The sequence below is a fragment of the Diuraphis noxia genome, unplaced genomic scaffold (genome assembly GCF_037042655.1).
Source record: "Diuraphis noxia isolate RWA-SAM2 unplaced genomic scaffold, SU_Dnox_SAM2 contig0005, whole genome shotgun sequence".
NCBI classification, from domain to species: Eukaryota; Metazoa; Arthropoda; class Insecta; order Hemiptera; family Aphididae; genus Diuraphis; species Diuraphis noxia.
In genome coordinates, this window is record NW_028301715.1 from 47,207,226 (window position 1) to 47,351,404 (window position 144,179).

Here is a 144,179-nt window from a genome sequence, read left to right on the forward strand (position 1 = left end):
TGTTTAAGATGCGAGCTCCAGTTGAGGCGTTTGTCAAATATTAGCCCTAGGTATTTAACTACGTCTGACGAAGGAATTACTTGGTTGTTAAATGTGACAGGAGGGCAAACAAATTTACGCAATGTAAAAGTTACATGAGTAGACTTTGTTTCATTGATTTTTATTTTCCACCGTTTGGTCCATAGATTTATCATGTTAAGGTGACTTTGGATCATCCTGCAAGCAGTTGCGGAATCCTGGTGTGATGCTGATTCAATATTATTTATATTTTTATTATTTATTGTAGTTAGAATTTAATAATTATAATATATGAAATGAAGTTTCAAATTTTTTCCCTTATGGTGGCTAATGGCTAATGCCTAATTTAAATGATACCTTTAATCTATATTTGTATAAAAATTGTAGATAATAATATCTCTGTGACTCTGTTACAATTAAATTTAATACTTTATACGAATATACCACATGCGAATTTTTAACAAAAATAAAATGTTAATAATCTCAATTATTTTAATGGTAACTATAACATCATAATCTCTATTAGAGAGAATAGAGGTAATTTAGCTTAAAGCGAAATTGGTGGGTAAGAGAAAGCATTTCTTTACATATTATAATCATATACAATATATTATATTATATTATGTTGTATGGGTATAATACTATATAATAGCAATTAGCAGTGGCGTAGCCTGAGGAGGTTAGGTATTTAACATCCCCATTGACATTGTTTCCCCTAACATATGTATTATTTATAAACGGAAACTGTAAAAACGTAGTTGGGTTTGTACTCACCCCCACTAGGTATTTTATAAAAGTAATTATTTATTTATAACATTCACGGTAATAATCGAAAAATATTCTCTACGTATAATAATTCAATAGTATAATTGAAAAAAACAAAATTATCTCATTGTTCTTATTATTAGTATAATTTATTGGTATATACGTGTATGTCGTATGTTTGCTATGTTATATACAGCCATGCAAATTATTGTGATTTAACTTTCTATGATATAAATTGAACAACCAATTAGGATTATGGGTTGTTTTTGCTATCTAAACTCAATACGATTGTAGGGAACATAAAGACCAAGACGGGCTTTCACTATAAAGCACCACAGTTTTGGAACTATACCTTAACTAATAGAACCAAAGGCACTATTCAATAAAATACACGTGTTTCTTATGCAGTCAGATATCTCGACGACTAGTCGCGACTGCGTTATATATATATATATTTATATAATATGTTACATTTTACATTGTATAGTCTTAAATGACAATTTTGTTGTTAATATATTGTTAAAAGTAGTTTGACACTTTGACATGTTTCTAAATGTTCACGATGCCTTTTACTTTCAAACAAGTTTGACGATATATATTATACCACATATATTTTACTGGTAACTTAGTTTGTTTAAACCGTAATGTATAGAGTATAGACGTTAAGTCGTTAAACGTCTGTAAATATTTTCCATCAAAGTCTAGAAAATCAGTAATTATTAAAAACTCAACTGTTGATTATAGATGTACAGGTATATTATAACAAGACTGCAATGTCTCTGAGGAGACAGGGTGGCGGAGAATTATGCAAAAATATGAAAAAAATTGTTTTTTTTCCTTTGCTGAAGACTGCAGCCGACCAAGCGTGGGTATACTTAGGTTCATTATTATTATATTTTAAACTTTTATCATATTATTTAAGTACTATTATTAATTAAACATATTAGGCTACTGGGACGTAGCTAGGAGGGTCCCCCCAAATGTCATTAATGACATTTTTTTGGAAATTGAGTGAAACGAAAATATAGATTTTTTACAATGATGATTTTTTTTTTACTTGACCTCTCCCCCCACCGAAATAAATACTGGCCATGTCCCTGTATATTTGAGGATTATTCAAGTCTCTACCAAGAGAAGTGAGTGAGGCAATCAGCTCATCTCATCCTTCAGAACCTACCCCTGTGTTATAGATACCATATTTAACGAAAACTATAACTAATGAATAAAAAACGTGAGTATATATAGGTGGTACCTACCCACGTATTATTGGTGTATATGTACGTGTGAAATAAATATTGAAGTAATCTTTCAGTTTACAGATGGTGAATAACATGTATTTAACGGTGTGATACACAGATCCATATAGGTATTAAATGCCTGCTGTCAGTCATCAGTGTGATACCGTGATGGTATTATACTTGTGGCTAATTGCTTTCCAACTATACATATAATAGTTTCTAAGTTTTTGAGAAAATGATAAGACTTAATATACTAATGTGTATATATATATATATACCCAACATTAAATGCGTCATATATATATATATATATATATAGGTTTCGCTAATGGATTTTTTTTTTTTATTAAAAACCATTAGAGTCGAAACTTAACGATTAAACGTCTTCTACTCTTCTGTATAGGCATAGGTATACCTATATAATGTTTTCCGATTTCAACTTTGGGCAGTGATAAAGTTTCTTTGAGCAGACTTCATATATCGACCATTATACATAACATAGGTATATACTATATATATAATGCAATACCCCAATACCTAAGTATATAAAAACCGTAGTCGTCAGATTGGTTGACTAGTGACTACATACATGCATGCATATATATATATATATATATATATATATATTCCATCGCACCAAGAAGTTCTATACCGTCTTCGTGTATTCGATATAATTTCGTACACAAACGCAATTTCGATGTATTGACTCCACGAGAGAGGCTTATAGGATTCTTTTTATCGGACCTTCTGAGAAATACGGCCCGACTCGCGAATGTACCTATATACTATATAATAACGTTATTATTATGTACCCGTACCTATACTTTCTCATCTACAATATATAAGCCATAAACATTCTTTTGTAGTGAAAAACTTACTGAGACGGAAAAAAAATACTAGTGTAAGAAAAATCGTACACAACAAACGTCGTTGCATTATATGGTATAGGTACCTATATATATACGTATATCATTTAAATTAGTAAAAATATAAATGCTGCAGATTATCGTATAATATTATAACTGCGTTTATCAAGTTTAATAAATACGCAGGTTAGCACATATTATTATACCTACCTGTAAATACCACATTATTACCGTCACACTATACTTGAGAATTCTAGGGTTGGTTTTTTCTAGCCGCTAGATAATCTAGCGTATAAAATGACATATGAACGACAGTCAAATACATGGAAAAATCGCAATTTTTTTCAAAGCCACAATCTGTTTTAAAATTTAACAACTATTAAGATACTTACGGCCTTCAATTTGAATAATTACGTATATAGAATATAGCAGTGTTCTTCAACCTTAATTATTGGACTCACAACCCATTTGAGTTATTATTTATATTTATTTTTTGACTCGTAATATACCTGTTTAAAAAAAAAGATTATTTATTCAGTTCCATGTTATGTGAGAAAACAGACTAATTTTGAATTATTAATTAATCAATTTATCATTTTATTTACTTCGTAAAGGTAATTAAATAAAATACAAGTTGATTTCGTTATTATTATTACATATTTTTTTAAACAATAATATAATACTCATAACCTTAATCATAAAAAAAATTTTAGGTGGAAAACATTTTATCTATGTTTCGTGTGGGTCTGAGAGAAAAAACAAATTTCACGTTGACATCCTCTTAATTATTGATAGCTATGAATGTTATAATATAGTATAATAACTTACTAGTATAAGTACCTATAAAACATAATAATAGACATAATATAATAAATAGTCCATACATATTGTACACTTATTTTAATATTATACGAAATAGAAATATGTCGGATGAATATTGAATAATGCGTTATCCCGAATTCTATACTGTACGTATATTATACGTATTATACAATATACAATAACGTTGAATAAAAAAAATAAAAACAATAGTCATCATCCTTGGCCGGGATGAAGAAACGGTAGAAAAAAAACCATACAAACGTGTCCGTTCATTAAATTATTGCTGTGTGAAATATTTGGCCAATTAGAATGGATTTTCGTTTTTGCGCAAATAGTGCACGCTATATATATTTATATATTACTATATTGTGTTTTTATATTCGTTTTCTTTTGATGTTATGAAAGAAGAGTACCTAAAACTACTCGTATAGGAATATTTTTTACTTTTAAATCTTGAAAGTCTTCTTGTCAAATTGATTAATTGACCATTGTCGGACGGCTCCTAATTGGCTATATTAAAGTCCCTGAAACCATGTGCACCGTCTGGGTAGTGGGTATGGTCGCATGTGACTGCTAGGTATTATAACATAATATTAATATTGTATTGTAATATTATTATGTCATATAAGATTAATATAATGGATGAGTACATGGGCGCCAAATTTATCCAATCTCATAGGACGCCCAAAATTTTTAAAATAACGAACTCTGGAAAAAAAGGGTTAATACATAATTCATCAAGAGGTTATCTGGTTATCTCAGTGTCTCACCTTACAGTGTTAGAAAACAGTCTATCAGTTTTTGTCTCACTACAGTCACAACATATTATCGATTTTGCTTTTGCATATATAGCAGAACCAATTTTGTTTTTTTGCATTGTTTTAGCTTTATACAATTGAGTCATTGAGTCAGGGGCGGACTGGGATTAAAAATGTCACCGGGATTTAGAATTAGAGTGGCCGCATATATATACTTATTGATTGAACTGCAACACACCTCCTTCGTCTATCAAAACTAAGTGGTTGTCGATATTTGTTATCGAGTTGGTTAGCTATTCCTACTACACGAACCGGTCTTGAGAACCGGGTTGTTGGATCGATACAAATAAAGTTTCCAAAGTTATATTTTACAGGTCCTAGGAACTTATGACCTGCGTTCATAGACTAACACAATGGAACACGATATAGTAACGCAAAACAAGATTTATTAAATAACTGAATAATATCTATAAGTATATAGTACACTATCACCTGAGTAACCCTGTTCTTGAGGGTAGTATATTGAAGATGACATGAATAGCGGAGCACGAGCTGAACAATTATTAAATGATTTTTACAAGGTAGGCTTCAATGTGTGTTTGGACACGACCGTGGTTTAGACTCGACTGTCTGGCTATATTTTATAATATACATATATGCTCGTACTCTACGTTCCTGTGTTCTGTTAACCTAAGCTAAATCGGCGAGCGCGACATAAATGATGAGTCAGTAATCTGTAAATAGTTACAGAACATAAAAAAGTTTATTAAAATATTAAATAGAATTAATTTTTTACATTCTTCAGATTTAAAAAAAATATAACATCGAACACATAAATTATTTGACAAATTATTCCTTATTACTTATTAACTAATGTATTATAAAAGCTAATTAATAATTAATTTTAATCTTAAAATTAAAACAAAAGTTTTTTTTTAAATGTTCACAAGTCATAGCTAAGTCATTATTAATTTCATCATTATTAAGTTTAGTTAATATATCTTTTTCACATGACATTAGTATAAATGCTTCTAAGTTAGGTTGGCTTAATGAATTTCTTAATCGATTTAATATATACTTTAGAGTAGAAAAACTTCTTTCACAGGTTACTTGTGAAGAAGATAAACTTAAAATAAACTTATAAGCTAAGTACAACTTATCATATTATGCTATTGAATAAAGGTTAGGTATTAGTATGTAAAATAATAAAACTCAATGATTGAGTGAATTGACCAATTATCTACCAAATTTAAGGGTAAAACAATCATCATTATATAAGTTTAGATGACGTGTTGATGTTTTAATTTTAAGATGTGGTATTCTTTTAGTATGTGACTGATGCTACCAAGACGATTATTTGCATTATATCGATCTATTACCGATATATTTTTCTTCATTTTTTTAAGTGAAACACAAAAAGTGTGTTACCAAAAATTATTTTAAAATAAAATGATAATATATTCATTTTATGAAATTTTTTGAATAGTTTTGACATATTTCTGAAAAATAGGTATTAATTAATAACTATTCACATTTTTTTTATACCGATTTTTAAGTTACTATAAATGTATTCCTATTTTATTTTATATTACTAATTGATCAACTATTAATGAAATAACATAATATTAAATGATTTTTAATTTGACAAATAGGTGACAATACGGTACCACGAGACCCAGTGGCATCTGCATGGGGGGGGGGGGTCTAACGGGCTGAAGCCCCCCCCACCCCATTGCCTGTATTATTGTTTTTTGTTTTTATATTTACCTTGATTTAATATAGTTTCTTAAATCGTGAGTTTACCTATTTATTGCAAACAATGCAAACCATATTGTCCTAAACTGGCTAAACTCCTAAGGTTCATAGATAATATTATTATACATTCCATAGTCAGTAGTCATGATTAAAGATACTATCTTTAGCCGTGCCACAGTCCGCATATAAGTCTATAATCTATGATGATAAATGAACTGATTTTAGCAACACTATCAGTCTATCCAAGCATCGATATTTTGATGCCCGAGTTAACCTGTTAAACCTGTGACAACTCCCCCCCACCACCATTGAAAAATCCTGCGTACGCCACTGACGAGACCGGTCCACTGTCCATATATGTTACCATTGTCACCTAATAAACGAATACCTAAGATGTTTTTATTTTTAAATAAGTTATGAATATGATTTAAAGGGGACGAAAATATAGCTCACTACTTCAAACACTACGCCTAGGTAATATATTGTTCCGATTTTAATTTTGAACATTTGGATTCATCACTTTGCTTTGAGACGATTTGTCTTCTTTTTAAAAAAAAAAAAATTGAAAGATTTTCAAATAAGTTTATGTCGCATCAAAACTTTATTCGTCAAAACTTCAGAAAATCTTCAATTAGTAAAATAATATAGATTTGTTATGTGTAGTTTCCCTTTATGACTCATTAGTACTTTAAATTTGAAAGCAAAGAAACAATGTTTTAGTAAAGCTATAAAAATGAGTGGTGTGAATACAGTTTCTTAGCAGGAAACTAGAACGAAACGAGGAAACAGATTTTTTGATGAAGAGCCTGATGAAACTTTCGTAGGTTTTTTGCTACGACCTCTAAAATGAAAATGAAGTTTAATATACCTACATGTATAATATTATTTAAATAATTTTAAAGTAAACACAAGAGTATAATACTAGTAAAACAATTTAGTTTTTATTTTACTTGTCTTAAAACTGAACTTTTAAATTGTATTTATATTTCATAAATTAATTTACCGCTATAATTAAGTTAGTAAGTTCCTATTATACCTAGGTATGTAGGTAATTATTAATTTTTGACCATTATGATTTTTAAAATTGTTATGTTGTCCAATGTTCATTTGAACAAATTATAATACAAAAATATTATGGTTTAATCCAAATATTAAATTTCTTAGTCGTTATATTAGTTATAAGTTATAATAATTTATTTTTTCGTACTTTAATAAATTTCATAAGTATTATAAAATAGTTAAAATACCAAGAAAACTGACATATACCACATAACAGTTATATTATATGCTTATACCCTATATTGTCTATGATCATAATTTACAAGTAATAAGTTATTACTAAATACTAATAACCAGGGCTAGGATTTGTATGCAATAAAAAATTATAAAATATGCATTTTATTTACCAAAATATGCAAAAATATGCATTTTAATTCTTATAAGATAAACACAAAAATATAAATATAGCCATATAGGTGGATACAAAAAAAATATTTATCTATTGAAATATATCAGTGGTTGGCTGTTTGTCTTAATATAATATAAAAATATAATTGAGATATAAAATAAAATAATTTAGAAATAAAATTTATAATTCACATTCACTACGTGTGTTACATGCTACGACCACATATTTTTTTAAATTTTCGAAAATGAATGATCGGCGATTGAATTGTATTATGGCTTTGTATTGACTCCGTTCAACGTCACATGATGTAGTTGGCGCATATTTAAGTAAAGAAATTTCTCATGGTGTTAGGTTACAACTGAAATTGTCCTCATCCGATTCACCATTTAATATTTTATTTATTGATTGTAGAATTTTAAATCCTTTATTTTTTTGTAAAATCAAAGATAATTTGTTCTTAATTTTATCTGCGATTCTACCGTTACATTCAAGAAGTCGATCCCTAGCGTTTATTATAATCTGCAAACTTTCTTGAAGTGTTAAATTCTTGTTTTGTAGTTTAATTATGAGTTATGACTTGGAATAAAAAGCCAAAATTTCTTTTAATATATGATATATATTAAATTATAAATATTAATTACGAAATATACTAAAAACATGCATTTTTCGCATTCTTATAATCGAAATATTCATTTTATTATTTTTATTCAATATAATATGCATTAATATGTATTTTATCCAAAATATGCAAAAACATGCAAAATAAAAACACCACCATTTATCTCATCGTGAGGTGATTCGTGGACATTACTGACAAAATCAATAATCAGAAGTCGCATAAAAAACATGCTGTTGCATACAAATCCTAGCCCTGCTAATAACCATTGATTAAAATACATGCTAACAGTCAACATTTCTACAACTAAAACAATCTAGGTACCTATGCCATATAATCATTGATAAAGTATTAAAATATTATAAGAATTAATTTTTTTTTTTTAAGAATATTTACAATCTATGCTATAAGGCATAATAAGTGAATCAGAAATATTAATATACAATGATAACATAAAGAGCGAGGCTACCCAATAATAATAGAACCCAACAAATTAATTTATAAAATATATTTTTAGTAGGTATCCATCAATGTTATTTTACTTTTATCAGCTGTTTATTGACATGTAATAACAAAATATTATTATTATGTATACAGAGAAAATTAATCTGCAATATCCGATACAGATATACTAACGACCTACCTACCTTAAGCCACATCCAAACCAAAGACATTTTTTGTTGATTTCCTATCATAAGCGGTAATATAAATATCTGCCAACAGAAATGTCAGAAATATATGTTTCTTGTTCTGAACAGAGTTTTAAATGGCTATCTGTAATAGTGTAATGCTATGTGATTTATTGAAATTTATATTTATAATATTGATGGCATGTTGGTACAATTATTATGACACAGCATCATTGATAGATTATTAAGCTACACCAATATTATGAGTTTAATGCTCTAGCATCAGCAATTTAAATTTAAGTACGTATTTTGTCTAAATTATTTTAAATAAAATAATAATTCACAAAGAAAATCAACAGTTTCGATTAATTTGTGTACTATCACGATATACTATAGTAGAGTGAAAGATATACGAGGATTTATTGAAACTAGGAAGATTGCATTTTTTGTGTGATCAACTGACCACGGTACACCAGTTGGTGGTTAAACTACATTACCTACTGTACATTAGACTCGGCTGTCTAATCTATATTGTATTTTACTAACCAAAAATTAGAGTTTTTTTCAAATTTAAATGAAAACATTATAACAAAATATCTTATAATGTAACACATAATTCAAGTCTTGTACAATAGTATACCAGTGCAACTTAATTTACACATATATATATATCAATAAATTTATATTGATTACTAAGTTGTCGATAATTACCAATAAAATATAAATAAAATTCAAATTATTAAATAATTGGTAACACATTTTTTTTCTTCATATTTCGTAATAAAATATTAACATTTTTAAAATGTTACATTAATATGTTTTTATTTAGATAAATAATTGTCATATACGTCACATAAATTACATTTGGGACTTATAATTAAAACTAAAATATAATTTGGTATAAAACAAATGTTGAAATATGTATAAAAAAATTGCACTACAAAAATGTATTCATTATAATGTTATTAGTTAACCAAGTTTACAATTCATACATTGAGTAAAAATAATCTTATATTTACATTTAGAATATTTTTTTGTGCGTATAGAGACCCATTTAGCCCAAAAACAATATTGAGTACCACAATAATTTTATAAAACAGGTACTAAATGTAGGCTAATTAAATACAATAATATATTTTTATCTCTAGTAAAATAATAATTTAAAATATAAAAAGTTAATAAACTAAAAAAAACTAATTTAAATGAGTTATAAAACTTCAATGTATAAAACATAATAGTAATAAAATTTAAAATAAAATAATACTGAAAATAAAACTGTGATAAAAATATCTTGACACATTGCAAGGAATAAATGTTTGGACCATTATGGCAATAATGTTATTGTAATAAAAAAAATAGGTATATGGCCCCGATGAATTGAGCTTTAAAATATTTCAATAGAAAAAATAATTCACTTTTATTTAACAGTCTTTTTGAAATAATAAAAAATTTTCATAAATTTAAAAAAACAGTAATTTTAAAAATTATTTTATTATTAAAAAATATGGAAGAAAAACTAAATTAAATGATGTCATTATTATTAATTTATTAAGATCAAGGAGAAAAGTGCAGATCAATCTATTATTTTACAAAAGTATGATATAAAATTATATATAATAAATATATATAGGATGGACAACTAATATTTTAATTATTTAATTGATATCAGTTGTCAAAAATTAGCAAATAATATGATGTGTTCTAAAAAAACTCATCAATACTATAATTACATGAGGTATGTCCCATAAGTGTACTAATTTTAGTGTATGCATCTTGACAATGTAAACCATAAAATAATATTTTAGCAAATAGTTAAAACATTATTAATCTATAAAAATTAATACAAGTATCATGTCATGATCGGTGCAGAAATGTTGAACTACAAAATGACAATAAAATGTGTAAAAGTAAACAAATTAAAAATTAAAAATTTGAAAATTGAATTGCTTCAATTCAATTGCATAAAATATTGATAAGATAAACATTGTCTAAGAGAGCATATTCTGTAGAAAGCAAGTATGATGAGAAAGCGATGAGCATCTTCTTTGTTGGAAATAGTGAAATATTTAATTGATAATTTTTACTTCGATCAGTCTTACGATTTTAAAGGAATATTGTAGATGATTAGGTATTACTAACTTAAAAATGTACTCATTTGCTTACCAATCTTGGTTTATGAGTTCTTGGCTAAAAACAAAATTCTTAGAAATGAACTCAAAAGGTCATAATTTGAAAGAAATAACTTATTATTTTATATAAACATGTTCTACATTCATAAAAAAAAAATAGTACTCTTATTTTTGAGACATACCTTGAATACTGAAAAATATTAAGTAGTTAATACTCAATTAAATTTGAAGACTAGAAAATACATTAAATTTTGGTCTGTCAAGTCACTAATAGTTACATGTTGAAAATAATAATACTTTTAGACAGAAGTTTCAGAGTTCAACTTTAAAACAAATCTATTTGACTTTGGATTGATAACTTCTTCAGTAATACTGAAATGAGGAAGCTTATGTACTGTACACAAAAGTGAAATATCATTTTGGCGTAGTTGAAATACGGTTCCATCTTTGAGTGCTCGAGTCAGTAATTCATTACAAATTAATGACCAGGATTGAAGTGATTTTTGTTCTTTTTCATTCTAGAAAGAAAATAATATAAAAATATATTTATAGAAAATTACAATAAGTAAAATAATATTATTTAAAATTAATAAATTGAAAAAAATCACTTGTAACACAGGAGATGCACTCAAGTAAGGTTCCAAAAATGATTTTGGTGAAGCATCATGAGTTAAACATAAAGCAAGGTGAGACAAAATGGACTCTACAGTATGCCTCGGCTGTTGCCTGGTTACTCTTAAATACTTTTGAAGAGATCGTGCAATAGTTGGAAAAACAGCTTGAGCCGCTTCATATGGATCCATGGCAGAGCCACCTCCTTAAAATACAAAAAAAAATTGCTTTTAACTTATAAATTATAATAAAACACCGGATTTATATGCATTTTAAATTGTAACATATGCATGCAAACATGTACTTAAAAAATATCAAACAAGCGCAATAAAATTAAAATTTTGTGTTTCTAATTATCTATTAATTTTATTGAAATTGTTATTATACAAAATTTAAAATTTATATTTTATAAAATAGCACAGATATGCAGAACAAAAATGGAATTTATTAAATTGTAATTCACTTTGTAATCATTAATAAAATTGGAAACCAAGTAAAAATAACATTTTAGTGTGTAGAACAAAAGTTATTTATTGAAACCTAAAATATTTGATATAATGAACCAATTTTTTTGTTCAATACCCTTTTTGACTGTTTAATGTATGCAAAAATATGCGAAGCATGGTTCTAATGTTGAAATAGGTAAAAATATGAATTATAAAATATTGATAAATTTTCAACTCTCAAGTTAATAATGATTTATTAAATATGGATACTCATTTGACATTTACAGCATGCATATGATGTAGAAATTAATAACATTTAATTACCAGGATCATGATGTGATCGTTTAACATGAGTGAATGCTTCTTCAGCAGCTGTTAAGAGCCTAGCTCTTCGCTTTTTAACTCGTCGCTCATAGTCATGTTCTTCATAAAACCGTTCATTATGACTTGAGTCACGGCGTCTAGCATGACCATTCATTGTACCCCTTGATTGACTCATTTGGAGTGTGTTGCTTCCAATGCCCTCAATATCATAAAATTTAAAGCTGGAAGCATTTTTTTTAGACTTAGAGACTGGTAAACGCTCTAAGTATGGATTGTATATGGAAAATTCAGTATAATATCGTTCCAGAACCCAAACAGCAGCTCGCTGAATGCTTAACTGGCCAATAGGATATGATCGGCTTTCACCATCAGGACTTCTAACAACCTATAATTTATTTTAAGAATGATAAAATATTATGTAATAAATATTATAAAATGCAAATTAATTAATTTTTGTTATCATTAATACTTCATTTGTTAATAATTATTTTGCTTTTAACATTAGTGCCAATTATTATTATTTTTACCATAGTAATAGCTAGTTAAAAGTATCTAGGCAGAATAACATTGATGATAAATATATCTCTATTTAACAATGTAGAGATAAAATTTAGCATTGAAATCATACACCACTTTCAAATAGAGTATAAAATAACTATCATAATCATTTAAGATCACATATAAATCTGTTCTTTCCATAACCACACACTAGACCAAAGAAATTTATAAAATCTCGCAGCCTGTATAAATTCAAAAATAAAAAATAAATTACTTCATTCAAATTATATGAAACTATAATAATTAAAGAAATAATGAAATATTTACTTTTCAATGACTTAACTTTTTAAATTTTATAAGAATACCACAGTATTTAGTTAAATTTTGAATAAGTTTTTTTTTTTACTTTTAAGTCAAAACATTGATGTTAAAAATAATTACCATAATCTATAATGGCAATTTGATAACAATTTAAAATTCTACAAAATGTATTGTGTTTAGATAATGTGGTAATATCAATATCAGCTGTGTTTTGTCTTATGCGGTTTTAGTAAACTTGATATTATTTAATATATACCTTGATGTAAAAAACTGGCTGAAGATGTCTTATTTCCATTAATACTATGGCAACATAATGGATACAAAGTAGACAATCACATAGAGACGAAGAATAAGATACTAAAGCACGATACTCGAGCAAATCTTCACCAGTAGCTGTGGCTCGTACTCCTGAAAAATTAAATATTATTTAAATAAATTTCATATTTTACAATTTAATAAATATGATCATTAAGTAAATAATTTATTTATGTTCATAGCTAAGGAATATATTTAAATTTAAAAAAATATTTTTATGTACTTATAACATTAGAAAATTTTCAACATACGTGTACACTTCATTTAATTTTGAATAAGCTGAAGCTAATTTTATTTTAAATATTTTACAAATAAATACAGCAAAAACATTTATGAGAGCACGGGTTGAAAATGTTGAAATTACCTTAGATTAAAGGACACAGTTAAATTTCTATATAGTATGAATTAATTTGTATAACTTTAACATCTATATACCACAATAAGGATGTTATGACATATATTTTTGGTTATATTGGAAAAAATACTTCATCTATAGTAGAAGTATTAAACTTTTATCAAAGGAAATATAACAACCGATAATACAAAATAATAAAATTAATTTTTAAAGAAATTAAGAAAAAAAAACTGCATATTTTTTACAAACTAAAAACAGATTTTTTGAATAAAACATTTATTTAGTATCTGTATGTATTAAAGTCATGGTTTAGAAATAAAAATATGACTTAGATTAATAATTTTACATCATATTAAAATCCGTTCCCTATTCAAAACATTAACTATCTATAATATGCTACACATAAAACTATTTAACTTCAAATATTAGCTGTAAGGAAGAGCATATGTGTTTACTACAACTTATTAATTGTTTTTTATCTCATTTAGAAAATAAAAATAATTTGCTTTTTTATCAGTCCTTCTCATAGGCGTGTCTACGGGGGGAGGCAGGATGGGCCCCGGCCTTCCCAGTGACTAGATTCTTAGCCTCTTGGCGTATAATCTACCGTGGTTGAAACATAGATTTCTATATTATTTCTATATTATAGTGTTAGTAGTGCTATATAATTTCCATACAAAAATAAAAAGTCACAAATATAGATTATAAAATACAGATCGTTGTAGTAAGTAAAAAATTTAAATTTTATAAATGGCCTCTCCAGCCATGGAGGCCTGGACACGGCTATGGTCCTTCTATATTCTCATTTTCTAGTGTATTTGGATAACTAAAATCTGTAACTAAAAATAACTACATTTAAATTACCAATAAGAGGACGGTATACCTTCATATGTTGTCTCAATCTTACAAATGTGTAACAGCAAATTTTATGCTCAACATAAAATTTAGAGTGAATTAATCTATTATAAAAATTAAAGGTAACATTATTATCTAGAGCTTCTCAAAGGCTTTTTATTATATTTTTATTTTAAAATGAATTATGATTATTTTAAAATTGTAAATTTTTTGTATATCTTAAAATATATATCTCGTTTTAAAATTAAAATATAATAAAAAGCTGATGAGAAGCTCTAGATATAATGTTACCTTTAATTTTTATGAGAGGTCAATTAGCTATAAATTATACGCTGAGCATACAATTGCTATGTAACATACTTGTAAGACGGAGACAACATATGCGGGTGTAGTGTAATATTAATAATATTTTCTAAATACATTGCAAAACTTTAAGAAAAATATTAACGTGACATCTAAAATAAAAGTAATAAATATTATTTTAAATTCAGCTTTTATAACAATTCTTATAATATTTGACAATGACATTTAAAAATTTACACAATAATTAAATGTTATACATATCATCTGTGAACATTGCCAATTCAATTTTTTACTTAACTTTTTATTTTACCTAGATTTTATGTTCAAGTTAAAATAAGTAATATAGTATTTTTCTTTATACAATTTAAATTCAATCCTATTACTTAAAAATATAATTTTATATTTATTGTAATCATTACATAGAAATAAGAAATAATTTAACTGTTTACTTTGAGAATAAATATTATTATATGATTAAAATGTATTAAAAAAATTATTTATTGGTCATCAAATTCAAAACTTACCCTCCGTGACTTGAACAACATAGAAAAGCCAAAAAATTCCACAGCAAATTGACACCAATGCTAAGACAATTGCTCTAAAAACATGAATACGAGGCATAGTTGCTTTCACAGGACGTAGGAATATTGCCCATGACGCCACTGCTAACAAAAACATTTTGAATGCCAGTGAAACTAACACACCTTTACATTCTGCGCCACAATTTAATAAAGTTTCTCTTTGTTGAGGGCTAAGATTTGTAGCTGCAGGACTAAAAACCCCTAAAAAAAATTAAAAATGTACAATATCAATTTAATATAGTATTTATATCATATTAGAATCAGCAGAGTATTAGGTACTTCCTAATGCTCTAAATAAAATTTATAATATTCTCTTAATAATCATTTAACTGGTAAAATATGTTATTTTTTAATTCAAATAATTTAAAAATCTCAATACCAATAATAATAGGAACATAAAACTATGTAAAATATTTAGTATATCATATGTTAATATTAAATTTTATAAATTTATAATATTAACATTTACCATCTATCATAGCACATCACATAGTATTGACTAATGAGTAATGATATTATAAATAAACTAGAAAATAGTTGTTGTATACCTTTTTTTTGGAAAATTATTTAAATTCAGCTATACTTGAAAGTTGAAATAACCAAACAAATTGAACAATGTCAATAATTCATTTTTAGAACAAAAAAAATTTTTTTTGTGTGAAGAAAAATTTTCAACAAATAATCCCATATTTTCTTAGATATGAAATAATCTATGGCTAAATATTCTTCTATCTCCACAATATTCTTCAATATCCAAAACCATTTTTTTTAAATTAATTTTGTACTGGCTACTGGATAACCGTTCAGATTTTTTACCTCTGTTAATAGAACGCTTCACACATATTTGTTCCGTCTTACAAATGCGTAACATAGAAAATTTACACTCAGCACATCACGTTTAGCTCCAATAGTTTAAAAATTAAAGTAAGTTGACCTATTATGAAACTTGATGGTAAGGACATTATCTGTGTTTGTATCTAGGGTTTTTTTACGATAACTTAGTTTTTAAGTGAGTTATGAGCATTTTTAATTTTGGCCTTTTTATATACGCATAACTTGCTGTAAAATTGACCTATTGTAAGAATCCTACATACAAACACAGATAATTTTCTTAACATCAAGTTTCATAACAGGTCGATTCACTCTAACTAATGAAGCTAAACGTGATCTGCTGATCGTAAATTTTCTATGTTACGCACTTGTAAGACAGAGACAGCATATATGTGTGAAGCATCCTCTTAAGCTGTATACATTTAATAAAATATTATGTAAGCTCAGCCCCTATGCATTACATTTGATTTAATTAATGCAATTATTTAAATTTAGACTCAAAAAAAATATATTAGATGCCTTAAATTTCATTGCAAGGCAATAAATACTTAGGTATTCAATGTTTGTTTGATGTATAATACATAAATGAGGTGCAGGTACTTGGACAAAAAAAATATAATGCTATAAATAAATTACCTAATTTTGGTAAAACTAGCATAGCTAATGGGCTAAGAAAAGCGACTAGAGACAAAAGCCCAGTCAATGTAGTTGCTATATAACGATGGCACAATATTGGAAAAGCACTTTTTTGCTCAGTATCTGGCCAAAGAGCTCCCATTTCTTCCATCGATCCAGATTGCACTGAAGTGTTACCAGTAATCGCTGTAGTGTTTTCACCCCAATTTTCATCCTATAAAAACATAGTTATTTATCTCGTAAAAAACAGTAGTATGATAATTTATTTTTTATGTTTATTAATAATAACACAATGAAGTTTTATAAGATATTAGAATAGTAATTCAATTTTAAAGAAATGCTAAATGTCTTTAATATGTTATTAAAGTTAATAAAACGATGCAAATGCTTAAAAAAAAAATTGAAAACAAATATTATAAATAATAACTAATACTTGAATAATTTAAGACAAAAAAAATAAATAAAAAAATAATATACCTAGTAATCATAGTAATATTTTAATATGGACAAGATAATATTAATAATTACTTGAGGTAATATTTGCACTTCAACGACATCTTGTCCATCTCTTGTATCATCTAACATCACAGTAGTTTGGTATGGAGCCATAGATGTTTCGTATGGGTTATTTAAGCTATCAGAATATTTGCGAGCAGTTCGGGTATTGTTTCTACACATAAAGATATCAAAAATTATCAAAAACTGTATAACTATGAATTAAGAAACTAATAAACTAAAAACTCACTTATAACTGTTAGATCTATGATTAGTTCCAGATTTTAATGAGTGACTCTTGTATTTGGAACTGTACTCACTCATAGACCTTATAGACTCGGTGTCCATAATGACAACCCAATGTTTTGCACATCACCTGTAAACAGTAAAACTTTAAGGTAACAAACAAAAATTCCAAGAAATAAAAAACACACGACTGAATATCAAACATAAATACTAAAATTATTTTATAGGCACTTTCATTTTTCCACTTTGGTATACTAAAATAGTAAAATGTATAAATCAAACACAGATCCCTGCGATTGTTATTATTTGAAAACATTAAATCAATTTGAATATTATAATTTTTTTAAAATAACTAATTGGTATGTAAAAAAATAATTACCCTTTATTTTCAATCATTATTCGATTGAAGTCTGTGCACAGAGCACCTAAGAACATAATTTTTTGTCGTACTAGGAACTCGTAAATTTTCAATTTTGTTTATATTTACAACTAGTGTATAGTAAATAGCAATGATAAATTATGCACCTTGTCCACGACAGTGAGTCCAGCAGCGTATAATGACCCTAAAGTCACTCCATAGACGGCCGGGGAAGTGTTGGGTGCTGTTGTCCTAAAAATGATAAGACTGCTTATACCACAATAATTTATATCAATGATTCAGCAGTGACGCCAACGTGAACAACTTACTATTGTAAATAATTTACAGTGATGCCCGTCTGGCCACTCGCTTGCATTCCGTTAGTACAAAAAAACATATTAATTAACTTTTTTGTGGTTTATTAAGTTTATTTATAATAACGTAAAATTAAGTATGATAGATAAATACAGATCCAGGTGATCCCCCCCGCAATATGTTAACCAAAAAAATTTTCAAAAATATAACTTTTTGGCACTTTAAGTTTAAACTCGGAAACAATTTTTAGAAAAATCAAGCTGCAGTTTTAAACTTTTTTTCCATAACCTCCAAATTAAGTTTGAACGACTTTTTTGAAAGTACCATCAAATTAAACATGCCAAAACACATAAGAAAAAAAATCACTTGGAAGTTAAAGTGCTTTCGTTTCAAAAACATTTTGAAAGGTGATGAATACCTATACCTCTTTTGAATTTTGAAAAGTATTTACCTATATAAAAATATTTGATTTCCAATTTTCCAAAATATACAGATAAGTCCAACATAAGTATTTAAATTAATTAAATTGATTTACACAAATATTTTACAAGATTGCTCACCTTGTTCTTCCACTGTACCTATAGTAAAAAATCTATATATAATAACTATATTAACTAATACGGTTTTACTTTTACACGACTATCAGTGGCATAACTAGGACTTGAGTGGCCTGTGACACATAATCTCTAGAATAAAACGAGACTTTGAGACCGGTGTACCGTGTACGGGAAGAAAAAAGCAAAGATGAACAAGACGGTATATAGGCTTTCTGAAAACTAGAAATCGTTAATGAAAGAGATTTCGCGACTGGTCGACTGACAGGCATAAGCCAGTGAGAAAATCAAAAGTGACGATTTATAACTGCTCAAATTTGGCTTAACTTCTTAAGCATTTAACATCTTTTGATATAAGCCTCCACTAAGTAGTCATATCATAATACAATAAATTATAAATATAATTATTATTATAATATTTAAATATTTAAAATTTAAGGTCTCCAGACGCATTCAATAATTATTTGAATTAAAGGAAACCCCCAGCACCCCCCCCCCCCATAAATACGCCACTGGTGCTTAGGGTTTAGTAGAGGTTTAGTAGAGATAATTTACACCACGGACACACGGGATAGGTACAGGTTTTATATTTTCACTATGTGTTTATTGTAAAATAAATTGTATGCTGCATATGGAGGTCAAGCAATATACAAAAAGTTCCGTTCCCATGTGGCAGTGTCACAAAAAAAAAATAGTTAGGAACCAACCTACCTGTTATTCTATTTATGTGCATTGCAGTGGTTTGCATAGGCGTAAAAATAGGGGGAAGAGCTAAGAGGGTATTAGTAGTTAGTACCCCAATTTTAAAATGAGCACCCTCAAATAATTTTCTTGGTTCTGTAATAAAAGCTTTTTCCTAAACACAAAATTAATATGAGAAAATGCATAGCTTAGCACCCTTAGTTTTTTTTTTAAATTTAAATTGCGACTGTGTGGATATATTAAATATCGTATACGCATAAGGCGTGACAGACAAGATAGAGGTATATATATCGACATATCATTAGTCGTCACACTCGTCACAGAGTATTTTAAATGACTATTATATTAAGTATGTAATATGTTTATATGTGTTGATGTTGTTGATAAACATACACTAAATCGTGTAAAAAATTCAGTGCTCAGAACCATAATCTTTTCAATGGAGATATGGCATATCACGTCGGCATCTATTACACCACCTGCCATGTCGTTTTTGGTGTAACTCTACTTTTTCTACTTCTAAAATTTACGGTTCTTTTGAAGTTCGATAATTTTGAATCAATATTATCTATAATATGATACTAAAAAAGTGGGTATTTTCAGATATTTTTAAATATAAATATATGTTGGGCTTCGAAATTATTTTCGCACCATTATTTTTGAGTTATTACAACGTACTGAGTTGATATTTGTCCACAACAAGAATCAAGATATAATATATAGTGATAATGTAATTGGGATTTTGAAAAAAGGCGGCGGCTATCTACAGTGTGACCATTTCGTGGGCGGGTATCGCGGGCACCGGCGCGCCGGCTCGATATTCATATCCGTCACCGGGACCAGCCGCGGCCACCACTACCGGCACTACCTGTCGTCCAGTCCCCTCTACCGCCACAGCAACAGACCCTTTGGATACGTACACATACGAGCACGACATAACCACAGAGTATATTATACATATATTTAAATATATATATATTAATAACAATATACATAGTATATATATATAAACATATATATTTGTAACCGACGTTACCCATCCCGTTTCTTCGTACGGGTCTGTCCACTCTGTCCCGCACTGACCGATTACCGTTTTAGGTCATTTACTAGTGCATTATCGCCCAGCGCCATATACTTAGTCCGGACTCGGCATTTTAATAGTATAGCTTCCGTCGTCGCCAATCGCTCGCACCGCCACCGCCCGATCACGAGGACGAAGACTACGACGACAAAGTGCGAACATTAATCATCCGGCGTGCTTACATTTCGGTCAGTGAATGCGATAATATTATTTATTATTATTATTATTACTATTATTGTTATTGTTATTATTCACGATCGGTTATTAAATTTTTACCGTCGGCTCCTCTCAAGAACACATTCCTTCAAACTGGTAGATACCCAAGTCGTGTCCCACATCGACTGACCACGCGCTTCGTTGGCCACTTTGGATGTTGTCGTCTGCTACTCTTTGGGAGTACATCCAAAGATATCTATTTATCCATCTTCTTGTTGTAATATCTGTTTGCATTTTATCCCATCTCTACAGAACTCTTAAGCCACCCGTTGCTGCACGATACCGGTCTCTGTTCCATCCATTTCCCTGTTGGTTTTTTGTTCTGTACCTAATTCTAAGACAGACGGTCCAAACACACTTTAATAGGCATAAGGTATTTCACACTTCTTAGTTATACTAAAATGTAATCAGTGAAAATCAATATTTCCATAACATCAAGTAAGGGGATAGATACACCTAGTCAGTGGCGGCTTGAACTTTTTTTCCCCCGAATCACGTTTAATATTTTTACACCACCCACCCTAAAATATAGTTATTAGTTATTACTTATTATTGTAAATTATCTGCTGAGTACACATATTATATTTATTATTTATAATTTAATATTCAAATACCAACCTGCAAAAATGGTCCAATCTACCTTTTCCAACCATAAGACCTACCCACCCAACCACCCATTAATATTTTTGTGAATCACGTGATTCAAATATACTCCCTTCAAGCCGCCACTGCACCTAGTTTATCCCTAGAAAATATTTTGAAAAAACTTAATTTTAAACAATTATGCAATAGGAGAAGTAATACTAACGCGGTTCCTTCTCTGGCTCTTGATACAAAAGGGAAAAAAAACAATTATACAAATTGAAATTGAACCTATATTGGTTTTTCTATTAGACGATACTACATTATTACCATCAACTATAGTAATATATTGTGTATTTAAATAGATAGTTTTAAAAGTTTTAACACCATATCATTACATTTTAATACTGTGATTTATATATCTGTTATAATAGGTAAAATGTTTAACCAATTAATATAATATGCTTCACATCCAGCTTTAAAATTTAAAATTGTATTAACTAATACTTTTGTTTTCATTTTAAGATAATTTAGATAGATGCACTGTTCTTTTAACATATAAAATACTTGGTTTATTTTATTGACATGGAGACTACATCTACCGTGTCAGAAGAACCTTCTGTCGACAAGACTACTCAGGTTAGTACTATTTTGTAAAAATTTTATTGTAACTGTAGTTTTTAATTAATTATAATTTATTTTTCAGCCTAATAATCAAAAAGATACGTCATGCGTTTCCACTACAATTACTGAAACCTCACTTAAACAGGCAGATGCTGTTGATAGCACATCTGTTGCTACTCAAGCTTCCGAGTTAGACATAGCAGATTCAAATCATCCGTCTAATGATAAGAACCGTAAAAAAAAAGATCGTCATTTAGCTCAAGCATTAAAAACTGTTTTGAATAGTATGAATTCTTTAAATACACCAGAAGAAAAACTAGCAGCATTGTGCATTAAGTATGCAGATCTGATGGAAGAAAACACTAAGCTTAAAGTAAATTAAATTTTAAAAGTTAAAAAAAGCGATATTTATTTTATTTTCAATATATCTTGATTTTTTGAATATTAGACTGCTTACAAACAAACTGAAAAAAAAGTATCTCAGGCACTAACAGAGCGTGATATAGTCAGAGGTGAAATGAATAAAGCAGTTATGACCAGAAGTCGATTGGAAAGTTTGTGCAGAGAATTGCAGAAACAAAATAAAGCAATAAGAGTAATAATTCGAAATAAATTTAATATTTAATTTTTTTCATTAGTTAAAACAATGATTTTTTATTTTTCAGGAAGAGAGTCTGAAACGTGTCAAAGAAGCTGAAGATAAACGTATGGAAATGACAAATAAATTTCAAAACACATTAAGTGAAATAGCTTCAGTAATGCAACAAAATAGTGAGAAAAACAACAAGCTTCGAGATGATAACATGGACATGTCTTCTAGGCTTAAGAATGTGTGCGAACAGTATGAGCTTAGAGAACAGGTAAATGGCGCTGTAAGCACTTACAAGTTTATTATTATCTTTATTATAACTATTGTACAGTTTTAATTATGAATTAATTCTTAGTATAGAATACTTGTTAATTGTTGTAGCAAGTAGTTAAATTAGCTAAACAAATTGAGCTTGAGACTCAATTATGTGATGCTAAGCTGGCCAAAGCAAACATGGAAATCAGTGTAGAACGAGAAACTATTTTAAATGAGAAAACTCAATTATTAAAGGTTTGTAATTTTGCATTAGTTATTTGATTATGCCTATAAATTTATTAAAATTGCATGTTACATAACACATTTTTTTATTTTAAAAAGGAAATACGACTATATCAAACCAGAATTGAGGAAATGCAGAATACTGAAATAGACTTACGAAACCAAATTTCCCTGTATAATGAAAAATATGAAGAATTTCAAAATGCTCTAGCACGGAGCAATAAAGTTTTTGCTGGGTTTAAAGGAGATATGGAATTAGTGAGTAAAAACTAAATATATATATATATATATATATATATATATATATATATATATATATGTGTGATTAGTTTGTATTGATTATATTTTTTTTATTCATAGATGTCAAAAAAAATAGTTAAACAAGAAAAAGAGTCAGCTAGTTGGAAAATGCGTTATGAGCGTTGCCAGCAGCTTTTAGATGAAATGACCTCTGAACGTACTAGAATGATTAGTGATTTGTCTGTAGCTACTCGACAATTGAGTACCTTGCAAAAATTATGTCGAACTCTTCACTCTGAACGACAGGCACTTTTGTCTAAGTTAGAACATGGAAAAAAAATGCCGGAATTACCACCAGATATGGCATCTGGAGAAATGGCTGAACGTTTTACAGATCACAGTATGTGTGCAATGGCAGAATGGTTCGCACGTACTGATAATGCAAAATCTAAATGTAAATAAGTCTAAATTTTTGGCCGACTTTGTATTCATATCATGGTTCTATTTCAGCGGATCAGTCTTCAGAGATACTACAGTCAGCTATTGAAAATCAATTGAAATTATCTAAGGACTCAAGTGAGCAGCAATCACTTATAAATGGAGAAGATATGTCGCCAGAGTCTCCTTCATCATCTCAATCACATACATCTGATGAACCTGCTTATGATACTGGTGTAAGCAGTAATTCATCAGTTAATGGAGACAAAGTAGAATCTGCCATTGAAAATAATGTTGAAAACAAGTCTGTTGATGAACATGAGCCCAAAAAGGCTGACATTAAAAAGCCCAAGGTAATTATCATGCTGTATTTTTAATTAGTTATTTGTTCCTTTACATTAAATAAGATATTAGAGTCAAGAGAAATTAATTTAAAATAAGTGTAACTAATATAGTTGTGTATAAAAAATGACACGAATAGTATATTGTACTTCAACATATTTTGGAGCTTGAGGAAATGAGAGGCAACAAATTTTGCAATATTTTACAATATTTTTAAATTTTATTTTTAATTATTTAAAAAAAAAATTTCAATTTATATATGTTAGTTTTAAAAAGTAAAATATTATGTATAATATAAGGATTAATAAGATAATATAATTCATAATTTCCAATAAAAATGAGGTTGGATAAACCGATAAAATGTCACTTACATACCTATGGGCATACGGCAGTGTATAATGAACGAAACTGATTACTGTTTAGAGTATTTTAGGAGATATGGTCAAAATGTGATCATACTTTATCCTACCAATTTGATTAAAATAATAGATTTTAATGGTTTAAATTATTATTTTGACTTTTAAAATGTTATTATTAATCCTTGTCAGTTGTCTGTATTCTGTATAATACTATAAATCCAGAATTATTCACTTTATATAAAAAAAATTTCTAAATAGATATTTTAAAATTTAAATCTATATTTTACATTATAGGTACATATATATATATATATTTATTAATAACATTTTATATAATAATATTAATATAGGTGAATTTGATCAATTTTTGTAGAATTTACTATCATTAATTTTAAATTTAAATAATCTCAATGAAATTGTTCCTAGTAAAGTGAATTATTCTTTATTGATGATTGACAATAAATAATATATTGAGTATAGACGACTGATAAGGGCCAACAATAATAAAGTAATGAACTAAAATAATATTTAAATATTTAAAGTAATGTTCAAGTAATAAAACTTTTCTATAATTCTTTAGTTCCTACCATACTGGCTATTGGTATTACATTTTAGATTCTGAACGAAGTGAACAATGTATTTATTTTACAATGATGTATGCTTTTTTTTGTGTGTGTGTCTGTTATCACTTTTTGGAGTAAAGATAGTGCTTTGATTTTTAACTTTAGCCCCTCTTTAACAAGGTTCAGTAGTTTTCAAAAGCACCAAGAAAAGCCCAAAAAAAAAGTGACAACAACACTGGAATATTTTATGAATAATCAGTTTTCGACAAAATCAAATTTTTTTATTTTACTATTAATCAATAATGAATCATTGTAATTTGTAAATAATTGAAATTTTCACCAAATGCTTATAATGCGCATAAAATTGGTGTTAGTAAAAAAGAAAAAATGGGGCTAGGAGCCTGCCTACGTAATTTTAATCCAAACTTGATCAAAATTCTGTACCAGTTAGTTGTATAATATTTTTTTTTCAAAGGTTTTTAAGTAGAGATGTTACGAACCATAATATTTAAGGTCAACCCGAACCCAAACTGAACTTTTCTTTAAATTAACGAACTCGAACAGATCCAAACCTACACACTTTTAATCGAACCCGAACCGAACTTTTCAAATATTTTATCGAACTCGAACCAAACATTAAAAGTTAAATTGGATATTATTTTATTTAAGATTTATTTATTTATCATGTAGCCACCATACTTCAGAATTATTTAATAAAGATTTTACCACTATTTACTTAAATACTTTAATACCTAGTTAATAATTATTATGCATGAGATTTTTAATTTTTAATTATTAATATGATGATAACTGATAAGAAAAAGCAAAAAACATCAATATTTAAAACAAGCAAACAATAAACAACTAATATATATATATTAATCTATTAATTATTAATTATTTAATAATAATTTATAATTTTAGCCATTACTCCATCGACTTTTATTTTTATTACTCTGGTTCGATTATCGAACAGAACTATTAGATATTTGGTTCGGTTTGATTATTTGGAATTTCCAGTTCGGTTCGATTCAAAAATCAAACAGTTCGTAACATCTCTATTTTTAAGTAGTTTTTTTAAGATTAAATACTTTATTGTGTATTGAAAAGTACCTTAAATTAACATGCTACTTTGCTGGCCATCCACTTAAAATATATAATGAACTTTACTACTATAAAAAAACTACCTGTATCTATATATACAATGCCAAATGTAAAAATAAATCAACTGTACATTACTCGCCTGACTGCTATATTTAATTTTGTCATTGAATGTTTCAGGAAACTCAATCAAAACGGAAGGCTAAGAAAACGTAGTCATTTTTGTCTTTCTTTGACATGTAGTAGTTCACTAATACTAAATTTATGAGTTGAAACTGCCAGCTGTATTTGTGAAACAGTGGATGTTTCTTAAAAGCAAAATATTGTTTTATTTTCAAGCCATTATTTGTCTAAAGATGATTACTTGTAATTATTTTTAGTTTTTAATATAATTAGGCCATGTATTAAATATACCAAAACAAAACTTTTATTATTGATTATTATAATGGTATTAATTTACATGTTGTAATTATTGTAATATCAGTTATCATTTATTTATCTAGCTTTGCCTATTTTGCTTTTATCGTAAATTGAAAAAAAAACAATAACAATAATAAAAAATATTATCTAAACAAAACAATTCTTTTTTAATGATGTCAAAAACAATATTCAGCTATATTATACTTAAAAAGTATCTTATATTTAATTGAAAACCTTGTATTATAAAAATTGTTTTTCGACTATTTTCCTTTAGTATTTAAAATTTAAAACTTGTTATTAAACATAGTCAAGTGATAACTTACAAATTATCAATTTTGATGATCGAACAATAACTGAAGTCCTATTAAACTTGTAAAATTTTAACACGCCCAGTAGCTGATCCAGAAGTGGTGGAAGAAAGTGACAGTTTTAAATTTGTAATTTATAATTATCTCTGAATTATCCCAGCCCAATAAACTGGGACTTCTATGTATTCTGAGTATACAATCCCTCTCCCTTCATATTATACAATTCAGTTGTTATCCTGGTAAAAATTATCCTATTTTAAATGTTGATAACCAACATTTAACCTAATAACTGATTTATTTAAAATTCATTTCATATGCAGATCGTATTCTGATCCAGTGTATCTGTGTATTTTATTCTATTATGTCCTGTTACTAAAGAAAGGCATTTTGTAATGATATTTAAAAAAATTTATCAGTGAAAACTAAATAAGTTAGCTAATTAAATGAGATTCATGATGCATATAATGTTTGTGTGTTCATATAATAATTCAGTTAAAAATACTAATTCTTTCTTTGCATCAGTCTTGTTGTACAAAATAATTGTTATGAATTGCATTTATTCATAGATATTATCTATAATAGTACCTATAAATGTAAATTTTTTATTTTTCTTAACATCAACGGTACAATTACAATTGTAATCTAAATCTAAAATAATTCAACTCTTCTAACAATTTAAAAAAATGTAAATTCCCTCTCATATCTCTGTTATGATAACTTATGTTATACAGTCAATTATTATCCATTATCCAAACATACTTTTGCACCTAAAAAAATCTATACACTTTCTACAGAAGTAAGTATAAATAAAAAAAAAAACTATCAAAAATAATTTAGGTGATAGAATATTCTGATATGTATGGATAGCTTGATGTATTGAAAACGTTTATATTTGTACCTATTTAATTTAGTAGTTATTTTATTTAATAAATGTATATTAACTTAATATTTATATTGCAATAGTCGAAATATATTAATTTAAATAATATAAATTAAAAAAGAAGATAAGATACATTAATACACAAATACGACTATTTAATAAAATAATATGTTACAACTAGGAAAGTACTTGATCAAATTGAAACTTACAAAATACTAGATCAATACATTTCATATTATTGTTACCAAAATAATGTAAGAATTCATGAGTGAAAACAAACAGAAAAGTAATTATTATTTATAATACATATTATTTATTACATAATCATATTTATTCAATAATTTTCATCATAAGACCATTGATTATTGTAAGGTTAATTTTGTATAGCAGTTTTAAAGTACAATATGATTCTCATAACAATTTACCACCCATTTCATTAAAACAATGTATCAACGATGTTTGGAGGTTTCGCTGTAATTTGGTATGAAACTTCATTTTATGCAATTTGAACTTTGACAAAACTATAGAAACAAAAATAATATACAAATATTATAAAATACAATTAATTCACCATTACTATTTAAACCATCAACATATATAAAATAGTAGCATTTTCTAATATTTTAATATATATATTAAGTTGCATTATATGCAAGCTAAATCAAGTTAGTCTTGCTCTTAAATATATTAAACGATTATCAATATATTTTAAAACAAATTTATGAGATTATGAAGCACCTAATTTTCCATACATTTATCTTGTTAGCAGATTAAATATGAAATGATATGTTTTTTACTTCAAATATAAAAATAAAAAAGGTCATAGGTACTTTTATATATCAATATTGGGTGGTTCATCAGACTAAGCAAAAAGAAACATATTAATACATATAAATCTTAGCCCTAGCGATTACAATGAATATTGAAGACAATAATTGTGTTGCATTATCAGTGTTTTTACAAGCAACGTAACATGGTTAATGAAAAAACTAAAAATATTTGTCAAATTTTAAATGAGTATAATATAGTATAATATAAGTAATTTAAAAAAAACATGAGTAGAGAACAAGTTTTTACATATAAATGGTGAAATAAGATGTTTTATGAAGTAAAAAAACAGGGGAATATTCTTTTAATACTCTTTAGGTAACACCTAATAATCAAGTCGTTAGTTGTATTATGTATTATGATTTATGTGTTATTGTGTTAAATATTAAGTTTAGGTAATAGAACTACAAGGTAGGTAACAATAAATTTAAAAAAAAAATTGTGTTAAATTTATATGAAAAAAAAACACTGTTACAACTTACAAATCAGATCAATTAACAAATTGAACAAACATATTTCATTAAAACTCAAAAAAATTGTAACAATTTATGACAATATGACACATCTATCTTTAAATGTTCAAAATTAGGCAAATTTATACCTCACTTTTTCTTTGGCATCCCTTTTCTTTACAACTATAGTCTATAAGCAATAAGGGGTTGGTCATCTGACCTGCACTTCTACTAATCTCGATTTTCCACATTCCCTATGCAGGCACAGAAAAATAAATCACACTAATATTTTTAATACTAGAGGTGTATAAAAATAATAAAATGTAATAAAAAAGTCTTTTTTTATAAACTATTCTTATAAAATGTCATTATGTGTAAAATATTCTTAAATGTTCAAATATGCATTTTTATGCAAAACCAAATGTTAATTGAGTATTTGACTCATAGGCGCGACTAGGGGGGTGCTTGGGGGTTCTGAAGCACCCCCAGCTTTTTTAGGTTAGCACCCCCACACCAAAACCACTAAAAATTTAAAAATCATGAAAAAAATGTTTTTTTTTGTATTTGACGTTTATTAGGAGAAACACAAATTGGTTGTGATGATTATAGTTATATCATATATTAGGTATTTCTTTAAAACATACAATTATTGTAGAATTAAGAATATAATATATTTATATCGTTGCAATCATAGATAGGTAATAAATTCTTCAATCAGCAGTAATTTTAATGTCATTTAAAGATATGAAGGTTTTAGGTAACAGAGAAGCTTCTCATCAATGTGTCTTTAAAAAACTGGCTAAGAGCAAGTATGGAACAACAGCGGTTCACAAATTTATCAATTTTAAACATCGAAAGAGACATTGTTAAAAAAATTAATTCTTCAGAAATACTAGAAAAGTATTCTACTAAGAATAGAAAATTATTATTAGTATAAAATAATATTATTATGTATTATACATATATGTATATATTCAGTTTAAACTTTATTATTATTTTTATCACTTAAACAATAATATACTACACAACTACACCTAATGTATTTATAAGGTATACGGTGTGGTGTACTATAGCTTTTATACTTAAATATTAGTGTGCTTATGGTTTTATAGTGTGGATTGGAATGATTATAATAATTATAAAATTGTTGTATAGTTGGTGTTTGGGGGTGTGGAGGCTATGCCCCCACGAGTCTGTGTCCAGGTGTCCTCTGCATAATTTTAGCACCTCCAGTGATTGGCCTCTAGTTGCGCCTATGGTATTTGTTATTAAATAAAACCTCATCCAAATCATAATACATAGCCTCAATTAAGGATGTAAAAAACGTGATAATCCTGTCTCTTTTTATGAGATAACGAAATTTTAATAAAACACCTATACTATGGTAAGTTATTACCATACAGTTTCAGTATTATTTAGAAACAAACCAAATTTGGATTTTCAAAAGTTCAATTAATTAATTGATTAATTGATTTTATTTAATTATCAAGCTTGATAATAATTCAATTTAGTAAATTATGGAAAAAAAATTACTTTCGCAATGCTGAGAATGAATTCTTGAATTTAGACGTCCACTAGCGATGGACCAATTCTTGAACAAGTTGAATGGAGCCAGAGGCAACGACCAAAGTCGCGTCCAAACATAAAACGAGCTGCTTGTGCGGTTTCTGTAAAACAAATAACAATACAACCGCCACGGTCAGCTTACCACACAAATGGGGCAGCTCGCTCACAGTTTGAACCTTTGAACGCACCTAACTGACTGAGGAGCATAGGCGCAACTAGATCTCTAAAAGGAGGGGTGCTAAATCTGTGAATACATCAAAGGGCCGTGGGGGGCAAAGCCCCCATACCCCCTACACATAGACCAACTTTAATCGATACATCAAAACTGTAAAAAATATATTAAGACTTTTTACAAAAATAAAAAAATGAACAACATTTATAATTATAATACTCTTTTTTTTTACTACACTATCAGAAACATATTGAAACATTTTAATTTCATAATCCTGTTAAATAAATAATAATTTATACATTTGAAATCAGCATAATTTTTATGGGTTTCATGCAATATTTATTCAAAATAGTTTCGGTGTTTATCTGATTGAATAAATCTTTTTCAAATTTTCAATATTCAACAAAGATAAATAACAAATTATATTATACGACCAAACAGTTATACATTTTTTCAGGAAATATCTTATCATTTAAAAACATAAAATTCATAATATTAGGTATATAATAATAATTATATATAAAAAACAAGGGGTGCTAAAGACCTTTTGCACCCCCCTAGTTGCGCCACTGCAGTGAGGAGATTAAAATATTTAAAATTTAAAAGTCCGCCAGTTGGATAAAGCATATATATTATCTATGGAATAAAGCCGTATAAAATGTTCTAATAATAGAAACGACGGTCAAACAGCTGACGGTTTTGTGCACATTTTACTCGCGACTCGGCACGGCGGCGTAACCGTATCGAACACATTCCGTTTCCGCCGTTTCCGGGTTCCGGCGCACGGTGGTTGTGGTCGTCGTAAGTAATAATAATAATTATTTTTATTATATAGGTAGACAAAATAGAAAAAAATATATATAGATTTTTCGCACTTATTGTATCAGTACAATGTATATTTATAAGATAAAAATTTTATAGTCTCTGGGTTATTATTATAGCGACGATAACCACTTTAAAATGCGATAGCTGTAAAACGATTAGTGACAAAACACGTACGATATTATTTAAGAATTACGGATATAGGAAATTATTGAATACCTATGTAAAAGTATAGCCACGGAGACCAAAAACCGAGACAACAGTGTCGGGCTTTGAGTTTTATTGTTATTTCTGAATTCCACTGTGGAATTGTTTATTCTACCGTCAGTTATTATCGGGAGCATTTTTTTTTCAATTATTGAAGGTCGCGACGTTTAAAATTAAAATCTGTCTCGTTTAAACAAATTGTATAATACTTGGTTTAGATTTTAGTACTAGAAAAAAACCTCCTCTACAAATCTAGTAAATAAGATATTTTTCAGAATTTAAATCCCACCGTTCAGACTGAAATCAAAGTCACGACTCACACGAGGTTTTGTCTACTACTGCATTATTAATACTTTTGAACCAAAATAGTTATTAATACTTGTTGTAATGCGTTATTGACTATAATATTTTAAGTTATTGACTATAATATTTTAAGTCTATAATATTTTGTACGCGCTCGTGCGGCAGCGTTTCTTTTTATTGTATTTATTTATTTTATACTCGGAAATGACTAACGATAATCACTTGCCCACACGCAGGGCACATATTTACATGACACACGTGAACACGTACCTACGGTAATTCACCTATATCAAACTCCTTAAAAACGGTCGGTTTTTTTTTTTTAAATCCACAACACGATTTCAGTCCATGGCCAATACGCCGTGCTAACGAATTCTAATCCGACCATGTTGTTTTGTTTTTCGCCACACTTGCCGAATTCACGACATTCACGAAGGATATACTGCGTTACTACGAATATTGGATCAGTTCTGTCAAGAACTTTCGGCCACCGATCGAAAATCATCACGATCAACTTCCTATCTCCTACAGTCTATACAGTTTAGCCAGTTTAGGTGGTTTAATGTTCATTGCAAACGGTTTACGATACTTATGTCTTATATGAAGATGAACAAAATACGTGATTTATTGATATTATAATTATATTATAATAATTAATAATGAACATATTTGGAATTGATTATTTTATTTCATTATACCCACCCACCCCTTATTTTCAAGGTGTAGCGAACGCTACACCTAGTAATAGGGTTGGGCGCCACTGCTCCTATACCTCTATCAAGACTTGAGTCAGTCATTATTTAAAAAAAAATACTCGTCAGATCGTCACACTTGTTTTTCGCATTATCAATTAGACTTATGGGTTTCCCGTATGAAGTGATGTCGATATTAAACACTTTTTGGGAAATTTGAACATATTTTTAGCAATAAATATTTTTCCAAAACTCGTGTTACAAACTATTCATGCTACAGGTGTAAATAATAAATAATTAATGACTGCACCCATCTACTGATTCAATTCAATTTTCAGATTGGTTAATAATTTAATATAAATTATATTTTATAAACTTAAATATGCTTGTACACCTTGTCACCTTGAATGTTTAAGTTAAATCTAAATACTATTCGTGTTTAAAAAACCCAGAGTAATGCATTAAATCGCAATCGAAAACTGTTTCAAATTTTAAATGTTTTTTATCTTCAATATGAAATGTATGGATAAAACGTTGTCTATACATGACTGATGCTGCGGTAGACATGCGAATAATAATTTCACAAATTATTCAGTCATACAGAAAACAAAATTTCAGAGTTGGGGGTATGGATTTGTACATTACGGTTTTTGAAGTAATCGAGTCTATGATAAGAGAACCAACAATAATCATAATTTAAAACCACGTGCTTAATCGAAAAAAATGTTTAAAAATACATAATATAAATTAAGATCAGAAACTCTCTTAGCATTAATATGCATAAATATGCATAAAATATAAATATATTTTGTCATTTTAAACTTAAAAATAAAAATTATGCTTACCACGAAAATAAGATTTTTTTGTTCTGTTTAGTTATATGTTTTTTGTTCTCGATGGTTACATATTTATATTAGTTATCATTTGAATATATTTTTGTTTATTTTCATATTTTATAACATACTAATTTGTATATATTGATATTTATTTACATTTTAATTTGTGTAGTTCTTAGAAAACCGATCAACTTAAATATTTTAATGGCTATAGTACGAATAAATAAATAATTTAAGTTTTAAATGTTTTTCTGAATGAATAAATTTTATTCGATTCGAACCAAGAATAAGAAATTCAAATTTTTAATGCATCATACAGACGGTTCCAAATGAATCGTTGGCAAACTTGGGTTTGCATCAATGTTTCAGTTTAAAATTTAAATTAGCTTGGGCGTTGGGAATTTAATATATTATAAATAATAATATCATTAGATAAATTAATATACCATCTTATTGTGCGAAATAAAAATATATCATAAGTCGATTTTCATTTCACAATACAATCGAATAATATTGACATAATAAATTGTAAATTGACCTTTTATTCAAACATCATTATTTTATAATTTATAATATAACTTTTATAACACATTATGGGTACATATTATTTTGTTTTATAGAGTGTAATTGTGTATATTATTATTTATTATATTTGAGAGTAGTAGATTGGGATAAAATATAATATCGTTGCTTGTTGATTTTTCGTAAATAAACAAAACTTTATAGGTTGGTACTTAGGTATATTATCAGACTAATTGGGTTCAGTTTTAATGGTATTTTAATGTTAGTATACGACGTAGTATTGTATAATTCCTAATTACTATTGATAAAATATAATTTGAGAAATTTACTTATAAACGTTTTAGTGGGTAACTTCTTAAAGGTTTGTATCTTTAAGGTATTTATATACGACGCATAGTCATCATGTATCCGGTCTACTATAAAAGAATAAATAAAGGTAGAATGAAGCTAAAATTAACAAAGTATTTATAAAATAAAGTTGAAAACATACAAAAAATATATCTATGATATAAAAATATTAGAGCATTTTAAATGTCTTTTAAATAGAAACAAAATATTGATTAATACACAATTTTATTTTACTATAAAAATATATGCATACAAATGTATAATTTGAAAACAAAAGAGATACCTATCGTTGGGTAAATCCAAAGCTTGATCGAAAAGAAGATACAGTATTATTATAACTCATCTTTGTAAATGTTGCAAATACTTTTCATGCATATCTTTTAACTTTCTGTAAATAATGGCCTTTGCTATCGATGTTTTTTTGTGATCAATAAAAAAAAAAATGAATAATTTATTTAAAATTGATTTGTCTAAAATGTATTTTATTTTCAATTTAAGTATAATGTATTCCTTAACTTATAGTCGTAATAATTGAATTGGATTTAATCATATACCTATCTACCGTGATATAATATACTGATCGATGGAGTACATTGTAAGTGTATCAGTGTATCACCTGAAAATCAAAATTTGTCAAACATAATTCAAACACACATACCATCTGGCATCTGGCTACCAAAGAAAAAAGAAGATGATGGCAATTTTAAACTAATTGGCATTTTTAACAACTTGAGTATCTAATATTTATATTCTAATATATCTATATCATATTTTAATTAGTATAAAAAAAATCCTAAAAACTCCAAGTACCTATAATTGTTATAAAATTGATTTTTTTTATGTAATAACATAATTACATTGCATAAAATAATATATATTCTCAAAAACTTTTCGGTAAAAACTAAAAAGAATGTTTATGTTGCTGTAAATGAGTAAATGTCCGCAATTGATAAGTGTTAACAGTCACCGGTTAATGTCGTCGTACACCAAAGTCTTTAGTGAATGTTGGTATGTTGATTAAATTTGTACTGTTTGTGAACATTCAAAAGTGAATTTCGACATTTATAAAATGACATCGGTGAACATACGTGAAATATTTTTGAATAAAAATAATTATAAATAATTATAATTGATATTTATAATTAAATATATTGTTTCTATTTTATATTACTGTCTATATACTATAATATACAATAGTACATTAATACTAAACTATAATATTATGGGCAAATACGTACCTATATGTCAACATTAACCAAAACCGTGTTGTGAATGTCAACATTGACTAAAATCCTAATGAAGATGTCAACATCTAATAGTATTTGTCTATATTATTTTAATTTTTCAACATTTAATAATTTAATAGGTATAGGTACGTCGATATTCACTAGGCGACCGTTTGCACTCACCAAAATTGTGGACATTCACAGTAACATACATAATAAGGTTCAGTGTAGTTTTTACCAATAAAAGGCTTATAGGCCTAACCTAACCTAACCTTGCCACCTTATTAAATGTTTTTCAACACCTCCTCATTAAAAATTTAAAAAAATTATAAAATGTTCCTTTATACATATTTTTGTCCAAAGAAAAGTACTAAATAGAAAATATTAATATACCTACACGTTTATGTTTTGACTGAAAAATACACTGCTTGTGTGTACTGCAATATTGCATGCCATTTTTAAATTAAAAACCAACTAAAGAGCTAGTTTATGCTGCATAATGGATTTGAATTCAATAAAAAATAATTTTGTAGATGCGAAAATCTATTTCAAGCGGATGAGCCGGACAATTATTTTGAAGTTCAAACTTTACGAGTAGGTATACTTAACATTTTAAAAATAAAACATACATTTTCGACATTTTTAAATTATTTCAAGAAAATATGTCAGGATTATTTATTTATTCATAATTATATTTTTAAGAATTAATATCAGAAAAATACTTACAATAATTGAAATAGCTTTCATACAAAAACGAAGGGTAGAAAAATGTATGTTAGTTGAAAAGTTTCAATATTGGATGTTTAAGTTTTTCATAACAATACATTATCTAGAATTAATTGATAAAAATAGCATAGTATTTTTCGTTTGAATATATATTTTTTAAATGCTTTTAAAAACCTTAATAAGTAACTTTAAGCTGAACGATGAAAATAACTTAAGTGGATATGAAAATATAAAATTGAATTCCTAAGCCTATATTGTGTTAGTATTTAAATTGAAAAAAATTATAAGAACAATACGTAGCACGCTTCCCAATATTTTCCACTTCAAAGAAAATTTATGAAATATGAATCATCAAAATGTGTAATCATAATAAATAATAATATAACACAGTACATTTTTACTGTAGTTGTTTCTATGGCAATGAACAAAATGCTATGCAATTTTTAGCCAATGGGTTGTATAAAAAAACACCATTTATATATATATATATATATATATATATATATATATATAAGCTGGGATAGACTATGTATTAACTGGTAAATAACTATTTCATGAGTTTTATATTTTAATTATTAAGGATTTATCGTTCAAATCTTAATATATTATTTATAAAAAGAGTATATAGCTTATAGGTAGATATTTTGTTGTTATCATTAATATGAAATGTGTTAAATTTTGTAAAAAAGTTAAAAGCTGGTTTAGTCGTATCCATGCAACTTTGCAGGAGCTCCGTTATAAATGGAGAATAAAAAGCACAAGGGAGTCAAACGCCATCATTTGGAGTCCTGCCTGACAGAGTTTATATCTTGAGATAAAACATCAACGAAGGAGAATATTCATTATCCACTCGACAACATATTATTGAAAAACATTTCCAGAGAATTCTGTTCAAAATCGAAAATGTCAGACTTTTTTTATCAACTCTTACTTTGAGAGCACGCATGCAGCTTTAAAAAGTTACCCACCGACCGCCCACCCACCCATTTTTTTTTTTAATTTAAAAAAAATATTCTTGCTACAGTCCATAATATTATACTCACTTATTATTAATCACTGTAGTTTACGGAAGTCGGAAATTAACAATTGTATAGACTATATATTATAGTCGATATTAAAAATGTATTATCTTCCTCGTGAGTCACAAGTTGTGACATCGACACCCCCCTGGAGAGCACAATATGCAGACACACGGCTAACTTGTCTGGACGCCACGGGTCTTATCAAAATACAACATGACGTGGCGATTTCGCGAATTACGCGGACATTCAGTAGTATTGTGGAAGTATAATTTATATACGTATTTAAATACTGCACCATGAGTGATTGAGCCTTATCGCCGATATATTCTCGGGGTCTAGCAATTGGACGGTCGTCGGAGATAAGACGTGCACATAATAGTCATGTATACATTATATACATACACATTTATATAGGTACTAATAATATTTTAAATTATAATATACGATAAGTATCCGAACGCAATAATTTTTATTACACAGTACGAAAACCGCGTAATGTGTTACCATGTAGTACACCGATGACTATATTATATATTTTAAATTATAATATACGATAGTAATGCGGTCAGTCATAATTCGGTTAGCCTCAGTGTCGGTTGTAGGTATAGTGATGTAGGCACCCATGCCGTGCGTAAAGGTGAGCATAATATATAATAATATGTTATATAATATTATATAAACCTATTTTATTATTGGCGTTTCGATTACACCGTATAATTATGCATCTCGCCAAAACAATATAATGTGACGACGACGACGACGAACACTTGTGCGGTCATAGAATTTCAGCGATTTAATATAAATAAAAATATATATGTAATATTCGTAACAATAATAACGTTAAATAATTTCGAGATACTTTTTTTTTTCGTTCTTAAAGCGTAGACCGTAGTGAATCCGCCGTTATAATATCATAATCGTATTTAATATCGATCGAATATGTTTATTATTATGTTTAGTGTATTGTTAGCATTATAGTGTTATTATATATTATCACCGTGGACGGCCGGAGGAAAGTTCTTAAATACAGTAAAAACCTCGAAGTGTACATCACCGCAAACTTTGTCATAAAAATATACAACTTCCAATAACGGAAAACGTGTCGAACAGTGTTTTAAGATCGTATCGTGATAATTGCGAACAATCGACGGAGTCTCGAGTATTTGCTGTAGTTGTTAATAATTGTTGCCGACGGGAGTTGAAACCAAACGACGGCGACGACCGTTTAAAAAGTTTTCGTCACACACACATATAAATACACGTATACAAAGCATTTTAATGTGGTTTAATGATTAAAAACGTCGAATCCATGTAAAGCTATTTTGAAAATAGCGAAAAAATTTTCCCGTCTATAGATTTATTAGCGCGCCATTACCATATTATATAAATAGATAATAGTAAGATTTTAATATAAACATTAAAAAAAAAAAAAAAAAATGTCATCAATAATATTGTATACTCGCGAAATCGACTCGATAAAGCGATAATGCAATAATATTATACATCCGATAGACCGCAGTGCCGGCAGTGGCGTCCGAGGGGGTGCGGTACAGCAGCGCACTCGCATATTAATATAAATATTTTCGTGTACGATAACAACGACAACAATAACAACAACAACAACAACAACACTTTAATGCACGGGTATATTATATTACCGCATACTTATTTGTAAGCCTTAATTAACTTTATAATATTGTAAAAATACATTGGCGTACTGAAACAATTATATATTATAATAAATTTAAAAAAAATATATACATTATTTATTATATTAATAAGAATAGCAGTGAATATTATATGAAATACACGCGACATAATATTATAACAATTATAACAATAGAGGGGGTCGTTAAACATCGTTATTGCGTTATTGTTATGTTGAGCGGCGCTTAGCCGGGAAGGGGTCGGGGGCGGCGGGGAGATAGCGCGCCGGTCGCCACGCGCGAAGAACACGACCGCGGCGCAGAACACGACCGCGATCCGATGGAGCTGGCCGTGACGAACGCGACGGCGTCGTCGTCGCCCGCGACGCCGGTGTTGCCGGTCCCGTCCGGCACCCGTTTAACGAGTCCCGGATTGCAGATGGGTGTCACCGGGCTGTACGCGTTCGGCATATTCGGCAACCTGCTGGCGCTGTTCATATTGCACCGGACCCGGTCGAGCAGCAACCAGAAACACGGTTTCATGTTGCGGTGCCTGGCCACCAACGATTGCATCGCCCTCACCGGCATGCTGGTCCAGATGTTCGTGAGTGTCGGCTGGCCGGGCACCCGGAACAACGTGTGGTCGTGCCGGATCCGCGTCCTGTGGCGGTTCTTCGGACTGGGCTCCGGGTGCGTGGCCATCGTGATGGCCGTCGAACGCTGGCTGGCGCTCACCAAACCGTTTTTTTACCAAAAGGTGCGTACCCACAGCATATATTATTATACCTGTTGCCGCTTCACGCGCGTGTACCTATACCGTATACCAGTGCTCGGGTTATAGGTGCGAACTACCCCTGTATTCTTAACCCCCTCCCCCCCCCCTTCACGTCTCCGGAATCTGGTACACACGCTGTACCCAAGTACAGGGTTGATACGTTTCGGAAGTTTAGTTCAAGAAGAATTTCCGAGTATAAATTTCTGATTAGTTAAATAATTCAAAAAAGAAACCTAGACATAGGTATATGTGTACCTATACATTTTTGACACCGAACTTATAAAAATGACCATGTTCTGAAAATATTATATTTTTAATAGACTGCAATGCAATGGGTGGTCCGAAAATATGGATGATACATTAATATATATTTTTGAAATCTTAGAGAAATTGTCTGGCTATAATTTTATTATCAAAGTATGTAGGTAAATAGCTGCAGTTGCGTGAATTTATTAACAGAACGGCTAAAAATTTAAATATTCTGCAATGATAGAAGTGCTGCAGTAAAGGAGACGTAATATTTTCGTTTCAGTGTCAATTTGCTTAATTAGGTTTAAGCCGTTTACAATTATGTATTATCTTAAGTTTAAAAAATGATCAATATATTTTACATTTTGACGATTTTGTCCTATATAGAAAAATAAAAAAATAAATTTTGATTTCTCCCAAATAATGTGCATTATCTCGTTATTGCAGGCAAAGTATATTGCCAAAAAAGGATAAGTATAATATGATTTTAGCCTAACTGATAAAAATATAATAATAACATAAACAACCATAATATAATAATGTTAAATTGATTTGGTTATTAGAAATATCAATAAATAATATATTACAAAACAGTAGTAGGGTGCTTATACATTACTGTCGAAAAATTAAAGTTATGAATATATTGTAGCGGCAATCAGTTGGCCAGTCTTTTAAGTCACTATAGGTTTAATGATTTAAACTTTCGATCTACTTGTCTGTTGTCTACTAAAAAATATTGTTAAGCGCGTGAAGTTGGAATAGACTTTAAAATGTGTCGATTTCAAAAATCCAAACATAATCTGACGAAAAAAATATATGTGTAATTTGTTGACTTAAAATCTCGATCAGCTTTTCAGACAAAAGAGTAGCTTAGAGTGGGGGGAGGGGTAATTTCTCCCATAACCATAGTTAACATATATTGAATACAATTTTAAATTTGAGTAAACATTTTAAAATTTACTTGGTTTCCTTCCCTCCCTCCCTCCACCCCCTTCGATTAAGATTTCTAGCTACGATCTTGTCTACAGATATTAACTTGTATAATATGCTATTATAATAGTAACCATGTTATATTAACCTTATTTAGTTTGTTAATTTTGTCGTATACAAACAAGTGAGTGAAAATTTGTATTCAATAGGGACGCTGGAGCGGAGTCATGCATAGGACGAGCGTTGTATATAATAGGTACATGACATTATATTATTACCTACCTATATTATTATGCGCCAGCTTCCCGCACTTTTGCATCTTCGAAAACAATATTTATCATCGAAAAAGTTAACGATTCTCAATAGGACCAATTTCAATTATGTCGCGTTCGAATTCCATCATCAACATGATATTATAATAATTATTTATTACATATTATTACATTAATAAAATGTGGTGAGCGGTGTTGTTCACGATTCGTGTTTTCGTATTATTATAATATACATAGGTATTCGAGGCGTGATGACAAACACAGATTTACACACGTCGGTTATCAGGATGCAAACAAGTCGTTTCAAAGTGTCATAACCGAGTAAAGTAATAAAATCGTAATCAAAAATACGTTATTATGTTATACGATTACACGTGCAGCGTACCATTGGTTTCTTTTCATCGTATAATAGTACACAAATTGGCAAGATTCTTTAATAATAGTAATTGTGGTTATCGTTTGGAAGTCGTATATTATTATTATGTTGAAATAACAACGTCGCCAATGTTCCCCGAAGATGTCTTGGATTTAAAAAGTCGGGCAAATTTTTTGTCGAATGTTTATAATCAACTTTTTATTTTGACATACCTACGCACAATACATTTCAAGTTATCCAAACCCACTGCTGGCATTACTTATACATAATATACCTTCACACATATAATATCATAAATAATGTTTTCAAAGTTTGGAGGGCTTAACTATAGATTATATAATTATATTGACGTACACTTATCGAATGTGTTCCTATAAGCTGTCCAATGTGAAATAGCTACTCTGGAAAATCACCATAGAATTTTTTTTCTATTGATCTTAATATGCATGTGTACATTTTTCAAAACAAATCTCACGCTCATCTGATAAAGCTGTTTGCTTACATGATGAAAGCTTATTCAATTCGTGGGCGTACTAACAAACGATAGATTTATTCTTAAGTGTGCTTGAAAAAGTAGAATTTAAATTGTATTACAGTTAAAAATGAACTTAGGGTGCAAATCGATCGTTGTATTTCTCTGATTTTATTTCAATGACATTGAATTTTATTCAGCAACTGCCAACTACTTACTAGAAAATCATGTAAAAAATGTCATTATTTTCCGATTAATTGTATGCCTTGAAAATATGTTTTTAAACTGAATTTCCGAATTAATATACAAGAAAAATAACATTAAACAAATTTGTAGTATGCATGTTAGCATAGATCGTTTCGTTTAAGTGTATTGTCATAAATTAATAATGATATAATCATTACAACAAATTGTAAACACATTAAATTAAATATGTTTAAAACCTAAAAACAATAATGTCAATCATAGCATCATTACTGTAGTATAGTTAAGATACCCAAGAGTCATAGAGCATGGCATATCAACATATCTATAATTTCATATATTATTTTACGTTTTTCAAATAATTATATCTTACAAAATATGTCTGAAAATACATTTTTATTCGTATTAATCATTTAAAAAAAAAAAATGAAAAATGAAAAACCTTTTTGTAATTTCCGTAAATTAATATTATATCAGTATACTAGGTACCTTTGTTCAAATTTCTATTGATATTCAAATGAGATAAATACAAAGAACTATTGTTTATTGCTATTGGTTGTATATAGCGTGTTATAGTTAAGTAAAAAAAAAAATGGTTGGTTTAATTATTAAAAATTATGCTATTATGTATTAATGTTTTACTGCAAGATAATTTTGTAAAAATTGTATAATTTTTAACAGCATTAATTAATAATAATATTATAACAGATATGAATTATGGATTGCTTATTATATAAAATACGATGGTATATTTTTCTAGAATTTTTAGTTCTTAATATGACGCTATTATTTTAATAAAGCAATTTTCTTAAGGTTTGCTTTTTTTTAAATGTGTGTCATAATTATAGTAAAAAAATATTTTCATAGCTTGAAAACTGTTAATGCCTAAATGAATAATAGCAACATATTGTCATTACTCATCATTCATCGTAGTTCAATGAGAGAGCTACAGGTATAGAGAACAAAAATAAATTGTGTGCTATATTACTTAATGGATGTGATAACCATCTTAGTTACCTACCTTACATATCTCTCTAGTAATTTATTGTAATTTGAACCAAAAAAAAAAGTACCTATGTTCTTATATGTCACCTATACGCCAATTTGGTTAAAAATATTAGCATTTACTTAATAATGCAATAGTTTGAATTAATTTGATACATTTTTTATTAGCTTGCACTTTGGTGAATCCGATAAATCATATATTTTATTCTAATAATATTTAACTTTAAATTTTATAGCTACAAGTTATAAACTTACAACTTTTAACACGTGTTTACATGCAAATGTATCTAGGTATAATAGAAAAAACTCAAATAGAAACTAAAAATTCAAACAAACTGTGATAAATATCTATTGTCTATCTAGGTATAGGTACTACAATTTAAAAGTTTAAAATAGGTATATGAATAAAATATAGTTTGTTTTTAAATTTTCTAGTATAACATTACGAACAAATGAGAGAAATTTATTACTTTAAAAAAGTTATACATAATATTTTTTATTATTTTATATGTGGGTATTGTTTGTGTTTTTTCTATTACTGTATATAGTTTTAATATAAATCATTATTAAATAAAAGTTCAAATAGTTTTAAGTAATATTTTTTAGCTAAATTTATTTTAACAAATAACTGATAAGTATAATAATAACAATTTAATAATTTAACTTATTAGGTATCTATCAATACTGTTGCTCCTCATTTTCAGTGCTTATAGGTAGAAAATAGAAGGTAATCGCAATATCATAAGTCTTTCAGAACCTATACTGGTCAATATAAGTTATAATTATGACTTTTTTTTTTTATTAATATTTTCATTGTAAAAAAAAATGGATGTTTACGTTATTTCTTTAGGAAAAAAAAACTATAATTAAGGATCCTTCAATAAGTACATTTTTAAGATAGGGGTTTGAGGTGGGCTATATGGGTCAAAAAATAAATGTATACACACAAACTAAAGTGAATAATTTATTATAACTTTGAGTATCTATCATTTTATATTTACAAAAGTTAACCTAACATGGGATATAGTAAAAACTAAAAAATATTATGCGAGATAATCACATTAAGTCGCGATAGCAAATATCGGTTATTTTAGCAGAGCTGTTATATTATTTTATTTAGGTATTGAATAATTCAAATCGTATGTATTTATATGTGATGAGAGTTATTGGGCTTAAAGATAATATGTTATTTTAAAGTGGAAACGAATAAATATGTTTTCATAAATTAAAATAATAGATCAATAATTTTCAACTACGAAGATAAGTTAATACAACTTACTGTTAGGGACATTATGAGTAATAATGATTCACATTAAACATAATAAGGTAATTGAAAATAATGATTATGACTATTGACTTATAGCAATAAATAGTATAATATTGTTACAGTCACACAGATCAATCTAAAAAAAAAAATAGAACGGTAATACTAATATGAGTAAATTGTGTATTGAAATATGAAAATAAATTTACAGTGTAATCTTTAAAGTAACATCTTCATTTTATGATAGTGTTGGCTTTATAACTATGGCTGTGCTAATTGTCTAGTTTTCTCAAGATTATAATATTGTAGATTTTATTTTTTGGTAAAATAGTTATTATATTGTTTGGTTATTTTTTTTTTAATTGGCCTTGTTTTCATGTATTTTTTATTTTTTCTATAAGTTGATAAAATCAGTAATAAGTGTGTAGCTAGGTATCTTAATAGTATTGCGGTGCACTGTAGTTTTCATTATAATTTTTTAATTCCGTGAGTGTTAATCAAATACTCAATAAATCAGAAATAAAGCTAATAAAATATTTGGTAAGTTGTTCGAATTGAACAACTTGAGTTTTATTTGTACATAATATATTCAATTAAAAAATATATAAATTCTGTGCAATTTATAAAATGAAAATATATTTATCACACTTAATATGTTTTTGAGTGAACTGCATCAAATAATATAATATTATGTCCATAGTATAATTATACATAGCGCATACACACGTATAATGTCCTTCAAACACACAATTATTCGAATAAATCACAATAATTATTGTATAAGTACGTTCATATTCTTACGTTGTTCTCCATTAACAATATTATAAAATTTCCTTTATCGATCATCGATACTGCTACTTGTAGCTTCAATAATTACGATAATTTATTTATTTCTTATCCAATCGCTGCAGTGATCTGTAGGTATTACGTAAAATCGATAATTAGGTACGTGATGTTGTTTTTATTTAGGAAAACCAGTAAAAGAGGTAAATTGTTTTAAAAACCTATTCACGGAAGGACTCGTTGATTTAGACGATCTTTTATCATACACACATATGACGTTTGCATGTAAAAATGACTAAATAATATTATATTATGCATATAAATTGCACACTAATAATATATCGGTGTATCAGATAGATAATATTATATGAAAATAGTCATTAAAATAGAACTGTGCTATATTCACTATTAAAATGTAAATATTATTATTATCATTATTATATTAATCTACGACGAATGGTTCATTCGAAATATACCACTAACGCGAATAACATATTGGTGGCCTCGCAGTGTCTTATATACTTTTGAACGTTTATGTAATGCATTTGGATAGATACCAATAATATTATTTATTTCGCATGCAAACGTTAGCAGACGTTTAACTTTTCGTTGAATAATTTAGATAGCGTAGTTGCGAACCGCTTAAGTTATAACTCACAATTCGATTTTTCAATATTTTTTTACTCAGTCGCAATAAAGTTCAAAATTGTTACCGGCGATATACGAGTACGTATGGCGGACCTATGTAGGTGCATGCGAATATGTATATGTTCAAATTATAAAAACAAAAGTTAAAAACATCTGTAGGTGCAATCACACGTAGGTATAACCGGTAATAAGATGAACGATAAGACATCAGTTCTTGCGACCAGAATAATACCCTAACCTCTCCCAAAAATCACTGAATCACTGGTCCAATGACATTAACATTTTCCTTAAGTAAAAACCAAATATGATTATAGGGCAAAGGTATATTAAAAATTTATTTCATCTACTATGATTAAGTTAAGGTAGACAATTTCGAAAAATGGTACATTTTGCCCCTTTTCAGAAGACGACGGGAAATCTGCACAATATATTAAAAGTCAGAATCTGATTCCTATTTAATCACTCATTCCTCGTCCAAAAAGTTTCTCTAGTCTTCACCTAAACGCAATAAATGCCAAGCCGATTTTACAATTTAATATTTAATTCAAGATTCCTCGGAATACCAAAATATAAAAATACACTGTTCTTTAGAAGAGAATAAGGTGTCGATGACAAAACCAGAATCGACTTTTTAAACAATGGTAATGGGTACAATCTAAAACTTTGTTTACAGCACAACACCACCTAGTCCTAAATTTTTCACAATTATAATGTAACCTAATCACAATAAAATATTTTAAAATTGTAATTTATTTTTATAAATTTGCACTAAACTTTATTATAATAATCATAAATATATTGCACCTTATACGTTTTTGTCGTGGGAATTGTGAGTGTTTTTCTGCTTAGGTATACGATGTTTAGTATTGATGAGATTGCAAGACAAGTATGTGACCTGGTAAGTGTTGGGACATTACTAGTCATACAATACAATACAATACACCTATGTACATGCCTTTTCTGTTATTATATTGATCGTAACCTACAGCGATCGTGAACAACGTGCATCTGAATATTAATGTATTCTCTGATAAACACATTTTTTTTTTGCACGATTTGTAAACATTTCTTTAGACTGTAATTGAAAATTTTTATTGGTTTTAATGTATTCATTGAAATAATAATGTATCGAATCCGTGAAGGTACCCATACCAATAATATGAATAAAATGTTAAGATTTCAAAACTATAATTTAATGTATCATGTAAATTATGCAAAATAATTATAATGGATGTGAGATTCATGGCATTGTTTGCACCTTATATGTTTATATTTAATACTATTTGTATTATATTTTATCTTTAAACATTTTATAATATACAATTTAACACATATTAAGTTATGACATTTTAATTTAAACGTATATTTATTATGTGAAAAAAAAAAAACTATTAATTCGTTGTCAGTATCAATTAGTTATGATGGAACGTTTTAGGAATTTCTAAACCCTTTGTATATGTGGAAAAAGCAAATAAACTGTAAATAATCATTTTTTTTTTTTAATTATCAGCTTTATAGTTTTAATTGTTTATTGATATTTAAGGGTTTAATTGTCATTTCAGTAGAAATTTGTATGTATTTATATGTATTTATATATATTTATATGTAAGTAAAGCTATATTAATTATGTCTAGTAGGTAGAATTAGTGTTCTATAAACTATATGACAATAAATTAAATTTAATAATTCCAGTAGCAAGAGAAAATATGTTTGTTTCAATACTAAAAATTTCATTAAATTAGGAAGTCGGGTGCAATGGAGGCTTGAAATAATTATTTTTGATGAATAAAAAATATAAAAACAAGGAAACAAATAAGTCATCTTTACAGAAAAGAAAACAAATTTGCATTAAGTCTTTTTACAAGAAAAATTAAACTAAAAAAATTTGTTCCAAAAAAATTGCTTATTTTTAACTTCTGTAACTGCAGTTAACTTAACCATGATCAAAATAATAAACATATTTGAATATAAATATACATATTATATTAGGTTTATAATAACAATATGACAATTTTAAAGACAGTTAAGTTGAAATATAATGTAATATCATCATACATTAAAAATATCGATGGAAAAATTTAGCGTAGACATCACTTTACATATGATTATAATATTATATAAAATATAAATCGATTGAATTAACATAAAGTTTCAAATATACTGTGGATAACTATTTATAATAATAATACATTATGTCCAACTTATAAATAAATTATAACATTAAACTAATTATATGTATACCAATCGCGGTGACTGGCAGGTACCTATATGATATATTACTATAACACGGTATACTGCAGGTATAAGTATATAATACATGCCTTTTTTTATTAATCATGTACATAAATAATATAGATTCATAATAACTTATAATATATTATAAATTCGTCTTACATGCATTTGATATATGTGTCTGTTTCCATACTTAGTTATTTCTAATTCACATAATTGTAATGGACAGCCAAAACTGTTCTCAAATAATAAGCGGTAAAATATTCGGTAGCAAAACTTCAGCACAGAAAACAATAATAATTGCAATAGACTACTATAAGTTATCTTACCGTATATCAACGTATTATAAGCGTATTAAAAACTTGTAGAAAACCACAACTATGACAATAATCCAAATGTTATGAATCATGGTATACACTATGCATATATATAGTAGATGCACTTCCACGAGAAAAAAAAACCTACTAAATTTGTAGACAATTTCATTAAAATCGGTCTATATTGGATTAACGCTTCTAAAGAAAAAACGTCCACTCTCCTCCGTGTGAAATAAGCGCAGGTTTACGTATATATACGTATATAATATATGTTCCTGCAATGTTAAATTAAAAGATGACTTTCTCGACGAAGAAACACTGCGAATAGCTAAAGAAGTTGTGATATATTTTCTGAAAGTCGAATTATACAATTTGTGTACGGTGTAATTACCTATATATATATATAATATATATATATATATATTCATTTTTTGCTCGTTAGTTCTGTTTTGTGATGTAGTTCAAAAAGCTAAATTAAACCACCGCGTACCACAAGTCTAAATCAATTCGTTTTATTAACGTTGAATTTTTTTATTTATTAGACATTTAACTTAATATGCTTAAACGCATAATGCATTTTTAAGAATTTTGACTACGCGTATATTTTTTTTCTTTTGTCAATTCTCTATATAGGTTTTTGATTTTTAATATATTTAAATTGATAAATATAAAATGATTGGAATTTATTTTTGATTTTATTGTATAGGTGCGCGAATATAGTAATTAATAAGCGTAAATAATTATTACAATATTAAAATTCACTTGAAATCCGTCCTTTAGATCATACATCATTTTACATCAATGACGTATATTTAGTTATATGATAAATAATTTGTAATTAATAACTCTGGCTTATAATGCGAATATAACTAATTTCTATTAATATGACGTAAAATATTCACTAAGAATCATTTAAGTTTTTTTTTAAATTACAAACAATGATTTTATCTGTTGCATAAATTTAATTATAGCACCGTACCCTTTCCACCCATCTGCGTATATCAGTGATTGCCCTGCCGACTTATATCGCAGCTTTTTTTTGTTAATTAATTTATACAATTATTATTAATGTACTGTCTTATGTACATTGTATATATTTAGAAAGAGATACACTACAATAAATTTTATTAATTTTGTCTATTCGGAGAAATATTATTATATAATAGATATTTGATACCTACCTACCTAATTTTCAATATTAATACATTATATGACTTTATGAAATATGAAGAAAAGTATATTGTGTTATATATTAAAAATATTAATAGAAAACGATTAATTTTTTTATACTCACCGGCTGTCTATCAAAGGGTCAAGTAATAAATTTAACTAAGACATTGATTAATTGCTGAATAGTTTACCTAACCGTGTTCAATAGTGAATTTATAATACAGCGAACAATATTAAAATTTATAATCTTGATAACCGATTCCGTATGACTGCAACATATGCAGTCGTAAACTTGTCATTTGTGATGTTTATAAAATATTTACATTCATTTCTTATACTGACAACATTATATACTTAAGTGCAATATTTTCATTTTTAAATATTATATTGCGATTTGATAAAAGCCATAAAATATGCTTTAAATTTAAAAGGTCAGATACTAATTAGGTTTCTGATATTCATTGTTTTTTAATTTATTTTTTAATTTTATGATATGAATTTTTATCAAATAAAAGAACATATTGTAAAACTATTGGTTGGCTCATGGCCAAATCAAAAAAATATAAATTATACTAATCAAATAAATAATCATTTATGATTTATATAGAACATGTTTTTTTTTATAAATTTAAGAGCATATACAAAATATTGTTAATGTTTAACACATTTGTGGCTACTCATTGAATATTGTTTAAGTTATTATTCGACAACTTTGGTTGATACGTTTATAATCTAAAATAAATTGATAACAAATATAAATATATCTATTACCTTCGTATAAGCATTTTGAACTACAGAATAAAAAATATTAAACAATTAATTCATGAATTTAATAAAAACTTTCTACAAACGCACACACTCCAAGTTCCACGGCCATCGTAATCCACTGATTCCCGAGCTATCCACCAACGCTATTCCTGGTGACTCCAGAAGGCGTCTTAAACGTACTTGGTACCGTGACCTACTCATCTAAAATTGTATATACCTCTACTTCGCCTAAATCTTGTATAGTCTCTCTTGCTAGCACATTAAAATCCTAGCCTAATATCCTAACCTTTAGTGCTTCCAATGGGCGGCTTCTTATCTCCTGACACTCAAGCTATCTCACCTCCACCACATACGCTTATTGTAAAATAATATTTACAGATTGTGTGTATGATAATATACGATGAAAAAAAAATGAATTTGATAGGTATATAAATGTATATTTATTTATAGTACACTTCTTATATTAATAGCCAATAGGTACATTCATCTAGTGTAAAAATAGTTTTGTTTCTTTAAACATAATCAAATTGTAAAATAGTAACCAAATTTATTAGCTTAATTAATGAAAAAAATTGATATATAGTTATTATTGTTATGCGAACTGAATGAATGAATTAAATTATAATATTTAACATTAATATTATACAGGGCGTGATTCATCAAGTACATTCAAATAAATCTTTTCCTTATTATGATGAATTTATTCAAATTTTAATTTTTCGTTGGTATTTTTAAGTAAAATAAATAATTATGGTCGTTGTTAAGTATACTAGTAAATTCTCAGAAATCAGGATTTGAATAAATATGTTATGTAAAAATGGGGATGAGCATGATTAGTGAATCACTTTAAATACATGGTATATCAATTTAACTTGGTTAATGTAATTATTTAATTTCATTAAGCAGTAGAACTTAAATTATTTATGCATTGTATCGATTTTAAAAGTGCTCATCATACAATTAACATTAATCACGATGGATGATTATTATACTTTCCATATTTTAATAGTTATTGATCTTGATAAAATCTATGTCATTCAAGTTTACAATAAAGTCATATAAAAATCAATAAAGCTTTCTCTTTTTTTTTGAATGTGCCAAATTCACATATTCGTAATTATTCATATAATATTGAAAATATTTAGCGTTATACTTGAGAACTAAACACGATTTATATATGATGTAGTATGTTACGTGAGTGATCTCGTAAGATCAACTGCAAAATATCGAACTTCAACACTTTAATCTCGGGATCTGAAAGTACAAAAACACATAAAAAATATAGGTAGCAGGTACATATATAACATGTATAATAATATATACTTAAATAATAATATACTCATTACCTATACGTTATTTGAATTCAAACGAATTAGTCAATGCATAAGAATAACAATTTTTTTTTTGTTCCGAACGACAGTGTTCTTATCGGCATTGACATTGACGATTGTTATCGCTCGGTTTAACGAAGAAATTTAAACGCAAGTCAATTTCACGCATCAGTTTTCAAGGTCGGACGAATTATTAGTTGTAAAAAAATATGATGTATAAATCGTTTTTATTTTTTATCATTATTATTATAAAATTGCATACAGCTAAGTATGAGCCGAACTGCAAATATTTGCCCGCCCTTTCGAAACGTACACGCAGCGTGTCCCATTTCCGGGTAAATGCGCGTGTCCTGAGTCCTGACACGGATCCCGTTCGCATTGTGTGTAGCCAACGAGCGAATGTGTGTGTGTGTGTGTTTGACGCGACACTCATCGACACCGTCTAAAATAATAATAGTAATAATACGACAACACTATGCGGTATCATGTAGAGGCATATTGATAATTATTATTGATATATTATATACATTATACCTTATGATATTCGCCAAGCATATTATTTTCTAAATCTGCGCACAATGGCGCTGTCCCACGTCTCGTCGATATTTTTATTTCCATTAACATTATTGTATTATTATTATTGCTGTCGCTCATCGCGGAATGTAATGGCCGAAGAATTCGCAACTGGCCACCGCGTGCCCGTCAGAATATTAACGCCGAACGAACACAAACGCGTCGTCGTCGTTTCCTCGACGGACAGCCGACACGACTCACAGGATTATATTATTAATGACTTGTAACATATTATCATATTAGGTACCTACCTAGGTATATATTATAATATTTTATAAACGCAACGTCGTCCCGCAGTGTCCGTGTTCGGTATTTAATTGTGTGACCAGTACACGTCTTCGGGGTGGTGGCTGCACAAGAGATATTATTAATTTTCGACAGGCCCACAACAACAATACAAGCCGAAAACACGGACAACACTTTATACACCTACATTTTTTTCTTCTTCAAAAACTGTGGCCATTGGACACAATAGAACGAAAATGTTGATATTTTTTTCTAGTTAAATCATAAGTAATATCATAGGCGTGTCTACGGGGGAGGCAGGGTAGGCACCGGCCTCCCCAGTGACTTGATTCTTGGCCTCTTGGCGTATAATCTACAGTGGTTGAAACACAGACTTCTATATAGTTAGTAGTGCTATATAATTGCCATACAAAAAAAAAAAAAGGTCACAAATATAAATTATAAATTACTGATCGTTGAGTAAGTAAAAAATTTTTTCTCTTGTTAAAGGGCTTGTCCCGTAAAATTGTTGTAAATAAATAAATAAATAAATAAATATATTACATTTATATATTATATTAACATTTGATCAATAGTAAACAAACAAACAAACAAACAAAGAAAAAACAGAGACATGGTTGAGTATTCAAATCTTCTTTATTATAATATAAAATATATGATAGTGCGTTTGACGGTGTCCTGTGCGACTAGCGAGGGACTGATAGGTACTGACTGAACGAATTGGTACTACATTTTGCATTCATATCACTTGATACTCATCGGGTAGTGTTTAAAGCTTTGTTTTTCCACATCCACCCGCGTAAATAAGTTGGTATGAGGTGACTAAAATATAAAGGAATTTCGCTGCGACTCGCAAAAATTGATTATTTTTTTGTTTATATAGTATGTTATATAGAATGGCTTAAAAAATATATGAGACTTATATTTAAATTAATACATATTTGTAGCTTATACACATATAGAACTAATCGACTGATTTTGACAACCGTATCAGAGATTATTCTTAAAGGTGCTAGGAAAGTGTTCTAACCACGTCTTGAAAATACCTATGTAACCTATCGAATTCGTCTCGACCATCGTATAGTTGTAAAAACTAAGTATTACACAAAGTCAATTTTCTCGTGGACTGAGGTACCTATAAAGCATACACTTATTATAGACGGCGCCGTATTTTATATTTTTTCCTAGTCAAAGTATTTTTATAAACTAAATCTATAGTTAGGTTATGTATAGTTGTCTTTATAATACACTCTAGATCATCTGCGGCACAGAGTGGCACGGAAACAACGGCCAAGTAAATTTCGTGTTTATCAGAATAATTGAAACAATGATGCCATTATTAAATTATTAAAATTATTATAAGAAATTTAGATAAGTATACACTTTGTATTTTTATTTTAACGTTCAAATAATACGTATAACGTCATTAACATATTTTATTTGTTCATAAAGACATAAACGCATATAAAATTGTACGTCATCATGAACACATTTTTTTAGTATTGTTCATAATATAGTTCCGCGGAAGACCACAAACAATCGAAAGTGAACTGTAATATATTATATTATTATTATTGGTATCCTGTGCAGCGTAACTGTGTTATAAGATTGATATTAGCATCATACTACCTACCTATTATCTTTATTGCAGGATAATGGCGATTGAAAGGGATACTTCATTCGTCTGGATAACATATTGTGTATAGGTACTAGGTTATGGGAAGCACATTCGTTTTCAATTATCCTAAATTCCTAAAGGATGCTGTACTTACAGTGGACAGGATCGGATTCGAATTACTAACATTGGAACGGAATCGAATTTTGTCCGCACTACATTAGTGAAGGAACTATATATTATAAGACGTATGCTGAAAGACCTTGGCATAGAGTTTATGTACTGCCTTATTTCACTGTGCTGAGATAAGTAAAAAAAAAAAATGAACACAGATACTAAAAATAATTGAGTTTCGCAATATTCGATCGAAAAACAAATGTAGTCATAATTTGTTCTTAAAACTTTTATCATATAAATGATATTAAAGATAATAATTTAATATGATGTTCAAATATTCATTAATTACAAGAAAAGCGAATTAGACACTGTTGTTTTTTTTTTTTAAAATATAAATTGTAGTTCTTCAAAATATGTTCAAACACAATACACATCATATTATTTTTATATTTACATAATAAAATACACTATCGTCTATAGGTTTTATGTGTTTGCGTTCAAATGGTTTTACTCAGCTATTCATAAATCGATTCATTTTTAATTCTTAATAGAACTGTTTAGTATACCTATATATATATACATATTTGCATGCGATTATATATATTTTACTACATTTTTTTATTAAAATGTCCATTACGAACGGCTATAATTATTCAATCAGTCATTCTAACATTAAAAAAAAAATTATTTGAGATCTGAAAAGTACCCCACCTTCTATATTTTATTATTCAAGTTATGAATGTTCATAATAGAACATTGAATATTATGTAATGATTATTGAACATCAATAAATTACTATAAAGGCATCTTGGATTATTATTTTCAAATTTGATAGTTGTATAGAATATATATATATTTTTTAAATTAATGTCTCAAAAAATATTGTATGAATAATGAAAACTTAAAAACTGATTAGTTTCGAAAAACAAATTCTGATAATAAATTGGTTTAGTTGAGGTGAGTGTGCATTGTGTATGTTAAATTTGGAATTTATGATAAATCGCCGTATTCAAAAAATGAATTGTTGGTTAAAACTAAGCCTGATTAAATTTATTTATAGTTTTTTCTAATAGGTGAATTTCTGAAAAAAATAAAAAATGGCCAACTAGTTTCGATTTACAATCAATAGGGCTACTTGAAACTTGTAGAACACTCCCGTTTCGATTTGAAAAAGAGTTCACAGTAAAAAGATAATATTACCAATTGGTATATAAAAAACCAATTTTTTTTCTTCATTTATAATCTAAAATAAAAACATATATTATATTTATTGTGATTACAGTTGCAGTATAATACTGTGTTTAGTTATTTTCAATTTCAGTTAATCAGTTAATTGCTATTTCATAACATTTTAGAAAATATTAAGCATATTTAAACAGATTTAGCTTTTATCAATATCAAAGTATATTTAAATCTTTAATAATTATTGTATAGTAACTTATGCTTAACCTAAGTATAATATAATAATACAGTAAATATGCGATATTCTAGAAATAACATTTAAGTACAAACTCGCCTATAAGTGTTACAATATTCTACTAATTATTTGATATTGTAAAATGCTTGTTGGGGTCACATAAGTTAAAAATCTAGCCGTTGAAATTATTGGATAACTGTCATAATGACACTAATGAAATTAAAATATGTATCTCTTAAGTTTCTTTCTATAAGGGTCTTTTACATTATGTTTTTCTAATGGCCATATATTGCATTTACAGAAAGTTGTGAATTTTTAATTCTCCACGTTTTTTTTTTTTTTTTTTACCTAATCATATATTGGGTTATGCAATAGTCATTAAACATTGCATACAACAATAAGAACCTCACACAAACCTCAAGTAGATACTTGTAAACAATGTTTTGTCTTATCTATTAACATCTAATATAAATATAAATAATATAATATATAAATTATTAAAAACTATAGGCATAGAAGGTACTTAAATTTAAATATTGCGTGTTGTTAAAATAATTTAATAATTTATTTAATCGTGTAGAATATTTACATAATGTCATAATATCTATTATATATTACATAATCACATAATCTATATATGCATAAATAATAGAAGTATTGTGACATAATTACTACAGTAAAATTTTTTTTATTATTATTTTTCCTAATAAACCAAGATGTGATCAATATTATTTAATATTTTGTTTACATTTTGCAATGTTTTATCAGTTATCAAAATGACTCTGTATATATATGTATATAGGATAACTGGGTTTGGTTTCATTTGACCTTATTATCGAATCAATTGGCTTATTTTTTATTTTTTTATTGGAATTGGTAAATATAATCCGCGGGGGATTAATTGAAAAAGCAATGGACGGGAGCTGCTAAAAAAATATCTCAAATGTCTTGAGATAAGTTTTGATGCACTCGAGTCTCTATGTACGACCTTTGATCAATGTATATAATATATAATATATATAAGTCACGAGTGTGGAAAAGCAGATAAAAATAAAAACGGTGTTCGGCTGGTGGTGTGTAAGTTTTTTACTCGAGAAAATGTATGTCTGTTGATGAAAACACGACATGCATTATATATAGACGTATTAGGTGATGAAAACAAACAATGCAATTATTATTATATTATATTTCTGCCGATTAAAAATTATTATTCTGTTTGTGACACTACAATATACAAGCAAACTGCAAAGTCTTGGATTAATGACACTGAAGGTCGTTAGTAAAAACAAAATATGTTATATATATATATATATTACATATTTTGTATACTGTATATATATATATACACAATGTACGCACACGCAAGCACAGAAATCTTTTCTTTTCCGTTTACCGTGGCAGGAAGGAGGAACTAAATTAGGTATATAATGAATTCGTCACGACACCTATATTATAGTATACTATACGCGTTTTATTGTAATCGAATTCGTCAATAAACTCATTACAGTCGCAGCACATATTATTGTTATTTAAAAATATATTATAATTTAATTATGTATAGGTATATTTTGGCCTTAGACTTTCATATAAATCAAATTTGTCTGGATATACGGGTTATATATTTTTTGACATCGGACATTGTGATGACGTGTAACTTTTATACAGGGTTTTACAGAAAGACCTGAAAAAAAAAATTAAAAAAATATGTTAATTAAACGTATGACGAAAATTGTTAATATTATGTGATAAGTAAATAATTTAAGAAGTATATTCATGTCAGAAAATCCTCAAAAATCATGTTTAAAAAAATCCAAAAAGTAAACTACTTGACTTGGATAAATCTTTTTGCCATCAAAATTATTCTTATAATCAGATTTACAAATAAGCTGTTTTGAATAAATCCAAAATATTTTTCATTATATTAAAATTTTTTTATTTTCAGTACTAAAAAAAAAAACATAAATAAATACATAATAAAATATTATACATGAAGGGCTAGGGTCTCTTAATGAAAATAAAAAAAATTAAATGGTATTAATTTGAATAAAAGTTTTCAAAAGTCAGTTCTATCTTGTACCTATAATAATGAGAATAGCTTGCTGTCCAAATCCACACGATCTGTTTAATTCTTTATCGAACAACGTTTCATTTCAATAAAAGCTATTCCCTTGTATTCGCTATATACCCACTGCAAACTGAATAATAATTTCGTGTTTGATAATTATTATTATCTTGTTCTATTACAGCTGGATAAATAGGATATAGTATAGCTTATTGTCGGATAGCTTATAGTGCACACCAATATTGGATTGGTTGAACGGAGGAGTGCCGAAAGTTTCCGTTCAACATTATATAGCTTTTCCGATGGACTATGAAAGATCTTTATTTTTGCGCCTGAAAAACTCCCAACAAATCATAATAATGACATGCCGGTAAAAGAAAATGTGTGCGACTTTTATTCGTGTTTTATATTCACAGTGCGAATATTATGCCAGTCTCGTTAATATTGGCGTTGCAACGGCGACTCGGACGACATAGTAATACCGTAGTAGAGTTATGTGTATGTGTGTGTATATGTATACATATATATTACGTATATATATATATTCATATATAATATATTGTAGGTGTATACCTATATGAATGTATACAGCAGTGATACAGCGCCTGTATATATGCACAACAATATTATATATTATTATTGTACGAGGTTAACATAAAATATAATATTGTAAGACTACCTTTACCCATGAATATACTGTTCTCCAAACGAACCTGATGAGGAGAAAACGACACGTGTTTTACTTTGTGTGTGTGTGTATCTGCGAAACGTTTTAATTACTCACGCGCAGGCCAACAGTTAACGTTTATAATATTGTTTGCTTTTGCAGTATCTAATAATAATAATAATAATAATAATAATAATAAAAATAATAACAATAATACTATGGTGTGATGCCAATATTACATTCGTAAGTCGTTATTTTAACGCGAGACGGAAACGCTACGCCGGAATAGTTAAGTCCGCGCCGCTGCAGCGGATTTAATCTATTTTATATAATATGTGGCGTCGATCACGTAGACTTCGTGAGCAGTGATGAGAGCTTAGTATGATTGGCATTAATTTATAAAATATATTTATTATCATATATAAAATACAGTTGGTATGGTCATATCACTAGACGCCGTTTGTTGCATCACCGACATTATATACGAGTTATCACTTATTGAAATCATCAGGCCGAGTAGGTGGCCGCTGAGTAACTACAGCAGACGGATAGGATTATACACACTGTGTGGTTGGAAGTGATAGGCGTCATTTTAGTCTTGTAAATTTTTTTTTGGTAAGTTAAATGAGTAGTTAGTCTACAAGTTTTTCGTTGTAAGAATAGCGTAAATCTCACTACTTTGAACACTACTTTTTTTATGTAAGAGTTTAACTATTGAATAGTACTCCTATTTTATCCAAAACTATAGAACAAAAAAAGTTCCTTTTGAAATCTAAAATATCTTTACATGCATCCTAATAACATATTGAAATAAAAACTCTGCCATCATATACCTACCTATAATATGTACGGCTCGTATTTCAGAAAATGTATAGGATATACGTGTTCGGACACTGGCAGATTTGTCAAATGTTCCATTCCATAATCTGCAGCAGGGCTTAGAAATATTTTTTTTCGAATTCAAATTAAAAAAAAATGTATATACGCGAAGTATGTTTGCTCTACATATTATATTTGACTAAAAGCGATGAATTTATCGATATAATATGTTTATATATTATATTAGTATTCGTAAATGATATATTACTTACAATCAAATGCTATTTATACGAGTATACGTCGATGCCTCATCATATTATACTATGTACAAGTTCATATTTGACTTGACGAGCCAAAATATGTTTCCGTTTCAATGGAATTACGACCATGATATATTATATAATAGTGATTCGCATTTTATGTCCATTGCTCTATAGACTATAGTCAGATCGATTTATCGGCCGTCCGCATTATTAAATAGTTAGGTATAATGTTTGCCAAAACATATAACATTACACAGAACGTTTCTAGCTATTGCAGTTACCTAAGTGTGCACCAGCTGTTAAAGTATTACCAATATAATATATTAAGCTAGACAGGGAAAATTGTAAAGGACGCGTATTACTTTTAATATAACTTTTGATTTTTGAGCGGGACGTCCCGTGTAGTGCGATGTATCATATGTTTTTGCGAATGTTTGTTTAGCTCCATATATTTTATGGTACGTTTGCTGAGCTATAATATGAAGTATATAATAGTATTTGGTGCTCGTATAAACATAAAACACTGACTGCATTGGGCGAGTTCGATATATTTATTGCAATTTACATATATTGTGTACAATGCAGTGTACCTGCTACTCGTTTACATTATTATGATTATGTTTGAGGACAATTATACCTGTGCATACATATATTTGAGTTTAGGCCAACAAATAATTTATAAGTATAGTAAACATTATAACATTTATGCATAAAAGTATTTAGTTCTGTGTGCCTCGCGCAGATAAATTGGTCAATTAAAATCCTTATACCTACTCATAAACTGCAGACATCGTATATTGGTCATAAAAGATAAACTCGTGAATTCCTAATGGCAAGAAATTACCAGACTTAACCGACATGCATAATATGTGGAACGATACTCTTACAGCCAAACGCTTCATAATGACATAATATGAAACTAATACACCTACAACCTCCCACTAACATATACAACAAAGTTAAAATGTGTATAATTTCATGAAAAACAGAATCGTCACTACACTCTGGGAAAATATCTATCTAGGTGTTTTTTTAAATGTACATTTAAGTCAATTAATAGGTTTTTACGCCGATGTTATTTAAATATCAATAAATAAATAATAAAAGCCATATACGTTTAAATATATATAAATAACCTACATTTATAATCCCAAAATATAGTTGAAATAGAAAACAAAAATTCATATACATTTTTTTGAATCGGTTCAATAAATTCAATATATCTAACATACAAAACACCATCTAGCAGGGTTCTTTGAAAAACTCTGATACCTAATTTAAGGGAAGATTGAGCAACGATTTGCGCATTTTCTACCAAGTACTTTCGCTATAGCCTTTACAGGCCTTACGTATGTCTAAATAAATATTGTCTGAAATCGTACTATTTAATTTTATACTGTGTAATATTTCCGCTTGAATATAAACTAATTTGTAAAATACATGTGATTTCAGCACATTAGCCTTCGTCTACTTAAACGAATGATGGTCATTCTTTGGTTAGGAGTACTGTGTTTGGTGTGCGCGCCATACTTTGGATTCGGTCTTTACTGGGATGAGACAACGTCAACGTGTGTGCGTTACCGAAATGCCAAGAAGCCTTTGGACGTGTTATACGCTTACTTATATTTCGGCCATGGTAAGTAATAGGTAATCTGATCTAAGAGCAATTAGTTAAAAAAAAAATAATAAAATGGTTTGGAATTATTGAAAGGAAAATAAATTTACTTCCTCGTTTCGATAAAATATAGGTACCGCGGAAATATCGTTTTGAAATAAATCCCATGTCTGCAGTATGATTCAGAGCTTATTATCTAATGATTTATTGTATACTAGCTGTAGATAATATCATAATATATTGCAGTTTTTTAGATTCCAAAAATTAATATCTTATCAAAAGTAACACAAAACATTTTTATTGACGTTTAATTAGGAGATTGTGGGTTTTATTAAAAAATATATACAAATGAAGAAGTTTTAAACCATATCGGAACACAAATGAATATAAATAAGGTAAAAATCAATAAAGTATCGAAAACATATTGGAACTAAGCTGAACCCTTATATCAAATAAATAGTTAGATTAAAATTTTTTTTTTACATTTTACTTAAAAACCTATCATAATATCAGAGCAAATACTAAAATTTTTTTTACGTACTATCTTTGTAATATTATAATTGTCAAAACAAATTGTAAACAAAGTTTCCTTTAATAAAAAATATTAAATTTTTTTTAAATCTATAAGACGATTCAGGCCTCTGATCGGAAATCAGTTATGTTTAAAAATAACACGCTAAATTCAAAAATTATTCCAGTATAGTGAAGACTTAAATTCGACTTTGAACACATTCATCTGTTATAATATTACCTAATGTTATGTTATAATATGCTTAAATAAATATTATTGGTATATATTTAGGCCAAATATATCAACTTTCCGTTTTTTGTGTTTTACAATGTAGGCGTGTTTTTATGCTTTGCAATAGTCTACACGAACTTAGCCGTCATGAAAGCTCTGTGCATGAAGGACAGTCCTCACAACAAGCACAACGTGTTGATGAGACGCATAAGCCGAGGGTCGTCGTTGACCTGCAACGCAGCTACCAAAGAAGAAAGAGCGTTCGGTTGGCTCATGTTTTTCCTGTGCGTCGCGTTTGTCACATGTTGGGTTCCACAAATGGTAAATGCGATAATAATATTATAATACTAAATAATTATCTATACTATACATTTATATTGCTAATGGGGATCCGTCCAGAGGTGGGCAATTGTTGGGTAATGAAACCAATTAGCTGAAGTTTAATTAATAGAACACAATAATATGTGTTCTTGCGATATCGATATTATGTTGAAAGTTCACAATAAATCATAAATTTAACTCGAATAAGTCAAAAGCTAATATGAAAAAAACAACAAAATATTAAAAACGGCTTTGATCAAATATTTAATGAAAAAATTGTTTATGCATATAATAATAAGTCAATTTAATAATATAGAACGTGAAAAATTTTGATTTTGACATCTGATTTTACAACCGATGAATAGACTATAACGTATTATTATATACCCGCTTTGCAAATATGATGCAATCGTGCAGTTCACAACTCATAACAGTGGAATTTCAATCAAATATTTGATGTATTTTTATCCTATCCCAGAGACCAGCTAATTTGTAGTCAAGCTCTGCAGTGATGGAACTGATTAATGAATACATAATTTATATCAGACTATCCACCTTATATAATATGCAGTGCCCATATTATTATTATTTTGTGATTGTAAATAATACAATTAGATAAAGAAATACAATTTAATAGAATTATTTTTTACGTCTGTACAATTATGTTATGCCTATCAGATATCATATTTTTTTTTATTATTATTCTATATGCTTGCATAAAAACACGAAAAATGCAATATAGGTAACTTAAAAGTTCTAAGTATTAAAAGTGCTCGATGTCCTGCTTTTACACGTCCACAAAAAAAAAAAGGCTACTAAATATTTTTCCTCTGCTAGAAAAAATGAAGAATCACAGATTATTATTGATTTGCGTTTCTAAAAGGATAACACAAAAAGTTACCTAAAATTGGTTAGAAAACAAAAAGTTTTATTCAGTAAAAAAAATATATCTATATAAAAAAAATGACATATAGAGAAACTATGATTTCAACAAATGTTCCCGTTATCAGTTGTTGTGTACCAGACAATAATACTATATATAGGTACCTAGGTATTAGAGATTATAATTGATAGGTATTACGAACGCAATCATATAGACGACATTTTTTAGCGAACAGTACTGCAGAAGAACAACACTGTAATTGACATTATTTGTGTGCAATTTTTTTTTCTGTTGAATAACATGATTTTATATTATTATATTCCTAATAAATCATTAAATATTATAAGATAAGTTTTATCTCATTTCCGTGAATTTTTCTTGAACAAAATTGCATTCTGAAAATTTGAAATAACGCAATTATTTTTCGGCGTTATGTTTTAATGTTTTTTTCGTTTTTACTTCTAATTGTTTATACGCATGCGTGTGTCGTACTGTGTGTCAACGAGAGTGTTAATGTCACGTTAAATACAATTATTTTAATCGTCGAAAATAATATTGCGCTGTTAGTTTAAGACCCTGAATATTGAACAATAGGTGGATTTTTGTTCCGATAATATTATTATCATTATCTCCACGTTTTTATAACTTTCAGATTAAAATTTTATATTGATTACATAATTGAGATTTGCATTCCCAAAAATGTGTACATTTATAAGTTTTTAGTGTTATTGCTTATTATTTAGTTATGGCATTTTGAACGAAACTAGATTAAAAGTTATGAGGGTGTCTGATAATTAATTAATTCCGAGGCTTTTCTTACAGGTTTAATACACCATAAAAGTATAAAATGTGTGTGCGAATAGTGCATAATATTTAGAGCGGTGTTTCTCGAATTTTAAGTTTAAATAAATAAATTAGTTATAAAAAAAGTCCAAGAATTTGTTCCGACATTAACTATATATAACTTCAAATGATTAATGTCTTAGACTTGCTATAGATTGTTGTCGTTTGAAAATGCGTATTATATTTATTGGGTGGGTTGCGGAATTCGATCAAAATGTTGAATGTCACCCCGGGGACATCCGCCTACACATATCTTCTAACAGCTGCCTTATCCCAAGTAGGCTCTATACAGACTACAGACCTAAAGTGCGTAATTCAGTATTATATAGTACATAATATACTATTTCAATAACGCCGAATTACACAATGTACATAGTGTTTACAAAAGATGCGAGAAATTTTGAAAAAACATAAATATTTTAAAAAAGACGCCTTGCAAAAAATAACCATCTACCAACAATTACTGTAAACAATAGTGATTTCTGGTGAAATTTTTTCCGGGTACAACACAATATCATTCAAAAAATATCTTCAAATGTTCGATGTGACCCCACTACATAGGCACCTTAACGACGCATATTTGGTTTCACAAAACGATTTTTTCAAGCTTTTCTGCTAAGAACTGATAAAAACGAAAGCATTTCTATACCCATCACAGATATATTATAGAATAACATGCCAAGAGACATCTAACGGAAACTGAAAAAACTACCCAACCACCCTTACACAACGGTAGGTGTCGGTCTCGTTTAGCTTGCTTATTTTTCCGCGCTTCAGTTTTTCCCACCCTTATTTTTTAAGCAGCCTGTATTATTATATGATGCGTTATTTATAACAATTGATACGTATACCTATTAGCTGCTGTAGGACTACACGACTTTGTCGGGGAAAACTTGAACAAACATAAAATACGGTACTACCTATATCGGTGTATCCAGCTTGTAGTGTGTACCTAAATTCACTAGAAAATCGACATCGGTGTATCTTACTTAGTGAACTAACCCCATTTGAATAACAAACAAACTAGGTATTAAATATTGTATTGTCTTTTTTGTAAAAAAATCTATATTTACGGCGCTTGGCGGGTTCGGCTTTAGTTGAAACTTTTAGATTTTATTTTTGTAGTTAATGGCAGCAACCTTATCTAAAAAAAAAATAATAAACATAAAATCATTTGATTTTCAGTAGCCAAAACGAAATTCATGCGTTAGTTATTCTAGGGGTTCCGTAGGGGTTGAAAACAAACTCTAACCACTCTCTCCCCCCACCGACGAGTTTCGAAGTATCTATTAATTTAATATACTCTTATTGAAATTGGTTCAATATAGTTCATGTAGATGAGATTGGCTGTTGGCAAAATAAAAAAAAAAAATTATTTATTTAATTTCGTTTTATTAGATACGCAACAATACGATGTATTAATATATACAGTATTCGGTAAGACGGAAGCCCGGCCGATGATCCGAACAATTTCTTTTGTTCCAATTCAAATACATAATGATCGTGAACCCCCGTCAAGTCGGAAACGACTCTGTTAGGACGGAATAATTGGACGGTCCTAAGCGATTCCGTCTTAACGAAGTTTTACTGTATTTAAAAAAAAATGTTTTTTTAAGCTCTACAGACCATTTAGGCCCTTTGCTGTGAATGCTAAATTTGTCCATATTCTTATCTATTGTACGCATATGGTCCATAATGGGTTAAGGACATAACGTCTACACTCCTGCAATCTGCATGCAGGTCTCATCTCTTTTTCATTTCCTGCTCTTAACTCGTGTTCTGCTGGATAAGATGGTATTATTAATTATTCATTAATTTGTGTATCGCGTACGCGTGTGCTCCACGACAGATATCGATACCGCTGTCCAGGTTCATGGTCGACGAGGCAAAGATTCGGCCGTTCTACATCGCCGCGGACATGCTGCTGGCCATGCACTTCGCGCTGGACCCTTACCTGTACGTGCTCCAGCACTGGACGTTGGTCAAGTCCATCTGCTTGCGGCCGCAGAACAAGAAGAACGCCAACGGCGGCAGCACGAGCGTGAGTCGCAGCAGTTCCATGAGAACAACGTACGAAGTATTCTCGCAGCAGCCGCTCTGATTGCGATTTATACGTCCGGCTGCAGTGTGTCTGCCGCTGCTGCACGAGTGTGTTTGGGCATGACCGTATAATATAATACAATGTTATAATAATATATATGATGCGTAGACGATATTATTATATTGTGTCAGTGTGTGTTTGCCACACGATGATATATTATATTATTATTATTTTTCATTATTTTTTTTTTTTTTTGGAAAAACTACCATCAGTGAATGTGCCAGTGATTATTGTCCGTTAATATATAATAATATGTACATATATACAATAATTATTACATGATATATATAATATTGCACATATTATACCTATATAATTGTTCATAAATATTATATATTATATGTGCATATACATATCCCATCTACCACGACGACGGGAAAGAACGAAATTACGCATATTAAATGGGTTAGTCGTGCAAATTACGTTTAAAATTATTAACAGTAACACACCTGCATCTATACTATTTTTTTTTTTCATCCGTAGAAATAATTATTGTAAACACACGTATAGGCACGCGGTTATCCTTGGGTTAGGTTTGCCTATAGATAATTTAACCCACAATTTTTTTTTTTTTTTTTATCGAACAGTGCGAAAATCATGTGGAAATTCATAAAAATATAATTTAATATCCAATTAACTATCATATTGTTATTTATAGTGTTGATTCGTGATATATCCCAATATTGGTAAATCACGTAAAAAAAAATGTGCAACATCTGTTTTGTAGGTATTTATAGATGCATTATAATGCATTACAATGCAAAAAATATATGTTTTTGTTTAGGTTGTTAATAAAAATTTGTTTAAACGATTAGAGTTTAGAAAATATTTTTTGAACTTTAGTACAACGATATCTGAGTTATAGATCATAAAACCATAAAACAGGCATATTAATATATTTATTTATTTATTATTATTATATGGAAAACATACATAGTATTGCTATAAAATTCATAAATATTTATGAATACTAATTAAACTGCTGATAATCCAAATTCACTTTCTTATATTAAAAACAAATGATAGTATAATGCAGTCACAGAAAAAATAAATAGTATTCTTTATCTGTTTTGAATTGGCATATAATATGATATTTGAAAAAACTGGAACGTCATGATTTTTTTTTTTTTTTTAAACTTCAATTTTGTTACCTATTTGGAGAGTTTAGAGATTTAGAGATTTAGAGATTTGTACCAAAGACTAAAGTAAAACTATATTTAACAACTATGATAATTTATTCAACTTAAAATTTGGTAAAAACAATTAAATAAAAAATTAATTAACTTAAAAGTTAAAAATGTTTAATTTAAAACAAACCTACATCAAAGTATACTTAAGCATATTTAACTATCAATTTCATTATGTACTATGCTTTAAAAACTATAGGTGTATACTTTTACTCAAAATATATAATTGATACAAATTAACGTTATTCCAATTTTACCTATTAGAGTATCCATATTTCTATATATCATCTAGCTAATACAATGTATAAATATTAATATGTAAATACAATACACATATTTTAAAATGTATAAACTTAAACTGTTTAGTTTTTATGAATTTCCTATTTGTTACTTACAAGTTACAATATTGTTAATGTCAATGGCACTTACTTATGCTATCTATTCTATCATTCAGTTTTCTTTACATTTTCTTAACTCAAATAATTCTCGGACAATAGTTATCAATTAATATTCATCCACTCAAAATAAATAGTTATTGAAATGCATGTGTGCTTAAAAAATCAAATAGTGTTGTCATTAATTTAAACCATTTAAATCATTTCATGCATATTTCACAACATAATATTGTGATAGTTTTTTTTTTTTTTTTTGTTATAACAAAATATGGTAAAAAGTATAAACAATATTTACTGTTTTTTTTTTTTTTTATCAGAAGAAAAAACATATTTCAAGTACAAACTACAAGATAAAAAAAAATGTAAACCTATAATAAAATCATGTTTTAGACCTATAACTAAAATATTATTATACAAAATTAAAAAAAAAAAAAATAATATCAATTACCTATATACATATTATCTGTTATAATTTCAATGGATTTTTATTTTTCTGTTTAAACAACCCATTTCGTATTTACAAAATAACGAAACTGTTATGTGATTAACATACTTAATTTGGTCAAGAAAATATATTATTTATATGTGTATCTATTTTTTTACTTCAAAGATAAAATTCAAAATATCTATTGAATTATTACTTAAATAAGTTTAGAAAAAATAAATTTATAATTACAATACAGATAAAATCTAATTTAATCAGTAAAAAAATATACATAAATGAAAACTTGTTTTAAAAATTGTATATGTCTAGCAGTCTAGCACATTTCGCACTCTTCTTAATAAACACAGGAACATTTTATAACAAGTCTCATGTCCCTATATATTATAAGATCATTATTCATTCAGGCATGCTCTTACCACTATATGTTTATTTTATCCAGTATTATTCTTGGCAATTTATTTCCTTCATAATATTATGTTTAATATTTTTTTTTTTATTTATACATTTTGCTTTTTAAGCCTTATAGGCTTCTACTTATTAGTGATATGTTATTTAAATATTTTGTTTGCTTTATTAATTATTATTTATATAATTTGTATGTTCTAAATAAAATTGGAATTATTATTAATGTCTTTTACTACTTTTATTATTATTTTATTTATCATAGAATCATACATGTGACTTAATTTTTTTTTTAATATAACAACAATTCAACAATTACACTTAATTGTCAATAATATGAATTACTTTTTGAATTTTAGATTAGCAATATTTTTGTCTATGCATTACAACTAAAAGTAAAACAAATCATTTTTAATTAAATATATTAATTGTTTTATTAGTGGTTTTGAATGCTATTTGTCAAGTCTTATTTTTGCAATAATTAAAATTAACCACTGTTTTTGCTTTTACTGACAAACGTTATAGAAAATCTTATGTTACAAGTAGGAAAATCAATAATCATTTAAACGTCTAAATGTTTTAACACATTCACTGAATATTTTAATTTAAAATACATATATTTTTTTTTTATAAAAGCTTTATGTTTTATTTAATTCACATTCAAGAAAAAAACCTAGAAAAATAAGTTATTCCCATAAAAATGGGCACCTATCACTGTTACTTAAATATGTAATTCATGTATAGGTATTTAAATATTTTCTAACAAATTTCGTATGTGAGTTATATCTATTAAGTTTAGCGAATGTGTTAAAACACAATAAGTAAAGGTAGCTTCAATGCGAATGCCATTAAAAAGTACAAAATATTTATTTGATTTGTATGTCATTATAGCTTTACTTATATTAATTTTATCTGTTTATAGATGTTTTTCGTGGTTCACTTGGCCAGTGTTTCCTTGAATAAAAAAACTCAAATTTATCGTATTGTGTGACCACCTTATAATTACTTATTCATATATCATTTTATTATACCTGTGATAAAGTTTATATTTTAATGTGTACCTATTATTTTAATTTTTTAATTTTACTTCAATTATTGTATGGAATCTTTCTCATTAGTACTTAATAATTATTATAGATGATGAGGTTGAATAAATATAAAATAATTTAATTAAAAATGTATTTTTTTTAAATTATCACAAAAACCTATCATTTTTAAGCTCATTCTTAATAACCGTAATCCGTCAGTACATAATAAGTATGATTACTTTGATCTTAAGCTTCTTTCTTGCTTTCTTGGTTGATTCCTAAAAAACTATAATTTTCAAAGTGATTCAATTAGTATATAATATGTATAATCATAATAAATAATAATCCATCTCTGGGACAAAGAGATCAGACTTTTCACGAAGAGATGATGCTTTTTCGTAATCAAATCTTTTTTTAAATAAATTAAATTAAATTAATTGAAATTTTGCAAACTTTCGTAAATAAATGGTTTGTTTTGTTTTAAGTTTTTTTTCTGATTAAAATATTGTAAAAATGGAAAATACTTCATGATAAACTATTGTAGAATATCACGATACAAATACTTTGATACAATTACGACATGGATCTATCTATATCTAGTGACTTATAGAAATAAAAATAATATAATATGCAACAATCACGGTGACTAAACGCAATCGATGAAACGTGTAAAAATATGTATAACTCGTGGAATTCTTAGATAGGTTGATGCATGATTAGCTCTAAAATTGATAATGTGGTTACTAAAATATATTAAATGCAGATGGTTGGATTTGGGGGTATTACAATTTTTGCGAAACCGTAAAAATAAAAAATAAAAATAGTATTTATAAACGTGAAATTTACTTACATAGTGCGTAGGTACACGTGTATTTAGTCATTAGACAATGACGTATTATAAACTGTTGTAGACAAAGTGTATAATGTTGTGTGCTTTGTCTCATGAGAGAACTTACAATTTTAATCATGTGAAATAGTGAGAAATAATAATTAGACTGGCTGTCTGTCTGGCCATTTAATTGTCTACACTCAACAAATGTTAGGTAGCCACCGCAGCATTGTTTCTACAGAATAAATAATTGATGACATGTGAGCATCAGCGGATGTCAGTAAATGGATGTAAAGTACCTAGTTTTTGTTAGGTGTTCTGTTTGTTCTTGGACAATGTTTATCATTATGCAAATCATAATAAATTGTCATTTTTAGTATTACCTAATATAATTTATCACGAGAATAGATCTCAAATATTTCGATGTATGTATTACACTATAACACCGACCTACACTATTCTAGGAGTCAAATCTTCATCGAATTTATAAAATGCACAGTGTTTATTAGCCAAAGTTTTGTAAATTAGGTAAGTTTATTGAATCAACAAAAATTCATAATACATTTATGAAGTATAATGCATTAAAGACAGTAAACAATATCAACAATACTAGTCTAAATAAATCACTACTAAGTTCTAAACTTCATAAATTGCTTAAATAGATTTTATATATTAAATAAAAAATACTTTGGTACAATATGGTGTATCGTGCATTAAAAAAATAAAGGAAACAAATTCAAAACGTACCAAGAACAGTAAATTATCACCAACATCATTTTACATTTACATCTGCAGAAGTGATGAAAATGTACATGGATATAGCTTACATTGCATCTGTTATCTAAAAATGATTAGTACTTGATCTCGTTTTTATACATATATATTTATATATAAAAAAAAAAAAGTGAATATATTAAATTATTATACAACACCCCAAAGAAGAAGAATCTAAATAAATGCAATAAAAGGTTCTGGAAACATAATTTGGTTGACCTTATTAGCTCGTTACCATTGACTTTGATTACATTTATTAAGATATGAGTGACATCAATATTTTCCAGTCATGCGTTCATTAGTATCTACGTAGACGTGCTACAATACCAACAGAAAAAGTCCATTTTTATATTGAATTTTGAAAATAATTGGATTTATTGATACAACGACATATATTTTACAGATAGCTAGGTAGTAAATTAAGTCAAGTTAGTATTTTCAGTCAGTTAACGATGCCAATGTATCTAAAATTGTATTCAAATATTTGTTCTAAATGGATTATTAATTATTATTTAACATTTCTTATTCGAATCGGGTAAACGATAAAAGCTAATGAAAAAGTTTAAGTTTACATTTCTCTGTTCAAAATATTATACACGTATAGCAAAGAGATAACTTCACATCGTTACATTTTAAATCAAAACCATTGTTTTATCCTCTTATATGTTTTTATGCGTTATATATCTGTAATTCATTAAATGTCCTGCATGCTTTGGATTAATTTTAATGTTATCTACTAAAATTTAAAATACAAATTATATTAAGAAAAACTATAACATAAACATCGATAGAATACTTTAAATTTAGTTTCTAATTATTCATAAATTAGATCACTATTTAATATAACGCTTAATTATTTAAATAATACATATTATAAAAATATAACAAGAAAACAAGAAAAATCGTGAAATGAAAAAAATCACATGGGTAGCATTGTAATAGGTTTTCCGCAACCAATATCATTATTCATTATACTTCATCAACATCATATAAATACGAATAATGGACGGCGCATCGGGTAGGCAATTTAGAGTCACTATTATTAATATGCGGGCGCCAAGCAGTGAAGCGAAATGCGCTCACGACTATTACGTAAAAAAGTAAATAATATATAATATTAGGATGGAAAATCGCAGTACTATACGGTGGAAATATGTAAGACACAGGATACAGAAAAGTGGCTTGTTGTGAGGAATCTTCGTATTTTTTACAAACGTTATTATGGTCGTGCTTTCGTGCGGTCTATTAGTTTTCTTGGTTGATGATCAATGAGACAGGAAATAAGGAGTTAAGTCTCACACGACTGGTTATAACACTGCTCTCTGTTGACATTATGCCAGTCGTTTGGGAGATTTCAAATCTACAATTGTTTGTTATAACGGCCGAGAGGATCGGTATAAACTTGACACTATAAAGTATCATCAATGTTTGGTTACAATGGATTCCGTGATAATTCTATCAGAAAATTTACTCGCGAGAGTCATGTAAACTTCTTTGATATTGTCTGTCTTCAATAATAATATTTTGTATTCAAATAAAAACTATATACCTATGTGTATTTTAAAATGTACTTTTATTTTTGAATTATTATAAGCTATATTAATTAAAACCAATAAACAGTGTTTGTCAGTATATATAAATATTATAAATAGTATAGAATCCTAAAAATTAATTTATCCAATTATTGACAATTTTCAATTTTATTATTATTGTCGTTATTACTGAATGCTCATATTTTTTCCTCTTGTAACAACTGTATAAATTATTACCTTTGAAATCTAAATATTAATTTTACATTTTATACTACATATTTTAACAATGATGATCTACTTTTTCTCAAACGATTGTGGTGCGGAATTCATAGTCGTTTCAATGTTCGTGAGTTTTAATGATTCTCATAGTACATAATGTTACCTCAACAGTAATAGTCATAATGTCATAACATTCTCAAATACCTACCAAACGAGTATGCGAATAACAGTATAGTTAATCATCCTTTCAACACAACCTTATCACACAAGGTCCTGCGTAGGGTTTCAAAATGTTTGCATTTAAAACAAAGGCTATTTGACAGAGAATTGTCAGACGTTGACGTTTTGTTTGAATGGGATTCCACGCGATGGCTGTTGAAACTAATCCTTGACAATGCGGGTCAATGCTGATTTAAAAACGCATGCACCCTCATTTTATTTAGAATATTATTATATACGGGTGTGTATTTAGCCTGTGGTACTTCCACTTTTTAAACACCAAGGAAAAATATATTATATAGTATTTTTATTATTACATTCTCAATCCCTTTGTAATTTAAAAAAATAAATAGGCTTTCATCTAAATTCAATATACCGATGGTTTGGATGATATGAATTCCGATTTGAAGTTTATTACCGTAAGTACGTACTAAGTAAATCTTTTTTTTTTCATACATTACCAATATATTATTTTATTAACCAATTAGTGTTAATTTTATTTAGCTATTAAAATAAAAATGATTATTAATATATGAAATAACTATTAATACATGATACTTAAATTTTACTATATTTAAATCATTAGTTATATGTGTAACGTGTTGTAAATTAAAAAAACACATTTCGCGAATAATTTTTTACAATCGTAGAACTATTTTGTACTATTTATTGTGTTTTAAAAAAATACATTGCATGATGATAGCACTGTCAACTGTGTGATTAAAGTTTAAATTTTAAAAAATTCGTCAAAATCACGAATAGGTATTGACAAATTATTTTTTAGTTAAAAATTTATAGAATTTTTGATTATAAAGGTAGCTAAGACTTGAATGTATAATAAAAAGTCACAAGGTTCTCCATAATAGTTTTTATAGAAATTTAAATTCTAAAATACATATTTACAATTTTTTTTTCACAAGCAATTGAGGTTCAAACTTTTATAAATTATAATGATTTTATTCTTTCAATGATTTTAGTTGCACGTGTTTGCTGGAATTCAAGAAATTTTAATCGTTAAGTCTCGAAACTTTTCGTCATTACCATGCACACCACTAACCTTGTTAAAAATACATATTATATCACACTGTTCTATAGTATTAAAAAGTTATATTGACTTATTAATAGTTGAAAACAATCATAGGTTATATAGGATATATAATAATGTGACAATAATCATATTATATGGATTATATGCTGCCACTGCCACTGCCACTGCATTATGACTGCTCTAAATATTCAACACCTATTTACTGAATAAATATTATTTTTTCCCTTTTAATTTTTAATTTTAGGGGCACTGAGGAATCTCGTGACAGTATTTGCGCTTAATTTTAAATGTCTAGTTTTTTATATAGCACTAAAAATTAATATAGAAACTTATATTTAGAATATAAACTACAGAAACATTTTCACAGACATAATAGTTTTGAATATTTTATTCAGCTAGTATATCTAGTGGTCCTGAGTTTTTAACGAGAGATCATTTTCAGCTTTCAAGAGTTATTTGCATTCTTCAATTGTTCTTGAACAATTAAATTATTTTCTGTTCTAAATATTGAAAACTCTTTGTTAGAAACTATTTCATGGATCGAATGTAATGAGAATGACCAATTTTCAAAACAAAAGTCAAGAAAACCTTGTTGTTAAAAAAATGTAATTATATTTTATTATATAACGAGTTCATAGTGTTGTATAATGTCTTTAACGACAAATTTAAGTTATTTACCAATAATTTATATTAAAATTATAAATAAATTATTGGTTTGATATAGCTGTTTTTATTAAGTTATATATTATGCTAACGGGCTTACCAGTTTGACAGTTAGATTTTGACAACCTTCTAGGAATTTTAAAGCTTAAATTAAAATGATTTTTGTATGTCATTATTTTTTTGTATTATTTTTTTTTTTCGTTGACATGTCAATTAAAGGACACTGAATAATATTTCAAAATATACTTTTTTTTATATAATACAAAGATATATTAAGCAATATAATACTATTATTTTAGTAATTTATTACATTGCTTATTATTATAGAATTTTTCTATTATAGTTTTTTTGAAGCAAAATCAATTTAGTTCATCTATTGAGTATTGTTTATATTATACTAATATATAATTATTGTTTTTGATATTTAAATTATCATTTATTATTTAAAGGAATAAAAAAAACCTATTCCAGGGTGCTACATTTTTTGTTCTACTTATTGTATATATTTATTTATAAAGAGCAGGATTTGTAATGTACATTGTAAAATAAACTACATTAAGAAAACAACTAAAGTTTTATGCAATATATTATGTGCTCACTATAGCATAAAATCTATACCCAATTGTAGTAGTAAGTTTTCAGTCAAAGTAAGAAAGTTCTATTTTAAATCTAAACTTTTTGTTAATAAGCAAGATAGTATAGTTATATATGTATCTACTTAGTACTTATACTAGTTTTTAAATTTACATATTTTTTGTTAGTCTAAAAACACAAAATATATTGTAAAACTTAAAATACAAGTTCTTTATATTTTTAATATATAATAATAACTAAACCATAATATGATCAACGCTTTAATTTTTATTTAAAAACTAATTGTTTTTTTTTTTTAAATTCAATAATTATAAACTTATTGAAATATAAGTCATGATAGTACTTAACCGTGTAAAATGTATGACATTTTAATCTATAACGATACCTTCGTAGAAAAACATGACATAAATAGTTATATTACATTTTAGATATGAAAAAAAATACAACCTTTACCTTTTTGAGACTTCGATGAATATATTTTTATTTATTTAATTAGATCATATAGTACTCAACTAATAACGGTATTGTCTTTTTAAACTAATAAATGTATTATTACATATTTTGTAAATATTATTATAATCTTGTGGCTGGATTAATAATTATTGTATCATTCAGTTAAATCAATAATATATGTAACAACATATCTTTTATAATCTATTCATTTATAATCTAAAGGTAATAACAATAATAATATATTAATATAATATAATTAATAATTATTGTAATAATTTGTTTTTGGATAGAGATTTTGGTTTTGGTCGAATATAGGTAACTGTCATCATTGTATACAGCAGAAATCATTATTGGTTATAATTATTATTTCAACCTTAAAAACAGAGAAAAGAAAAATTAGGTATACATGTATATTGTATTCGTATTACGGTAACTTTAAACAACTAATTTCAATGATATTTGTAGGTACCTAATTTTAAGGAATGCTGTGTATTGGAGTGGTATCCTCCAAGCTTGTGGGTGAATCTTTTTCATTTGTGTACTTGGTCCTGTTCGTTCCAGGTTCTTGTAAATGCATTTTTTCTGGGTCAATCGAACGGGTTTCGTCATTTTCCAACATGAAGAGCACACCAAAGTTTAATTGCCGGATGTCGTAGTAAATAGATAGCGTTAACATGACACATACGAGCCCCACGACCAGGTAACCTATATATATATATATATATATGGATAGAAATGTCATTATCCGCACGGTTTATGATATATTAAGATATACATTTTGGATTTTATCGACATTTAATTTATTACCGGTTATCATTAGTTTGTAGAGAGGTCTGTACTTCTGGTCTGGCGCGTCGCCCGGGATGTAGTCTCCGAGACCAATGGTTGTGAGTGATATAAAACAATAGTACAATGAATCCATGTAGTTCCACTCGGGCTCCAAATATGTGAACATCGCCGCGGGAAGCAGTAGAAACAGAAATATCAACGTGCCGAGTATAGTGCCGAAATGTAACAACCGGATAGTAAACGGCGGATATAAATGTCCAAGACGGCTGTTGAGGAAGTGCAGGTACTTTGTCGTAGGTATCATCAACCGGTCGACCAGTGCAGTCAACAGCACCAGTGTCAAGGGTATACCGAAAAGCGCGTAGAGCATGCAAAACAACTTGCCTTCTTGAGATAGCGGAGTGACATGACCGTAACCTGGAATATAAAATATTTTCGACACGATAATTATGTACCTTCGTATAATGTACATTGTACATAATATGTAATAGAATCGACTGACTCAAGTAATTAACTATATTGTGTAACAAGTCTAGGTAGGAATTATTGGTATGTATTATAAATTCATGATGGAAATATGAATGGTAAAATATGCGACAATAAGCACAAAAATATGTAGTAAATGCATTAAAAAATGTGTACAAAATTGATTAACATTAATATAAAGACAAGAAACTGGGTCCGACCCAAGATCCATCGTATAATTCATGGTAGAAGCCATGTAAATTTCATTTTTTTGAAAGCAATACAATCGATAATTTATTCCCTAATTAAAAAATATTATTTTCAATTATAAAACACTTATAATTTCATATTGATTGTTAATCAGCATTTTAATTCTTGTCTTTATCGTGAAAAAGAAAGATTTAATTTATTTATCAAGCTTTTATAAAATATGCAAATTATTCACTCTATTAACTATTTATGCCTTATCTATGATAAAATGTTCCATCGTCTATGAAATCAGTTTGATTTGAAACGCCCACATTTCAAACCCTTGTAATCTTGCATACACTCATTTTATACATACATAATGCAAATGCGTATACGGGTATAATTCCGATTTCCTGCAGACATAATATAATTTATATTGTACATTTAAAAATAAACTATTTTTTTAAATTTAATTATTATGAATCTCATATAAGTATTGCATAAAAAAATTACATGAGAACAATATGTATTACATATATCTACCAATTTAATTAGGCCATAACTGTAAGTTAATAAACTAAGTCAGTAATTTGTATATAGGTTCTTGCTCTGTACAATATTAATATAAATTATATTACTAAGAAAATGATATTTTATACATTTTTTGGTTATTATTTTAACGTAAAACACTCTTTATCAGTTCAAAAACTATTATAAGGTCTGGAATATATATTTTTCGTCGTTTCCATTTTCTATGTGTCATACTTTTTTGTTGAAAACATATATTTGAATTTAATATTTTGAAGCAAACTGTAATGTATTTATGTCAGGGAATTTCGATACGATACGCAAATGTCAAATTTATAACGAGTATTCAGTTAGTGATAGTATTTATTTAAACTTAGCTCATCTAAATTGTAAATACATAAGCTATACAGTTATGAGTTCTAAACTAATAATCAAATCGATTCATTAAAAGTTTGATTTGCATGTATAATAATTAATAATCTTATAAAAAATATTTTGCATATTATGCAGTAGTATATTATGTAATTAAAAATGTAATATGTCATAAGAAAATCTTAAAAAATTTACCAAATAAAAATAGTAAAATATTTTTCTCTGAATGTGTTGTTTTACATTGCCATAAACAATATTTTCAAAAATTAAATAGCTTTTGAAATGATGTATTTGTCGTTAAGATATAACCCATGTTATATAAAATCAGTGTAATAAATTTATTAACAACAATTTAAAGTAAAAAGATATCTCCTAATCACTGCAATCATTTTCAGGGAGTAAATATCGAATAAAGAGTAACAAAATGTCTTAATAGAAAAAAATTTTTAAAAAAAATTCATTTTTCTATGAGTTATCGATATTCTTATACTTACCTATAGTTGTTATTACGGTGCAAGCGAAAAATAAAGATTGGCCAAAACTCCAGTTTGGTTCTCCCGAAACATTTTTAGCTGCTGAAACCCCTCTGTTACTAGCAGATAAAACTTCTTTTATAAAATTCTCCATTGAGTCATCTGAAAGGAACAACAAATTGATTAAATCAAGCCATTTGAATACTTAACAAATATATATTATTAGGTCCCATGGTTTTTGTAGTTTTTTTTTTCAAGTGAGATGAGTACGTTAGCAACTACGTATATTGACTACATCGACTGAATAAATTCCATTAAGCTACAAGGGTAAAAAGTTTTAAAAACTCTGTAAACGTACATCAATACTTCAGAATTACAACAGTGTATCTATCTCACAAACTTTTAATTTGAATGATAATATTAAGATAATATAATAACGGCTTCGGTAGTAATATAAACTTTGTTAGTAAAAAAATGATGGATTATAGATAATTACCTACACTGCTATTGTGCGATCCATTTTTTCGGTAAGTATAGCACTAAAACTAATAGTTAAATTTAATATTCTGTTAATGCATTTCATTAAAAGTACTTTATTGCAAGTCCATTTTCCCAATAAATGTTAAGTAAGGTGTGTTGAATACATTACGGTACCTACCGTATGCAACATTATACGTATAAACAACGGTAAACTGATTAATCATTGTATTTTAGAAACCAGTTTTGCTAAAATGTAGGCAGTGTTTAAATTAGTACTTAAATTATAGTATTACCGTACTTTCAAATACCGTGCAACTATAATAAAAAAAAAAAATCTAGACTAAAAATACCGTTAAAATTCGTTAAATTTTGTAGTCAATATTTGTTGACAATTAGCTAAGTGAATTCATTGATTGAATGAAATCTTTGCCGCACATAACATACAATATTTTGAGTTTTGTTAACAATATTTATACGAGTAGCATGTTTACTATAAATAAACTGTATCTATTATTAATTTTATAAATTAGCTAGTTAATCATATTCATAGTTGCCCAAGTAAATGCCTATACGGATTTACACCTTTTTAAACTTCGTTAGAATGTAAGCTACACATATTTTTAATACGATTATCCAAATTGTTTTAATCAAATATAAAATAAACGTTTAAAAATTATGTCAAATCATTAAAATTATAATATTTTCAGTAACGAATTGTAACAAACATAATATTACTGTTTTTCGCGAATCAGCTGTACTCAGCATTTAAGTGTTGAAAAGTAAAAAGTAAGTGATTAAAAATAGCCCATGTCTCTATTATAATTAGATCTCGCTGAATATATTGACAGATATTTTATGAAAACCTGTTGAAAACTATATATTTGAATAAGGGTCATCTGGCCGGCTTAGGCCTTTGGTTTTATATATTCAATATGTTTAATGTTTATTAATTATAACTGATCCCGTATGACATTGGCCATGACAAATTAAGTATGCCATTGAATTTACCCTCTCTTAGACTCATCTAAATGTGAGCTACACATATTTTGATCACAGTTATTTAAACAGTTTAAACCAAATATAAATAAAATATAGGTCTAAATAATTATGCACAATTAAAATAAGCATTTTATTTTATGTTACCAATGGCAACCCTATGTAAAAACAATAGAATGGGCTTCGAAATGTACATCCTTGGATATAGGATTACCTGTGTACAACATTTCAGAGACGCATAAACGTGATAGACATGGATATAGAATATAGATTGCTCTTCACCTCCTCCTCCACTTACACACACGCACACTTCGCTACACAATGCCCATTTAAATCTATATATTTAATTGCTAAGTAACAGTTTAAAACAACAGCTTTATTGATTTTTGATACTATTTTGTATATAGCTCGTAATATAACTAATGACATTCTAACATTCTAAAGTACAGACCATGTTTTTGATAGCAAATTTGAGAAGTATTGTATGGTAAACATAATATAAAATGACAAATAGTATTGATTGGATTGTATAATTAGCCACATCGTTTAAATTTAATTTAATAGCAGAGCTAAACGATCCAGTTTGAGTATCGTCTGCAGAACAGTGGTAAGTAGTGGACACAATGGTAGAGGAGGCGGTGGGAAAATTACAGAACGAGGAGCTGTTTTAGAAGATGATTATTTTCACAAAAAAGTAAATAATGATATGGTTATATCGTATGTATAGAACAGATAAATGAAAATATTGCAAAAATATAATATACATTTTTAGGATAAAATACTAATAGAAAAGCTATTAGAATACATGGAAAAACGCGAAAAAACAAATCAAATAGACAGTTGGAATAATAAAATTAATGAAAAAAAAAATAACGGAAAACCCGAAGAAACTTAGCGCTATTGACAAAACATATTTGTATACTCGTATTATACTATACATGTAGATATTTAATTTTTATAATTAAAAAATATATATATATATATAATTTTATTGATACTTACTGAAAGTCTACCTAGATAATATTATAGTGATAGTTACGACGGTTTTAGAGTAGTAGTATAGGCAGGGCTTGTCTGGCATGTGCCATGTGGCTGAAATAATTATGAGTACCTACCTATATAATCTAATATAATGATATTAGTTTAGTATTTCATGGATGTAATATTTCTTTTTTCTCTTTCTTTTAGGTTTCTTAAACGTTAAGACTTAATGGACTGAATTAGATTATCAAAACAACTCTATCAAAGTAACATAATGTAAAATAGTATAATAATTAATATTTTTTTAGTTTACCAAAAATTCAAAATCCACAGGAACCTAAATAAGACATTTTAGGAAATAGGTAATGTTAAAAATTCTTATTTTTTATGGTAGGTAATACTCAATAATCATTTATTTTCTTAGTTATTGAATTGGTCTAAAGTTCACATCTGTTTATTTTTTCATCGTAATCCCGATATGTATTATTTAATGCCTCAATGGTTATTTATTTTTGGGTAAGTAGTAGTAAAAAATATTCAAAAAAATGAATAAATTGTTCAATTTATTACTCTACGGTGTTGGTACAATTGAATATTTACATAATTTTTTACAAGATAAACAAGTTTTATATATTTTAAAGGGTTGTTTGCAGAAATCGTTTGTAGGTACTTCAATTGCCATTCTTCGGATTTTGTTTTATTAAATAAATAAGCATTATCATTAATCTAAAATGAAAGGCATTTCATTAGAATCAATAATGTTTTTGAAGATATAACCTAAAACAATGTTTAATAAAAATTATATTAAATTATTTAGTTGGGTATACAACAATAAATTATTACAAAATATAAAATACTCGGTGTTATCTATAGACAAAAAATTTAATTTGCACATTGGATTAAGAAATCTATAATTTAAATAGCTACATATTTATATGAATCTCTAAAAGTATAGCATTAAAGCTCTAAAACATCAAAAATTGTTAATGGCCCATAATCAATAGTCGGAGGTACTAAAAAATGCAATAATTGAATTGTCCAAGCTAGGTATTGTGTTTGTAAAATTGGGAAAAACTATAGTTTTTATGAATGGGTTCTTTTTGTAGGAATATCTAAGGTTCTAAATTATTATTTTTTTTTTTAAAGAACAAAATTGGAACAATATTATATTTTGCTAAGAGTTAGAAGAGCTTTTTTCGTAGAAAACTTAAATGTTTTAATTTAATGAATAATACTTATTAGATAACAAATAATAAATAATTGCCATCTACAAAAAAATCCTTTTGGTGAATAGTTTGAAGAAGAAATCAACTACTATAATATTCTAACTCTTTAAGTACAATTTAAACAAGAAACACGATGTTTTTGACTAGATGAAAATAAAAATAGATTAACTTACTTTTCATAAAAAATGTTTGAACACCGATGTATTTTGTACATTTTTAAAACATTGAATTAAAATCTACTTAAAGGTAATATTAAAAATACAATATTTTTGTTATTTTAGGCAGATAATAATTAATAACAATTACTCATATAATTAAACGTTATAGATTATCATATATTAAAAACATTATAATACGCGTTTCAATTTTAGAAAAAAATTATTAAAAAAAAATTTTAAATATACAATATACGTCATTAAATGTGATAAATGATTTGCATAATTTACCGTAAACGCTAAACGGTACGCCTTTATATAATATTGTTTTGAAAAAAATTACATCATTAGTATTTCTATACTATTTTTTTAAAACATAAAATATAGTTGTTTCGGCCGTAATAAAATGTTGATTCGAAATCATTTTAATTGTTTATATAATAATATTTATACTTTTTTTTTACGTTGCAATTTAGTGTACAAAATAATATATTATTCAATATACATCGAACAACAGTGTAGGTACCTATAAAATTAAATACTTTCGGTTTTTATAGTAACTACCTATACATATACTTGATGTAGATATACGAAGTTTTTTTTATCCAAAACGAAATTAAATTAAAATGCTTTCAATTCATTATAATAAAACCGACAAGCTCATTCGGTTTTACTTATTTCTATCGATGATTTAGATGTTGTTTTATGAAACAGAACCAGAACTATAGTACCAAAGTTGTTTCTACCATTTAATTTTCTGACAATGAAAATGCATTTTAAATACAAAAAATGAATAAACCATTGTCCGTCTTATATTTATGAAGTTTTGATATTTTATATTCTAGATATGTATCATAATATTTATTCATCATATTTGAACAGTTGTGGTGGTAGGTTTGTATTGGCAGTCTGTTATTAAATAGAAATGTATGATTAGTTAAAAGCTTCGTCCTTTCTAAGTGCACACAAACTGGCAGTTTTTACGAGGATTTTTTTTTCTTGGTTTCGTAATATTATTTATTTTGTATAGGTACAACAGAATTAGATTGTTTGTTTAATTTGATTACTCCAAGGCCCAATTTCATGGTTTTATAGGTGAATACAAATAACTTAAATATGATTTTTATGTTTTTGTAATTTTTTGTATTTTCTTTTTAAAGTTTTATAAAAAAATTTCAAATTAAGTAATACGTTATTATTAATAATTATATGACTACTTATAATAGTCATACTAAAATAAGTATTTTCGTATATCACGCACTCCTGTCCAAACTTGTTGACATTCTAGTTAATATTATTTTTATGATAGCTGTTTTCAATTACTTACATTTATTTTCCCAATATTCAAGTTAATTTATAAACAAAGTACCTATGTGATAAGTATAGTAAATCTATTAAAATAAAATATTCTTATAATTATTGAGTTTCCGGTATTTCGTATTTTTTTGTTAAGGCGTAAACTATTAATATATACTTTTATTAGCTTAAAATAATTAATCGTCATCCTATGACCTATAGACAAGATAGAAAATACTAATAGATAAGTACACGAAGGACCATCATGACGTTTCTAAAGATATGGTATCGCGTATGCATGAATATACAGGGTGATTCTTTTATAAAATAACACTCATTATTTAAAAAGTATTGACTTTTTTCAAAATATTATTTTATTTAGTTTCAAGTTGTTAAAAAACCAACGCTTTAATCAAAAAATTATATTTTTAAATATTTTTTATCCTTATCATTTTTTAAGTTTTTTACTTTTTTGAATGACAACATAGTTTTTTAATTTCATATTCCAAAGCAGATTATTTTTCTAAAAATTTTGATACATAAAAATCGAATTTAGGACGAGTAGTTTATGAGTTATAAGTATTTAAAGTTTTAGACAAGCGGAGTAGTGGACAAACATTTTGCGGGGTAACCCCATACCACTCCACTCTGCCAATTTAAACTTTAAATACCTATAACTCATAGACTACTAGCACTAAATTCGAAATTTTAACGTAATAATTAATAAAAAAAATAGCTCTATTAATTTATGAAATTTTAAGTATAGGTTACCATTTGAAAATCAAAAGTTGATAGTGGTTTATCTTATAAATATAAGGGTGAAAAATATAAAAAAAAATAAACAATTCAAGAAGGGTGTAAATCTACAATTGAAAAAAAAAAATTGAAAAAAGTCAATAATACGTTTTTAAATAATGAGTGTTGTTTGATATAAGAATCACCCTGTATACTCTATGTTTTGATGTTTTTGGTTGACGGAAATATGTTAATATAATTGGCGTATTATAAGCATAGTAGCACGAGCCATATTGCCATATTAAGGTTTACTGCGTCAACTTTACACAGGTCCTGTGCCAAGGTTCGATTGGGCGGCCAGTGGATCCATAAATGATTGGATTTGAGGAAACTGTCCCGCAGTTGACATTTTAATTTTTAACACGATGCCCATCCGTGTAAATAATGATTTCCACTCTAAATATTTATATTGTACATATTAAACAATACGATTTGTAATTTTAGGACAATAATTAATTGTTACAGGTCAATAATTTGTACATCTATACTTCAATATGTGAATCGTAAAACTCTGTTTTATCACTTTACACGACGCGCCGGACGACCGGTTGAAAATATTCATTTTTTTTCATTGTTTGTATTGTTATATTATAATTTTAATATTTGATTAAATTAAAACTGACAACCAAGTGGTGGATGGTAAATAAAGCAATGTAAAAATTATTGTAGTATTTGACCTGAAACTCTGCGTTCACCTACGGTTAAAATAATTTTTAATTTTGTTTGATATATTATAATGATAATTTTATTAAGTCTAATATAATATTGGATATCGGACATAGGTACCTACATTTAATAATGTTTTTCCTCTGTACTCAGTCGAATATCATATTATAAAATGTTTATTTTTTTCCTGATTTCATTAAATTAGTTTTAGGCGATTTCACATTTTACAATTCATGACTTTTACTGTTTCAAAAATGACAAATTATAGTTGTGTATTAATTATGATATTATGATTCGGCTCTTACAAACAATGGACTTTTGTTTTTTATTTATTTATATTATTGCAAATAATTTGATTTCTATATCTTTAGACTAGGTAAGTATGATGATATAATACATATTATATACAACAACAATTAGGTTTTAGAAATTAAATTTATTTACTTTTCTTCTCGTATTCCGTTCAATATTAATTATCTTACATTAAACTTCTGACAAAATATAATACATGTTATATGGTACGACTTGACGTACATTAAATCATAAAATATTTGAAATGGCAAATTAAACTTTTATAGGGGGATTGGGATATCATAAGCCTTCTTTATGACTTCACAATACGTCTGTCTTGTGTAATATTACTTTGAACTAAGTTCTATTAACTACAAATTTGAGTAGTTATAGATTATCTTATTATTACAGTAAGTCTAAATCTAACGATTAATTTTCCATTCTTATGTAATTAAATATAATTTTACTTTTTAGCATTGTTATATGTACTAGCTGCTTTATACACATAAAAAAAAATCAATACTTGAATTATTATTATTCATTTATTTAAAACTTGATGAATCTTAAATTAAACCACTTTTAGAAAAAACGATGTTAAGATCTGTTGAGAAACGTAATATGTACATATTATATTAACAGGTGTAATTACACTTAGAGTGTATTCATATATATTTATGTTATGAAAATAATATTTTGAATTGAGCTATATATTAAATTATTCACGTTAGATTATTAGAACATTCAATATTATTCTAAAATTACAACCTTATACAACGCTACTGCAGGTCATATTATATGAATTTACTGATCTTCGACTAACATGTCATCTCTGACGTTGTAGAATGTATATAGATACTCGCTTTTTTGACTTTTTTAGAATTTCTGGAAATATTGTGAAATAGAGTTATTCTGCTATATTGATCATATTTTCTGTAGCAATCATAAATTTGAAATAAACACCTTCATAATGTATGTTATTTGTTGTTAATTAGTTCTTATTAGTTATTTTGATTGTAATATTATTAAATCCATTATCTTTAAATTTCGCTAAACATTTTATTATTCAATTGGTTAATCAAGGGGACAAACCAGTCAGTTTTAAATCATTTTTTTTCAAAACAAATAAAACTATTGTTACATTTTTATTTTTATTTTTCTGTATTTATAGTACCTACTATTATAGGTTATATATTATATACTATTATATACCTTTATTAGTACCTATTTATTGAGGGTGTGTCAAAAATCTTTTTAGAGAAGGGTTAGGTTTACATATGATTTACTTTTGATGAATAATAATATTATTAATCAAAAGTGAAGCAACAGGTTTCCAGTGTTATATAGATTATGAATTATAATGACTTTATTTGAAAATGTTGTATAAAGAACCGTGTATAGATGATAATGTCAAAGTGTCACCAAAACGATATGTTAAATAATATTATGGATTGTTTCTAATCGGTTTATTATGTAAATTAAGGATAATAATATTTTAGAATTATTAATATTAGTATTGTTTTAATTGAGTTTACGATAAAATTAAATAAAAAAACCCAACAACAATGTATTGGGGAATCTATCATAAATATTATGGTGTTATGGCATTTTTTAACATTTTAAAAACAATTAATTCAGTAAATAATTTTTTACGAATTATCAATAATTTTCAAACATAAGCGTGTGCAGCTTCCGGTTTCAGAAACACAGCAAGAGATTAATTCCGGCGCATCCGAGTTGGATCCCGAGTACTGGGGGCGAATCGCAGGTACTACACTAGTTGGGTCCCGGATTTTTGTAGGTACTATACTAGTTGGGTCCTGAATTATTTTAGGTACAACATTAGTTCTTGGATATTTTTTGGTAAGTAACTATACTAACATTTTCCTTCCCATTTTAACAGACTTAGGACTGTCTATAATCCATTTAGACCACAAGTATGGTTAAAATTGTATTTACAGTATTTTTTTTCTTTTCCATTAAAATACGGGTTATTAGAATTGTATAAAAAATAAATCACTTTTGTGTTGGTAAAAATATTTAAAATGTTAAAAACCAAGTATAAAAATACATATTATATAATATAAATATAGCCATAATGCTATTTAGGTGTAAGTGAAAAAAATATTAAAAATGTTAGGTTAGGTTTTTAACCATACCTGTGGTCTAAATAAATTATAGACAGTCCTAAGTCTGTTAAAATGGGAAGAAAAATGTTAGTATAGTGTAGTACTTACCAAAAAATATTCAAGAACTAATGTTGTAGCTAAAATAATTCAGAACCCAACTAATGTAGTAACTATAAAAATCAGGGACCGAACTAGTGTAGTACCTAAAATAATTTGGGACCCAACTAGTGTAGTAATTTTAAATTTTGGACCCAACTCAGATGCAGCCATTAATTCGGCCTATTCTTTAATTTCGCCATTAAAAACCGTCAATAGTTTTACTTTTTTTACTATTGTATATATCAAGATTAAAATTGTATTGGTTATTTGTTTTTCTTTGGATAAAAAGTTGTGCAGTAATACTAAGCCACTAAATGAGTACTTTTCACAAGCCTATATTTAATATTTATTATTTATAAAATAATAAAATTAAAATAAATAACAATATAAAATATATATTTTAAAAATAATTACACTGAATCTGTTGGTAGAAAACTGAAGATGTTAATTTTTTTTTTATATAATAATAATTAAAGCAATAATATGGTACATAATTAAAGTCGTACATTTCGGTGGGCCGGCAGCGTCATGGCCGTATTAGTATAGTATGATGCACAAGACGATAACATTTAAACCCCAATTTATTCTTCGATTTGTTGACCAAAATTATAATAATATGAACGATTTAAAACCAGGCTATTTTTTTTTTTAAATAGACAAGTCTATTAGTTTTATACTGGCGAATTCTATAATTATAAAATATTTATCTATACTTGACCAAAAAATGATAATTTTTTATTCACAATGGTCATCATTTGTGAAAATATAATTTTACCAAGGCCTATATTTAATATTTGCCGGCCACGGTGGACCCAAAAAAAGTCCAGGGGCAGCATAATATGCTGCCTCTGTTGCCTCCGCAGGCACGCCAATGTTATCAAGTCATATAATGTAAAGAAACGGTACTGAGTGAACTAGTGAACTCAGGAAGATTATTAAAACAAATAGAAATAATAAAACATCTATCAAATATTACATGTTGTCGAACAGAAAGTATTTACATCTAGTCCTGGGAAATTGAATTGTCTGAATTCCTGTGAAGACATTTCCCATATATAAATACATTTAATGGCTTTACACTATTACAGAAGGTTACTTGAAAATTCACCGAATGCCTTAAATTTAAACTTGAAATCGTTATTTTTGACAGTTGGACGTATTTTTTTAAGATTAAAAAATTATACTTTTAATTATTATTATTATTATGATTATGTATTCATATTTGTCTTTTATATGTGTTCATAACTAATGTATTTTATATAAATCAATACATTTATTATAAAATATTATGAAACAGTATTTATTTATAACATATGAAAATGTACAATATTTATAATAAACTCACGCTAATACACCTTCATTTCTTAGTTTTTCTAATTTTCCTTTAAATTTAGAACTAGTGAGAAAGTGAAAAATAACGATGCATTAATGCACTTTGATTACTTAAGTCATTATAGTTTCTTCTATAACAATAATTTAAATTTTACTATTTATTTTTTTAAGTTTCAGCTACATGAAATGTTATATATACAACATAATGTATACAAATTATACTATCAGATTATAAATATGTATATATTATTTATTAGTTATGAATTATTAATATTATGCTTTATGTACATTGCGTATGTGTATGTGTATTGTGTATAATAATTAGGTTAAAAGTTCTAGAATATTATTTATCTTATTACTAGAGTTGAATTTTCAAATAAGATGTTGCCTATACATTTTTTATGGAATACGTATTATATATTTAAATTTCCTTATATCCATTATCCACACATCCAACAATTTACGAAGTTTCAAGTTTATTATTTAATTTATTTCTGAATGAAATATTTACTAAACTATTATGTTCTTCTTCAAATAGACTATTATCTTTAAACTCAATTGTAGTTGGTGTTTAACAGTTTGAAAATAGATCAATATAGTTGATTTTCATTTTATTTAGTAGTTATTGAGCTATATAGTATATATTAATATGATGTTGAACCTTTGAGCGATAAAACAACAACATAATATTTTCATTTTAAGTGTATAGGTACATTTGTAAAATTTCAATCTAAATTTTTTATTATACTATAGATACGCGTTATGAGCCTTTTAAATAAAGTATAATATATTAAAAATAATTATCTCCCTATTAAAATTCCTTTAATAATTGTGTTGCTTACATACGTTTATAATATATATATGTATTATGAAACTTAATTCTTATTTATTTTCATATTTAATGAACGCAATTATAATGATTTAAAATAAACAGCTGTATCTATATAATTGTTTTAATGAGACACTAAATATTCTTGAAATATCTAAGACTTTTTCTGAAATCCCTTTTCAGCTTAATAAACAAATTTAAAATATATTATTTTGTAAGTTATAACTTTTAAGTTATTAAATTAGAGTCAATATAGTTATTCACGAAATATGTTATGGTTGTAAGATATATTACGATGGTCATAATTCTTTCTCAACATAATAACCGTTCACTTTTTAGTTTTTAATCATTCCGTTGTCTAAAAAAAAAGTATTAGCATAAATTTAATCCCAAATGTAATTTTATTAATTAATATTTTAAATAATATGTAAATTAATTTCGTGGTTATTTAATAGAAAGTGAAATATTTTAAATTGAAAAAATGTCCCCCAAAAAATAAAAAATAAATATTAATTTCATCAGCTATACAAAAGTGAAGATTTCTATCAATATAAAATGATAATTAAGTAGGAATATAATTAGGATTGAAAAATAAATATATATACCAGGGGTGGCCAATTTGCGACTCGTATCTTATTTACAAAAACCAAAATTTTATTTTTTTATTATAATTTATTTATAAAAAAAAATGTTTTTATTATTTAGATATAAGTCTATGGAATACAGATTTTTTTTTTGTCATATTTATTTAATTTGTACAATTTTTAAGAAAAATATGTACTATAAACACAATGAAAGGATACATAATTGTTCATGGATCATGGTCGGCTTAATTGAAGAAGCTATTCAATAATAGCACTTCATGGCAGGGTAGTAGTGGTTAGTAGACTTGTAAACTAGTCGACTAATAGTATATCACAGCACAAGCTACGCTTTAAACGTCGGGTAGGGTCACCCGGCATTGTTCGAGAAGAGAGGTTTTGGATAAGAAGGTTTCGGTGATTTGAACATTTAAGGTGAAGATGTTTGTATAGAGTTTTAGCGATGTTTTTAACTGTTGAAATGAGGAGATCACTGTGAAGGGTATTATTCTATACATTAAACGAAGCTTTAGTTATCTGCGGGAGGCATTTAGATTGAAATGTTTGGATTCGGTTTTCATTAGAGTCTTTGGCTGATCCCCAGAGTTGAATTTCATAGGATCAGATAGGCTTGAGGAGTACCTTATACAGTTATACATAAGGATTGTAGATTGTATTATGTAGTGTGACATATTTGGAAGGAAGAAGAAGGCGAAGCAGTTTTTGACGATTGAGTACTTGCAATTTGTTACGTATGTGGACAGCCACGTGAGATGGCGATCTAGGTATAAACCTAGGGAACGCACTTTTTGAACGGTCGGGAGAGGTTGTTTGTAAAGTGTGATAGAGGGACAGCTTATTGGTCTGAGAGTGAATGTGCAGCGGATGGATTTGGATTTTTTGAGTTTGAATCCCCATTCTTTGTATCACGTTGAGAGCATGTCGAGGTGGGTTGAGTGATAAGATGGCTTTTGGGGCAGTTGGGAGGTAACTTCTGATGTAATGAGGTCGTATCCTGGAGTATTATGACACGCAGATTTACTGATTATAAAATTGACTTCACTGGGTACTGGATGTTGAGAGCGGAGAATTTTCCTGGTGTTTTACCAAAGAGAATTGTCGGTGGTGGATAGGGATGAGAGATGGTTTGTTAAATTATCAGATTTGATTTTAGCTAAAATTCTTTTGAGTTTATTGGTTAGGTATTTAAATAGTCTTTTGTCAGAGGGATATTTAGTTCTTTGCCACATAACGCGGGCTTTCCTTTTTTTCCGATATTAGAGTTCTGGCAAAATGTGGAAGATCAAAGGTGGGTTTATTGAGTGGGTTAGGAATAGTGGAGGAGGGCTATACTGCTTGTTAAATAGACTTTTTCAGGGTGTTAACAGCGTCGTCTATGTCTTGAGGTGATTTTAATCTAGTTTTGAGATCTATATAGTTAATGAGTTGGGTTCTGAAGGCTTCTCAGTCCATACGGCCTTGAATGATACTGGGTTTGTTTGGCTTTTTGGAGGCAGCGGTGTGTATTGTGAGAAGGACTGCTGAGTGATCAGAGCATAGATCATTGAAGTTGGTTAATGCATTGTGAAGGCTGTTTGGGGTTTTCGTAGAATACAGATTAAAACACGTTGAGTGCCTCACCGGTATTTATAATGGGTGTATAGTGAGTTTCCGCGCCAAAACTGAGTCGTGCCGCCGACGGTCAACTACATATCGACATCGGTTCCCAGCACCCGGTGAAGATGTTATTTAGAATGCAAATATTGTTTTCAGTGTAAATGTATATTATAATAAAATGGATATTTTTAATAAGGGTCACTGGTAATTTATTGCCACATAATTTTTTTTTTAATTTAAAAAAATATAATAAATACAAATTTACATATAAAACAAAATTGTTTACGCATAATATACACCCTGTATATTATTAAAATAAACTAATATTTTTGTCAGCCAATTAATGACAACTGACAACACAAATAATATAATATTTTCATATTATTGGAAATAGAACCGCCGCGCTGTCATCGACAATTCGACATCGCCGCGCCGTCGCTGTCGCTGTCGTAGTAATACAATACGGGGAAAAATAATTAATACACATTAAAAATAGCTACACAAAACCCAAATATACCAATGAAATCACGAGATCCTACTGAATAATCACAAATAAAAATTGAAATGGTGCGTCAATAACCGATGAAATAATATACCCATAAAGATAGGTACATATAACAGTTGTCGACTACGTGGCACTCAACGTGTAAACAATAATATATAATAAATATAATAAAAATATCTATTAAATAAAATTATAAAATGTATTTACAAATATTTCGGCTCTTAATATTATTGCATTTATACGAGTATATTATGTAACTCGTGAACAGTGAACATCTTCATGTTTGTAGATAGGTAATATCTGGTACAAATTATATAACAAACCATTGCTATGCTGTACATCCAAAGTTTGTTCCTATCAATCAGCTTATTAATCAAATTCCAAAATTCCATCTGTTGAATCATCAATCAGTTCTTTACCCAACTGTGTATTATTATGTACCTATACATTGCCCAAATATCAACTTGCCGAAACGATATCATCATAATAGCGGTGCTGACATTGTTTCGCCAAACGTGATAAACCTCAATTTTATAGGTTCACTTGGTTACAGTGAGAAATAACGCAATAACTATTCCTGCGGTTGAAATGTGAAAAAAAATATAAAATGTTTATCGTTTAAGCATATTAAACAAATTTAATTACGCTGATGTACGATTGTTTCAAAAAAACATAAACGATTTTAACGATCAATTAAAACAGATAAAACTTGGACTGTAAAAACTTTTCTGTTGGGTAATTAACTCCAATCGATGTTAATAAATTTTTTATTAAAATTAATTAAGTAATTAATTTGACGTGTATACCTATAGGTACTATTGGGACTAATACCGTTAGTAAATTTTCATTTAAAACTGTTTTTAATTACTGAAAGTTCTAACCAAATATAGCTGAATGTTCAATATTCTGTTTGTGGCGTGATAATATATAATATATTTTGATATGTGGATATGAATTCAAGTAATTCAACTAACGAATTCCGTCATAACAGCCTGTCAACGCATCATGTTTACCACTTTGGTTTGAAATCATCCTTCCACACAAACACATTTTTGTCACCATTCCACACATAAAATTTGCACCTTCAAACACACGATTTCTCTTTGTTTCATTTTTGATTCAAACAGGATAAATCTATTTTGTTGTTGACACAAAGCCCGGGTCAACTTATATGCTTAAAAATTATAGCAGTAAGATAAATTTTGAGTTCTAAAATATCATAACATGTATAAGCATAATACCACATGCACTTCAAAACCTACAAAATATGGATTTAAAAGTTAAAATTAATTTTTAACAATTTTCATAAATTTATATAATAGTTTGTGCATTTGTAAAAATCAGTCCAATAGATGTTCCACACATAGGTATAACCATAATGAAGGCAAGAATGTTAAAATAAATCTAAATCTAACAAAAATATTAAACTATATACAATTAATTGTGTATTAATATGTATTAATCAAGGTTTTGACATAATCAGTATTAAATTAAGTTCATTAAATATAAAACAATTATGTTTATTATGTATAATTTTTGTATATTATATTCCTACGCAATAATTCAAAATATGTTTTACATACAAAATAAAATAAATAATGTAAGTATCCAATTTTGTCTTGATACTTCATATTTTTGTAACATATACATTTTTTATACAGCTATTTTTATGAGCATGCGAAACAATAAAGAATTAAAGTGGATTTCCATTTAACGAATATTTTTGTTGAGCATCATAGACCATATATAATCTTTGGTTTTTAAAATGTATTACCTATTATCGAATATAATCGCACAATCGCTTAAGGTTAAGACATTTAAATACGAATAATTTGTTATTCGATTAATTTATTAGAATGTTTCCAAATATTTATTAGTTTTTTACCTATATTATGTTGAATTTTGATGGGTAACTCAGTTCATGTTTTATATTGTTTTGATCTTCTTTTTTATCTATTGAATATAACTATTTTTAATCATTTTTATACAGTATTGTGTACATACCAAGAGAATTTTATAAACCAATAACTTTTTCTTACTATTTTACATAACATATACATTATACATTAGGTAATACACTTTGTTGGTTAGGTATGGATAATACATTAAGCACCGAAATCATAGTTGGATGGTTGAAACATTTTAGGATATTTTTAAGACAAATATCGAGATAAGAATTTGCAATTTAATCGTATTTGGTTTGGGTATAAAGTATGCAATCGATGAAATTAGTAATTGTCGATGACATATTTAGAGAATTAAAAATTTAAATAAATAATCGTGGGGCTTAGGGGACTTAAGTCCAGAGTTGAGAAGGCCTGACAAACATTGCAATGAATATATATATATATTTGTTGAGTATTATATATCTTTTTAACAGTTTCGTCTTTATTTATTATAATTTTGAGTAAGAAAAACAATTAAGACTTATCTATGAGAAAAATCTTCTCTTCTGTTGAACTAATACTTATGATTCGTTATCTTATTTTAATTTTAAGTGCTTAAATTTTGGAAAATTGAAGTATTTTCTCACTAATTAATTCTGGTTATTAACTAAATTAAGTTTTACAGTTTCTAAGTAAAATTAGTACATTTTTTCAATTTTAAGCAAAATTTAAAATTTAATGTTCTAACGAAAATTCTCGATTATAAATAGGTACTTATCTGTAATAATATAACATATTATATTCCTATAATTTAAAAAATGTGTTTAATTCAGTCGTCGTAGAACTAAATATTAATTGTCCTAGATGATTTTCGGCCTTTAAATTTTGTTGATCCGCTCTAATATATATATATATAAAAAAAAAAATTAAAACAGATCTTTCTGTAAGTTCAACTTGACGTGTACTACGAGTTAATAAAGACTGTGACAGTGGCATGTGGTTATAACTTATAACGTACCTATTAAATAGCACATTTAATAAATAAACATGTTGTATATTTATTATTATTTAACTTAATTTTTTACATCTGTATTTAAATATTACGCTGTGCGAAGAATAATTATTAAAACACAATATAATAATAATAGTGGGATTTAATGAATATTGTAGCGTTTAATTTATTTATATTCACCATATATTACAAGTCATTAATTGTCATTCTATTTAAAGTATACAGACATACAGTAGGATTTGAATATCTAAGTTTAATCAACGTTATTGGAGTGGCATATTGTTTATCATGCTATATATGTAGTGAAATACGGTTCAGTATATCTATACGTTGTACGTTTATATATGGTTCATAAATAATACGAGCACATGGCAAACTAAACAAATGGGATAGACGAGTCTTTTGAATTACATTATAAATTTTTTTTTTTTTAATGTTTTTTTTTCCGCCAACATAAAACACCTGGGATCAGTCTCTTAAGGACATTACAAACATAAAACAAAAATTGGCTCTATTAACAGTCGGGGTCAAAACTTCGTGAAGCCGTGAGGAGTTCGTTTTTAATATGTCACGTATTCTTTTGAGTAATGAGTACCCTAAACGAAAACTCGGATAATAAACTTGTATGATCATCCCTTAATCCTTTATTTTTGCAGACATTCGTAGGTTCGTGTGTATATGAATTGTTATTTCTATTTTATTTTATATCTTTATATGTTATTTTGAATTACTCGTATTATAATATAGGAACATCAGCTATATGCAATACCTATTATATACGTAATAAATAAATAATAAAAAAATCAAATGATTTAATAACTGACTATCTGCAATAACCAATATATTTTTTTATCATTGTGTATGGTAAAAAATAAAATTACCTTGGTAATGGTGAAAAGTCTCTCCGAAATAATTTTTTTTTAATTTCGAAAAAATAACTAGAATCCTTATTTTTTGTTTCGATAATCGTTAAAACTGTTTAACTTGAAATATCTAAAAATAAACATTGTGCATAATATGTGTTTCCGATATTCTTGAGTTGCTGTAAGAATAACTTATAAGGAACCTAATATTACATTTTAAAGCCTTACTAGCTCTCAAAATTGAAAGTTTTATGAACTTTCAACAACACAATGTTATTTGATAATAACTCCAAAAAATTAATAATTTTAGAGTATCAATCTTAAATTGTTAATTGAATGGAATTAGACATAAGTCCCGTCAAAATCTAATATCACGTGTTATATGTAAGGAAAATTAATTGGTCTTTGTGATACATGTTGTTGCTACGGAGTTCGGAACTTAATGGAAATTTGACCTTAATTAAATTTTACTATTACAGTGTATTATTGTAACTATACTTTATGAATTATATTATCAGCCAAGATCTTGAAATTAATATTTCTTAAGGGGTTACTTTATAGATAAAAGGCAAAACTAAAAACTTGCGTTGTTCATACCCCCATCGTAATTTTCACGATTACATAAGATTTAAAATAATAACTTCGATTATAAACGTTGCAAACATTTCTATGGTTTTGTTATTGCAATGATTTATTATATGACGTGCAAAAATAAATCGTCATTTTGATTAAATTTCATACTTGAACCATGGTTTTCACGAGAATTAAGGGTTCGAACGTGTTGTTGAGCATATTGTTTGAACAAACACTTGTTACCCACATAAATCCACTGTAATAACTCTGATACGCATAAAATATGATGTAAAACCCTGTAAAGGGAAAAAGTGTAATAGCAATGAAATATCATCCAGGATAATATGAGCTTCCAGAATCAATTTACCCATATATTTAAATCCGAGGTCAGGCAAGAAACACCTATATTGCAGAGATCTTCGCCGTAAAACCATTCGAATTCATGAATACCTAATGTAGCATGGTAAGTTGGAATGAATTAAAACCATGAATGCAAATTTGAATAAGCTGATTTCGTCATATTATGTGATATCTATTTAAATTGTCAAATTTAACTACACCACAATAATTACAAAATATGTTCTGCGTTAATCACATTATACCTATAATAATATGTATGACGTAGGTATATTATGAGTACGATTATTACATAATAATTATACTAAATTAAAATATTTTACCTAAAGGTTTCAACCTAATTGCAATACATATTCTTGAATAATAATATATTGCAAATAATTTAATATAAAATAATACCTACACGTAAAAATAATCAAAATAGCGAAACTATGTAGATTTTTATTTTATCATAAAAAAATATAAAATTACAGATTACAATTGTTTACAGTACCAACATAAAATGTGAAAATGAATTGTTATAAATAATTAGAATAGGTAAGAACAAAATATGTCATATTAAATTATATCTTATTTGGAAATGCGAAATAATCTTGTATAAAAATATTTGAAAAATTAATCTTTTTCATCAATCATGTTACGCCGATATATTATAATTACATTTTACTGATCTTTGACGTCAAAAGTTTAATTTTGATTAATCTTATTATTCGATATTATTCATGCAATAGTTGTATTATGGTCATTTTTTACTTGGAAATTGCTTCAACTGTTGGGTTTCCGTCATTTTTTATAATAGTATTAAAAACAAAATAAACATCTTTTAAACATTATAACTGTCTACTTTCGCTGCCATTTTAGTACCAAGTCAAACGTTGTATATTATATATTCGTAAGATTGTAGGAATAAAATTGATGCGTCCCACGAGAAAAATATGCAACAAAATAAAATATATTTCAGTAAGTTTTTATTTCATATTTTCATTATTTATTACAATTATTACAGAATATTACCTTATGACTTATATATAATATACCTACATCAAATAATTGATAATATTATTTAAAGTTATTTTTACTTGATTATAGAAACTATTCATATTTATTTATTAGACAGTATTAAATAGTTGTTATGAATAAAGTTAAAAAGTAATAAAACCTGTTGTTATGAATTGTGATTAAAATTAATATTAATTTATAATTTAACATAATATTATGGTACATGGGTATTTTTACAAATTTATGATTTTTGAAATACAATATGTTGAGGGTATTTTTAGTACGATTTTGCAAGTACCTAATTATAATATTTGAAAGTTTCGATAATTAATAAAAACGTGATCGACAACATTATAGCAATTTAAATTTATTCATAGACTTAATTGTATTCTTGAGAACACAATATATATTTATATGCATTTTGTCGAGAAAATATATTCTTATATTGTGAATCAGAAACTATAATAATTGTAAACCCTTGACATCATGGTGGTTGTCAAACTCGGTTATTTTTGGTCTTTTAATTTAATGGTTTTGGCATAAGAAAAGTTTTTCGACTATCTTTTCAATATATTATTTATAAATATTATAACAGATAGATTTCAAACTTCATCCCCTATAAAACTTGCATGTATAATAAATTAATAAGACATTAAACTTGTACAGTGTATAGAAGGAAAAACAGTCGTAAATCCAATTATTGGGTATTCTTTTCCACAACTTAGATATCTACATAATACGCGAATTATTCCATAATATTGAATTTTAATGACCTGATATGTCCGTGACATAACAAGTACGCAATTTAAGTGTATCAATAAAAAAATATTTTTTTACGTGCTGCTATATAATATTATAAGTAAAAAGACGATGTACCTACCTAATAATGGGTATTTATACTTTCCAAATATAGATAAGTGTAACTATAGTCAGTGGCGTATTTAAAGTTTTTCCGCCTATAGGCACTTTCCAATTCGCTGCCTTTCCCCCCCCTTCATCCTTCCTACAATTTAATTTTCAAATTAATTACTACATAGGTACAATAAAATGCTGTCTTTTTTATAAGAAATCGAACCCGCGTTGAATGCGCGTGTTTTGTTATCTATGTGCTCGTACTGTGTTGCGTAGATGATTAATACATTTTGAGCGAACAAAAATTAGTTGAATTTGATTTCATCAAATGAAAAATGCTTTTTATAATTACAAAAAACAAATCGTTGACATTTGCCGCCCTCCAATGTTGCCGCTCTAGGCCCGGGCCTATAGGGCCTGTGCCTAAATACGCCTCTGACTATAGTCACCGGTTGACTGTATTTGTCCTTATTATAACATCTTCGTTGCAACAGCGACATACGTTTTTATCACTTCAAACACCGAACAGAAAACTGTCTGGTGCCCTGGTGGTACCTCAATTCGTGGTATAACGCTCGTTACGATTAGCTGAACGCTCCAGTGATTTCGAAACGCCGCATACTTCCAAGTGGCATGAAGAAATTACACAGTAAGTTATGTTTGCGCGAGTGTTATTATACTAGATCCGGTAGACTGGCAAAAATATATTTATCTGGTAGTGGTGTAACGAAACGTACATAACGAGGATAAATGAATCAAACGGACTAACAAAAAATAAAACTTGAAATAATGTGTATTGAAATTCGAATAACTATATACATGGCGAACACTATTTTTTTACGAAAGTTTTTACAACATTAAAAAAAAATTATAAATTATAAAAGTTGAATTTTACTGTATTTCAGTGTAATCATAAAATAACGACTAAAAATATACCTACTTTATTCCAAAACACTCATTTTTTTTATGAAGAATTGTAATGTAATACACATAGTGCAACATTAATTTGAAACATTTTACATAAATAAAAAAATAAATGTTTTTTAGACTCTTAGTATATCTTAAGGTACTATTCCATTACCACTCCCTAGTCACTACATTGCGTTCAGTGTACACAGTGTAATTGATACGTTTCTATATTTTTTTTCTCTCTCAAAATTAAATTATATTTAAAACGATTTCACAACCAGATCAATCGTTCATTAATCATTAATATCCACATTTAACAACTGCCAAACCACATGGTAAAGTAGATGCCAAGAATATACAACAATTTAGTAAGTCCCTATATATTACGATGATTTGTTAACCACGCCGCTCACTCACACGGAACACATTAGGTAATGAAATATAACCATAATATGTCTTAGGACAGCACAAAACGACAAAGATAAAATAGAGCGTTTCATGTATGTAAGCTTAAATAGTTATTGTTACTTAAAAAATGTAATTGTATTTTACGTTGTACGTATAGACATCGCAACCGATGGTGGATGAGGCCATGACGGTCTTTACGGTTCTTTACGTTAGTACCTACTTCTAATATCGAAATGAATACTTCTACATATTTTAACATTTTGGCCATCGATTTTTTTTTTTTAATACAAACTTAAGCAATCAAAAATTTAAACAGTGTTATGCATTTATATATATATAAAAAAATCATAAAAATTATATATATAATATGGCGACGGTGAGTATAGTATCTAAATATATAATTTAATCTTAAAATAATAAAAATATGTTTTTTATAAATGATAACATATACATGTAAAAGAAAAACATATCATATTTTCTCTAGAACGTGGGTATACATTAAACTCATCAAGTTTCTTAACACCTACACATAAAATAACCAAATAAAACATTATGTCTTTTTCCAGACGATGCTCGATCAGAATGAATAACACTAAAACTTATTCAGAAATGGACAATGCACCAGTAAAGTTATTACAAAATACGTAGTTATCAGAACAATGGGAGATAATAATGCGCAATATCTAAAGGTATAATAATAAAAGTATAATAGATTCATGTTATGGCCATTGAATGATTATAATATCGTCGGACGACACATATTTTTGATCACATGACCTGTATCTCAATGTTCAAAAATAGAGCAACTAGTAACTACTGCACAGTGCACATTTATACGTATAATGAACTATATGGATAATAATAGCAAAATGTCAAAATCTAATACGAACAAATTTACTTTTAAAGTACCACTGTGCTTGAGTTGTCTATATGTATTGCAGGATAAGAGACATAGAAATCGGTCTGCGCGCTTTTGAGTCCCAAATTGATATAAACCGTGGTTACTGTTACGAAATCGTAAGGTTCTATTACCATTCGTATAAATTCTGTCCAGCAATAGTTTTAAATAGAAATAAATCAATGCATCCAGGTCATCTAAGTTATTTTTATATAATATATAGATATTATATTTAAAGAAATGCCGGTTTTAAATTTGATTTACCAATTGATAGATATAACAATTCAACTATTCAATTTCCAAGAACCCATATCATGAATAACTGTTGTTGATAAAATCTTCATTTTATTTGAAATCAAAGTTTTTTCAGAAAAAATCACCAGATATTTGATGGAATAAAATATAACTGTTTCCCTGGTACTCCCTTTTTTAAAATATTGAAATGAAACCAATGTCACGTGAATTACTTATTCAGGTTTTTGACAAAAGTTCTGACATTTGTGCTTTTGTACTTTCCAGATGAAGTCATTTCTCTCTGATTACTGTGGCCTGAGGAAATAGTTATAGGTACCTTCTTTCGAAATATATAATACCTACTACTATGAGGTAATTTCTATTAAGTTGTGGAAAAAGCCCATATTGGTGGTAGATATATTTATGTATAGCTCTTTATCGAATTCCAGCATTTAAATAACATTTTTTAAATAATTTATTAAAGCATCTTCCATATTATTATTGTTCTATAATTTATTATAAATTATACCAATATTAATATTATGTAAAATTAAGAAACAAAGTCCTTATACATTTAAAAATGTATGAATAGAAAATCTATGTTTTAGAGGACAGTTTAAACTCACAAAAGTATTCATTATATAGGTTAGGTTAACATAATTCACCTACTCACTAAAATATTTATACATACCTATCGACTAAAAACGTTCGCATATTTAATGTAATTTCGTCGAATATTGTTTAATTTTTAGATTCTGAACGAAGTGATGAATATATTGATTTTACAATGATGTGTGTTTATTTTTTTTTTTGTTTTTTTTTTTTGTGTCTGTGTACAGCATAACTAGTCGAAATAATGCTTCGATTTCAAACTTTGGGGGTGGTTTCCGATGTAAAATTGAAGATCCTTGGTGCATTATAGAGGTCAAAAGTAAACATTTTCCAACAGTTTTCAAAAAAATTGAGGAAAACAAAAAAAAAAAGGACAGAAAAACGGGAATTTTTACGCAAAATCAGTTTTCGACCAAATCAATTTTTTTATATGGTTGTAATTCAAAAAATAATCACTTGAAATACTTGAAATTTTCACCAAATGTTTATGTTAGTGTTCTCTATATACAGTTTAATTCTCAAAAATTTTTGACTTTTTTTGAGTTATTTATAGACCACTGAAATTTACACTTTTTTTGAGAATTTTTTTTTGAAGTGTCGGTAAAAAAATGTTGGACGACCAAAAAAACTTGAAAATTTAATACAAGGTTCCTTATGAGTTTTTCTTATTGTAGCTAAAAAAAATTAAAAATCGTAAGTCACAATTTTTTTTAATAAGCTTTTATAGTTCAAAATTTTAAGAAATCTGTCGAAAACGCGAAAATTTGCAAGTAATTTTGAAGTTGAAAAATCATAAAATTTTTTGCGTTTATAACTAAGGATTAAAAATACAAAACTAAGTTTTCCATAAGTTTTCCTTCAAGTAGCTATAGAGAAAACTCGAAGTATCATTATAGAAAAAATTTTAAGTGCGTTTGAATTTTAAATTTTTACGAAATAGCGTAACGATAACGATTTATCCTGAAACGATTTTAAATATTTGTTATTATTCCAAAAGTATAAGTCCTAGATACTTGAAAATTTTAGCATTTATTAGGATTGGTATTTTCTTTACATGATTAAATTTTCAAAATATTTTGACTTTTTTTGAGATATTTATAGACGACTGAAATTTTCAATTTGTCTGAAAATTTTTTTTTGAAGTGTCGATAAAATTTTTTTGGCCCTATCAAAATACTTGAAAATTTAATACAAAGTTTCTCATAAGTTATTCTTAAAGTGATTAAAAAATTATAAGAATACATAGGCACAATTTTTTTTTATAAGCGTTTATAGTCCAAATTTTTACGAAATCTGTCGAAAATGTGAAAATTTGCAAGTAATTTTGAAGCTGAAAAGTCATAAAATTTTTTGTGTTTATAACTAAAGATTAAGAATACATCACTAAGTTTTCCATAAGTTTTACTTCAAGTAGCTATAGAGAAAACTCGAAGCGTCATTATAGGAAAAATTTTAATTGCGTTTGAATTTTAAATTTTTACGAAATCAGGTGGGTATATGTATATCTATGATAATATAAGGTATTATGAATTATGATAACTACATGCAATGTTTTTGGAAAAATTGATTAACCATGCCTTATTCAAAATGTGTCTTAATTGAAAAATAATATATTTGTTTCAAAATAGAATATATGACAATATTTAAATATAATTTATTCTAGACTGACAAATCATCTCCGTTCAGAATCGTTTTTCGTATACAATGATACCTATCATTGCATTCAAATCTAACCTACCTTAGTCAGAGGTCCACCCCACCACCTAATGTACAGCAGAGCGACATCCACTTACCCGCTTTTTTTTAATTATTATTTTAGGCAAAAATTATTTCTAGTTAGATATTTAATTAAGTTAGATATTTTATAATTAATGATTCATTTATGTTTAATGTTCATGGTTTAATTGAGCAATGCTAATAATTATTTTAGGCAGAATGAAATTTGCCTCTTACCTTACACTATTCAGACGATAAAAAAAGAGTTTGTTTTAATATGATTTTTTTTTTTTATTACACAGTTATTGTTATGGTTTAAATTTATGACAATCTTATCTAAAGTATAGATGAGATTCCTGTATAATTATCTCTTTTACATCTTCCAAAAATTATGCTGATTTAAAAAACTTAATCTCTTACCTACCTGAAGTCTAAGATCTAATAATGTCATATTTTTAAACCAATAACGTTTTTAAATTTTGTAAATATAATATATTAAACCTTTATTTATGATTTGAATTTTGTACCTAATAGCTAAAGTTTAAGCATCTTTTCTATAAAAACTTATTAAAATATTATTAACTTTGTAGAAAATTATTATTCGTAGATAATGCAGTGTATAGTTATATTACTTTTAAATTGTTTCATTTATTTTAGTTTTAAACATAAATTACATGTATATAAAGTATTAATTATTATCATAAACAAGATTTTTAAAATTATGTACCTAATTTTAAGATTAAAACCATGAAAACTAGTTTTCAGTTTTAGATCTAATTTATGATAAACGTAGGTATTAATACATATTAAATACCTCTAAATATTTTTAACAATAATATTACTACATTTATTATTACTTGAAACACCGTGTAATAAACTACTATACCTGAGAGAAGAAATTGAATACGTTAGTGAATCCTGTAATCGAATTTTGGTAATGTTGTTACCTTATACATATTCATTATTTGTAGGTATATGATATTATATTATATAGTATGTTTAACTATAAAGATAAAACGAAATATTCGAACGCATGACCTTGAATTTGAATCATATTTTTTTACTGAATACAAGATTCGGTAGGCAAATATATGATTGAAAAATTATTAATATCTAGGGCATAAACAAATAACAGCGTTCAAAGATTTAAATATTGAATAATAATATAAGTCTTTTATGCAGAAAAAAACCACGAAGTAAAAATTTTAATTTTGATAATTCAAAATATTTCGTGTTAAGTTCATCGTTGACCACTATGTTGTGTAATATAGTATATAAATTATCAAATTTATAATATAAGTCTCACCATTTATTTTAGAAAATTGTCCAAGTGATACACACGCATATTTTAGTTATTCAACTATAGAACTACTTTTGATTTAACAAACGATAAGTGAGTTCACGGTAAATTAATTGTTTATCATCATCATTGAACTTATTTCTAACTCATAAATTGATAAAAATATTAATTTTTCAAATGATAAAAAATGTCGATTTATTATTATAAATTTATAATATTCATATGAACTGAAAATGCTCATAAGTACGTAATACTTATCTTACTTAATATTTGACGCTTGAAGCTTGAAGATTTTGGTTTGTAATGGTGTATTGTGCTACAACTATTTGTAATATTTACTCCATATCCCAGAAAAAAATCTTTTCTCTCTATTCCCATATTTTATTTCACTTTTTATAAGTCATCAATTCCCACGAGAAATACTTTCTACTCTCTACCTCCGTTAACCTTATCGACTTATCTTTCGCTTTAACCATTTTTCTACGATTTTCTAGTCCCTCTTCCACTCAAAATGTATATATTTTACGTGGTTTCAAGTGTATAACCTCACAAAATCTAATATCTTGCAGTTTCGTAATAAACTATAGCCCAACCCAAAACACATCAGTTGATCATAAGCCAGGAATAATTAATAATATGGTTAACTTTAACACATAAATTGTTAACCTATTTGCTAAATGTTTAATGGCCTACGATAGAATTATAACATCAATATCTACCTACCAATAAAATAATTTACATAGAAATTGTAGGTTTGCAATTAGATTATAATATTTATTTTTTAAGATAATTCAACTTATTTAAATTAATTAAAAACCTAACTGTAGTCTGTACGTATTTAAAATAATGTTATAACAAACTATAAATGTAACTTTATTTATTAAATCGCCAATATTCAGAATTTCCAAGCACCATCTGAATAAATAATAATAATATTATGTTCAATTATTATAGTTCAATTAGACTTCAATATAGTTACTGCCATTGATTTTATTTCAATATATTCAGTTTGATCTAATTGTAATTATATTTTTAAAAAAATGATAAAATGTGAAGATATATAATTTTTAAATTAAAAGCCGTCAAAATACTAAAATGTAATATTATTTGTTATGTATATGCTCATTTTGAATCTTGATCGCGAACATTAATATTATACCTACATTACAGAAATGAAAAATACATATTTTACGATCTTTAGAATTAAATATTTTATCAGGTACTATTTTTTATCAAAGACATTAAAAAATGTTATGTGATCAAAACTTATAGTACTAGCTGTTTAAGTACTTACTTTGTAGCAATAATAAAATTAGAACTTTTTTAAATAAAATAAATATAAATAAAATTTAACTTCAATTTTAATTTTAATAGTAAAATGTTGATACCTACTTAAAAATTGTAAATACTAGAATACTAGAAAACTATCTCTCCTACTAATACAATCCTATTAAAACTTGGATACAGTTCCATTAATTTATTACTAAAATATTAAATGTCATTGTCTAATACAATAATATATTATGCTCGGATAGTATTGGTAAAATAAAAATGTTATTTCTTTTTAAATTCTGATCAAGAGATAAATCATAAATATATTTGTAATTTGCTTATAAAAGTTTTTTGTTCTATATATAGGTACTGGATAGTGTTAGACTTAAGAAATTTAATTTTTAGAAGTAGGTATGTAACGTTTATAATATTTTTAAGACGTGTAAAGAAAATTACAGATATACGTCAAAATATTATGTAAAAATTGTCAGAAAGCATAGTTTTAACCAAACTGTGTGCTCATGTTTTTTATTTTTTTAATGCGATTTATTACTTTTAAATTTATTATTAAACTCGTATTGAGCTGAGATGAACGAAAAGTGTCTAAAATAAGGTCTCTATGTATTCGTATTTGTCTGTCTATCTTTAAAATATTTTTGTGTGATAATTGTTTAACTTTTAATTTTAACGATCGATCCTAACGCTAAAACGTCCAAGAAATCAACACTTGTGGTTGGATCTCCGTATAATATATATTACTAAACGCAATACTTAAGTGTCGAGAATTTATTTTTGGTATAAGGTTTTAGGGCTTCTTCTATTGCGATGGCTTACAGTTTCATTTTGTTTGTAATTAAATTTACGGTAACAAAACATACTCACACCGTCTTCACTTTTGATTACTTCACCAGAGGTGGTGTCTGTTGGGAATCCAAGTAACATTGTAACATACCTATTCCCTAACACCATCAGAAGAATGATAATATGTTGTAGCTATTGAGGTGGCCGTTCAAGCTAAAATACTTATGGGCATTCAACTAAACTTTGATCGTAGGTACAAAAAATTAATTAAAAATATATAATAATAATTTTATTTAATGTACTAAAATTAGATTACCTATATTATATCTATACCCAATAATATAAAAGTAAGAAGATGTAATATTATCATACCAGCTTAATCATTTACATTGTAATTACAATAATTACAATAGGGCATCATGATATCAAAAACTATAGGAAAAAATATATTGTGAATTTATTATTAAAACTAAACTATTGGTTAATACATAGTATAATACTTTATTACTTTTTATGGCGATGATGGTTATTGCATCATATCCCAACAATTTATAATATCAAATCAATCCATATTATGTTATTCTAACTAGATTTTAAAAATTTTAAAGACAGTTTCAAAATTATTTCATTTAACTATAAAAATTAAATTTAAATTAAACTTTTAAAAACTGTCATACTGGGCATTTCTGGACAAAATCGAATTTTTTATCCTTGAACGATGTTTCACAATTTTTTTCAACGGAAAATTATTATTATTTTTAAACATTTTAAAGTAGAATATGTTTCAAAAAGTTATGATTTAAAATATCGAATACTGAAGCATACTATTTCACTACAGGCAATTAAAGTTTATACAATATGAGTGAGTGATGTAATAAGATGAATAATATGAATAAGTGATGAATAATTTTGATGCTCTACTTCAGTCATATAAACTTTAAATGCTTTTAAACATTTAACTTTTCGTGTAATATTAACGCTTTAAGACAATTATTGATATTCGGAATGTTAAGCTTAAAATAAGGATTTCCAATAAAAATATAATATATAACATAAGCTGTATAAGTAAATCATGATAATGATTTAAAAAAATGTAGTGTTATTACCTTTTAAATTGATACGTTAATTTATCAGTTGATCTAATGCTGCTCGATAAATGTATTTGTCACGCTCTTGATGTTTTAGAAAAAAATTAACTTAAAACGGATCGTTTTCTTTTTTCAAAGTTAGATTTCTAGTAGATATTAAAATATTACATATAACTGGTTTTTGTGAGACTGCCCTAAAAGTATTACGCACTCAACAATTCTCCAAAAACTAATTTTTTAAATTAATGAAAATCACACACGAACACCTCCATCGATATATACAATGAATATCTGCCAAAATTCCTCTCCAAACAAAACTCAACGTCCGTTAAACACATGCGATTAGTGCTGCCGATTAAATCTATAAATCAAAATACCATTTAACAATCTAATATGAAACCCTACTAATGATACATATATAAACGAAATCTTCGATCTCAACTGGATTGGGGTCGTCTTGCCCAAATTATCTCATTAACGTTTAAATGCAGCAAGATTGTCACCATTATATAAACCAATTACTTACTATACACACACACACACACACACACACACACACACATACATACACAGTCTTCTAATAACAACATATTTGATAGTTTATCACAAAATGAAGATTTTAAAACTATCCCTCTAATAACCGAAACACTAAATAAAAATAAAATAGAATCAATTGATAAATGTAAAAGCTCTATTGACCTACTTAAACTAAATACTACTTCACCGAATTCACACAGAGCGATCATAAAATTTTTAAAAGAATCAAAAGTCGAATTTTCTACGTACCAATTAAACAAAAATAAAACCATATCGGATTGTTATAAAAAATATACATCATAAAACGCAACTCGATTATGTCTAAGTATAAAGAAGAACTTAAACGAAAAGTTTTCTTGGCGAAAATCATTATGAACGATTGTCAAAGAACATTCAAAATATCTCTACCTCTATTTTTATTTTTATTTTTCTGATTTAGAACCAGCGCCAAATAACAAAAAATAAATAAATATTCGAACTAAAATATTTATGCTATACCAAAATAAAAATCGAATCAACAAAGAGCCACATCATTCTGATATCAACCTAAACCTCCAAAACTATGGCCACATTAGAACATATTGCATCAACCTCCCAGATGCGTCCACTGCAGTGAAAACCACCAATCTGACATCTGTACCGAAAGTCATGACTTTCCCGCATAACTATCATTATATAATGGTTATCACGCCACCAACTGCTGCGAATGTCAAATTTTCAAAAATCTGCAGTAACTTTGAAAACAACAACCATCAACCGCTTCACAAAAATTAATTAAATATAATTCAAACCGTAATATTTACATTGTGTCAACTCCATTTCACATTATCACCTCATACCTAAATAATATAAATAATATCCAAATTTATTTTCAAGTTACAAAATCAATAACAAATAATAATGAATACAAAATAAAATACATACTGAATAAAAAATTTTACCAAGGCATATAAAGTTTGAACACATCGAAATGAATTCTGACAAATTCACTAAAAAAAAAAAAAAAAAAAAAAAAAAAAAACATAAAATAAGACATAACTCTAATAGTAGGTACTGTTGATAAACGGTTTCCCTACTAAAACCATAAGTATTATTATTTTGTGTTACATTAACATATTTATATTTCTTTAAATTAACTTAATAAGACTAAGCATGTTGAACCTAATCAAAAAGTAAAAATTATTCTAAGCTAGCTAAACTATTGAGAAGGGCTTGGTTTTGATATTACAATTTTGAAAATAAAATAAAAAATTCTTCTTATATCAATTAATTTAAAGCGATCAGTAGATTTTATTTCAATGGATATTTCAAAATATATGAAATAGTAATATGATATGCTTAAACATTAATCCTCTCTAGTCTCTGTGTATTGTTACACGGAGGGATCATTTCAAATACATTTGCATTTGACAAAATCGTTTTTATTATGCACGATAAAATAACAACAACAAAAAATGTTTATTTTTCATTCATGACATGTTGATTTATGACAAGTGTCGAATTTTTTAGTCTACTGCAGTACATATACAATAATTATTGTGATAATGATCTGTAACACAACATTTTAATTTTGTTTCAGAAATTATATTGATAGTTTGTTACCAATTTTTAGATTTTAAATTAATCAAGAAATGCATACTTATTCTCTTTTAGATAGTTAGATAGAAAAATAACACATCATACAACTAATGGGGCTAATAAAATGATTAGATCAATCATATTGATAAGATTCTAACTATATATTTAAAGTTTATAGAGTTATGACTAATAAAAAATTATATTTTTTTTTATGTTATTATACATCTGATAGTCAGACTGATACAAGTTAAAATAGTATTGAAAACAAAATATATATTATATTACTTAATTAAGTTTTAACTTGCATTAATTTTTTATAGAAAAACAAACAGTTTTAAATAAGTACAAATTAATTTGATAATTCAAATTTTTGAGGATTATTTAATATTTTCTGACAAATGTTAGAATTATGTTTAAAAAATATGCATTTAAACGAAATAAGTCTGGAAATATATCGTAAAGAATGAGTTTTGATTTTAATATAATTCTTACTTTTAACAAAGGCTTCTTAGACATATCTAATGCACTATTCTTTTGTCAACATTTGAAAATTCTATGCTACGTGTTATGAATTTCTTTCGGTAAAAGTGTATAATGAAAAAGTATAGAAACAAATTGCACTGAAGGCGTCGCGTGTGTGTTACACTGACAAAACTATTTCCAGTTTAATATATAATATTATATATTATAACCATCTTAATTTGATATATTTACGTTTTACTCGTTTTAGATGAACTATTTATGCAAGTACTGACTAAAAGAAGTTTTGAAATACTTCGGTTTTGGTAAAGTGTTGACAACATATTAATATTTTATGAAATTGGTAACTGTTTTGAACCAGCAAAAGGTTTATATTTCATGCACAATTATATCACAAATACACCCAAACAAGGATCATATTAATATATTATTGGTCAATACTACTTTAAGCTACAAAAAATTATGAGAAAAAAATAATTTTCAAAAAATATTGACTAGTTATGAATAACTAATGATGAAACTTGTAGGTACCTACCAAACCTATTAATTTTTTTAGATTTTTGACCTATAAACAAAAGTTCGATCAATATACTTTTACAGAAAAAAGTTAAATATTTTAAATTCTTTTAATAACACTATAAGTTTCAAAATATTTTTAACATTACGTCATGTATAGAATTTTAATATAAATCTTATCGTGAAAATTCAGCTATTTCTTTTTGAATCGAACAGAAGAACAAAGTAAGACATTGACAAAATCTGGTATGTATAAAATATACTAATTTTTTGATATTTTTTAATACATTTTTCAAATTATTGTAAAAAGAACAAGGAATTTTTCACTTTTTTCCTTCCGATTTTCTAACGAAACCCATACTCAATAACGTAGATTGAAACATTATTTCTGCTTTTACTCTTTTCAAGCACAGAAAAAAAACACATCATTGTAAATCCAAGACTTCATCTTTCTGCTCAGGATATAAAATAAGAGGAGAGCAAAAATGTTTTCAATATAATATTATGATTCAATTAAATTTAAACTCACAATTTTTATAAAAAAAATGTATAAAAAAATCGTCATACAGTTTTAAATACAATCGTTAAAAAAATTATCATATAAATACTGTTACTGCTGATTTTATAGTAAAGTGTACATTTAATTTTGATAGTTGATAATAAAAGTTCGTATTTTATAGGATTTTTGCCGTTTTTCTTGTCTAAAACGAATCTCTTTCAACTAAAAAGTTGATTCATATTACGCAAAATAAATATATGAAATTGCTTTTTCTTCTTTTATTCATTTTTGACTATTTGAAAACATAAATGGAGGTTTATATATTTTTACTTTTCCTTTTTCACTGACATTTATGTTTAATATTTATTTTTACATTGTTGTTTTAAGATTTGAGGTAAAATTTATAGATCTATTATGAAAATCAATCAAGCTAAAAGTCTTGAGATGTATTATATTCAAATACATTTATAGAAAAAGTATTATATATAATACGCGATTTCCATGTTGAAAATAATTTACATTGTTTTACATGCTTTCCACATATAACATTATAATATTATAACGGATAAAACATTTGTTTATTGTTTAATATGTAATATTTTATAGCAAATAATACTTTTTAAATAAAATGATCGACAATTTATCAGATGTAGTATAACTAACTACAAAATGTAAATTGACTACATTAAATAATTTTTTCCAACACAATTTCATAATAATTATCAGAAATACAACTCACATTATAGAATTTTTTTAACTTTATAAATAATTGGTTCAATTTAATTTTTTAGTATGCAAAAATTACCGTTGTATTAACTTTAATTTGAGTAATATTGCAAACGTCCATAATTTTACTAACCATAACCAGCTATGCGTATTTATTATTTATTGTTTTAAATATATTGATTTTTTGTTGGAAATATGAAAAATATTTCTTCAAAATATTTACACAATGTTGAGTATTTATTACAACGAGCGCTTTTTTTTTTTTTTTTTTTTTTTTTAGAACGTGTATCGGAAATAATAATATATATAATATAATATGTTTTATTTGAATATATTTAGCATAATACATGAACACTGGTCATTTCCTAGAATACCGTGTCCTTAAATATAATTTCCAACAAAATATATTTTTTTTTTAACTTAGGCTAGTCTTATTATATAATAAAACGATTTCATCCGAGACATCTCACCTACTCTCAATGCACGTTTTTGACGAGTGTTTTACTTTTACCGTTTATATTATTGCAACGTGGTCGGGGGACCTTGTTACGATATTAGTTATCCAGGGAAGGTTTTCAATTCCTTATGGATAAGTTTTCCATAGCTGGGGTTGGAGCATTGTGTATGAGGTATTTTATCAATAATAAGACACGTTTGGTTTATAGATCCATATTAATTATTATATTAAAAATAATACTTTACTAATGTAGATGGCTGTTAATAAGTGTATTGGTGAGTTCGCTCCTGTTGATGGTGACTGTCGAACTAACTGCTGTGTGTCATTTTAATAATAATTAATTATGTACATGGGTAGAAAAGTGTTTAGTGTGTATATTATGTATTGGTCAGTCATATAGTGTGTGTTAAGTGTGGGTATAATATATACATAGATATATAGAAAGTGTAATAAATGTTACATCATAATCACGATCATTTAACGGAATCTAATACAACTTATGAATTATGATACATAATACATTGTTTTTTTTTTTTAATCCATCTCTATAATTTTAACACGGGGTTATAGATAGACAAATCCTTTACACCACAGTTGTGGATTCATTTCATCCGGTTTCTGAGTATCTCATCAATATCAAAATAAGATATAGATGTATTGGTGTAACTAGGATAAAATTAATGTATAGTAAATTATACGAATCTATATCAAATGGATGCAATAATTTCTATTTTTATGAACAGATAGTAGATCAAATTAAAAATATTACTTTTGATACCTATTTACGAATGGAATGTTTCAGTTCAAATAACTATAACAATAACTAAAATATTGATTAATTTAATGGTTAACTAACATTTTATGGACAGATCATGCGCCATTAAATCACGTTTAAGGAACTATTACTTCACTATGTATTCATTAAAACAAGTTTAGTGATTATTCATGCAAACCTGTCAGAGAATAATCATTCTTCACTTTAAGTTTTTAAGCTATTTATAATGTATAATAAGTAAAGATTTTGTTGATATTTATCATAACAATCCTAATTATATCAAACAAAAGTTATTTGCAGGAACCATAAGAGACAAATACACATTTATCGAGCGTTTGCTCCAATGTAATGAATAAGACTTATTATTAACATATTTTTTGGTTACGATTTATTTTAATTTATGATAAGGATAACTACACAAATTATATTAAAATTATTATTAGATACTTACCTGTTACATAAAATGATTCATTTTTACATAATTTAAATAATATAGGTGATACTATACATTTTATAAGAAACAACATCAATAGATTATATTTTATTATTTTATATATTTTCATTGAAATTTCAAATTACTATAAATACATATACCTATATATCATGGAGTGTCAAACTTCATATATTGTCTTAAAATAAATTCAAACATCAATTGATGGCTATTATTATTTATTAATATAAAAGTATAAATAATCTATATCATTAAGTCCATTTGATAAAAAAATATGGTTTGGTTTTTCTAGATTCATAAACAATTTTTTACTTACATTTAGGTAATTATAATTATCCTTTACTTTCATACATACTAATGAATATTATTGTTATCTGTGAATGTTCCAATTTGATGTTTTTAAATTACATAATATTCAAAAATCAGCCACTTCGCATTTATTTGTTTTGAGCACGTTGATATATTTATTATGATTTATTACATGCTTTTTTAATTTTATATGAATCAAGTATTCAAAATATATATAATCTATAAGAAAAATCAAGTTATTTATATATTATGTATTATTAAATATAGCCTATAGGTATAAATACTTTTTTCAATTAAGGATAAGTATTGTTAATTGTAAAATTAATATTTAACTCTATAAATGTATTATATTTAATATTTAACACTTCATTTTGGTAAAGTTTAAATGTTCTGACTTAAACTTAATTGTGTATGGCACTACACCAACAGTGTACTAAGTTATTATTAAATAACAATGATAAATAAAAGGGATAAACTGATATTGTAAAACTTTACATAGGTAACTTAAAAAACTTTACACAACGAATTTAGTCTTATCTTGTATACTATTATAATTTAATGGAAGATATTTTATTCAAAATTATATTTTTCTGAACAACAGATTATATCAATTACACATTTTATATTATTATTGTAAGTACAATTTGAGCATTAAACTTTATTATTTTGTTTTATTATTCATTACGTTTATAGATGATGTCATATTATATCAAAATGAATAATTATCTTTGATGAACAAATGTTTTTGAATTTTGATAACTCTTAGATAGATAAAGTATGAGTTAACGGTTATGTTTTGAAAATATTTGCATTTTGTTTTTTAAGATGCCCCATTGGCAGCAGATGCCATCAGAAATGATTTGCAGATATAGATTTGCATATGAATTGCATAATATACCATTATAGGTAGCAAAATATCAGCATATGGATTTCGTACGTAACTCGAAGTTAGTTAAGATGTAGTATACTAATATCTAATAGCTCTACTGTAAACTCGTTGAACATAGTTATTACTTTATTAGAATTGTATTCGTGTATACTGTATAGTATGATAACCGATAAGATTTACAATTATCAAATAAAAAGTACACTATACTAAATACTGTTTATATTCTACATACCTACTCTATTATTATTCTAAATAAAATAAAAATAAAAAAATTAGTTTTGTAATATAGTTAACAACCAAAATGCCACTAACAACAGATTCGATTATAATATATATATATATATTAAAAAGTAAATAAATTATTATTATTAAAGACTATACAGTTTTAAAATAGATAATTGAATTTTTAATCCACTATTTAAGTAGCATCATGTAGTGATACAAACTTTTAAAACTTTAAAAACATAATGAAGATATAAATATAATATAGTTTAAATGAAGTATTAAGAACATAATAATTCATAAACAAAAATTAATTATTATGATCAATAATATTACCCAGATAATAGTTGATATTATGTAAATAAATATTGTAATGAATAAAAAGTTAGAAAATATATCAAACATATTATAAACATACTAGTAGTTTTTCAAGATATTCATAAAATAAATCCTACTAAATATTTTCAAAGTTAGTCTACTTTTCATCACATAGATGAAAAAACGAGAAAAAAACTAGTCGTACGTACGTATTTCGTATACATAACCCAACAGTTTGTCCAACTTATCTGCGGCACACACATTATAGCAATATCCTATCAAAGACTAATACCGTATAATGCACTATTGAACAGTCCACATTGTTACCGTTACAGCTGATTATTATATACACGTACAATATAACGTAGTCTATCACGTACAACTTTACAATCCAGACACATATCACATACGATGATATATTTACGACGGATATTACATTAGCGCATTACATAGGATACTTTTTTTTTATTTAGAACTTCTGGTAAAAACTAAGATGGTTCAACAATTACAATATTAAAATTAGGTACATAACCAATGTATATGATAGTATTAAACATATAATTAAATAGATAAGAATAATAATCAACATTTTGTACCTAAAGAAGCCAATTAAGGCAGAAAAAGAAAATTTAATTGATATAATAAGCTAAGTGGGGATAATAACTGAGTAATGCGACAAACAAAAATAGATGGTTGAACTATGGGAGTGAAACGTTTTTGCAGTACGTCATTAAGGAGGGATATTAGTGATGGCCCAATTACGGAATTTAAGTTGGTCGCTATTATACTATTATTTTATATTAGCGTCGCTTCAGCATATGATTTTTCTTGGGGCTTGGCTTGAGCGTCCGGGATCACAACTGAAGGAGCCTTTGGAGAAGTCTTGAGTTTATTTTTATTGATCTTTTTGCAAGATGGGCAACCTTTATAATTTGCGGTGTGTTAACCTGAACATAAAGCACATCTAGCTGGAGAGTCCTTTAATTTATTGCATGATTCCGGGAGATGTTCTTCCCCACATTTAACTCGACGTAGAATGTAGTAGCAATAACTCCGAGTATACCCACAAGTCTGATATTACGTGGCACTGAAAAGGTCCTTTGAGTGGGTATGGTTTTTCGACTACTATTTTGGTGTTAAGTAGAAATTCAATTTTGTAAATATCCAAGTTATTTTTATCCGTCTTGATATCGACGAAAAAGAGTGGCAGGGGTTTTTTGTCCGAAAAACGTTTGTTTTTGTGAACATTGGAGACGTGGTGTTCCAAATCAGAAAGACCGGTAATGATGTCTTCATGTGAAAATGATTGGGTGAAGATAACAAATAACTACGCGTAACGGGCGAATAGATTTAGGCTGATAGGTATGGAAACTGGCATCGGATATGAGAATGAGTAGATTTCGAAATGAAATTGGAAGGTTTAAGAATAGTCAAAAACTAGAAGTGAAGGTGGAGATATCACTCACATTCTTAATATACCTACACTGGCAGAAGTTTTGAAGTTTCATATCTTTTGCGATTTTGACTATTGTTGAAAGATGAGTTTTTGTCGACGTTATCGTGCTGAGGAAGATCAGAGTACCGATTAGGACTGCAGATTAAAGAATGTGCTGATGCTACGTCAAGATAGCACTGGAATGTTTGTTCCTGGAATTTCGGAAAATCAAGCTAGAAATAAATTCTGAAAATTTCATAGCAAATGAATAGTATATGGTTTGATTTTCTAGCACTAAGTGCCGGTGTCAACTTGACGGACATCGATTGGACAATGTACCGGTGTTGAGTCGCTTTTCATCTTCCGAGTTTCCAGAAAATCCAAAATCTAATAAATTTCAAAAATCACTTAGCAAAATCTAGCAAATTCCTAGCAATTTTTTGATATTATAATTATAGTCCAAGTGTATTGTGCCGGTGCTAACTTGATTGGCACGTGCTAATTAGGAAAAACGATTTTGGCCTAGAAAAGAATTTAAAAATAGATGATTTTGATTTGTGGGGGGGGGAGGTCAGAGACACGTGTCTAGAGCCCCCCACCTATTTTTCAATATCACGCTTAATTAAAATACATGCTAATTACAAAAGTTAGCTTGCAAATACATGCTAATTAATTGCCAAAAAAAAATTTGAAAATTCCAATGTGGGAGGGTTGGGGACACGTACGTCATAACTATACGATAATATGATAGTAAAATAAAACGTAACAACCTTTCGTATAGCGGCCATTGTCAATTATTGTCTGTTACGATATTATTACGCGTTTCATAGGATACAGAGAAAAACATATTTTCGCATCCGTCGATACGAATTTTGTACAGTTTCATCATCGGACACGTGAATAATCAACTTTTTTTTATGGTTTAAAAAATCTAACTAAACAAAGTAGAACGATTAACACGACAATCAATAATATAATGAATCATAATATGGTTCAAATAAACCAGCGTGACTTAAAAATTATGTTATTATTATGTTATGCTATAGTAATTACAGTTGGTACTTGAACAAAGTACAGTTAAAAATGACATTAGAACATTAAGTGTATACCTAATAAGCATATTAGGTACTTGAATTTAAAAATAAATTATATTATAAGAGTTTACACAATGATGCGTCTGTTATAATCAGTATAATAACCGAAAGTATTAAATGTACATAATATGGATCCGTCAGACGTTCGCTTCCAGGACGTTTCAAAGTATAATGTTACCTACATAATTGAGGTACAATAGCAGGGACGCTATTTTGGAGAGTGATTGGGGGGAGGGGGGGGACAGGGTGTACTTTGGCATGTACTTGTCCACATATTATTGGCGTACCATAAAATATGCAAACGGGTTGATGTCCCATACTTAAAAGTTAACAATAATATAATGTGAAAATCTTAATGCGTATATAATACCAATATGATACTTAGGTAGGTACTAGGTATATGGAGGAAATATATTATATTTATTATTTATATAGATGTAAATTATGTATATTATTAGCATGACAAAATCTATTTGCAGTTTCCTGATTCTCGAATATGTTTAGTTCGTTAAGATATTAAATATAAAAACGCGTTTACTCTGGTGAAGAAAAAATGGCTCGACAGTGAGAAAAAAAATGGATTTTGTAAATTATAACACCCTTGAAGAAAAAACTCAAATGACATCACCGGATATAATAGTGTATTTCATGTAGCTGTGCCATGTAATAATATTTTAATATAGGTACTATGTTTATATAATACAACGTGTAACGTGTTCGTTATCTGCAGGATTTACACTTAGACCGTCAACTAATCACGGAAATCCGTGTCCATACTAAACGCGATATAAATTAAACAACTATTGTCACCAGCTACTTTTATTTCTCACTACTAAACTTCACCTGCATAAGCTGCTCCTCGAACCAATATGAACTGGAGCTATTCAGCAATGGATAGGTTCCTATCTGCTAAACTCACCGACATTAACAAAATCCAAACATTCCAATTAATGTCTTTGTCAAATAACCAATAAGCTCCGTACTGTTTCAAATGATATAAGTGATATTAATCTCCATAGAGTTATTTTTATCACAGCAGCACGACACTTTGCGCAGATTACGTATACTAAGTACATCAACATTCCAAACTTCACAAACATCGAAACCCACTAATCTCAAAACTGTCCGTTATCACTATTCCAGGTGGCCCGAGAAAGTGCCTAAAACGCGAACATGGTGTCTTTACCTACTAATCGAATAATTCTCACAGCTCCACGTCATGACTCATGAAGTCAATGAATGGATCCTTTACCAAAGACCTCGGTCTTTAAAAATGCAGTCAATTTATTTTAGATTTTTATTTTATCTTATTTTATGTTAAATTTATATAAACATCAATTGTACTTATTGTAAAAATATATTTACAGATTGCACCGTTCTCAATTAAAAAGTTATAAAAAAAAATCCATCCACATCAAATGTTGGCCTCTGTACTAAATGTTTTTGTAGGCCCATTAAAAAACTTCCTATAAAATACAATCAGTTACAAGTCTATTATTTAGCATAATATTATATAATATACAATTATATATCATAAAAATATTATTACTTAATGTAAAATAAGCATTCATATAAAAATTTCAAAAATTCAAAAAAATTCATTTCAACGGGGCCGAGTCAAAAAAGCCCCCCCCCCCCTTCGTGGTAACCCTGTATGTGTATATAGGAAACTCTGCGAGATGTATATACCTCCGACACACGTGTGCCCGTCGAGAAAATCTTGCCGGAGGTCCTTGAGCTCCCTGACCCGAGCAGCTTCCTCCGGCGCCTCGATGGCGGAGAACACGAATGCTCCGACGGCCAAGAACGACACGTAAAAGCCGATGAACACCAACAGGCGTACGGTGGCCGGCGACCACATGGCGACCGCACGACGCGTGCGGCGGTCCGCGCTAATGCCGGGTGGCGCGTGTTGCACTCCGCTGGCGCGGCGGTCTCGTCATCGCAACACGGTCGGCCGGTGACTGACTGCCGGGCGGCGCGGCGTCGCGCCCCGAGGACGCCGTCGGCGGCAGCCCTTTGGTGTGTAATAATAATAATAATAATAATAGTATATATCCCACGCACCCGAGACACCCCCGCCCCTACACACACACACACACACACGGCCCACTACCCTTTCCCTCTCCTCACTTGTATATATATATATATATATATAATACATATATATATATTTATATACCTATATTATATAGTCCGACGACTGCCATTCGCCAAAAGTAACGCCTCGCAGCCAATCCACCGTCCGATGGCGTCAACGAAATTACGGAACCTTCCGAAGGGCATCTTTATATACGGGTGTATTATAGGTATTGCGCGCCAATGATACATCGGTGGGTCAGCTGTTTGTGAAATATACAACTGTAACCAAAGGTACGTAGGTATCCTTCATTTCTATTGCTATATTATCATTATAATATTATATTGGGTGATAAAATGTAACCGTGATAATGTATACTTATAGACACTTGCAAATGGATTGTAAGCGGCTGCACAGGCTATGCCTATGTACCTATACTGTATAAGAGATGACGGTTTTCGCCTGTTTTACCATTACTTGTAATTTGCGCCACCGAGTACGTATACGGGGGGGGGGGCATTTTTGAAACATGCTCACCCTATTTTTACGCTCGAAACACGCATATAACATTAAAATTCGAATTTTTGAAATTTTTGATTACACTTGAAGACCATCACGTTTTTCGAGGTCATGAGATCTTTTTTACCACACAAGAATGATCCTGTGACAATACAAACTTTGGTTTCAAATTGGATCCCCTTTCATTTTTAATTATAGGCAGATTTTTTTTTTTCGAGAATTTTGATGAGTCCTTAAATCAAAATTCAAGCTAGTAGTTTTTGAGTAATATAACTTTGTGTACTAAGGATTTTATGTGCATATGGTAATGGATTAAGCAGATATGGAGGGTTAGATAATTTGAAAAATTTCGTATATAAATAATTTGTAAAAATTACGAAAATATAAATTATAATAAATATTGCATCTAATATTAATATAGTTTTTATTTTTATAAAATCATTTTTAATGATTATAATCCTAAATTATACATTTTAATAAATGAAACTTTTCATTACAATTTTGTGCACAAGAAACTTCTGAAACAAAAAACATTAGAAATTTTAAAATATGGCTTTAGGCTTACAAAAATTCTAAAAATTAGAATTTAAATAAATGTATTGTTAAAGGGAAAACGTTAGTGAACATGCTTAGAATTCACTCTGCATATATGCGTGTGTAATCTGCGTCAAAATATTTAAAACAACGTAGTTTAATTTGCACCACGTCTAAATATTAATTTAATTTTAGTAACGTGCGCCACACGTTAAATTTCAATTTTTGGAATTTATCAATCTTACATCAGTAATAGTAATAGGCATACCATTTAATTAAATGTTTTTTTTTTAAAGTTTATACAAGTGTGCTGCAGGTAATGATAGATTGATAAATTGGATTTAATCTGTACCCAAAACCGTGTAATTTTCGTATCTATTTTGTTATTTAATTGAAAGTTTTTCACATCAGTGGGGCCACAGTGGCCAGTGAGACGTACATTTAAAATTTAAAATAAACTAAACCCGCATGCAACTTAAATTAGTTTTTATTGTTTTGCTTGTCTCTGTCGCAAATTGCATGAAATACGAGGAATTAATTAAAGGTATACCAAAACGCTATCCACGATATTAGTAAATTTTTTGATAAAATATATGAATTATTATTTTTATTATTTTTTTTTTTTGATCATATAGATACAACAATGCGACAGGCGATGATAGATTGATTGATTCGATTTTGTCGGTACATAAAACCGTGTGGCTGTCGTGCTGATGCTGTCATTTAATTGAAAACTGTTTACATTGGGCCTCGGTAGCAAGTGAAACGTGTATTATAACATTTAAAATAAACTAAACCCGTATGTAACTAAATTTAATTCCTATTGTTTTATAGTTAAGGTCCATATGACATAGGTATATTAAGTTTAAAAAATGTTTATGCAAGTCGAATAATGATGGTGTTTTTTGTATACTAGTTAAAAAACGTATAAGAAGTTTGTACAACGTGTAATAAATTCATTAAGAGCACAAATCAAGTATTAAAAAAAAAAATTCACAAAGGATTGGTATGATAGTAGCTCCAAATTTATCACAGTTTATTTTTCACTTACACCGTATAGATCTTAATTCTAGCGTACTACCATTTATAAACACATACAAATAGTACTACAGCTGTGTCGAATATAATATGTATATGTATATTTATATATATATAATGTATATATGGACTTTTATCGGTCTGGTCATGCATAGTGTTGCGTGTTCGCAATGCCTACACCAGTGCGGTGGCCCAACGGGTTTTCCGAACTCCGGAAAAAACGATTATTCTACGCACTGTGATTGTGTATAATACGCTTGGAAAACGGCGAAGGCAAAGAACTCGTTAAACTCGTATCGATAGCTACAGCTGTCTTTACTAGGGTGGCGGTGAGATTAATACATCGTACTTTTCTGTCATGTATTTAGCACGCCGAAAGTTAAAAGAGAATATATATATATATATATATATATTAACATACAATACCGTTATTCGCCGTCGTCGTCGTTTCGTTTTTAAGTATTTCGTCCCCCCTCCCAAACAAAAAACGTATTAGTGACAATCAATTTATTCGTACAATCCGTCGTGACTTGGGACTTGTGCGATGTATAGTAATTTATTCAGTATCAATTTCCACATTTCAATTATTGAAATTTCATATCCCTATAGAGCGCAGAAACATTCTATAGTATTTCTCCAATAATAATATTTAAAAAAAATGGTTATTATAATTGTTAAAAAAATCAGTATTATTTCAGAACTTGAGTCAATTATGAGAAAGGTTTATCTAAGATATACTCCCCCAAACTTCTTCAAAATTATTAATAACATTTATTTCTAACTCATACTATTAGCGTGCTTAATACTACTTATATACAAATTATATAGTTAAAATTGTATTTCCATACATATTATATGTAATATCACCATAATAAATTCGTATATTACTATCTGATTTCTTAATTTATTTAGAATTTCTATAAAATTGTATTTCTTAAATCTTTCATTTTACTTATTATGTTTGTATTATTATAGTCTCCTTCTAAGTATGCATAGTTAATTAATTAAGTAGCAGTTAAGTATTTATACATTATACTAATTATTAACTTACCTATTTTAAGAACTCAATACCTTCAACACAAGATTTAGCTTAAAGAAAGTATGCTGCAGACAATTGATGTATAATATTATCTGTTAACTATTTATTTACAAAATATATATATTTAATACACCAAAATGTTGTCATCTAGGCAGAATCTTAGCAATTAATTTTGTGGCGAAACAGCATGATTCTCCAAGTGCGGGATTAGCTCTTATACTTGTTCAAACGTTTATTTTATCTGTACTTAATACTTACACGCTGATTTCAGTATATAACTTTCAAACTATTGAAAACATTTTGATAAACTTCTAATATTATTACGTGATATCGTTGTCCACTATAGTATTAGATTTATAGTATAAAGAATAGATTTAAAAAAACCCCTCCTCTTTCCTTCCGATCACTAATAATTGCGTTTTAACCTTATACAGTCGCTGTAACCTCTGATAAGTATTAACTGCAGTAAAATCTGCAATAATAATTGTATCAATAAAATTTGATTATTTCATACCCACTTGACTTTACTTACCCATATATTGTTGATTTATTTTAAAAAATATTAAAATTGATTTAATTACAATAATAATCATGTATGACGATGAACTAACGCTTTAGAAACTATTACATTTCACTTGGCAACGTGCACTATAGAATCTTGTTTTCTTTGAGTGAATTAACTTGTTTTTGACTATTCTTCTTGCAATAATACAAAACATTTTGTGCGATGATATGACATTATCTTTTTGATGTTCTCAACTAATACAATTTGGATCAAACCTTTACGTTTAATATTTTATTCTGCTTTAATCTGCTATTGACATTGTTGAATTCATGATTATTACGTCGTTTAGAATTACTCATTATTCATCCTCCATCAAAGTGTATGATTTATTAATTCAAAGCAAAAAAATAAAACAGCTGATATTCTTTTTGATAAACCTAATTGTTATAAAAATATTACTATAATATAAATATTATATGTACCGTATTTTATTAATAATGTTTGACTTATTCCAGTGAACATATTTTATAATATTTTTCATGAACTTACATTATTAAAATACCTAAATTATGTATAGGTACCTACTACTATTATGCATTATCACATTCGGTAATGTTTCAAGACAATTATAGTAATTTGTATTATTTAAATATAATTTATTTTTCTAAATGTTTGTGGTAATTACTATATATAATAGTATATAAATGCCATACTGATATTATATACATACAATTTCCTCATATATTATCTATTAATCTTTAAGATTTACAAATTATTAAATACTTATTGTAATATAATTATATCTTCCTAATAACAAGTGCATATATGTAAAAAAAAATTAAAGATATTAAATTATTTTTAGGATATTATAGGTTTAAATTAAAGATTTAAAGAGTAATATATATTTTATATACAATTTTACAAGAATATAAAATGATAAATATATAAATGAAACAAGAAAATATAATATTTCCATGATTCCATGTCCCGAGACAAAAATTTTCTAGAATATAATTTCTTAAGCAAATATTGTTTAGCTATATTTAATTATAAATATTTGATGCGTAAATTAGTATACATAAACTCATCAGAATTAATATGCATACTATGAATATATAATGCCGAAGAATAATAGAATCTATTTTATAACGAATATGCCTTATACTCGTATTTGTTTGAAAAGTTAACTGTATAAATAAAAATTAAAAAGTAATCTAACAAAATCTTAAATGTTAAAATTTTACGATATTTAAAAAATATGTAGAACGAAATTATGTTGGGTTCGAATTTAGTAGAAAGTACAACTTGTATAAACTAAATATATCTAAGATTATAATTATTATTATGTAATTTAATTTGACAAAATTCATTAAGAACATTTCGCAACACACGTCTGCTACTAATATATTCCATTTTGATGACAAATATGCAAGATTCCCAGACGAATACTCACTTGTTAATTAATTATTTATCATAATTTATTAAGCAACGGTTTTAATTTAAATAAAAGTAAAGTATGCGTCTGGATTCTAAAATATGTACAAACAAACTGAAGAACCGATCAATAGAATTATCCAGTGTTTGGAAAGAACGTCGTTCATGAACGCATGTTCAAACGTTCACGTTCATAATTATTAGTGAACGATACGCGAACGTCGCTCATTTTTATTAAATAGAACGTGAACGTGAAAGACGTTTATATTTTTAATGAATTTGAAGGCGCTCAATTTATTGACTATTTAATAAATATAATATGTATATAATTTAGATACTTTAGAAAATGTGTATGCTCTAAAGTCTAAATTGTTTTTATTTTTGGGTTGTGACCTATATGTTTATGGGTTTTTATACAAACTGCTGGTAAACTATTTATAAACAAAAAATTAGATGAACGACCTTATGAACGCGTTCATTTTTTCAAAGAACGTGAACGTGAACGCGTTCGTTTGAAAAAAAAAATGAACGTGAACGAGTTCCTTTTTCAAGGACTGAACGTGAACGTGAACGAATTCATTTTTTTAGTGAACATTCCGAACACAGGAATTATCATACAGTACCTAGATAGTAATGTGCAATTATTTTACACGTGGAACATTTATAGCATTTCTATGTTATAGCAGTGACCGAAAGAACTTTTTTATTGGTCAAATCAAATTTCATAAGAATCTTGCATATAGTTTCATATTTACAAAATAAAACACATATGATATCAATAGAAAATTGTTTTGAAAAAACCTGAAATACTGAAATAATTGATAATTTCATTCAAGCATTAATTAATTTGCTTAAAGAATATGAGAGTACATAATATTTATTATCAACTTTTTCATTAATATTAGGTATACTTTATTTATAAATTCGACAATGAATTAAAAAGACGTTGATTCAAATCTTCGATCAGCGACGATTTTTTTTTTTTTTTTAACCAACCATAAAAATAATAAAATATTGTATTTCTAATTATTTTACATTTAAATATCACCTTTTTATCGAAATATAATTGTGTTGTGTATAATATGAATCTATACCTTTAGCTAGCTTTTTAAGCACTTAAATATTTGGAAGTACAAAAGATATATTTTGAAAGGTTTTTTTGGTAAACTGGTAAGACGTATAGCAATCTAATCAGATTATTATCATTCCATAAATTCTATTCTCTTGTTAGTGCTCCATGAACTAAGTAAAATACATTTCTCGTAAACAATATTAAATTAGCTTCAATTAACTTGAAACTCGTGATCGCTTTGTTTAGAGGGTTAACTTATTAATAATTGAAAACAAATATATTAAATTTTGCCTTAAGTCAGACAAAGTTTAAATTTTCTATTGACAAAAGAAGCTTTTACACTTTTTTTTTAGTAAAAAAAATCTTTAAATTAAAACTAAAAATAATATAATATTTAAATTATAAACCGAGTTATGAATTTATTGGCTTTACGATATTTTTTTTTCTTTTTTTTTTTCCATTGTTTCTGTCAAACATTTAGAATTCAACTTTTAAGATGGTTTCTAGCAGAAGATTACATCTAGTACTATTGAGTATTAGCCAATTCCCGATAACAAGTCCGATTTAAAGTTCGCTTCGCATATGATGAAAGTCCTCGACGATTTATACGAACAACGTAATTCATGAAATTCCAAAAGAAACAAACTGTGAAAATTTAGTAAAAAAATCTAAATTACTTATTCATTGTTACTTATGTAAATATATTTATAATATATGTATAAATAAAAACGCGTCTAAACATAAATTTACAGTTTGAAGTTGAATTTTTAATTTTAAAATATCGTAATTATCTTTATTTTAATCACGAGAGTATTTAATTAATTAAGATCATAAAAAAATATGAAAAACTATAGCCAAAATTGTACAAAATGTTAAAGTTGCAAAGAGAAGATTACATTAATAACATTTGTATTGCTTCACTAATTCCATTTAGTGTTATACTTTACATTAGTGTTAAATTTACTTTGAAAATTAAGTACATGTATAAAAGTGCGTAGTTAGAGTATATCAGTCGTGAGAGTATAATTTTATTTAATTCTCGACACATTTCTACTAGCGCTACTGCACGTAATATTATCTACATATATCATTGTTTGTGATATTTTAAAACTTGTTTATTGTTATAATTGTTTAATTATACGTGTTTTTATATAGCTTATAAAAAATGAAAAATGTATGGTCGTTACCTATATATAATATACCTTAAGGTTGCAATAGCATTTTTTTATTTGTACGTAATTATAGTGATATTAAGATGTGCAATGTTTGTATTTTTGTAATTGTGTACGTTCATTCGGAACATCTAATTTTTAACTGTATACAATTTTCAATTATTTAAAATATTAAAAATATATTTTTAATACAGTATATTAAAACTCAATATCAATATAATGTTATTATTATATTTTTATTATAATTATAGTTATGATTATGGATTATTCTTAGATGTAATCATAACTAATTATAGATAAAATCAATAATATTATAATGATTGCACTGCCTTAGATGATAATATAAAATTAAAGCATTTGACTAAAGATTAAAATCTTTTATTTGTAAACAATTTATATTTTGATAAAGAACGTCTATATAACTCAGAACCCTAAACTTACCTTCTTTAGCTTAGTTTTATTTAGAGAATGGGTAGAAAAATCACTATATTATATAAATTCTGATTCTGATTAATTAATTAACTCTCTGAATATAACTCTTCCAACACAAACTGAGCTTGCAAAGTTTGTTGCTAATAAACTACATAATATATGTAATAAATGTATAGGTACATATTGTTCGCTACAATATAAAGTCTTAATATTATCAACGATAATAATTGTCAGTCAAATAGTCGTCTAATAATCAAATATTTGATAGTGAAATTACATAGGCACTAATTTTGGTGAAATAGGTACTATTTTTGGCTACCTACAATAATGGTGCAAATTAAAAATTCTCAAATTAATTCTAAAAACAAACTATCAAATTTTAAATTAAAAAAATTATGAAAATAATGGTTAAAAATGGTTATACTACTGAGTAACATTGAGCTATGTTGAGTATCATTTATGCCCCAGCTTTTGTCTTGTGATTCTTGGTGAATATACGACTCATCTCATTGGACCGAAAATAATAAGTCTAGGCACTAGGCAGTGGCATACTATAACGGGAAGAATAACTCCTCCCCGGTTTTTTTGGACGTGAAAATTGTATTTTTGAAATTTTTTATGCACATATAGTGATATGCAACATAAGCCCATAAATTACTTTTACGTTTTATTAACAAAACTAAGTAACAAGAAAGTCGTAAAATCGTATGGGTATAAAAGAAAATCAGATGTGGCTATCTCAAAATTGAAATCAGTCGGCTGTTAGACCATAAAAATAAAATTAAACCGTATTTTTACTGAAGTTCAAGTTCAGTAGCACAGTGATGCTTTAAATAATAATAAAAATAAAGCGATATCCTATGACTTTGGTTCACGATTAAAAAACGTGAAGGTTGTATGCATTATTTCGTCATCAAAGGTGAAATACTAAAGTAAAAATAACAATTAACTTAACTTTTTAGAAAGTTAATTATTAAATCAGTATAAGAATAAAGATTTATATCATATTATTATTATGTTATACAAACACAAATAAACAAAAAATTAAAATGTATTTTAAAAATAGAAAAATCTTTATTTCTATGACTGAAATTTTTTTACAAAATTAAAAATGATTGTTTTAAATCTAAACAACGCAAACATTACACATTTTGTGATATTTTCATTTCTTTTTTATATTTAATAATTACTAGTATTTTAATTCAAGCATATATATTTATAAATAAACTATATATTTTTTATCAATTAAGCCAAAATATAATTAAACAATAATGCAAAGGTTGTCAAATAAAATTAAATATGTTCAAAATCTTTAATCATTAATTATTGTTAAGAAGAATTTAAAATAATGTAATTAATTAATAAATAATAAAGTAAACTATCTATATTGTTTAATACTAATAAGTGGTAAGACATGATTAATTAAATAAGAAACCTTCCTGTGAACAATAACGATATATTTCCAACGTCCACATGTGTAACAACTTACAATAGCTACACAATATAAATTATTTCCCTTTTTGAGAGTATATTGTGATTGAGTTAAAATTAAGTGAATTCGGAAATAAGTGGATTTTTGTGGTTGAAATGTTTGTAATTAACATCAAATGGAAAATTTTTTCTCCGGTTTACCTATTTATAGTTGAGAGTTACATTTCCTAAATTAGTGTATAGTGTTTCAAATCACTAAATCAATTTCGTTAAAATTGAATCAGTCTCAGTATGAGCTACAATATAGTTAAATGGAATAAATAATCTTGATTATTTGTAGTATTTTTACTTATAATAATTATTAAGGATATCGCGCGACTAGGAATAATTGAAGTTCTTTTACTATTAAGTGCATTAATTACTGATCATACATGAAAATTTCATTGGAAACACTTTTATATGAAATTGTTTCACTAAATAATCAATAAGCTAAATAATGATATCCCCATCACTCGAGCATCGATGACGGTTTCTGTTGCTGCCTAAGACAATATTTATTTTACAATTAATACATATTATGTCCGTTAAATTGATAATAAATAATCATCATATTAAGATCTCGGACAAAAATTCAAATTTGAAAGTGGTTAACATTAAGTTAAAAAAATAAAATTTACAGTATTAATATTCATTACTATATACGCTACACATAAAATATGAGTAAACATAAAATTAAATTCTAAACACTGTACTAATAAAAATATTAGAGATCACTTACATATTCTTCTAATAACTTAGATGCTTGTGAAATAAATAATTTTGTGAAAAAATAGAAGTCAATTAGGTAAAATTATCGCTTAATAATATATGCGAAACAGCTGAAAACATATATGGGCCACATATGAAGATTACAAAATATATAAGCTACTAAGTACCAACCGGATAACAGATAGATTTTTTTTTTTATTGATCTATTTGTTACAACCCGGCATCTTAGGCTATTAGTTACAGTTTTTTTTTTTTTTGTGATACTTTGTGACATAATTGTATTTACATTTACATTTAGATAGATTTTATAATTTATTTGGATTATTGTACTTTATCGATCATAATGATTCTAAGTTCATATTATGTGTTGTATATGAATTGGTACACGGTGTTGTGCATGGAATGGATAACATCGTAATAATAAATAAATAAATTAAAGTTTATTAATTTGTTTTTACAAAATCAATTATATATATTTTTCTATACATAATTCTATTAAAAACATAGATCGGTACCAAAATGGCAATATTACAGTATATATTGCTATACATTGCTAAAAAAATAGTTCATGCTAATCAAAAAATTAATATACTACTTGACGTATTGAGAGTTTAAATCAACGTATATTTCCCTATGGTGATGAGATTTCCTACTGTAATCAATGACCTGCGTCCAAGCAGGATGAGTCTGTGCGTGATCGTATCGTTTGGCAGCGCTACTTTCAAATTTACTATACCAAAGTCTAATCGCAACACAAACATCGATTATATCAAACATATACAGACATTTTTACATTCATAGAGTTGGCTTCCAAGTTCCAATCATATGACAGTCATGAATATTGGGCGAATCGCCAACGTCGTCAGCACAGTTGAGTCGGCTTAAAAAACTGAAAACGTGTATGAAATAATAATGATACAGCTATGCGGAGGAAACGGCTAACAGCAGATTCACAACTGTCGAAGTTATTTTTTTTTCTTTAACAAGTGGCAATTTCGAAAAATATCACGTTTTCATATTATCTGCTGTGGTGATACAGAACATACAAGATGTATAATAATGTTGTATATTTCTTCATAATATTATCATAAAACTCGATAACAATAATATGGTAAAAAAGCGCCAACAAAAATCATGTATTATTTAAGCTTTAACGGTTAGACCGTGAATATGATTTTAGAGTACAAATACCGCCGTGGTATGAAAATTTATACAATAATAATTTAAAAAGATTGGCGTTACGTTTTGATAAAACCAGTTGTATTGTGTTGAAGTTTTTTGTTTTGCTTAATTATAATTTTTAAATTATCTTTAGTCTACCTAAGATTATTTTCCATTTTTGAATTAACAATTCTAAATTTTAATACTAATAAATCTTAATATAAATCTAAATTTCGAAGGAATAGATAGGTTAGGTACAACTAGATAGTCATAAATTATAAGTATGACAAGTATGTATTTACATATTTATATGAGAAGAGTGGATTGGCACACTGACAACACTGACAGAGGTACCCCGTAAAATGTTTGTCCACTACCTAATCAACACATCTAAACTTTAAATTCTCATGAGTTGTTTAGTGACAATTATAACATTAGTTTAAATTTAATTTTAGATTTTGAAATTTTCAATAAATTAAAAATAAAAACATAAACAATAATGGGTAATTATTGGTACCATAGACTTTGAAGATAAAATAAAATATAGTCGAACCGGGTCAACTTGAACTTTATTAACTCGGAATCAATTTAACTCGCATATCACATGAATAGCTCGAAGTTTCAATTTTATATAAATCAGTTATATACCTACGTGAAATTAGTTGTTCCCGTATGGCCGTATGTATACATAATGTATGCACATTTACTGTCAAGAATAAAGTCATGTATGTAATTGTCAGTGATAAGTGGCTTATCTAACAGGTTTAACAGCTGAGTTACTATGCACACTAATAACAACTACTATCATCTATTCACATATATGCATAATGATTGGAACGTAAGGTTACGTTTCAAAAAGACGTGTTTATAAGATTTGATACATTTTTGTTGATCTTGTACGTACATTTGAACATTAAAAAACATGGTATGTACCTACTCGAAATCTTTAAAAATTTAAATTTTATACTTTTGTATCTACATATAGTAATCATATAGTCAATTATCTGCAGGAAACCATGAAAAAATATTATAATCATTAATCCCCGGAGTTTGATTTGTATAAAAAAAAATAATTTCTAATTTATGATAGCCCACTGGTGAAAAATTTACATGAAAGAATATTATCTGTCTAACGTTTTTCTACTTTTTTGCATTATTTAATTTATCCTTTGGGCGACAACACATTACATACAACGCTTCTTTCGAAGTAATTTACAAAAGACGTAATGACCCCCAGGGATAGTGAAAATAATAATGTTTTCTACGATTTCTTATGACTATTGTTATTATTTGTTATTTTAAAGACTTTTATTTTTATTTTTATTTTTAAAGTAAAACTATGAAGAGTACTCTTTGTATTATCTCAAGACTTTTTTACACTTCCTTAAAAAAAATGTTGATTGCAATTTATAGATATATAAAATGCATATGATCATAAAATTGAATGCCTTATTTAAATAAATATTGAATTATACAAATACAATTTATCTGTAGAAAGACTGCAATAAGTTATTTTAATTCTAATCATGAGTTTATGTATAGTATTGTTTTTATTATTGCTAACTAAACTTTGTTTTAAATCATTCTTGGATTATAACATAAATAGACATTTAAATTATAACATCTATTCATGCATAATCCATACCTAAATATACTTTCCATGTGTGATAAATAGCGTAAAAGCATTTATCTAAAAATGTATTTTAAACGTTTAAAAAAGTAAAGGAATATATATAAAAAAATATATTAGATGAAGCTTAAAGTGTATATTACTACTAAGTTCAACATTATTACATTCGATTCCTTTAAACTTTAAATTATGATGTTAAATGTTGGAAACTATCTACTCATTGTTAGCTGTAATTTTAAGAGCGATTTAGTAATTTTATGAAATAATTTAAAATCTACAATCACTTTTTAGTTGAAAATACCTAAAATATTGTTCAAAATTATAATCTAATATGTATTTTACACTTGTATTTTAAGAAAAATTATTACTTAAAACATCAAACTGTATTGTATTACAATCCAATATACCTAAAGTTAAGATTTAAGTAATAAATATTTATGATGTACAATATTAAAGATCATACTTGTGCATACAAGTAAAAACAACTTTAGTATGGAAATGTCGGTATTTTAAATTTAGTCAACATATTATATATGAAACACATAGGAGACTTCAAAGGAAATAAGAATTAAGTGGAGTGAAAGAATTTTAAATGTTTGATGGATTTTATTTTATTTTTTAATACATAATTTGAGAACGAGTAAAAACTTTAAAATTGAATTACTTGTCTTCAAAATCATGAACTATACATGCATTGTATTCATGAACAAAATATTCTGAAATAAATTATGTAAGTACCTATTCACTAAAAAATAAATTTATTAAATACTAAAATATTTAAATATTCTATTATTACAGTACTAGTACAGCGTTAACATATATTAATTCGGAAACAAAAACCATTTTTTCTTTGTTGTGCGTCATTACGAAGCGAAAGAAGAAAATGATTTGTTATGACAAAGATAAATAATTAATAACGCTATAGTTATTACGCAAATACGTTTCTGGTCTTGTTTTAATTTTATTTTCAATGATCGTTGTAAGTTCTAATAGTTATACACTAGGAACAAAAACTTTTTTTTTAAATTATGCAATTTTTTTCAATTTAAGGTAAGGATACATTCGGTACAGAACAAATGTGAGTTGCTATATTGTTTTGCGTAAATGCCAAGATAATGCTTTCAAGAGACACCTACGGCTTTGCATACCTATACCTAAACTTATCTGTGTGGTAAAGTGGAAAACTGAAATAGATAGTGTTGGATTTTAGTGTTTAGAGAACCAACCCCCTCCATACATATAGCTACACAAAACGCCGAACAAACAGTTGATCAATCAACAACAGCAGCTGTATTCGGTTCAAGTCCCGACGTCGTATCTTATATGGTCTAATGGAGATACAAATGTATTTGAACAGTATAATAATAATGAAAACCACGATGAAGATAAACTGGCCAAAAACATAAACGAACAACACGGATATATTTGTAATTAAAAATAATTCACCAAAAGTCAACTTAATTTTATTACAATAACAAAAAAAAAATTTATTTTTATTTTTCATGGAAATCATAAGCAATTAAAAATTTAAAAATTATTTCGTTAGTATTATAATAATCGTTAGCATTATTACTATAATATATATTATTCACAAATACTCTAAGCTTCATCAAAGATATACAAATCGAAAATGTATTGTTTTTTACAATTGTTTTTTACAATTAACCATAATATCTAATGTAATTAATTTTTGTATTAAATATAAATATACAAGGTATTTTAGAATTTTAATTTTTTTTAAAGAAAAGAAAATGTTCATACTGTTAATGGTTTAAGACTAATTATTATTAAAATTAAGTCAGTGTTAGAGATCATATATGACAATGTAAATTATTTCATATCATTATTTTAAATTTTAACTTCCCTATAGTACCTATTATATTCATATTTAATTTTAAGTATAATTTTAAAAAATGCATCGTTAATTTAGACCTTAAAGTAAAAATATAACTTTTAATGTCTATGAAAAATTAGGGAAGTGGCCCGACGACGCTTTACTAAAACTTTAGGAAGTAGCTATAAAAATTAAATTAAGAATACAGCTTTTTCGAAAATTTTAAGGACATGCTATAATAAATGCGACCATATTATATTTCAACCTTTATCAACAATAATGTATACGAATTATTAACAAATCATTAATTTATAATTTATAAGCTCTGCCCTTTGAGGACATTTAAATAACAATACAAGCCCACAACTAATAGTGGTATTATCTTTTTATACTACCATAAATATATTAATATTTAAGTATTTACCACCCTTAACGAACACAATAAAAGATAATGTCTGATAAGCTATTGATAAAGTTCTTTTGTTAAATATTATAATAACTTTTTTAATCATTGTGTTATATATAGTTTAATAGTTATACTATTCAATACTAGGTATATTGATTAGTTAATCGAGATAACATAATAAAGATTAAAGATTATAATTGTTTCAGTTAAGATTCGTCAATATTAATCGTGCAATTAAAAAGAAATATTAAGAAAGTGATACAAATTTTTTAATTGAGTGATTAATTATTTAGTGATTATGAATTAGTTTTCTGTAATAATTAATTTAAATTGTAATAAACATTAAGACAAAATTGTACGTCCTAGTGTCATACAAATCATATTGAATCATTATCTCCGATTCAGTACGTCTTAAATTGTGTATTTTGTTTCATTTTAAACTCTGAATTATTGGCATACTTTTTAATTTTTATTACTCACTTTCAAATAAAAATTCAAGTTCATATTATATTACATTACTTAGTGAAATGAAAAGTTAAAAAAAAAAAAATCTTAATTATTATCCACGTTATTAAGTCTATAGCTAAGAACTAAGTGTGTTCTTATTCTTTCATATGGTATAACATCACAAAATAACTTTGTGTAAAATGCGTGGGCCATGGAGCGTACCAATTCGTTAACTGTGCAATTTCTAAGTATTTTACTGTTTTTACACACACATATAACAATTCGTCTTATATTAACTACAACAGTGCTTAAATTCCATAATATATATTATCCTCAGTTACATTGGTTTATGAGTTTTCTTGACTTTGCTAGTTTTATGTATATAGGTAATAGGTGCGTGGAATCATTTAGGTTTTATTGTCGATGACAGACAACGCCAAATAATAAATGACCTCGAGTTAAAGTCTCAATCTAGAGTGTTGTTAATATACTGTTTCTGTTTGTCTCTTCTACTCTCCGACATTCAGAAGAAGGTTTGTGTATAGGTGAATAAATGACTACTGCAAACCAGTAGTCACAGTGACAGAACAGAAAGTTACCAAAGTCTTTTTTAAACCCCAACAGAGTCATTAGAAAAGACGCCCTCTCCCTACCACCCTGAAACGAGTTCCCTTGTATTTTTACCCGGTAACCAGGGTGACCGGATATGGGGCGACGGCGGAGCGGGGAGATCGATAAAAGGGTCGGGAAAGCCGATTTTGCGCATCTGCCCTGTGGCTGCCTTTCCATCTACTCAGACCGTCGCCGAGCCACAAAGACGTCACATTACACGTAAGTTATTATTATTATTGCTATTATATTTTAATACAAATGCATACATTTAATAGGCCTTAACATTATTTTTAAGCCACACATATATTCATCGCTTTAAAACGAATAAATAGATAGCACAATATTACGTTATTGCACGAATCGTTATCAGTTTTAGATACATAACAACAAACAACAATGGAGACAAAACGTAACACTGTCGACAAAACCATGCTGTTAACAGTTATTTATAATTTTAGTTATATTTTCAATAGGCATAGCTTATAATATTATATTTAGTACAAACTTTTTACTATCAGAAATTTCAAAACATTCAGAACAGTTTATTAATAATCCTGTTATAAAGTAATAAGTATTGATCTATTAACTATTTATTTCTCTAAGTGTAAATGTAAAATTTTCAATACTCTTATAAAAAACACAAAGCATTTAGTACCTACTAAACACTACTATACACTAAACTAAAAAACTAACAAACCATTTGTTCCGTTTAATGGATTTGAACATTTCAAAAATGTATTCAAGTAGGTAGTGAAACAAAGCTGTTTAATGTTAGTGTGTTAGGTGGCTATATTTTATCTGCAAAGTTATATCTACCTATTATTTTTGTGATTTCTTATCATAATTATTAGTTTTAATTTATTTTTCAAAATAATTTATTAATATATAAGACCTTTATAATATAATTCAAGTACCTAATCAATGGTTCATCATCTATAATAATTATTTTTAATTATGTTTATTATAATTAAAATAATATTCTAGAATATTTTTTATCATTACTTATTAGTTATGAGTTATTACTAAATATTTGTTCTATTATTAATATAAATTAAAAATAACCCTGCCTAAATATATTTTACAGGAATAAATAGATTTAATTTCATAAATATATTATGTTAAAAAACAAAAATATATAAATCATAAATTTTAAAACTATTTAATACGTAAATATATAAAATTATATTCCCTGTAATAACTTATAAAACATAAATTACGAGGTATGATATACTTTATAGTTTATATTTAATAAGTAACAAAATTAGTTTTATAATATAGCTGACCAAAAATGGTTGTAACAATATTGTTTTGTAATAATTTATACATTTAGTTTTAAAAGTTATTGTCATGAATGATAAATAAATTGTTTAAGATATATTATAAACATAATATACTCATTTATATAACTTAATTTACATGATATATTGATATTCACCTCTTTATTCATTTCTAAATCTACCATTGTTTTTAATATAATTATTATTTATTATCATTTATCATTAATACTATAAATTACTAGTTGCTATTATTAATATTAATTATTATAATAGGTACATACCTATATCAGTGGTTAATAATGCAAATTCTCAAACAAATGTAATTACGATGTGTATAGATATTCATATATAAGTCAATTTTTATCTTATAATATTCAAATTATTAATATATTCAATTTTATTTTATTTTTCTTAATTTTAATTTCGATACTAACGATGTTGTATACTTGTACAATATGGTCATATACCTCAACTCTCTTTAGACTTCCTGAAACCAACTGCCAGTAATTAATAATTTTAATAATTGTATTTTTATGCTGTTAGATAATTAACCTTAGATTTTAATATTATAATAAGCATTTTGACATTTCATAATTGCAAATGTGCAGTATTCTAATGGTATTTATTTCACAATTTTAATATCAACATTTGGTATTTTAGTCAAATTAAATAATATAAATGTATTATACAAATTTACATTATTATAAATGTGGTTACTATAATATATATATATATATATATTATATAATAATATTGTATATTACAATTAATATATTGACGCAAGATTAAGCATCAAAAAAATTATTTTTTGTAAAATAAAATCTATTCAATGATTTTTGTTCATTTGAATTTTTTGAATTATGAAATGTACACATGTAATTACTTACATATAAACACCTATGTAGAAATAGAAAACTATAAAAATTGTTTTATTCTAATTATAAACAAAACCAAATTGTACCTACACATTGTACATGTCGACTACTACAATACATTATAGCATTAAATGTTTATTACTTTTTTTCGTGAGTACTTTTAAAAATGACGTCACCAATGTACAATGGTAATCAAAAACTGTCAATCATCATCCCCCCACTGTAAGCCGATCGATTGTTTCACCCTCGCAACCTCATTTTTCAATAGTCATTTCACAGGGCAGATAGTAGATAGAATACACAATATTATTAGACATATATGTATAATTTCCGTTTTAAGAAATGTGCTCCGAGGGTAAACACAATTTCAAAATGATGTAGACTGTCACGGCAAGTTGATAAATAGAGTTTCACATCAGTTAGATACTACTTCAAAAATGCCTAAAGCAATCGTTTGATATAATGGAATTTACCATCTCCGTATACTATAATAGTATATGACTTTAAACAAAACTAAAATATTTTTTCGACGTTCTTGTTTCGACGTTTTCGACTTGTTGAAAATTATTCCACGCATTTCCAAAATTGTAAAATAAACCTACAGCCTAAGGGAGAATAGTATAATAGTATAGTAGTAATAGACTTTATAAAATATAAAAATATTAAAGTATGAAGTATAAAGTATGAATATGGTTTTGATTTAAAATAAATAATAATAGTTGAACGAATTTATGGTTAAAACTTAAAATAAAGCAACAAAAATAATTGTTATGACAAGATATTGTATTGATGTTCATTATTATTCCTTTATCGTACAACAAATGAATTACAGTATAAAAAAAATGTACAATTTTTTACTCGAATTCAACTGCAACAAAATAACGTTGATATTTAATTAAACTATTTTGAATGTCTTACCGGTAATAATATTGTTTGATGTATTCTTTTATGAAATTAATTAATTACTTACTTACTTCGTTCGTGTTGTATTAATAGAACACGTAGCTGCTGCCGTCGCCGCCGTCATGAGGATTTACTTAATCGGGTCAGGCCTGTGTATAGCCACGGTGGCCGCTTGTATGGACGCGACCGGCCGTGAATGCGGAGATCTGGGTCCGCCGCCGTCCATACTGGACATGCCGCCGCCTCCGATGCCATCGTTTTTGGCCGCCGTCTTGAACGATCAGTCGGGAAGCAATGAATCAAACTCGCCGAACAAAGATATGTTGATGGAAACCAACGAACTGGAACCTGGCAAACCGTGCAAAGCCATGTGCGATACTGACCAAGGGGTGGGTTTTGTCGAGTTGCCGCAACAAGGTAATAATAATAAATGATGACGTACGACCTGTGCGCTGCAGCGTAAAAGACACTCATCGCCCTGAACAATTTTATCCAGAATTTGATTCCTATATACATTATACTATGCAGTCGAATAGTGATAACTCGAAGTTGAAGGGAGTTAAAAATTCGCTTCGAGAAATCTAAATAATTAATATAGGGGAATAAAAAAAAAAAATTCGAGTTGTCCAGCTTTTCGACTTATCGAGGTTCGAGTCGTCGCGACTCGATTGTATTGTCTATTCCTGTTTGGTTTTAGTAATTATTTTGAAACGTATAATCGTTTGTATTTCTAATAACACATTTAATATACATTATAATATATATGTGCATACAAAAAGTACAAAAGTTTTTAAATATTAATTACGAAACGTCCGTCATTGGTATAAACACTGTATAATATATAATGAAAACTCTTTCCAGGGCCTATCATCGAGACTTACTCCTGGTGGATGTTGCTGTCCACATGCCTACTCGGAGTGATGTTGATCGGGACAGTGATACTAGTGGTAGTCGTCCGGCTGAGAGAGTGAGTACAAATACGCCCTGTGTTTGACATATTATGCCTAAATACGTGTTGACGAGATTGAAATAGATTTATTTCAACATAATATCCATGACGTATACACTACACGTAAACGAATATTATATACCTACTACGCAAAAATCAACAAAACACATTTTTTTATACAATGTCACAGTATAATATTTGTTATTACTTGGTTATTGTTGTTAACATAATATGATGCGTGTTAGTGCATTATTTATTATAATTTCAAATAATTGATATAATATACATCTATATCGATTCCTTTCTAAAGAAAACGAATTTCTAAACATCTATAATAGATGTCGCATTACCTACATAACACACCCGAATGACCTCAAATGAACGATAATGAGTAATGAATATTATATAGTATATACCTACTTATAAATCCTCATTTGAATACAATGATAATTATTAATAGCATCTCTAATGAGCACTATATTATATAACACGCGTTTCGATGCGATCTCAAAATACTCGAATGCTTAAGCTAAGTACTTGTATTTTTTTTTTTTTTTTAATTATCAACGCATTAATGCACAAATTATTAACACGCCATTCGATCTTGAGTTTAACTTGACTTAGGACAATATAAGCTAATTTTGAACCGATTTTGTTTTTTGTGTGTGTTTCGCGACACTACATGCAATAACCGACACGCGTTTTGTTTGCAGTAAAAAACGTTGGAGCAAATCGGACTTCAGTCCGGAGCCAAAGAAGAGCCCGCCGCTGTACGACACGATCGACATATCGCCGAAGACGTTTTGGGCCACGCTGTCGCCCACGGGCAACATCGACACGACGGCCACGACTCGGCGACCGGTGCACCACCACCCGCAGACCATCGCCAACCCGAACTTCGAGAACGGCGCCTACTATCCGTACGAGCAGCAACACGAATACCAGCAGATCAACACCATCCGCCGCGCCATGCCCGAGTACCAGACGATCAGACCGCACGTGTCGTCGCCCACGCGCATCGAACATCCTAACATGCCGCCGCTGAATCTGTACAGATCGATTCGCCGGATATCCGATTTGGAATCGCCGTGATCCGGCCACGCGGTCCCCGACAACCGCAATCGATGCGATATCGTGTGCGCGCTACGCGACAACAGTAAAACCTCGCTAAGACGGAATCGCTCGGGACCGGATAAAATATTTTTCGGTCACATCACCGACGCGGTTTCCGACATGTTAGGGGGGAGAGGGGGGTTCATATCCGTTATGCATCCGAATCGGGACCAATCGTGGAATATTATTGTCCTCCGTTTGTTTCCGTCTTACCGAAGTTTTTCTGTATCTAATAATATACGTACGGAGTGTAGTCATCACTGTGTGTACGTATAATAAATTATGCGTTTTAGAAATCCCGCAGGAGGCCGACGACAATATTATTTAATTACATTATATCATACTTCATAAAGTATTTCCCCCGCGAGCGCCGAACCCGCGGCTACCGCCTCTGGTGTTATAGGTGTCGTCCAAAGTTTTTTTTTTCTTTTCTGAAGTCCCGGAAGTCTTATTGGTATTCACATTATTATATGTAATAAACATAATGACTTAGGTGATTTATTTTAATGTGGTATGACCCGAAATCGTTTTCATTTGACGACCACGCTCTAGCCGTGCATGATATCACAATAGTACATTTGACAGGGAAAGAATCGATTCCTATATAGATGACACTCTACTCGCGTACCGCCGTTATATTTTATAGTCCAAATATATTTTATATTGTACCTGTAGGCGATAAGTAGTACACATAATATGCAAATATATACATATCTACAGTATATAATATATATTATGTATATAGGAGGTTTACTAATATCGCAGAATCTAAAATGTGTACATCTAGAAGTCTCCCCGAAAATCGAATATTCATAATATATTTTTTCTTCTTGTTTATCTACACATACTTTTTCGCGTTTTCAACGAATTCAATCGTTCGGAATAATCGCACGGGCACGGTAAACATGACACAATGGGAAGAAATGCATTGCAAGAAACGTTATAAATCAGCATATTATTGTACCTTATTGTGCCGTGTTCAAAATTGAACGACGTGATTATTTTTTATTTTTTTTTTTTTTACACACCAGTAACTCCCATTATATAAATCATATGGCGTATAGGGTGGAATGTAAACACCGAATTTTATGTTTTATTTTTGAACAGTGTTCAGCTTAACATACGTCTTTGGTACGTCGAATGCTAAAAAATGCGTTTGTACATAATTATAATATTATGTATACATATTACATAAACATTTTGCAACCAATGGTGAAAATCCGCGGGTTTTGTTTTTTTTTGTTTTGTTCTTTTCAAGTTTCAATATTAATATTTCTACCACCAAACCGTCTAGTCCTTAAGCTAAGTACCTACTTTTAGTTGAACGACATTACGAGCCCACTATGCTAATGGCATAATTTTATAGCTGTTGACCATTTTATACACCGCGGAAAACAGCCGGGGAGACCGCACAATATTGACTTATCGTATATAGATATTGATTGTAGCTGATGTGAACTATAAAATTACCAATAGACGCGACGCTCCTTTACCATTACATACCTGCAATGACTGAAATATTTTTTTTAATACAAATCCAATCTCTTGTCAATACTTTAAACATGCTTTATGATGGTTTTCATCCAAGTATTATTTAAGACTTTATTTCACGCATTATTATTACATAATAATAATGCCGATTGTAATTTTTGTTCTAACTGTATTATGTATTCAGCTGTTATATTGTTTTTGTTGATGTTTTATTTATTTGTTTGTTTATTTTTTTCGTAAATTATATTACCGTGTATAAAATATTTGATGTACTTAAGATGAAAACTATAATAGTTTTATACGCATAAAATTATATGTATTTATACGTACCTAGATGAATGCAATAAAAAGCATTATATACTATTATAGTAA

The 144,179-nt window shown here is 27.5% G+C and overlaps 5 protein-coding genes across 9 annotated transcripts in view; 3 read left to right on the forward strand and 2 right to left on the reverse strand.

The window, feature by feature from the left end:
* Positions 1-9,669: 9,669 nt before the first annotated feature.
* Vang (Strabismus domain-containing protein Vang) lies at positions 9,670-18,406 on the reverse strand. Its single transcript, XM_015511953.2, has 9 exons — positions 18,202-18,406; positions 17,827-17,952; positions 17,610-17,751; positions 17,082-17,295; positions 15,558-15,815; positions 13,462-13,613; positions 12,387-12,771; positions 11,613-11,821; positions 9,670-11,522 (listed from the first exon to the last, which is right to left on the reverse strand). The coding sequence occupies exons 2-9, from the start codon at positions 17,922-17,924 to the stop codon at positions 11,304-11,306; spliced, it is 1,677 nt and encodes a 558-aa protein (XP_015367439.2). The 5' UTR covers positions 17,925-17,952; positions 18,202-18,406; the 3' UTR covers positions 9,670-11,303.
* Positions 18,407-20,666: 2,260 nt separating this feature from the next.
* LOC107164219 (beta-taxilin) lies at positions 20,667-26,853 on the forward strand. Of its 3 annotated transcripts, none has more exons than XM_015511954.2 (10): positions 20,667-21,020; positions 22,156-22,269; positions 22,337-22,627; positions 22,703-22,849; positions 22,920-23,126; positions 23,225-23,353; positions 23,441-23,599; positions 23,702-24,035; positions 24,092-24,372; positions 26,565-26,853. In XM_015511954.2, the coding sequence occupies exons 2-10, from the start codon at positions 22,216-22,218 to the stop codon at positions 26,598-26,600; spliced, it is 1,638 nt and encodes a 545-aa protein (XP_015367440.2). In that variant the 5' UTR covers positions 20,667-21,020; positions 22,156-22,215; the 3' UTR covers positions 26,601-26,853. The 3 variants fall into 3 exon arrangements, with proteins under 3 accessions (XP_015367440.2, XP_015367441.2, XP_089085243.1); XM_015511955.2 differs by having other exon boundaries at positions 20,669-21,020; positions 22,920-23,114; XM_089229117.1 differs by lacking the exon at positions 20,667-21,020 and adding an exon at positions 21,052-21,421.
* An 11,515-nt stretch (positions 26,854-38,368) lies between these two features.
* LOC107164206 (prostaglandin E2 receptor EP4 subtype) lies at positions 38,369-70,046 on the forward strand. 3 transcript variants are annotated; one of them, XM_089228796.1, is made up of 5 exons: positions 38,372-40,117; positions 61,388-61,571; positions 62,396-62,613; positions 66,189-66,409; positions 69,792-70,046. In XM_089228796.1, the coding sequence occupies exons 1-5, from the start codon at positions 39,701-39,703 to the stop codon at positions 69,826-69,828; spliced, it is 1,077 nt and encodes a 358-aa protein (XP_089084922.1). In that variant the 5' UTR covers positions 38,372-39,700; the 3' UTR covers positions 69,829-70,046. The 3 variants fall into 3 exon arrangements, with proteins under 3 accessions (XP_089084923.1, XP_089084922.1, XP_015367425.1); XM_089228797.1 differs by lacking the exon at positions 66,189-66,409 and having other exon boundaries at positions 38,369-40,117; XM_015511939.2 differs by having other exon boundaries at positions 38,373-40,117; positions 66,189-69,848.
* Positions 70,047-76,229: 6,183 nt separating this feature from the next.
* LOC107164209 (potassium channel subfamily K member 1-like) lies at positions 76,230-121,040 on the reverse strand. The gene is made up of 5 exons (XM_015511943.2): positions 120,775-121,040; positions 79,066-79,206; positions 77,036-77,434; positions 76,698-76,933; positions 76,230-76,601 (listed from the first exon to the last, which is right to left on the reverse strand). The coding sequence occupies exons 1-4, from the start codon at positions 120,944-120,946 to the stop codon at positions 76,704-76,706; spliced, it is 942 nt and encodes a 313-aa protein (XP_015367429.1). The 5' UTR covers positions 120,947-121,040; the 3' UTR covers positions 76,230-76,601; positions 76,698-76,703.
* A 16,299-nt stretch (positions 121,041-137,339) lies between these two features.
* Positions 137,340-144,179, forward strand: part of LOC107164205 (uncharacterized) — a 6,846-nt gene continuing 6 nt past the window's right edge. The window contains exons 1-4 of the mRNA XM_089228427.1: positions 137,340-137,418; positions 140,348-140,671; positions 141,116-141,221; positions 141,917-144,179. The exon at positions 141,917-144,179 is cut by the window's right edge and continues 6 nt beyond it. Coding sequence (XP_089084553.1) covers positions 140,377-140,671; positions 141,116-141,221; positions 141,917-142,295 — 780 coding nt within the window. The 5' untranslated portion in view covers positions 137,340-137,418; positions 140,348-140,376 and the 3' untranslated portion in view covers positions 142,296-144,179. The remainder of the gene's footprint in view (positions 137,419-140,347; positions 140,672-141,115; positions 141,222-141,916) is intronic.

What these genes read in the sequence shown, in the direction of transcription:
- Vang (XM_015511953.2), bottom strand. Translation starts at nt 17,924, where the DNA reads ATGGACACCGAGTCTATAAGGTCTATGAGTGAGTACAGTTCCAAATAC. An exon ending in AGCCAGTTTTTTACATCAAG is followed by an intron (nt 12,772 to 13,461) that starts GTATATATTAAA and finishes AATAAATTATAG; the next exon opens with GTTGTTAGAAGTCCTGATGG. An exon ending in GTGCATCTCCTGTGTTACAA is followed by an intron (nt 11,523 to 11,612) that starts GTGATTTTTTTC and finishes TTTTCTTTCTAG; the next exon opens with AATGAAAAAGAACAAAAATC.
- LOC107164219 (XM_015511954.2), top strand. Translation starts at nt 22,216, where the DNA reads ATGGAGACTACATCTACCGTGTCAGAAGAACCTTCTGTCGACAAGACT. An exon ending in AACAAAATAAAGCAATAAGA is followed by an intron (nt 22,850 to 22,919) that starts GTAATAATTCGA and finishes TTTATTTTTCAG; the next exon opens with GAAGAGAGTCTGAAACGTGT. An exon ending in CTGACATTAAAAAGCCCAAG is followed by an intron (nt 24,373 to 26,564) that starts GTAATTATCATG and finishes TGAATGTTTCAG; the next exon opens with GAAACTCAATCAAAACGGAA.
- LOC107164206 (XM_089228796.1), top strand. Translation starts at nt 39,701, where the DNA reads ATGGAGCTGGCCGTGACGAACGCGACGGCGTCGTCGTCGCCCGCGACG. An exon ending in CATGTTGGGTTCCACAAATG is followed by an intron (nt 62,614 to 66,188) that starts GTAAATGCGATA and finishes GCTCCACGACAG; the next exon opens with ATATCGATACCGCTGTCCAG. An exon ending in AGCAGTTCCATGAGAACAAC is followed by an intron (nt 66,410 to 69,791) that starts GTACGAAGTATT and finishes ATCTGTTTATAG; the next exon opens with ATGTTTTTCGTGGTTCACTT.
- LOC107164209 (XM_015511943.2), bottom strand. Translation starts at nt 120,946, where the DNA reads ATGTGGTCGCCGGCCACCGTACGCCTGTTGGTGTTCATCGGCTTTTAC. An exon ending in CGGGCACACGTGTGTCGGAG is followed by an intron (nt 79,207 to 120,774) that starts GTATATACATCT and finishes TGTTCCTTTCAG; the next exon opens with ATGACTCAATGGAGAATTTT. An exon ending in CACCGTAATAACAACTATAG is followed by an intron (nt 77,435 to 79,065) that starts GTAAGTATAAGA and finishes TTTATATTCCAG; the next exon opens with GTTACGGTCATGTCACTCCG.